Source organism: Rutidosis leptorrhynchoides, chromosome 4 (genome assembly GCF_046630445.1).
Source record: "Rutidosis leptorrhynchoides isolate AG116_Rl617_1_P2 chromosome 4, CSIRO_AGI_Rlap_v1, whole genome shotgun sequence".
In the NCBI taxonomy this organism is placed as follows: Eukaryota; Viridiplantae; Streptophyta; class Magnoliopsida; order Asterales; family Asteraceae; genus Rutidosis; species Rutidosis leptorrhynchoides.
This window is the reverse complement of record NC_092336.1, coordinates 593,904,409-594,048,587: the sequence shown is the minus strand read 5'-3', so window position 1 is coordinate 594,048,587 and position 144,179 is coordinate 593,904,409. Positions and strand designations below refer to the sequence as shown.

The 144,179-nt window shown below is 34.2% G+C and overlaps 1 long non-coding RNA gene across 1 annotated transcript; it reads left to right on the top strand.

The window, feature by feature from the left end:
- Nucleotides 1-18,654: 18,654 nt before the first annotated feature.
- LOC139845628 (uncharacterized) lies at nt 18,655-20,692 on the top strand. The gene is made up of 4 exons (XR_011758408.1): nt 18,655-18,791; nt 19,720-19,869; nt 19,957-20,108; nt 20,232-20,692. It is a non-coding gene; the product is annotated as an uncharacterized lncRNA (long non-coding RNA).
- Nucleotides 20,693-144,179: the final 123,487 nt, after the last annotated feature.

The window sequence follows — 144,179 nt, the reverse complement described above, 5'->3', positions numbered from 1 at the left end:
ATCTATTGGGCCTGACAAACCCCATCCTGACTATGGGATGCTTTAGTACTTCGAGGTTATTTTAAACACACCTGATCTGGTGTACTTCAGAGGGTAAAACATGAACGTTAAGGCTTGTTACCGGGTACCTACAACTTATAGAATACTTTTATACACTTGCGAGTGTACATATATTTATAAACGGAAATCTTGTGGTCTATTAATATATTGAAATGATTGTTATGATAAACCTATGAACTCACCAACCTTTTGGTTGACACTTTAAAGCATGTTTATTCTCAGGTATTAAAGAAATCTTCCACTGTGCATTAGCTCATTTTAAGGATATTACTTGGAGTCATTCATGGCATATTTTGAAAGACGTTGCATTCGAGTCATTGAGTTCATCAAGATTATTATTAAACCAATTATAGTTGGATGTATTAAGAAATGGTGTGCATGCCGTCAACTTTCATTGTAAAGAAAGTTTGTCTTTTAAAAACGAATGCAATGTTTGTAAAATGTATCATATAGAGGTCAAATACCTCGCGATGTAATCAACTATTGTGAATCATTTATAATGTATATGAACGGGTCCTTTCAGTTGGTATCAGAGCGGTGGTCTTAGCGAACCAGGTCTGCATTAGTGTGTCTAACTGATAGTCGTTAGGATGCATTAGTGAGTCTGGACTTCGACCGTGTCTGCATGTCAAAACTTTTGCTCATCATTTTTGTCGGAAATTACCTGCTTATCATTCTTAGTCTAGACACATCTTATTGCATTGATTGCATGAATAGTGTATAGACAAAATTCATATCTTAGCGTATCTGCTAATTCATATCTTAGCGTATCTGTTACTGTAAACTTTGCCTGACATATTTCGTAAATTCCTCCGTAATCTACGAAACCTTTTGCTCTATGTAATTAGAATACCACCCGATAGCCGGAAAATCATTTCATATCGAAAAATTCTTTATTCAATCGTTCGAAATGGAATTCGTCATTAGTTCAAGTCCCTCGGATTCTGAAATGGAATCCCACTCAAGTTCCGAAAGCAGTGTGACCGGAATGGATCAACCAATTAGTCATCATCTATTCTGGATGAATTGGGGATGGGTTCGTAGCCTCCTTAATCATTAGAGACAATAAGAAGGTGATCCCTTCCATCCACCACATTGCCCTCTTGGCGAAGAACCTGAAGCACTTACCGGCGAACCTATCCGAAACACCATTTTCTCTCTTATTTTTAGAGTATCTCATTACGATTACATACTACACCAAATTCTAGATTTTATTTATCCGCTCGTCCGAACCGACAGTCACCTCGGTGTAATAGAAGAAGTCAACGAGCTTCGCGCGGGAGAATATGGTGCAAAGGTTACAAACACCAGCAGCAGCACCAGCAGCATAAACAGTACCACCATCAGTAACACCAACAGTACCATCACCACCCCCAACAACAACATCCACATCCCAAACCGCAACATCACAATCTGTATCTCAAACATCAACATCATACGCCCTGTAAATATCCAGGAATATCAACAACAACAAACTATGAAGTATTAATTCATAAACTTCATTGAAGAGATATCTCTGCGGCAATTATGTAATCTCCAAAATCTTAGAGATTATTTAATTCTGACCGTAAATCGGATGAGTGAACGGAGATGGTAGAGTAGAAACTTTGATCAAAAATGGTGTACGATTTACATGCTAGAATTGTTTTACCAACAGCATCAACAGGACCGTAGCATCATCAACACAGTCAGTACCGTCAGTATCGTCAGAATCAACAGCACCTGTAACATCACAAACTCTGTCAGTTCAAGAATCATTGTGGACATCATTACGAATCAACAACAAATATATTGTATCAACGAGTTATGAAGTATTAACTCATTTCCAATCGAAAGATTTATATGTATATTTTATATGTATAAATTTTTAAACCATAATAAATCTTCCCGTACTAAGCTATTATGTGTGAATCTTAACTACTCAGTTAATTCATATTACAAATATGCAATGATGTACGTCCTTCGTCCGCAACTTAACCATCGTTAATTACAATCTCTGTCTCAATTCAATAAAAATCCAATTCATAATAAATCAAGTGTATTATTCGAATATATGTTTGATTTTACATTTTCATCATCGATGTACTCGAAACTTTTCAAATAACATCATTCGTACCTTGCGAAGTTCACAAGAATTTCACGAAAACCAACAAATAACAAAGTAATGATTCATAATTTCAATATTATTGAAGAAATACTTATGCAATTTATAAAGTTTTAGGGATTACTCAATTCTAGTTCCAACCATAAAACAAATGAGTTTAATTTAATATTAACTCATTAAATCTATATTACATCTAAAGAAAATATACACATATATTTTCATAAAGACTGTAATAAACTTCTTTTGTACAAAATATTAATTGTGAAATTTTTTTTAACGGGTAGGTAATACCCGAGAGATATATAAATTCACAATTAATATATTACATTTTTCGAAACTGATTCAGCAATCATCAACTATAATCCCTACTTTCACAACAATATCCATTGTTTCATATAAATCAAAACAATCATACTTATTCAAATTCAATTACATATTCTGATTTTGAAATCGCATAATTCAATTCGAAATATAACAAGTATCATCACTCTTAGATTCCTATATCTTTCAAAGCTATACTTTGACTTCAAAACTGTGTTAGAACATCATATGTATTAACGATTACAATATGTTCTCAAACCCTTCGAAATTCCTGAAGACACTTCAACTAAGGAACAATTGAGATGATGATCCAACCACATGTTACCCACAGTTAAACACCTGAAAAACTCTTAAAACTCAAGTCATAGTTCGACACGTATCCGTGTTAGACCCTTTGGCATTTACTAGCTAAAATAACTTTTCAATTCCGTTTCAAAATAGACAGTTTTGTCACAGCTCCAGCAAGTCAACTTCGACTTCTCAATCAAAACAGTCTTATTATAACTTCGATAGATACGTTGCCCTTTCGCCAACGTTACCAGGGAATCGTTTATATTCACCACATTAGCAATAAACTTACCAACAACTTCACTGATCTTTGACTTTTCAAAAAAAAAAATCATTATAATTATCGAAACCCTATCATATACTCATTCGTACCATATAACAAGAATTGCCATACCAATTATTGAGAATCAGCAATCAGTATTTTGAAACCTCGCAGCATGTCTACATCAATAATTACATATACACACAACGTCTACCTCCAAGACTTACATTCTTTGAATGAGAAATTTCTGAAAAACACCCTAAACTGCGAACCAGTTCTCGAAATTTTGAAAAATGCTGATGAAGCAGCAAAAACTGTAAACGACCTTAACAGTAAAAAGTTGGATGATAAAGGATAGTATATTGGCAAAGCTCAGAAAAAGAGAAGGTTTGAAACTAGAAAACGGATTGAGCAAAGTATGAAGGAGGCTGTGGACAAATCACAAAGGCTGAACCTGCCTTTAAAGAATCTAAATGATTCAGTACTTGCTGAAGTCATTAATGAATACCTTGCTCCTGACTCCAAACCCCTGCGAACAATATCCTTCATCATCCTCTGATATTAGACATTCTAAGATATCATCGTATCTTTCATTATAAATATCATCCATACTTCTGAAGATATTTTTATAATTATTCTTATCTGAAATCATTTACCTCTTCGCGCTATCTGTATTATATCATAAAAGAAACTATTTTAGTTTCAAAATTCTGAAACATTTGAGTTTAAAATAGGAATATTCTTGAAGAAGTGTTGGGAGCTGAAGCATGAGTTAGTATAATATAATGACACTTGATCAACGTGATTATATTACAGTAATTCATGCTGAGTTTCTAAATGGAACATGATGATTCACAGATCATAACGTCATCATGTGCTATGTTACATGACTCTTGTATTCTCTTTGATCTCTAAATATCAAGAAAATATTTCTTGATGATTCGGCCTTTTCCGAGGTATTCTGGTAATTTGACAAGTCAAGATCGTGCCATTACAATTTTCTTCCTAGAACATTAACAATGTTCATTTCAAAATTTATATCTGCGAATTCTGGACCATTACAAGCAGTGCTTAATCGCAAGAAGAAGAAACGAAAGGACAAAGCTCCGAACTAGAATTGGGAGTATAAATCATCGCAAATAGAAGAGAACATTAACTGTGAATGACAATGATTATAGAAGAAGCAACGACTTTGAAATATAAGGGAAGATATAGAACCCAACAACAACCCAGAAATCACAAACCGCATATATCAATGCATATAACAAAATAAAGACACGTGAGAACTAAAAACACTATAAAACCAAGAGTATAGTAGAAGTAAATAGATTCTTCCGGAGGCAGATGAAAAAGAAGAGCGACAGATATGAAAGTGAGGAGTATATCAAGAATCAGCACTGGATGAAGCAAATTGACAAATACTTTAAAATATGAGTTGAGAAGGTGTGAGTTGTAAGAAAACAAATGAGGTGGATTTATAGTGAAATATCCGACAGAGAAATCAAAATGGATTATCGCATTAATTCGAAGAGGATCATAATTTCCTTAATCGCCGAATAATCAAATCCAATATAGATTACAAAGATTTTATTTTCGGAGATCAATCGTGATGACGTCAAAAGATACGACGAATCACTATTATCTTATTTTATTCATTTACGATAACTTCACTCACACGCTTCGAGTAATCGAATTATTTTATCCATTCTTCTTGAACATGATAAAACTCTGTAATCTTTATAATAACATTCTCATTGTTAGTCATGACGACCTCTATCAAATTTCGGGGACGAAATTTCTTTAACGGGTAGGTACTGTGACGACCCGGAAATTTCCAACCAAATTTAAACTTTAATCTTTATATTATTCCGACATGATAAGCAAAGTTTGTTAAGTTAAATCTCAAGAATTTTAAACTGTGTTCATACATTCATTATAACCTTGACCAAATTCCGACGATTCACGAACCGTTATATATAGATAGATATGTATATGTATATATATATATATATATTATAACTTGAGAATATTAATAAAGTATTAAACGTATAATACTTTACACGAACGTATTTGTTTCAATATGATTTTTGACAAAATTAAAAAAATATATATTAAATGATTGAATTATCAGAAACATTGAATTATGATTACAAGTCTTTGTTGAGAGGTCCACTATGATTTGAAAAAATCTATTCCTCTTAACGATATTCAGAATAATTTGTAAAGCTATTTATAAATAAAAACAAAAATTGTCATTTACGAAAGTTAGACAAAAGTTAGTGGAGAATTGGTTTTCATAATATTCTATTAATCTATTTTCAAACGTACAAAGACGTTTTCAGTTTAAAAAAAGAACTTTATTATTAAAACGTATATAACTTTTATAAATATCTAGAATCACTTTTGACAACTCATTACTTAACCAGTATAATAAATATAACGATATTTATATTTTATTTCATTAAATATATATAACGATTTAAATTAATATTATATATATTTATATGCGTATTATACATACATAGTTTTTATACTTTTACTATACTTTAACTTTACCTTTACTTTACTTTTACTTTACTTTAACTTTAATAATTCACTTTAATAATTCATACTTTAATAATTCACTTTAATAATTCATACTTTAATAATTCACTTTAATAATTCATACTTTAATAATTCACTTTAATAATTCATACTTTAATAATTCACTTTAATAATTCAAAAATCTATTATAAATAGAATTCAATAGGTTTCATTATTTCATAGAAACTTGAAAATATATTTCTCTAAACTCTCTCAATCGATTTATATATATATATTTGCTCTGTATTATTTCAAGATATTATTAGTATACATAAAATATTACGACGGAGTTCTGTCCGAGTGATTTCAAAATAGTTTTTTTGAATGAGTCGAAGCTAAGGAAATTATGGGTTATAGCTATGGAGGTGATGGGTATGGTTCATGGGTATGCTCGTGAGGTCAATCTAGTGTTTATCATCTCCGTTGTGTCTACGTACTTTCCTGCAATATTGAATCTCAATATTGATACGTTCGTGAATCCGAGGCCAACCTTGCACTTGTTAAATGACGTTATATGTATTTTTACTACGAAATACAGTATTGTGAGTTTTATTTGCTCCCTTTTATATATATTTTTGGGACTGAGAATACATGCGCTGTTTTTATAAATGTTTTACGAAATAGGCACAAGTACTAAAACTAATTCTATGTGGGTTTAAACCAGAAATATACCCTTAGCTTGGTAACATTAAACTACTTGTCTATGTACGGTAGGCGCGAATCCTAAAGATAGATCTATTGGGCCTAACAAACCCCATCCTGACTATGGGATGCTTTAGTACTTCGAGGTTATTTTAAACACACCTGATCTGGTGTACTTCAGAGGGTAAAACATGAACGTTAAGGCTTGTTACCGGGTGCCTACAACTTATAGAATACTTTTATACACTTGCGAGTGTACATATATTTATAAACGGAAATCTTGTGGTCTATTAATATATTGAAATGATTGTTATGATAAACCTATGAACTCACCAACCTTTTGGTTGACACTTTAAAGCATGTTTATTCTCAGGTATTAAAGAAATATTCCGCTGTGCATTAGCTCATTTTAAGGATATTACTTGGAGTCATTCATGGCATATTTTGAAAGACGTTGCATTCGAGTCATTGAGTTCATCAAGATTATTATTAAACCAATTATAGTTGGATGTATTAAGAAATGGTGTGCATGCCGTCAACTTTCATTGTAAAGAAAGTTTATCTTTTAAAAACGAATGCAATGTTTGTAAAATGTATCATATAGAGGTCAAATACCTCGCGATGTAATCAACTATTGTGAATCGTTTATAATGTATATGAACGGGTCCTTTCAATAATACTTTATTATTAATGGAAAATACTTATGATAAGTATTAAACTTATATTATAAGATTATTATTATAAGACTTATAATAAGGATTAATTAATTATTTAATTATTATAAGGCTTAGTTATTATTTAATTATAATTTAATTATTAAATACTTATGATTTAATAATTATAATTAGAAACTTATGATATGATTAATAATTCATTATTAATTAATAATACTTATGATATGATTTAAAATTTATTATTAATTAATAATACTTATATTATGACTAATATTTAATTAATTAATTAAATACTTATGTTATATTAATTATATCATTTAAACTTATATTAACTTTAATAATTCATTTTAATTTAATTAAACTTATGTTATGACATAATTAGACATATTTAACTTTAATAAATATTATAACTTACATTATTATTACAACTTACACTTTTAAAATTAACGTTGACTATGTTTGACCAAGGTTGACTTTTGAGTTGACTTTCGGTTGACTTTGACTTTCAGTTAACTTTTGTTGACTTTCTAATTAAGGAAACTTTCCTAAAATAGCAACTTTCTAAATTTGGAAACTTTCCAAAAATAGAAACTTTCCCAAAATAGAAACTTTCCCAAAATAGAAACTTTCCAAAAATAGAAACTTTCCAAAAATAGAAACTTTCCAAAAATGGAAACCTGCTAAAAATAGAAACTTTCTAAAAATAGAAAGTGTGTGTCCGTAAGCTGTTCCGATCAAACCGATGCATATTGAGTATTGTTCTATGACTACTTACAATATGTACAATAGCTATCATACTAAGACTTGACCTAAGTTAGTTATTTATATCGACCTGCTTTATTTATAGGTCAGCGTTGTGATCATTCCTGATCACTGTACTACTTTTGCTGTTCGCTTAATTGTGTTGGTTACTTCGTTACTATTAAGGTGAGTTATAGTCCCGTTTTTACATACTTTTCAAAGTATATTTTTGAGATGTGATTACATGCATTTTATTTCACGTTTAGACACAAGTGACAATTAAATTTAAATTATTCATTGTGAGTTGGACAAAAATATTTCCTAGTCTGGTAACTGTAATCATTGGTTTCTACCGGTGAACGCGAATCCTACGGATAGATCTATCGGGTTTGACAACCCCATTTCGAGCTAGTCGCGCTAGCAATTTATAATCGGAATGTTTAGTACTTTGTATTTTGTTGTAGATACACTGTCCAGTGTATATTTTTATTGTGTTTGGCAAGGGTAAATAAAGGGTTAAGTGGTTACCAGGTGGCTCATTGATAATAGAATAATGTTTAATGTTTTCTAACATTTTTAAATCTTGTGGTCTAAAGTTTATTCAATTATTTAAACCTATAATTCACTCAACCTTTGTGTTGACAGTTTACTCGCATGTTTTTACAGGTACTTGAGTTTATGTGATGCTTCCGCTGTGTTTAGAAGAGTCTGCATGCATATGGGCAGATTTTTATGAAACAATTTATGAAACTTTGGCTTGCATTCATTTTTTGGATAATTTAAATTTGTGGGTTTGTTGACAATGTTTTGTGTCAACTTTGGTTAATTAATATGTTGGGTTACTTTTAAACTACATATTTTGGTATGCTTTCCTTTTTTGAGAAACTTTTGAAATGAAAGAATGCAATGTCGTTTGTTAAATTCATTTAAGTTCGATGAAGCTGTGGGACCAAGTGACGGAGCCGTTAAGTGTTTTGACGGGGCCATCATAGTTGGTATCAGAGCTCTGGTTGTACGGAAATAGGCGTTCTTAGTATGGTCAACCAATGGTTCTTAGGGTGCATTAGAGTCTAGTCTACAGCCCGACCCTTTTGCTATAGCATTATTATGCATTTCATTTCGTATGAGATATATCATATGCATTTATTTCTATTTGGTATATGGTTTGCGGTTTAACTGTTTGCAGATGTCGACTTCGAGCGATAACTCCGTTGCTGCTCCTGCTCCTCCGGCTGCTGCTAGACGCCGTGCTGGTCAACCCCAGATCGATGATCCTGTTCACTACTACTTTTCCACCCTTACTCATATGAACATGGCTTACAATGAAGTGATGCGTATTAATGCTCTTAGTGATTGTATGCGTACTTTGCCACATAAAGAGATGATGGATCAGATTCGAGCTAGTATGGATTCGTTTGTTAGCTTCAAGAACAATGTGGGGTTCGAGAATCGTAAGCGTAACCGTGAAGTTGACGCTAGGTTCGAGGCTCTCGAGAGCACAGTTCGTGGTTTGAAGGCTGAGTTGGAAGAAGTTAAAGGAAAGTTGCGGAAGTATGAGCCACCTACTGAGACTCATGCTGGCCCAGCTTATCACACCCGCTCTAAGCAGATGTGATATGATGATTCATGATTGATAATCTATTTCATAAGACTTAATGTCCTTTCATACATACATTTTTAGATTATGTACGGCATTTCGCCAAGGATTTTATTAAGATTTTGTTATGGGATGTTTTTCATTATGTATGGATGGTTATTTTTATGACATCTATTATCATTATCACATTTTATTTCTGATGTTGTGACTCTTGGCATGTTATATTATGCGTAATGTAGATCATGTATGTTAGGTGCTATGTATGTTGTATGATGTTATCATAAAATATGTATGCATGTGGTGGTTATTTCTATAACAATCATAACTGTCATGTTATTACTCATAGTGTTTATTGACTATTATTTTAATGGTTAATCTTTTCGTGTTCGATCTATTCCTTTATAACACAACCGTTAGTACTAAACGCGTTGCTTGTGGTTTCAAGACGCATTGTGTTATTCTGTTTTGAAGATCATGCCTCCTAGAGAGTCCAACGAAGCCCGTATGCAACGTCTTACTAATGAAGGGATAGCTGCTGCTATGGCAGCGAATGCTAATGCTAATGCGAACAACAATCAGGTGGGATGCTCCCACAAAACGTTCATGGCAAGTCACCCACAGGAATTCAGTGGTACAGAAGGACCCATAGGACTTACCCACTGGTTCGAGAAAATCGAGTCTATTTTCAGGGTTAGTCAAGTCCGAGAGGAGGACAAGGTTAGTTTTGCTAGCTGCACTTTGAAGGATAGTGCATTGACCTGGTGGAACAACTTGGTTAACAGTTTGGGAAATGATGTGGCTTATGGTTTAACTTGGAATAATTTCAAGGAAAGAATGATCACCCGCTACCGTCCTAGGAGTGAGCTTAAGAAGTTAGAGGTTGAACTTAAAAACTTGAAGATGAAGAGCACCGAATTAGATGCCTACGAGCAGAGATTCTTTGAGTTGACTTTGTTGTGCCCTAATGTTTATGCCGATGAGAATCTTAAGATTGAAGCTTACATTGATGGGTTGTCCGAGAAAATTGAACATGGGGTTGAATCCAGTGAGCCCCATACTATTGAGGCCGCGATGTCAATGGCTCATAAGTTGAATGATAAGATCTTGAGAAGAAGTAAGGCTGCTGTAACCGAACCTAGTGAAGAGGCTGTTAAGAAAGCTGATAATGGGAAGAGAAAGTGGGATAATAACTGCAATCAAAGCCAAGGTCAGCAGAAAAAGCAGGATACTTCATGTTCAAATAACCGCAGTCAGCGTGTGTGTCCACATTGTTACAAGGCTCATGATGGTTTCTGTACCGTGACTTGCAAGAGGTGTTCCAAACAGGGACACATTGCTAAGGATTGTACGGTGCTTCTGCCGGGTTCTGCTACTCCTAACGCAGGTGGTAATAATGGTAATAATGCTGGTAATAGAGGTGGGAATGGTAATGGTAATGGAAAGTCGAATAATGGTGGTAATCTGAGAGTTTGTTACGAGTGTGGGAAGCCAGGGCATTTCCGTGATGCCTGTCCCAACAAGAAGACTGCAGAGACTGCGCGTGGTAGAGCATTCAACATTAATGCTAGGGATGCTGAGGAAGATCCTAAACTTGTTACTGGTACGTTCTCGGTCAACGATTTATCAGTTTATGTACTATTTGATTCAGGGGCTGATTTGAGTTTTGTGTCGAGTAAATTAAGTCCAAAAATCAAAACACCGTTAACTCCTTTAGACAATACTTATGTTGTTGAAATAGCTAATGGTAAAGTGCTTACTTCTAAGACTATGTATCGTAAGTGTAACATTAATCTGGCTGGTAGAGATTTTGAGATAGATTTGGTACCGATTGAACTTGGTAGTTTTGATGTTGTCATTGGGATGGATTTGTTATCTGATAATCGTGCTGAGATTGTGTGTTATGATAAAGCTATTCATATTACTAATGTGGTTGGAGAGCCGCTGATGGTTTTTGGAGATAAGAGGTGCCGAAAGTTAAATCTTATTAGCTGTTTGAAAGTTCTTAAACATCTTCGCAAAGGCTGTCATGCTATTCTAGCCCATGTTGTTGATTCCGATAAAGAAACGAAGAGCGTTGGAGATGTTCATGTTGTTAGAGATTTTCCCGAGGTATTTCCCGAAGATTTACCTGGCCTTCCGCCGCAATGCGCGGTAGAATTTCAAATTGATCTTGTTCCCGGTGCTGCTCCTGTAGCACGTGCTCCTTATCGTCTTGCGCCTTCTGAACTTCAAGAATTGTCAAGTCAACTCCGTGAGTTGTTAGACAAGGGTTTTATTCGTCCTAGTTCATCCCCTTGGGGAGCTCCTGTTCTGTTTGTTAAGAAGAAAGATGGTTCTTTCCGTTTATGCATTGATTATCGTGAGTTGAACAAGCTTACTATTAAACACCGTTATCCCCTTCCGAGAATTGATGATCTGTTCGATCAGCTTCAGGGTTCATCTGTTTATTCAAAAATTGATCTTCATTTCGGCTATCATCAGTTGCGTGTTAAAGAATCTGATGTTTCGAAAACTGCTTGTCGCACCCGTTACGGTCACTTTGAGTTTCTTGTTATGCCGTTGGGATTGACAAATGCACCTGCTGTGTTCATGGACCTCATGAACCGTGTGTGTAGACCCTATCTGGACAAGTTCGTTATTGTATTCATCGACGACATCCTTATTTATTCGAAGAGTGATGAAGAGTACGAGGAACATTTGAGGTTAGTGCTTGATCTGTTGAGAAAAGAAGAGTTGTACGCTAAGTTCTCTAAGTGTGCATTCTGGTTACGAGAAGTTCAATTCCTTGGATATATTTTTAGTAAGCAAGGGATTCAAGTTGATCCTACTAAGATTGAGGCGATTGAAATGTGGGAAACTCCGAAAACTCCTACTCAGATTCGTCAGTTCCTAGGATTAGTGGGTTACTATCAAAGGTTCATTCAAGATTTCTCTCGTATCGCAAAACCTCTGACTGCTTTAACGCATAAAGGGAAGAAGTACGAGTGGAAGGATGAACAAGAGACTGCTTTTCAGATTTTAAAGAAGAAGTCGACTACCGCTCCGATATTGTCACTACCTGAGGGTAATGATGATTTTGTTGTTTATTGTGATGCTTCGTGTCAAGGCTTTGGTTGTGTTTTGATGCAGCGAAAGAAAGTCATTGCGTATGCGTCACGCCAGTTGAAGATTCACGAGCAGAACTATACAACTCATGATTTAGAGTTGGGGGCCGTTGTTTTTGCACTTAAGATTTGAAGACACTATTTGTATGGGGTTAAGAGTACTGTGTATACATATCACAAAAGTCTTCAACACATTCTCGATCAGAAACAGTTGAACATGAGACAATGAAGATGGATTGAGACGTTGAATGATTACGATTGTGAACTTTTGTATCATCCGGGTAAGGCCAATGTGGTGGCGGATGCGTTGAGTCGTAAAGAAAGGGCTGAACCTCGCAGGTTTAGGGCCTTGAATATGACAATTAGAACAAACCTCGCAAGGCAGATTCTTGAGGCACAACAAGAAGCCTTAAAGGAAGAGAATTTTGTGAATGAGAACGTAAGAGGTATGGCTAAGAAATTTGAGATTCGAGCAGATGGTACTAGGTACTTTGCAGGACGTCTTTGGGTTCCGAAGTTTGGTGAACTGCAACAACTTATTTTGGATGAGGCTCATAAGTCTAGGTACTCTATTCGTCCTGGTTCAGGAAAGATGTATCATGATCTTAAGGAGCTGTATTGGTGGCCTAATTTGAAAGGTGATGTGGCTACGTATGTGGCTAAGTGTTTGACATGTGCTAAGGTTAAAACTGAACAGCAAAAACCGTCTGGACTGTTGGTACAACCCGAGATTCCCGAGTGGAAGTGGGAAGGAATTACAATGGATTTTATTACTAAGTTACCGAGAGTTGCGGGTGGCTATGACACTATTTGGGTGATTGTAGATCGACTCACTAAGTCGGCTCACTTTTTGCCGATTAGAGAAATAGATTCGATGGAGAAGCTTACTCGTTTGTACTTGAAGGAGATTGTTTCTAGACATGGTGTTCCTGTATCCATTATTTCGGACCGAGACAGTCGATTTGTATCGAGGTTTTGGCGATCCTTACAGGAAGCCTTGGGAACTAGGTTAGATATGAGCACCGCTTATCATCCTCAAACGGATGGTCAGAGTGAAAGGACCATTCAGACGTTGGAAGATATGTTACGCGCGTGTGTTATCGATTTTGGTAATGGGTGGGATAAATACTTGTCGCTAGCTGAGTTTTCTTATAACAACAGTTATCACACAAGTATTCAAGCCGCACCGTTTGAAGCTCTGTACGGTAGGAAGTGTAGGTCTCCTGTCTGTTGGAATGAGTTTGGGGATGCTCAACTCACAGGTCCAGAAATTATTCACGAGACTACCGAGAAGATCATACAGATTAAGGAAAGATTGAGAACTGCTAGAAGTCGGCAAAAGAGTTATGCTGATAGGGGAAGGAAAGATGTGGAATTTCAAGTTGGTGATCGTGTTATGTTAAAGGTTTCACCTTGGAAGGGTGTGATCCGTTTTGGTAAGAGGGGAAAGCTAAGTCCTCGTTTTGTTGGACCGTTTGAGATTGTTGAGAGAGTTGGACCGGCGACATATCGTTTGAAATTGCCACAAGAACTCAGTGCTGTTCACGATGTTTTCATGTATCGAATTTAAAGAAGTGTTTGGCCGAGGCCGACAAGACTATTCCTTTAGAAGAACTTCATGTTGATAAGCAACTACACTTTATTGAGGAACCTATTGAAGTTATGGATCGAGAAGTTAAGACTCTTAAGCAGAGTCGAATTCCTATTGTCCGGGTTAGATGGAACGCTAGACGCGGTCCCGAGTTCACTTGGGAGCGTGAAGATCAGATGAAGCAGAAGTACCCGCATTTGTTCCCAGATGCTGAGTCAACCCCTGCACCTGCTTAAATTTCGGGACGAAATTTCCGTAACGGGAAGGTACTGTCACGACCCTACTTTTTTCGTTGTCTTTTACCGTTAATTATTTAACGACCGTTAACTGTTAATTGTGTTACGTCATTTCTATGACCTATATTATTATATTAATAATAATATATTAATTATTAAGTGTTATGTGAATAATTGTATTCATATTTTAATTTATACGTTTCTACGTGTCGCGGATTTCTATCCGGCGAATCTTTTCGGTTTTCAAACCAACGATCGTGTTTTTGGGATATTTAAATCCTAATTATTTTAAATATGATATTTTAATATCATATAATTATATAGAGTATTTATATTTATTTTTCGTCGCGCGTTTGTTATCTCTCCGAATTTTTAATCGCTGTACATCACGACTTGTAGACTATTCTTAAGGATTTCTTGAGTGTATCAAAGTGTCGGGTGATTTACTTAGGCGGAGATATATGTAAGGCTCGCCGAAAACCGACACCCGGGGCTCAGGATACGACCCGATGAACTTTTGATTTAAAACTTGTGACTAATTATTAAACTTATGATATAAGTAATGGATTTCATTATCATTTAATTACTTATGATAAAAAAAATAATTATTATTATTTAAGACTTATGATATATATTTATTATATCATTTAATTATTACTTATGATTTAATTAACATTTTAATTAAACATATGATTAATAATACTTTATTATTAATGGAAAATACTTATGATAAGTATTAAACTTATATTATAATATTATTATTATAAGACTTATAATAAGGATTAATTAATTATTTAATTATTATAAGGCTTAGGTATTATTTAATTATAATTTAATTATTAAATACTTATGATTTAATAATTATAATTAGAAACTTATGATATGATTAATAATTCATTATTAATTAATAATACTTATGATATGATTTAAAATTGATTATTAATTAATAATACTTATATTATGACTAATATTTAATTAATTAATTAAATACTTATGTTATATTAATTATATCATTTAAACTTATATTAACTTTAATAATTCATTTTACTTTAATTAAACTTATGTTATGACATAATTAGACATATTTAACTTTAATAAACATTATAACTTACATTATTATTATAACTTACACTTTTAAAATTAACGTTGACTATGTTTGACCAAGGTTGACTTTTGAGTTGACTTTCGGTTGACTTTGACTTTCAGTTAACTTTTGTTGACTTTCTAATTAAGGAAACTTTCCTAACTTATAAGATTTCCTAAAATAGCAACTTTTTAAATTTGGAAACTTTCCAAAAATAGAAACTTTTCCAAAATAGAAACTTTCCAAAATAGAAACTTTCCCAAAATAGAAACTTTTCAAATATAGAAACTTTCCAAAAATAGAAACTTTCCAAAAATGGAAACCTGCTAAAAATAGAAACTTTCTAAAAATAGAAAGTGTGTGTCCGTAAGCTGTTCCGATCAAACCGATGCATATTGAGTATTGTTCTATGACTACTTGCAACATGTACAATAGCTATCATACTAAGACTTGACCTAAGTTAGTTATTTATATCGACCTGCTTTATTTATAGGTCGGCGTTGTGATCATTCCTGATCACTGTACTACATTTGCTGTTCGCTTAATTATGTTGGTTACTTCGTTACTATTAAGGTGAGTTATAGTCCCGTTTTTACATACTTTTCAAAGTATATTTTTGGGATGTGATTACATGCATTTTATTTCACGTTTAGACACAAGTGACAATTAAATTTAAATTATTCATTGTGAGTTGGACAAAAATATTCTCTAGTCTGGTAACTGTAATCATTGGTTTCTACCGGTGAACGCGAATCCTACGGATAGATCTATCGGGTTTGACAACCCCATTTCGAGCTAGTCGCGCTAGCAATTTATAATCGGAATGTTTAGTACTTCGTATTTTGTTGTAGATACACTATCCAGTATATATTTTTATTGTGTTTGGCAAGGGTAAATAAAGGGTTAAGTGGTTACCAGGTGGCTCATTGATAATAGAATAATGTTTAATGTTTTCTAACATTTTTAAATCTTGTGGTCTAAAGTTTATTCAATTATTTAAACCTATAATTCACTCAACCTTTGTGTTGACAGTTTACTCGCATGTTTTCACAGGTACTTGAGTTTATGTGATGCTTCCGCTGTGTTTAGAAGAGTCTGCATGCATATGGGCAGATTTTTATGAAACAATTTATGAAACTTTGGCTTGCATTCGGTTTTTGGATAATTTAAATTTGTGGGTTTGTTGACAATGTTTTGTGTCAACTTTGGTTAATTAATATGTTGGGTTACTTTTAAACTACATATTTTGGTATGCTTTCCTTTTTGGAAACTTTTGAAATGAAAGAATGCAATGTCGTTTGTTAAATTCATTTAAGTTCGATCAAGCTGTGGGACCAAGTGACAGAGCTGTTAAGTATTTTGACGGGGCCATCACATTTTGCATGTACCTGGATAGCAGACTCATTGCGTACATGATGTCTGGTCTTGTTGCTGTTAGATATAGTAGACTTCCAATGAGACTTCTGAATCTTGAGGTGTCTGCTTTCTCAGATCCATCTTCTTTTCTCATCTTCTCATTGGCAACTAGTGGTGTGGCTATGGTTTTATAACCGTATAGTTTAAACTTTTTGAGGAGATTTTCCGTGTATTTCTTTTGGCATATGAAGATGCCTTCATTTTCTTGACTGATTTCGATGCCAAGAAAATAACGCATCAAACCAAGGTCGCTCATCTCGAACGTTTTCATCATGTCTTCTTTAAACTCTTGTATCATTCTCTCATTTTTCCCGTATATATAAGATCATCGACATACAAGGAAAGAATGAGAGTGTCAGAGTTACCTTGGGTTTTGATGTAGAGTGTGGGCTCACTTTGACTCCTCCTGAATCCTGAACTTGTGAAGTAGCTGTCAATGCGGCTATACCAAGCACGTGGTGCTTGTTTAAGTCCATATAAAGCTTTCTTTAGCTTTAGGACTTGATTTTCTTTTCCTTTCTTAATGAACCCTTGTGGTTGCTCTACGTATATTTCTTCTTCGAGAAATCCATTTAGAAAGGCAGATTTCACATCTAGTTGGTGAATCTTCCACCTTCGTTGAGCTGCTAATGCCACAAGTGCTCTTACAGTATCTAGTCGTGCTACAGGTGCGAAAGTTTCATTGTAGTCAACTCCAGCCTGTTGCGAATAGCCTTTAGCTACTAGCCTTGCTTTGCGTTTTTGTATAGAACCATCAGGGTTGAGCTTTATTTTGTAAACGCACTTAACTCCAATGATTTCTTTATTTTCCGGAGGATCAACTAACTCCCATGTGTTGTTTTTCTCGATCATTCTGATTTCTTCGTTCATAGCAGTCACCCATTTTTCATCTTTGGCTGCAACTTCATAGCTTTCAGGTTCTATGGCTGTAAAGTTACATGCCTTGTATACCTCTGCTAACGCTTTGACTCTTCCAGGTGTTGACTCTGGACTTGACTCGTCTTGCGCCAAAGGTAATCTTGTCGACGAAGAAGTTGGTGTAGTAGGACTTGTTTCTCCGGTACTTTCCTGTTGTTGAGAATGCTCCATTTGTAGTGGTTGTTGAGCTGGAGTTTCCATAGATATCTGCGGCAGATATGTTTGTCTTTCAACTTTGTCTTTCTCCCAGTTCCAAGAAGCGTCTTCGTCAAACTCCACGTCTCGGCTGATTACAATGTTATAGGTCTTCAAGTTGTAGACTCGGTAACCTTTTGATTGTGTGCTATAGCCCAAGAATATTCCCTTCTCTGATTTTTCTTTGAGCTTGTGATGTTTCTCCTTTGGAATATGGATGTAGCAGATAGATCCAAATACTCGCAGATGTTTCGCCGATGGTTTCCTTCCACTCCATGCCTCTATCAGAGTCTTATTTTCGACGGCTTTCGTGGGACATCGATTTAGTATATATACAGCTGTGTATACAGCTTCAGCCCAAAAACTGTTTGGAATGCCTTTTTCATGTATCATTGTTTTAGCCATTTCCATTACAGTTCTATTTTTGCGTTCAGAGACACCATTTTGCTCAGGGGCGTAACCAACAGTGAGTTGGCGTTTAACACCTTCATCTTCACAGAATTTATTAAATTGTGTAGAGGTGTATTCTTTTTCTCTATCACTTCTTAGTGTTTTTATATAATGGCCACTAGTCTTTTCTACGTAATTCTTGAATTTCTTAAATATCTAGATATCATTAACAAAAATATCTAGAAAATTCTATCAAAAAAATCTAGATATTTTTACCCATATTTGAGGCCTATTTGCATTTGATGTAACAACAAAAATATACAATTCAATTTCAAGTAATAAACACACAATCTTTCTAAATCACAAGTCTTCTCCACATCCCCTCTTTTAATATAAATCAACTAAACACTACATACTTGCTACATCTAAATCAAAACTAATCATCTTCCGACTAATCTAAATATACAACAATTTTAACAAATAATTTTCAAAATCTATTTCAGTTGAAACATCAAAAACCCTAAATCTCAAATCGTGTCTAGACTCTTTACGACGTATTCACCGGCTTGAATCCAAGAAAAGAAGGTAAGTATTCATTTTAATTATGGTTTTCGATTTGGTTTTGTATTTCGAAATATAATCTTGTATTAGTATGGTGTTCAATAGATCATGTCATGTGTATCTGAATTTTGAATTGAATTAGTTAAAATTGATACTTTCGGTTCCTAATATAGGACGAAAGTTACTGAATCAATTGAAATTGAGGGACTAATAATCTTGTGTTATTACTGTGTGTCAATAGAAGCTGGATAACTTATATATCAATCTGTATATATAACTTTGAGGGACTAAAGTTACCATAATTATTAGTTCAAGAGAGATAGGGCAATTGATGCACATGAAAGCGCAATGCCTTACGGTAAAGAGGCAAAGGAGGAGTTGAGTAAGATGGTTGCGGGTAATTCTTTGAGAGTTTTGATATTTGATGAAGATCGTTATGGTCGTTGTGTGGGTTGAGTTATGTTTGGTTAACCCAAAACGCCAAATGTCCAAAATTATCAAATTTGTTATTTATGATCAGTGTGTGTCCCATATTATTTAAAATTTACACATCTTTGTTAGAGACTCAACCCATTTAACCTGTTTCAGTAAAATAGACGTTAGTCAACTTTCAACCCATTTGACCCGTTCCATTTAAGACAAAAATTTTGTAACAGTTTTCGACAGGTAGCAAAACATGTTAACAAAACATGTTTAGGCCGTTTTTAGTTTCAACTATATTGTTTTTTATTATAAGCATATTAAATATTAAATAGAAGGACAATAGAAATATATGTAATGTTTAATTTGTTTTGAACACCATACTTGGTGTATTCCTTTGTGGAGTAGTAAATAATGTTCAAATGACTAAGTAAATAATATCGGTCAAGTTTCTAACACTTAACTACCTTATAGTTTTTGTACTTGTCCAACATATGAATGAACAAGATATATATCAATTGTTTTTTTCCAGAGTGATGCAAATGAAGGTGTATCATCTATACCTGTAGGAAAACAGCAAAAGGGTGAAACTATGCTTTTAGAACCCAACAAAAATGCTCAAGTTATCAATCTATCATTATTAAACAAGCTTGTTGGTGCTGTCGATATGTATAACTTAAAGGTATAATAAATTAATTAACTTATTACTTATGTTATTGTTCTAATTATTTTTATCAGCATCTGATCATAAAGTTGTCATCTTTCGTAGGAAATGGAGCCCCCAATGACACTTACATGCGATTTAAGACCATACCAAAAACAGGCTCTCTATTAGATGACAGAATCAGGAAAAGGTGTAGATGTTGAGAAAGCTGAAGAAACACTCCACCCATGTTGGGCAACTTATCGTATATGCGATGAGTATGATATTTCTTATTTATAGTTTTATATTTTTTATATAAGTTATAATGAAATGATAATATGATTTAGTTTTGATGAATTGTTTAACTAAAACTTACGCTTATGTTATATCTTTATGTGCAGTCGAGGTGATTCCCAACAGTTCAGACATAAACAAACTGTCAAAAATATTTCTTGATAATAATCTTGATTCATTGCTTGATTTAGAAGTGGTTATTAGAAGAAGTGGTTGATGAATTACGTAAAGCTTATAAAGTTTATAATAATTTTGGAATCATTGCTTCATTTAACCTCATTGTGTCATTGTTCTTCTGCTTCTTTAGCGAATGATGGTCCAACATTATTAGAGCAAATGGATGTTTACAATCAAATTGGAAAACTTATGGTTGAACTGGGTTGAGTCAAGACTATGAGATTGTCGATGGAACAACTGGTGTAGTTGTTATCGCTTAGGCCCTATTATAACAAGCATAGAAGTTGGAACATGGAAGTCACCAGATTTGTGTTGTGGAGGAATTAGAAATATTTTTAAGGATAGGATTTTTGTTGATCTATGCAGGTATATTTACTATTAATGGATACGTCATGAGTTTGAATTTCAATTGTTATGTCGATTTATTTTCACATACATTGCACTACTCTTAGTTATATCATTAACATAAATTACATGTTAAGAAGAATTACATATGATAAAATACCCGCGAATGCGCGGGTTATAAACTAGTTCAACTTATAAGATCATAATTACAAACACACATAACCACATGCATATAATTAATCTAATGAATTCTAAAAGAGAACTATAATACTGAGATGAGCAAGGAAGCAAAAAAAAAAATGAACTTTTGCATAAATTCCACTGTGGAACCCAATTAAACCCTCAACGGAAAAACTTTACAACTATAATCAACAACAATATATGCAGAGGCGAAGTCAGGATTTACGTATAAGGGATACATTTTACAAAAATTAAATATAACATAAAAATTTCATATATACATCGTAACTATGAGATCGGGGGCGGAATATACTAGGGGTAGGGCTGGGCACCCGCCCCAGCTGGATTTTAAAAAAGAAAAATTAACACTAAAAACAAAATTTACTAACAAATAAGGTTTATTTTAGTGTTCGACCCAAATGTCAATGAAAAATTTAATAAATTTTTACACCCGCCCCATCTCTGGCCGGGTTCAAGTTCCGCCACTGTATGAGATATTTAAGGGATGCTTTTGTTTATTATTGGGGGATATTGGCAACTAATATACAACTTTTAAATACACTATAATTCGCTTATTTGAAGAGCTGAGATTGCAAAGCATCCACATGCATCCCCCTGTCTCCGCCTCTGAATATATGCACATAAATACATAAAAAAATTATGATCATATTCCCTAAATAACAAAGGTCAATTATATCATAACCATAAACTAGTTGAACCAATAGATATAAGCCATGAATCTTGATATATATTTAGAACATTAATAGAGAAAAGATGATGTATGAAAAACCCACGTACCTCGTCTATTTATTTAATTGTAGTTTAAGTTCTTCATGGGTTTTGTAAAACATGATATGATCTCAGAAACCCATCAAAAACTTGATCTTTTGATAATAACTAGTTGTTGAACCCTCGCTTCGCGCCGGGGGTTCGGTTTTCAATGTATTTTATAGCGTTTAGTTTGTAAAATTATTTCGTGCCTAAAGAATGATGTCGTTGAAGCGCAACTCGAGTCGAACTAAAAGGTATAACCCGTGAAAGATTTAAATGTTATTTTAAATTAACAATATATGCCCATCTCCGCGTTTAGCTATGTAATTATCGACTTTTAAAAATTTAACGCAAAATCAACGTGTATGAAAAGTACCCCAAATATTTAGCGTTTTTTAAAAAGCGCCCGTTTTGCGTATAGTTAGTGACATTGTGTTCCTAAAATTATTTCGAGTTTAACGATGGTATCGAAAAAATTTAACTCGTTGCGAGCGAGAAGATATGACCCGTTGAATATTTGGGTGGAATTTATTTGAGATTTTTTTATGAAAATGGTTATTTGACACTTTATGGGGGGTCGATTTGAATATTTGAAAAAAGTGTTGGGATCTTTGTTGGTGTAGTGAAATTTAATTAGAATAAAAAAAAGGTAAAAGAACGAAAATGCTCCTAATTACTATTCACCATTTGTGGGGGTCTTTGTTGGTGTAGTAAAATTTAATTAGAATAAAAAAGCTAAAAGGACGAAAATGCCCTTAATTACTATTCAACATTTTTGTCTATTAGATAATATAGTAATTTAGCTCCAAATTTGGTGGGTGATATTTGGAAATTGTGTTAAAATTGTAGTGAGAGAAACCCTGATCGGATATTTAGGTTTAGATAGAGAAAGGGAGATCGGCTTTTTCTAAAATGTAAAAAACTAAAAGGCCAAATGTCTCAAAAAGGTAACTAAGTTGCCCAATTTGATAATCAAGGTAACCCTCAATTTGTGTAAGCCCGAAAAGGACTGCAATTTAATTTTTGCTCAGTAAAAAGATTACGTGTTCAAAATTTTTAAAATTGAGGTAATATTCGTTAAATTCATTAACGACAGTTAGTCAAAAATACAAAATTGGCCACTAAAGTTTCTCAAAATTTACACCAAAAGTCCTCTTTACCATCTTCATTAACATTCTTCAATGATTTGGAAAAAAGTGGAAATGTAGAGCTGTTCATAATCAACTCGTGAACGTTTCTGGAAAATTTGAGATCCTAATTCGCTAAAACGAGTTCGAATTTGAGAGTCAAAGTTTCGGATTAAAAGTCAACAGGAACTTCAAGGATAAAATTCGAACTTTGTGTTTTGATTCAGGTTATGGAAATCATTTTCGAGTGTTTGTGAATGAATTTGAAACATATTTCATGTTGAGATCGAGACCTGAAACCGTGTTCATGTTGAGATCGAAAATGGTGTTCATATTCATCTTCAACCTATGTTCATTATGATTGTGCGAATTTGAAGATGTTTGACTCTGAATTCTTGTGGAAATCATCAAATCGATGGTTTTAGAACATATGTGAACCTATTTCATGCTTGAATTAAGTCAGAATAATTGGTTTCATAAAAAAAAAGGTGCAAGGTTGCTGCATTACGGGGTTAAAATGGATGAACTATGCTTTGTGTGTGAATTGTTGTTTGCTATGACATAAAGTCTTGTAGATGCAGTGAATGTAGGCTTGTACACATTGATATTGGGTTCATCCTGGAGACTAAGACTAAGACTAAGCTAGGACTAATACTACTAAGACTAAGACCAATAAAACTAAGATTAAGACTAAGACTAAGACTAACACCAATACTGACTAATACTAATATTAATACTGAGACAAAGACTAAGACTAAGACTAAGACTAAGACTAAGACTAAGACTAATACTAAGACCAAGACCAAGACTATGACACCCCCAAATAGGGCCTGGGGTATTTGTGTCTAATTATATCAAATCACAGTTGTATAAACGAGAACGACTCTACATGAGACGTTTTGTTGAGTTTTGCAGCGGAAGATAAATATGTCTTTAATTGATATGATATGTGATGAAGACTCCAAGTATAGCAAGCAATCATCATCAAAGCAGTAGATATACAGCCGAAGCAATATTTAAGTACCTGAGAATAAACATGCTTAAAAAGTCAACACGAGGTTGAGTGAGTTCATAGATCTGTAATAAATAATGATTTTAGTAATAGATATAGATCACAAGATTTAATAAAGTAGATCTCGCAGATCCAAAAGTTGATCTCCCGCAGGATCAAAAATTATGCCAGTGCGTGATATTTAGACTAAACGTTGTTGCCCCATGACAAGTTGTTCTGTCCTTGTCGTTTAATTTCATTATCAAGTAATACAAAGACTTAGTCAAATGTATCGGGGACGTTACTCCCGATAGGCCTATCCCCAATAATTAAGAATGCCGCGGCAATTAAAAATATCACTGTAGGGACTTAGTCGGACATAGCCGGGTATAGCATAGTTTTAACAGTTGGTACTGATATTTAGACTAGACTTTCAAGTTTGCCCCGTAACAAGTTATCGTTTATACTTGTCGGTTGGGGACTTGCTGGTCATAGCCCAACATATCACAGTTTAATAGTTGGTACTTGTATTTAGACTAGACTTTCAAGTTTTCCCCGTAACAAGTTATCGTTTATACTTGTCGGTTGGGGACTTGCTGGTCATAGCCCAACATATCACAGTTTAATAGTTGATACGTGTAAAACAGTTATAAAAGTTGCGCATGTATTCTCAGCCCAAAAATATAGATAAAAAGGGAGCTATGAAAACTCACGAAAAATCAGTTTTAGTATTTGTATTCATTTCATAAAAACAGTTATAAAAGTAGCGCATGTATTCTCAGCCCAAAAATGTAAAGAGTAAAAGGGAGCATATGAAAACTCACGATACGATAGTTTGTATGATATGCGTATGATAACACTTGAACAAGTACAGAGATGTCCTCGGATTCACGAACCTATATCATTTGTATATATATTAACACATATACTTGTAATCGAATAAGTTTATATATATTATTTCAATTGTTATATATTTCTATATATATATATATATATATATATATATATATATATATATATATATATATATATATATATATATATATATATATATATATATATATATATATATATATATATATATATATTCTATGTATAAGTATTTGTTTGATAAAATGTTTTTAATAATGATAATGAATAAAGTGTTGTATTATTTTTTTAATAACAATAATAATACTATTAATTAGATTTAATAATGAAGTTGGAAATAATTATCATTAGTCATTTTGTTAGTAAGAATGATGATAGTAATATTCGTAAAAAGAATAATAATGATACTAAAAATGATGATAATATAAATAATGATAATGTTGTAAATAATGTAAATTTTAATAAAATGATACTTTTAAAATTGATAGATTTTTAATAAAAAGATAAATGATAATTTTTGATAATAATGATACTAGTGGTAAAAATAATATTAATAATAGTATATTTTTAATGGTAGTAAAAATGATAATTTTTGTACAAATAACGATATTAGTTTTAATAATAACAATACTAATAATGATAATTTCACTTATGATAATAATAATACAATAATAATAATACTAGTAATAATAATTTTAGTAGTAACAATAATAATTTTAATACATGGTAACTTTTATTAGTAATAATAATTTTATCAATAATTAATAATACTAATGATAAAAATAGTAATTATAATAATAACAATAATAATAATAATAATAATAATAATAATAATAATAATAATAATAATAATAATAATAATAATAATAATTGGAGTGAGTAACTACCTTAAGAGCCCTTTAAAAAAAATTGCCACGAACCGGGTTCGAACCCGTGACCTCTCGCTCATACGCTAACACCCTTAACCATCCCTCCGTTCCTTTTATTTCTGATTAAAACACAACTCAAAACTATATATCCAATATTTCTATCTGTTTCACCTTCTTCTTCTTCTTCACCACATCAATCGATCAGGACCGTCAACACATCACCTTTTAAGGTCGAATTAAAACGTGCAAATTAAATAAAAAATAATCATAAACTAAAAAAGGGTGTTCTTGAAGAAAAAAAAAATGAAAAACGAAAAAAATAAAAGAAAACAGCATTAGCTGTGTCGACGGTTTTTATGAAAAAAAAATATAACGATTTTGATTATGTAAACGTTTTAGACAATACTTATAAAATGAATTATGTTTTAAATGACTTATATAAACTTCTGAGATCTTTAATTATAACAGAAACATCACAAAATTCTCCAATTCGATCTTAGAACCAAGTTTGACTTTTTTTTAGAAATTACCTTTGACTTCTAAATTACAACTCGATACTTAAAGTTGAGATTTGAAACTTTGCAGGAAGTTTGTTTACACCATTACTAATAACTCTGCATTTATACTTTTTGAAATTTCAATCGAATTTGAGCTATTGTAAAATTGAATCAAGAACAGGAGTCGACTCTGATTTTTTTTCTGTTTTTATTTTGCTTTTCACTTTTAATTGCAGCTGTAGTGGTTTTAAATTGATAATGGCAATGGAAGATGACTCATTTACACTTAGATGATCAATTATAAAATTAAATGTGGGTGTCGACTGTTTTTTTTTATCAAGAACAAACAGAAATATATAAAAAAAAATAAAAAATAAAGCAGATGGAAAGCAGATCAGATACGATCAGTTTTTAAATATATATAAAAAAATAAAGTGGATAGCAGAATATATAAAATCAGATAGTGGTATACCTAAATTAGGTATCTGTCTTGTTTTCAATTATTAAATTAAATATTATTGATTAAAAGTTAATAATAATAATTATGTTAATAATATAAATCTTAATAAATATAATAATAATTATAATTAATAATGAGAATAATATGATAATTAATAATAATATCAATAATAATGATAATAAGTATAACAATAATATTAGTAATAATAATACTAATAATGATAATACTAATAGTAATAATAATAGATTATGTTAATGATACTAATAATCATAATAATAATAAATGATAATATTAAGTTTAATAATTGTAACAAATTATATATATCAAGGTTTCTAATACTGATATTAATATTAATATTAATATTAATATTAATATTAATATTAATATTAATATAAGTAATAATATAACATTTATCTTGTATACTTTACATATTTAATTATAACAATTAAATCGTATCTATATTTCAAATTATTATATGTATATGTACATATTTATTTTCAATTATTTATTCGTGAATCGTCGGGAACAGTTGAAGTTTAATGAAATCATATAAAGTTTTTATTTAAATTAACTCGGAAATTTTCGGGTTGTTACAGTATCCCCCTGTTAATAGAAATTTCGTCCCGAAATTTTAGTTGTTGTCATCCATCGGCGTTGTTTGTAAACAGGTGAGGATATTTTTGTTTTATTTGGTCTTCACGTTCCCAGGTATGCTCGGGGCCTTGCATGAATTTCTACGGATAGAATATTGTTTTGTTTCAAGCGTTTAAGTCATACAAACCATAATCTCTATAGGTTCTTTTACGAAGTGCATTTTATCATTAATGCAGAGATCATTCAAAATGATGATGTTATGCAAGTCATTTCAGTAAATTGGATACATGAAATGTGTTATGAATAATATTGAGCTCATTTAAAACCTTGAGCGTTTATGCTGCAATATTAGGGCAGACAAAACAGAGATGAGTTCATGAAAATCATAGTCATGAAATTTGATAAAGATCGTCATTCTTTACAACAAGAATGATGAATTAAAGTTTTATCGACATTAAATAATATGGATAAAGTAATTCGATTATAGAAAGAGTATGAACGAAGCTATCGCAAAAGAGTAAATGAGAAAATTAAATGTTCGCCTTAACTTTTGACGTAGTTACGATTGATTTCCGGATTTCAAGGAATTAAAGAAATCTTCAAAATCTTTATAATATTTGATTCTCCGGTAATTACGGAAATTAGGATTTTCTTTAATTAAATGCGGTGAATTGCCTCGATTGCTGTGTCTGGAATTTTTGCTATAAATTAGGTTCTTTCGTTTCATTATCTTCACCACTTCTATACTTTCTTTCTCAATTCATACTTCCAAAAGTTTTGTTAATATGCTCAATCCAGTTCTTGTTCTTGACCTTATATTGGTTACCGCCACAATCTTCCTTCTTTTCCAACTCCCACCAGAGGAGTCTGTTTACTTCTACTATGCTTTAGGATTTATTGTGTTTTTAGTTCTCCCGTGTCTTTATATTGCTATACGCATTGATATACACTGTTTGTAATTTCAGTGTCGTTATCGGGCTTTATATTTTCCCTTATATGTCGAAGCTTAATGCTTTTGTAAAGCATGTAACGGTCCAGAATTCATAGGTATGAAGTTTCGAATGATCATGATATTCAAAGCAGAAGGAAAGGTAATAGCACGATTTGATTTGTCATATTACCAGAATATTCGGAAAAGACCGAATCATCAAGAAAAATATTTTCTTGATATGTTTAGAGTTTAAATAGAATGTAAGAGTCGTGTAACATGGCAAATGATGATTATAAAGTCTATGAATCATCATCTTCCATTAAAAATTTAGCATGACTTACTGTAATATAATCACGTTGGCCTGACGTCATTACATTATACTAACTCATGCTTCAATTCCCAACACTACTTCAAATCATTCATAATTTAAACTTTAATTTTACAGAATATAGAAACTAAAACAGTTTCCTTTATGATAAAGATATCGCAAAGAGATAATTAATTGCTGACAAGAATCGTTATAAAGATATCTTCAGAAATATAGAGGATATTTATAACGAAAGATACGGTGATATCTTAGAACTTCTAAGATCCAATGACGAGGAAAATTCTTTTGTTTCCTCTGCATTTAATGCTACCATATCTGAATTATTGATTATCAACCCGAGATGGTTTCAAGAAATTTTATTTTTAGATGATTAAACGCTAATTGTAATCGTCAACGGATCTAATGGTTGACGAATAGGCGTTGTTGATTTCAAAAGTAATGAATGATAATTTTGGTGGTTTGATGTAATAATTCATTGCAGAATACGAATGAATATAATTCATGAATGTAGTAATCTTTAGGAAGATAACACCTGCTAAAGCTTTACTTGAATTCCGATATGTTAATTTCAGAATGTGTAATTGATTTTGTATGAAGATGATTGTGTATCATTGTGAAGGTAGTGCGTATAATTAATGATTTATGAATCGAAATTGAAGAATGTACAGTGCATTAATGTGAGATGTAAATATTTCTCGGGTATTACCTACCCGTTAATATATTTTCACAATTACCAGTTTGTACAACAGAATTTACAATCTTTATGAAGATATATGTTCATATATGTATTCTTCAGATGTAATCATGGATTTAATGAGTTAATATATATTAAACTCATCTGATTTGCGGTTTGGAACGAGTAAATAATGTAAGACTCTAATATTTATTGTACGGAAGTGTAATTATGCTATGTTGAATGCAGGAAGTATTGTGGAATTAAACGAAGGTCAGAATCTGCCCAGACTGTTGTGCGCGCCGCGCACAGTTATGGGTGCGCGCCGCGCACCTTGCCAGCAACAGATTTCAGCCTTTTTCTATTTTTAGTTTAATGAAGGGCAATTTGGTCATTTCACTTGAGGCCGGATCTGTGGGCTTTATCAGTTGGTTTGGATCCAACTTTGGATCATTTTCACATCCATTCACCACTCTCATCTTCAAACCCTAGAGAGAAGAGTTTTAGAGAGAGGAAGCTTCATTTGGAGAAGAAAGAGTTGGATTCTCACCAAAGCTCGGGTTTTTAAAGTTGTTCACCTCGTTCCTAGCTACGTTTTGGTTGTTGTGGTAAGTTCTAACTCCGAATTTCATTGTTTGATTTGATATTCAAAGTTAGGGTTTGAACTTGATTTGTAGAGAAACCCATTTAAAACTCTTGAAGTGAGTTTGTTGATGCTAGTAATCGGGTTTATTGTTATTGTTGGTGAATTTTGGGTTGGCGAACAAATTGGTCTTGTTTATGACTTGTAATTGGGTTTAATCACTAGGTTTAGTGATTATGGAAGTATTGGAACCCTTTTGGTGTGTTTGAAAGACTAATTTTGGAATTGAGTCAAAATTAGGGTTTTTGGGTGATTTTGAGATTGATAAGTGTTAAACACTTAAGTTTGGGTTCTTTTGGCTTATTAGGACCATTTTCACTTGTGATTAGTGATTAGTGGTTAGTTTGGACGCGTTTGGTGTTTGTAAGTGCAATTGGTCGAATTTGCACTAAGTGTCGAATTGAGTTGGTTTGTAAATCCACTCTAAGTGTGTTATTGTATTTGTGATAATGGATTAGGTACTTTCCATTGACGTGTTGCGGAATTACTCGGTTGCATTCATCAAGGCGAAAAGGTGAGTGTTAATATCCTATATGCATATGTATGTGTAGGATGGGTGCGGGTTGGGTGAAGCGGTTCTCGGTTATAGAGATCACTTCACATATAGGTTCATGATGGCTCGGTTTGCACGATCATCTTATTGTTAAGTTGTGAATTTCGGTTAGAGCGGATTCATGGTGACTCGGTTTATACGGTCATCTTATTGTTAAGGTTAAGTGTTTAGCCTTGGGTTGTAGGTTCGGGGATATTATATTATCTTATGTTTTGATATTGATGTGTTGTAGCTAGCCCTTCGGGTGTAGCTTGGTAGTGTTGTTCATAACGTTTTGAGTGAACTTACATTGATGTTGTAGCTAGTGGTATCGCAATTGTACGGTAAGCTTAGTTTTGCTTGCTATATGCTCGGATGATCCGGTATGTGTTATTTGATATTGTGTGGCGTGTCCATTTTATGCATATATATGTATGTAGTATATTCTCACTCACTAAGCGTTAGCTTACCCTCTCGTTGTTTACTTTTTTTTTATAGATTTGCTTGGATGCGGTGGCTCGGGTAAGCGTGGGAACTAGTGGCTCGCGTAGTTGCTTTAGAAGATCTTGCTTTTGGATTGGATAGGATTGGGTAGCGTATCCCCAATCACCATGCTCGGTTTTATTTTGTATTAGAAGTCGTGTGGTTGAATACTTGTATTTTGTACGAAAGTCGTAGAACGGCCAATGTGGGCCCGGTCTCGTAAAACTCATTTTATTATTGGAACGTGATAGTTTTAACTATTATAATATGTTGTGAAAAGCCTTTGGTCTAAATGTGTCGGGAAGTCGAAGATCTTTTCGCGTAAAACGGAAAAAGTGGACAGAAGCTGCCAGGCACCAGTGCGCGCCGCGCACTTGGTGTGGTGCGCTCGGCGCACCCTTCTGCCCAGTTTTAATTTTTTTTTTTATGTTGTGATTTTGGTTGGTTAACGGGTTGGGATGTTACAAGTGGTATCAGAGCATGGTCTAAGGGATTTAGGTGACTTGAGATAGGTGCCTAGACTTAGACTTTTGTGTGTGCTTATTTGTTGCGGGACTTGTAGGATTACGGGTCGGAATGGGTTATAGTTAGTGCCTTGTTTGTAAGTGGACTAACGTTTATATTAGTAATGCGGATATTATTAATATATTATTGTGTTGTGATAATAATTCTCGCGTGTGTTGTTGTCGCGTGGAATTTGTTTGTGTTTGTTTATGACATCAAGCGAGGCGGTCGTTGTACTAACAAGTTGATATGGCGTGTAGGCGTAATAAGGACTTGCAAACCTTATTACGAGTGCAAATCATGTCTAACAAGTGATGTACGACGAGTGTTTAGCAAGATGGGACGGTGTTGTGCGTGTGGTTTATACGTTCGTGATCTAATCGTTTGCATTCCTTAGAATGAAAACGGAAGATGGATGCGGAATGAGTGAGCCTATTCACGAAGAGAAGGATGAGTTAACGTTAAATATTGAGGCCGTGTTTGAACAATATGTCTCGGTTTTCACCGGCAAAGTTAGGGAAGTAACCAAGGAGTTGGTCAAAGGACAAATGACGGAAATGGTTCGAGACCAAGTGACTTATGTTGTAAAGGAAGAGTTTGAAAAGAGGTTTCCCAAACCTCGAGGTAGTGATGATGAAGATGTACTTGCAAGGTTAGGATTACATGGTGCTCATGGTAAGAGGGCACGAAGTACGCCTGAAGGCGTCGGGAATGTGAAGAAGAAGAGTAAGAAGGGTTATAAGCTCACGTGCTTTAAGTGTGGGGAACGGGGTCATTTGGCACAAGATTGTACGGTGGTGCCTTTAGGCTCAATCAGGTGTTTCATTTGCCGGATGGAGGGACACCGGAATTCAGAGTGTTCCGAATCGCATGACGATCGGGTTAGGAGGTTAGAGCGCGAATACATGATGGGTAGTGGTGCACGGAAGCCCAACAGCGCTACATCAGGTACCTTTAGTACGAAATTATATGTTGTTCATTTGTAATAACATGCGGTATGTGAATAAGTCTTAGCTAAACTTTATTCTCCGTTGGAGATAATTCGTAGCAAGCGGGCGGTTTACGTTTATGGTTCCGGTTTGCTCTCAGTAGAGTGTATAAGTGGTGTGTTGTGCCTTGATCCTATGGTGCGAATCCTTGGGTGCTTAAGCATTTTGGTTGGTATCGGGTCGTTAAGCTCGTTTGAGTGAGACCCTTAAAGTCTCAATGGTGTTGTGCATGTTATTGATATGGGTGACGTTCCTAATGGAAGTACCCTTTGGTGACGTTTGATTGTCGGGCGAAGGGCGTAAGACTTGGTGCAACCAAGCATTCCTTAGTATTTGGGAAATGTTTCTACCAAACCATGAAAATGGGTTTTAGTGTTCGGTCGTTAAGTGCGTGTTCGCTTTCGTGTTGAAGTTGATGAACCATGAGGTTCGTCGGGTGGATTGAAACTCTTGAAATCGAGTGTTGATCTCGATGCGTATTGGTAAAGGAGTCTACGTGACGCGACATTAGGTGCCTTTTTATACCTACTAGCGTGGTGTTCGACTCCGATTGTGTTGCGGTTACATTGTACTTAGGGTACCGAAGTGAAACCCTTAGGTTCATGAGCGATCGGGTGAAATTCGACAAACTAAAGCAATTGGATGATTGCGAGTGTATAGTTCGTGTAATTTGTGGTACACTTTTTGTTCGAAGTGTTTAAGGATAGGTTAGGATCCTTGGTATGCTCAAAGTTGAAGCAAGACGTGGTGATGGGCAGTGTGAACCCAATTATTGGTAAAGTCTACCTTTGGTAGCATTGTGCGGGTGTACGAGATGCGGTTATGGAACGTAGTTCCAAGTGGGGGAGTTACACTCCCGCACGAGGAGGTTTTAGTGTGAGATTTCGGACAATGCTTTTGGTAGATCCGAAATTTGTGTCGGGACCTAGATTTGGTCGATTTGTGGTAGGGTACAATTTCGGTTAAATTGTACTTATGATTTTGGATTTGAAATATCACCAAGGTAGTAATGTGGTAAATCTCGTTGAGAGATAATGGACGGGTATGGTGAGCAAGGTGAAATCCCTCGGTTAAGGGATGTACGTATCGGATCCTCTTTTAGAGAATTATTGTTTTGTGCCTATGTTTGATATAGGCGGTTCGTGCTCGATTATGTGAATGGTTAGTGGTATCCGTTAGGATTCACTATGGCGTAGCAGAGCGCGATGTTACGCTACTCATTGTTCGAGGCCAAAAGGGATCGTTGACTGGTGAAGCATGACCTTCGGGGTCCTCTGACTTCATCATGAGATCATTGATTGGTGAAGCATGACATTCGGGGTCCGCTGACTTCATCATGGGATCGTGTATTGGTGGAGCATGACCTTCGGGGTCCTCTGACTTCATCATGAGATCATTGATTGGTGAAGCATGACCTTCGGGGTCCGCTGACTTCATCATGGGATCGTTGATTGGTGGAGCATGACTTTCGGGGTCCTCTGACTTCATCATGAGATCATTGATTGGTGAAGCATGACCTTCGGGGTCCGCTAACTTCATCATGGGATCGTGGATTGGTGGAGCATGACCTTCAGGGTCCTCTGACTTCATCGTGAGATCATTGATTGGTGAAGCATGACCTTCGGGGTCCGCTGACTTCATCATGGGATCGTTGATTGGTGGAGCATGACCTTCGGGGTCCTCTGACTTCATCATGAGATCATGATTGGTGAAGCATGACCTTCGGGGTCCGCTGACTTCATCATGGGATCGTTGATTGGTGGAGCATGACCTTCGGGGTCCTCTGACTTCATCATGAGATCATTGATTGGTGAAGCATGACCTTCAGGGTCCGCTGACTTCATCATGGGATCGTGGATTGGTGGAGCATGACCTTCGGGATCCTTTAACTTCATCATGAGATCATTGATTGGTGAAGCATGACCTTCGGGGTCCGCTGACTTCATCATGGGATCGTTGATTGGTGGAGCATGACCTTCGGGGTCCGCTGACTTCATCATGAGATCGTTGATTGGTGAAGCATGACCTTCGGGGTCCGCTGAATTCATCATGGGTGTAGTGTTATATCGGTGAAGCATGACCGTTGACAGTGTCCGCTGACTTCATTCGGTGTTGAGATTTGGGAAGTGGGTCGCGTGTAGTTTTCTGCCAGCCTTCTTGTTGTTGGATGTGTGATCTATTGGTTGTTTTATACGCCAATGGTGGGGTCATAAGGACCACGTTGTGTGAACTAACGGTGGTTTTATACGTCGATGGTGGGGTCGTGGGGACCATGTCGTGGGATTAGTGAGGCGATAGCCGTGTTTCGCTCACATGTTGTTACGGGTGTAACAATAGTCGATTTTTGTGCACCTTGGGTTTAGCGTTGCGATAGTCATTTTGGACGCTTTCGGTCTTAGCCGTTGCTTATGATGTTAGGATAGTGGCGTATTGGTTGTATTGCGCGCTACAAAGGATGTTTAGTGGTAAGTGTAATCCGTAAGGATTTTTGTGGTTCGATCTTCAACGTTCGGATTATTGACTTTAGGTTGAGACTTGATCGCTTTTAGCGTTGTCCTTGGTAAAGGTACGCTAAGGAATTGATATCTCGGTTCGAGATTTGCTGAGTTTTCCCGATGTGAGGGATTGAGTAAGGTTTAGTGCACGGATTGTGACTTGATAAATCGCGTGTGACGATTTTGGTTGTTAAAAGCGATTCGTTGGGAAGAATTGCCTAGGAAAGTCGGTTTAGGACTTACTTTTAAGGACCGTGGAGCGTGGTCCGTTTGGTTAAGTGACAAGGATCACGAGGACGTGATCGATTCAAAGTGGGGGAGAGTTGTAAGACTCTAATATTTATTGTACGGAAGTGTAATTATGCTACGTTGGATGCAGGAAGTATTGTGGAATTAAACGAAGGTCAGAATCTGCCCAGACTGTTGTGCGCGCCGCGCACAGTTATGGGTGCGCGCCGCGCACCTTGCCAGCAACAGATTTCAGCCTTTTTCTATTTTTAGTTTAATGAAGGGCAATTTGGTCATTTCACTTGAGGCCAGATCTGTGGGCTTTATCAGTTGGTTTGGATCCAACTTTGGATCATTTTCACATCCATTCATCACTCTCATCTTCAAACCCTAGAGAGAGAAGAGTTTTAGAGAGAGGAAGCTTTATTTGGAGAAGAAAGAGTTGGATTCTCACCAAAGCTCGGGTTTTTAAAGTTGTTCACCTCGTTCCTAGCTACGTTTTGGTTGTTGTGGTAAGTTCTAACTCCGAATTTCATTGTTTGATTTGATATTCAAAGTTAGGGTTTGAACTTGATTTGTAGAGAAACCCATTTAAAACTCTTGAAGTGAGTTTGTTGATGCTAGTAATCGGGTTTATTGTTATTGTTGGTGGATTTTGGGTTGGCGAACAAATTGGTCTTGTTTATGACTTGTAATTGGGTTTAATCACTAGGTTTAGTGATTATGGAAGTATTGGAACCCTTTTGGTGTGTTTGAAAGACTAATTTTAGAATTGAGTCAAAATTAGGGTTTTTGGGTGATTTTGAGATTGATAAGTGTTAAACACTTAAGTTTGGGTTCTTTTGGCTTACTAGGACCATTTTCACTTGTGATTAGTGATTAGTGGTTAGTTTGGACGCGTTTGGTGTTTGTAAGTGCAATTGGTCGAATTTGCACTAAGTGTCGAATTGAGTTGGTTTGTAAATCCACTCTAAGTGTGTTATTGTATTTGTGATAATGGATTAGGTACTTTCCATTGACGTGTTGCGGAATTACTCGGTTGCATTCATCAAGGCAAAAAGGTGAGTGTTAATATCCTATGTGCATATGTATGTGTAGGATGGGTGCGGGTTGGGTGAAGCGGTTCTCGGTTATAGAGATCACTTCACATATAGGTTCATGATGGCTCGGTTTGCACGATCATCTTATTGTTAAGTTGTGAATTTCGGTTAGAGCGGATTCATGGTGACTCGGTTTATACGGTCATCTTATTGTTAAGGTTAAGTGTTTAGCCTTGGGTTGTAGGTTCGGGGATATTATATTATCTTATGTTTTGTTATTGATGTGTTGTAGCTAGCCCTTCGGGTGTAGCTTGGTAGTGTTGTTCATAACGTTGTGAGTGAACTTACATTGATGTTGTAGCTAGTGGTATCGCAATTGTACGGTAAGCTTAGTTTTGCTTGCTATATGCTCGGATGATCCGGTATGTGTTATTTGATATTGTGTGGCGTGTCTATTTTATGCATATATATGTATGTAGTATATTCTCACTCACTAAGCGTTAGCTTACCCTCTCGTTGTTTACTTTTTTTTTTTATAGATTTGCTTGGATGCGGTGGCTCGGGTAAGCGTGGGAACTAGTGGCTCCCGTAGTTGCTTTAGAAGATCTTGCTTTTGGATTGGATAGGATTGGGTAGCGTATCCCCAATCACCATGCTCGGTTTTATTTTGTATTAGAATTCGTGTGGTTGAAAACTTGTATTTTGTACGAAAGTCGTAGAACGGCCAATGTGGGCCCGGTCTCCTAAAACTCATTTTATTATTGGAACGTGATAGTTTTAACTATTATAATATGTTGTGAAAAGCCTTTGGTCTGAATGTGTCGGGAAGTCGAAGATCTTTTCGCGTAAAACGGAAAAAGTGGACAGAAGCTGCCAGGCACCAGTGCGCGCCGCGCACTTGGTGTGGTGCGCTCGGCGCACCCTTCTGCCCAGTTTTAATTTTTTTTATGTTGCGATTTTGGTTGGTTAACGGGTTGGGATGTTACAAATAATCTCCAAAACCTTAGAGATTTCATAATTATCGCGAAATATTTCGCTAATGAAGTTATGAATCAATACATTCTTCGTTACAATTGATTTATTATGAAATGGAGTTTATTCTGTTGAAGCAGTGATTAACAATTGTTAAGTCATTAACGAAGGGTGTACATCATAGCATACTAGTGATATTAATTAACCAAGTAGTACATACTAGTTGAGATTCTCACATAATTGCTTAGTACGACAAGATTTATTATTGTTCCAAATCATATATATATAAGGTATACATATAATTCTTCACGAAGAATGAGTCAATATATCTTAACTCTTTATTGCTAATATTCCTTGGTATCTTTGGGGCGTATGATGTTGATATCCGAGGTACCGAGTGTGATGTTGAGGCGTGGGATGCGGATGTTGTTGTTGGTGGTGATGATGGTACTGGTGGTACTGGTCATGCTGCAGGTGCTGCTGCTGGTGTTCGTAGGTTTCGCACCAGATTTTCCAGAGCCACTACTCGAGCGCGAAGCTCGTTGACTTCTTCTACTATTCCGGGATGATTGGTGGTTGGAACAAGGGGTGAATAAGATCTAGAATCTTCGATATTATATATTCGTGACGGGATACCCTGGAAAGAAGAGAGAAAATGGTGTTCCGAACTGGTTCGCCGGTAAGTGCTTCAGGTTCTTCGCCAAGAGGTGAATTTGGTTGGTGGAAGGGATCACCTTCTTCTTGCCTCCATTGATTGAGTCGGCTACGAACCCATCCCCAATTCATCCAGAATAGATGATGGCTGATTGGTTCGTTTGTTCCGGTTACGCTGCCGTGGGAGCTCGAGGAGTTAGAGAAATTCATATTATGTGTTTGGAATAGGGTTTGATATGAAATGGGTATTGAATACTGAATGATATATTCGTCTCCTTGAATACGTATTTATAGTAAAAAGATTTCTGTAATTTACAGAGGAAAGTTAGGAAAAGTGGTAGACAAAGTTTACTGGGATAGACATGATAAGATATGATGTGTCATCCATTTATATAATAATGGTGGTATGTCGTGTTGATATTATAAATAATAAGTTTGTAATCAGATATTGATTAAAGAATTTCAATTCGTATACTGTGGTAACCCAGTGACATTTTCTGGTTCGCAAACCGATGCATAAAGGCATAAGATACGTGAGTGTTTGGAGTAGCAGGAGCTTGTGGACTAATAACATATAGAAGTTTGATAAACTTGATAGGTCATAAGTTTGAAAAAAAATTAAGTGGAATAAAGATGAATATGATATAAACGAAACACTTTATTTTATTGAGGCTTTAAACAAGCCTTCTTATTACACGATCCGGAGATAGAAATAGTTTAAGGCCTAGCCTTTACATAGATAGAAAATAGGAAAAATAACTAGGAAATATTAAGATTGAAGTAGTCTTCATATTTCTTCTTCTCGTCCTCAACCTCCTTCATAAACTTCTCAAAATTGTCGTTCTTCTCCTTTTGTTCCTCATAAAGATACTCGAGGTTTCCATAAAGATTAGAAACATCATTGTTGATTACATGGTACATGTAGTCCCTCATAGAAAGTTGACTATTCATGTGGTCTTCCTCCATCTTAATTCTAATGTCAACATCTTCTCTCAAATAGGCAAGCGATTGTTTTCCCCAGCGGGTATTGCGTTCTTCATCGTCCTTCACTTTCATCACCTTCTCCATCACTTTTTCTATGTTATACTTTACAAGTTCTTCTAGCCTTTCGGTTCGAGTTTCGAAGGATTTTATGATGATTTCTTTTAAGATTTTGTTTTCTTTCTCTAAGTTATTTAGACGCGCCTCTATTTGAGCGATGTTTTCATGAGATGGTGTGATGACCCGAAAATTTCGACTAAATTTAAACTTAATCTTTGTATGATTAACATTTCCGACACGATAAGCAAAGTCTGTAAAACTGAATCTCAAAATTTTTGAATTACTTTTATATATTTAAATACCCTTCGGTTGTTTTCGACGATTCGCGAACAATTATATGTAAATAGATACATATATACTATAACATGAAAAGGTAACAATGTATTAATTGTTTGATACCGTACATTAAACTTATTGGTTTAAATATCTATTTGAATGTATATGATAAGTTGAAATATTTATTATTAAAATTTATTTATAAATAACTTCCAATGTGTATTTAAAAACTGATTTATGTATATTAAAAAGATATATACATATATATAATAAACGATAGTAACATTCGTTTATTAATTCAATTGATATTTAGATAAGTTAACTAAAGCGTTTAAGATGAACCAGTTAAACACTAATTTGTTACAGTGTTTTCAAATTGCCACATTACTCAAAATGCTACAGTGTTTTCGAAAATCACTATTTGCTACAGTGAAATGACTTGCTACAGTGAATTGCTACAGTAAAAATTGACTTTGCTACAGTAACTTTGCTACAGTGGTATATTTTATGGATGATTTAAGACGATATTTTGACAAAGGTACGATTCACGAAACGTAAAAGTACAAGTTTTCTCAGCGTACGAAAGGGCGTTCGAAAAACCGGAACCGGAACATAAGTCGAGTGACAACGTACGACTTATCGGAACAAAAATTACAAGTCAACTCTGCACGTGAATTTAATATAATATATAATTAATTAATTTAAATTATATATATTATATTTATATTTTATTATGTCGACAAATGTTAGGACAAAAACAATGTGAGCTGTCCCTGGTCCTCATGCGAGTCGCATGGCCAGAAGGCCATTTCCATGCGAGTCGCATGACTCCAGATTTCAGGCCAAGTGCTATAAATTCTCGAGTTTTGGCCAGATAAATCACACACACACATATATTATTTTTACTCCGTATTTATTTATTTTATTATTATTATTATTATTATTATTATTATTATTATTATTATTATTATTATTATTATTATTATTATTATTATTATTATTATTAATAAGATTATTATTAATCTTATTATTTTTATTATTAGTGTTATTATTTTTGCGATACAAAAATAATAATGTACATAAAATATTACGACGGAGTGCTGTCCAAGTAATTTTTCAAAACGAGTTTCCGAGAAAGCTAGAGCTAAGGAAAATATGGGTTATTGCCAAGGAGGTTATGGGTAATATTCGGGGGTATTTTTGTGAATCAAACCTCGTGCTTATTATATCCAATGCGTCTACGTGCTTTCCTGCAATATTGTATATCAATATAAAACAGTGAGTTTCATAAGATCCCCTTTTCAAATTATATTTTTGGGCTGAGAATACATGCGCAGTTTTATAAACTGTTTTACTAAATGGATACAAATACTAAAACTGATTTTGTGTGAGTTTCATATGATCCCTTTTACTCAATATATTTTTGGGCTGAGAATACATGCGACTGTTTATAAATACTGAAAATACTAGATTTATATGCGTGAGTTTCATATGATCCCTTTTACTCTCTACATTTTTGGGCTGAGAATACATGCAAATGCTTTATTAACTGATTTACAATATATATATGCGTGAGTTTCATTTGCTCCCTTTTTAATTGCTTTTGCAATCTATATTTTTGGGCAGAGAATACATGCACTTTATTTTAAACACAATGGACACAAGTACATACTAAATTCTATACTGAGTTTGAACCGAAAATCCCTTAGCTTTGGTAACTAGTAACTGTCGGTTATAAGAACTGGTGGGCGCGATTAGTTGTATATGGATCCATAGGGCTTGACATCCCCGTTCGAGCTAGAGCGCTAGCCTTTTAACGGACGTATGCTATTTGAGAAGCGTACACGTTGGTTTGCGTGTATTATTAAGATGATTATACAAAGGGTACAAATTATATATACGTTAAAGTTTAGTTACCAGGGTGCTCAATTTCGTAGAATATTTTGATAAACGTTTCTGGATGAAACAACTGAAATCTTGTGATCCACTTTTATATAATCTATTGATAAACGTTTCTGGATGAAACAACTGAAATCTTGTGATCCACCTTTATATACAGATTATACGAAACATTAAAACTATGAACTCACCAACCTTTGTGTTGACACTTGTTAGCATGTTTATTCTCAGGTTCCCTAGAAGTCTTCCGCTGTTTGCTTACATGATATACAAGCTATGTGCATGGAGTCTTGCATGCTTTATTCAAGAAAACGTTGCATTCACAAAACCATCATCATGTATCTATTTTGACTGCATTGTCAACGGAAGTATTATTATTGTAAACTATTATTTACGGTGATTGTCTATATATAGAAATCATCAGATGTCGAAAACCTTGGAATTAAATATTCATTTATGGTATGCCTTTTCAAAAGAATGCAATGTTTACAAAACGTATCATATAGAGGTCAAATACCTCGCAATGAAATCAATGAATGACGTGTTCGTCCATATGGATTTGGAGCGATCGTCACAGAAGGTGAGCTAGCCCTTTTTGATGGACCGACTTTATCAGCAGTAGCGGTTTCGATTTGCTTTCTCTTTAGAGATAAGTTTTTAGACGATTCCTCAATAGGATCTTTTTCGGGCTCGTAGCCTGAGTAGTCACCATTGTAGTTAGGAAGGCTTTGAATAGTTTCCCATTCAGAAGTACTCGTTGGTTTGTATACCGGTGAATGATTAGAGCCAGAGTCAGCAGAATCAATAGGTGTCGCATTTGAATGTGGTGGCATAATTGGAGAGTAGACAGAGTTCTCATATTGGCTCGGCATTCTAAGAAACATTAAAGAATTTAATAAGCATAGTTTCTAAGGCATAATGTAGCATTTAACAGTTAAAGGCAACAATTAAAGGCACCATGGTCAGGGAAAGTTGTAGTCCTACATTGCTAAGGTACCTAATTGTATAAGGCACACATAAAATGCAATCCTGGTTCTCTACAACAACCTGCTCTGATACCAATCTATGACACCCCCAAATAGGGCCTGGGGTATTTGTGTCTAATTATATCAAATCACAGTTGTATAAACAAGAACGACTCTACATGAGATGTTTTGTTGAGTTTTGCAGCGGAAGATAAATATGTCTTTAATTGATATGATATGTGATGAAGACTCCAAGTATAGCAAGCAATCATCATCAAAGCAGTAGATATACAGCGGAAGCAATATTTAATTACCTGAGAATAAACATGCTTAAAAAGTCAACACGAGGTTGAGTGAGTTCATAGGTTTGTAATAAATAATGATTTCAGTAATAGATATAGATCACAAGATTTAATAAAGTAGATCTCGCAGATCCAAAAATTGATCTCCCGCAGGATCAAAAATTATGACAGTGCATGATATTTAGACTAAACGTTGTTGCCCCATGACAAGTTGTTCTGTCCTTGTCGTTTAATTTCATTATCAAGTAACACAAAGACTTAGTCAAATATATCGGGGACGTTACTCCCGATAGGCCTATCCCCAATAATTAAGAATGCCGCAGCAATTAAAAATATCACTGTAGGGACTTAGTCGGACATAGCCGGGTATAGCATAGTTTTAACAGTTGGTACTGATATTTAGACTAGACTTTCAAGTTTGCCCCGTAACAAGTTATCGTTTATACTTGTCGGTTGGGGACTTGCTGGTCATAGCCCAACATATCACAGTTTAATAGTTGGTACTTGTATTTAGACTAGACTTTCAAGTTTGTCCCGTAACAAGTTATCGTTTATACTTATCGGTTGGGGACTTGCTGGTCATAGCCCAACATATCACAGTTTAATAGTTGATACGTGTAAAACAGTTATAAAAGTTACGCATGTATTCTCAGTCCAAAAATATAGATAAAAAGGGAGCTATGAAAACTCACGAAAAATCAGTTTTAGTATTTGTATTCATTTCATAAAAACAGTTATAAAAGTAGCGCATGTATTCTCAGCCCAAAAATGTAAAGAGTAAAAGGGAGCATATGAAAACTCACGATACGATAGTTTGTATGATATGCGTATGATAACACTTGAACAAGTACAGAGATATCCTCGGATTCACGAACCTATATCATTTGTATATATATTAACACATATACTTGTAATCGAATAAGTTTATATATATTATTTCAATTGTTATATATTTCTATATATATATATATATATATATATATATATATTCTATGTATAAGTATTTGTTTGATAAAATGTTTTTAATAATGATAATGAATAAAGAGTTGTATTATTTTTTTTAATAACAATAATAATACTATTAATTAGATTTAATAATGAAGTTGGAAATAATTATCATTAGTCATTTTGTTAGTAAGAATGATGACAGTAATATTCGTAAAAAGAATAATAATGATACTAAAAATGATGATAATATAAATAATGATAATGTTGTAAATAATGTAAATTTTAATAAAATGATACTTTTAAAATTGATAGATTTTTAATAAAAAAATAAATAATAATTTTTGATAATAATGATACTAGTGGTAAAAATAATATTAATAATAGTATAGTTTTAATGGTAGTAAAAATGATAATTTTTGTACAAATAACGATATTAGTTTTAATAATAACAATACTAATAATGATAATTTCACTTATGATAATAATAATACAATAATAATAATACTAGTAATAATAATTTTAGTAGTAACAATAATAATTTTAATACATGGTAACTTTTATTAGTAATAATAATTTTATCAATAATTAATAATACTAATGATAAAAATAGTAGTAATAATAATAATAATAATAATAATAATAATAATAATAATAATAATAATAATAATAATAATAATAATAATAATAATAATAATTGGAGTGAGTAACTACCTTAAGAGCCCTTTAAAAAAATTGCCACGAACCGGGTTCGAACCCGTGACCTCTCGCTCATACGCTAACACCCTTAACCATCCCTCCGTTCCTTTTATTTCTGATTAAAACATAACTCAAAACTATATATCCAATATTTCTATCTGTTTCACCTTCTTCTTCTTCTTCACCACATCAATCGATCAGGACTGTCAACACATCACCTTTTAAGGTCGAATTAAAACGTGCAAATTAAATAGAAAATAATCATAAACTGAAAAAGGGTGTTCTTGAAGAAAAAAAAAATGAAAAACGAAAAAAAATAAAAGAAAACAGCATTAGCTGTGTCGACGGTTTTTATGAAAAAAAATATAACGATTTTGATTATGTAAACGTTTTAGACAATACTTATAAAATGAATTATGTTTTAAATGACTTATATATACTTCTGAGATCTTTAATTATAACAGAAACATCACAAAATTCTCCAATTCGATCTTAGAACCAAGTTTGACTTTTTTTTAGAAATTACCTTTGACTTCTAAATTACAACTCGATACTTAAAGTTGAGATTTGAAACTTTGCAGGAAGTTTGTTTACACCATTACTAATAACTCTGCATTTATACTTTTTGAAATTTCAATCGAATTTGAGCTATTGTAAAATTGAATCAAGAACAGGAGTCGACTCTGATTTTGTTCTGTTTTTATTTTGCTTTTCACTTTCAATTGCAGCTGTAGTGGTTTTAAATTGATAATGGCAATGGAAGATGACTCATTTACACTTAGATGATCAATTATAAAATTAAATGTGGGTGTCGACTGTTTTTTTTTTGATCAAGAACAAACAGAAATATATAAAAAATAAAATAAAAAATAAAGCAGATGGAAAGCAGATTAGATACGATCAGTTTTTAAATATATAAAAAAAATAAAGTGGATAACAGAATATATAAAATCAGATAGTGGTATACCTAAATTAGGTATCTGTCTTGTTTTCAATTATTAAATTAAATATTATTGATTAAAAGTTAATAATAATAATTATGTTAATAATATAAATCTTAATAAATATAATAATAATTATAATTAATAATGAGAATAATATGATAATTAATAATAATATCAATAATAATGATAATAAGTATAACAATAATATTAGTAATAATAATACTAATAATGATAATACTAATAGTAATAATAATAGATTATGTTAATGATACTAATAATCATAATAATAATAAATGATAATATTAAGTTTAATAATTGTAACAAATTATATATATCAAGGTTTCTAATACTGATATTAATATTAATATTAATATTAATATAAGTAATAATATAACATTTATCTTGTATACTTTACATATTTAATTATAACAATTAAATCGTATCTATATTTCAAATTATTATATGTATATGTACATATTTATTTTCAATTATTTATTCGTGAATCGTTGGGAACAGTTGAAGTTTAATGAAATCATATAAAGTTTTTGTTTAAATTAACTCGAAAATTTCCGGGTTGTTACAAAGACCAAGACCAAGACCAAGACTAAGAATAAGACCAAGACCAAGACCAAGACCAAGACCATGACCATGACTATGACTATGACTAAGACTAAGACTAATACTAAGACTAATACTGATAGTAAGACTAATACTAATACTAAGACTAAGACTAAGACTAAGACTAAGACTAAGACTAAGACTAAGACTGAGACTAAGACTCAGACTAAGACTGAGTCTAAGACTGACAAAGACTAAGACTAAGACTAAGACTAAGACTAAGACTAAGACTAAGACTAAGACTAAGACTGATACTAAGACTAAGACTAATACTAAGACTAAGACTAAGACTAAGACTAAGACTAAGACTAAGACTAAGACTAAGTGTAACAACCCGACTTTTTCCGTTACTATCGTTACTTGTTCGTTAAATATTTAACCGTGATTACTTAGAACTTTATGTGTTTAATGGATTTAAATGCATACTTGATCCTAGTGGATTACTTGAGTTAATATGTTTATATTAATTGATGAACTTGATTTGAATGAAGAAATACCTAGAAAACTACACGATTAAGAAAATCGCCTAGAAAGCTTTTCAGTTTACGGAACTCAGAAAAACGATAAAATAATTATTTTTAATAATTATTGACTTTATGAAAAACATATTTAATTTATAATATATTTAATGAATTAAACTTGGTGGGATGCGTTTCAACGACCGGTTAACGTTCCGGGAACCCGGTACAGTTAACGGCAACTCGAAACGGACCACGCGCGTACAAGATTTTAGAAAAAATAGGCCCGGGAACACCCTAGGTGGGCCATTCGGCCGAACCCCCCTAGGTGGACCCATTTATTTGTTTGTTTGGGCTTAGATTATTACTAGTGTCACTTATTTAGGCCCTAATCTAATATAACTAGGAAATTAAATTGGAAACCCTCACAAACACACATACCAGTCGATTATTTTTAGTTCTCCCTCCCTCCTTTTGGACGTTGACCTTCAACCACCACCATCACCTTCAATTTTTGATCTTCAAGCAATCTTGCTTCACGAAAGTGCTTCCTCTCATCGTTCTCTACCTATTGATATAAGCAATTTGATCTCTAGAGGTATAAAACTATAAAACCTAATCTTTATAGATCTGATTTTGATCAATTATATAGTGTACAAGGTTCTAGTACTCAATTGATTGTGATTGCATACGTTATTAGTCGTTATTTTGAGCGATTGTTGTGTTCTGATTGAACCACGAATTGATTTGCTATGAATATGATGAGATGTGTTTATTTACTGTTAATATAATGTATCTAGATGGATATATCTCGAAAAATTAATAAATTTATACTTTGGAATTGCATGATTTCGTTACCGGATGTGCTAGTTATGGTTGATTGAAGTTTTTACTTGGGTTTTGCATGTAATACGAATTTTCTGGTGCTTATGCTTTATGAATGAGTCTTTGAATTGCTAACCATTGGATTCTTTGTTAAAAATCACTCAAGTTAGACTTAAGAATCACGTTAAATGGTTATGTATAACTCTCGGTACGATCAAACGAAAAATGGTGGCTTGTATTGCTCGAAAACTGGTTTCATATGCACTCTAAACGACCTCACATGAACTAGAAATTATTTGAGACTTTGATCTTATGGAATATTGTCATTTAGATGTTCATAAATAAATTTCATTTGCATTATAGCTTCTGAAACCATTGTTTGATATGTGTTATATGTGTCACCAAATGACATGTCTAGATGTTGTCCAAAACAAAAAGTCTGTAGAGTTATGCAAAACTGTACAAAATGGCTACATTAATCTCTTTTATTATTTTACCACTGGAAATTTGGAGTGTCTAGAGTCATCTCCAATTGTCATTTTGTTAATTTCTATTTTCTATATTAACTGAGAATTTTTCTAAAACTGTTGCGCGAGCTGAAACTGATTTGGTAAACCTTATTTGAACCTTATCTAAAACACGACTTGTAGACATTATTTGAGGGCATGGCTAGGCGTTTTGGAAATTTTTATAAGTCTAGTAATGATATGGAGTTTTCCATATTACCATGACTTATGTGTTGTAATTTATGTTCGTTGTTTTCAAGGTGTGCATGAATTTTATGCTATACGATAAACTGTGAACGTGTACTTGACAAACTGTGAGCTAAAACATGTTAGTTGACTTAGGATTGACATGTTGACTAATATTGCATGACCTAATGATATGGTTGACTTTATTTGACCACTTTGACCAAGTTTGACTTTTGATTTGACTTTGGTTGACTTTTGTTGACTTGCTTGGACTAGTTGACTTTTGCTTACATGTTGAGTCAGTCTGAGCACTAGGACTACGCGTACAGTATGGGTTGACATAGTGTGACTTATGTATTTACTTAAGGTAATCTAATTGATTAGGTTGCGTTTTACGGTTGTGATCGTCCGACTACCGTACATTTTTACTAAGCTCTTACTGTGCTTTTCAAAGGTGAGTCAACAGTCCCAATTTACTTTTTACATGAGATGAAATAACATGCTATTTCAAATGCCTTACATATTAGGCACGAGTAAAAACAATATACATATGAGTTTGATCATAAATCCCTTAGCTTGATTATATTAATTACTTTACGTAAGCTTGACTTATAGGGACGGTACCGTTAGGTTTGACAAACCTCGCCCCAGCACACAGGGGTGCTTATGTAGTTGTAACTTGTACACTTGATCGGTGTATGCTTAAAAAGGGTAAAAAGAAGACGTGTAGCGAATGAGCTATCCGCAAGTTAAAGTCTTATAATCAAGTGCTCATGATAAATGTCTAACTTTTACGATGTTTTCAAAGAAATCTCGTGGTCTAACTTACGATAAATGATTTACTAAACCTGTAGATTCACTCAACAATTTTGTTGACTTTTCGCATGTTTTTATCTCAGGTCCTAAGAGATATTGCTTCCTCTAGCTGAGGTTATTATGATTGCTTATTGCATACACTGGAGTGGAGTCCAACATTGTTTACTACTTTTCTCAAAACTAATATACATTCGCATTATGAAGTCTTTTCATTCGTCTAAATGATGTTTGAGAATTATTTACCTATGGCCATTTCTGTTAAACCATTTTGAAGTATACTTTATTTAGTGACCACGTTTACTAAAGTTTAATGCGAATGCTTTTTGGAAACGTCTCATATAGAGGGCGTGACCGTTAACTATGGGACCAGAGTTAATACGCCATTAGTCAATTCTGACAGGGTATTACATATGGTATCAGAGCGTAATGGTTTCCTAGGATTAGGCTGCATTAGAGTGTCGGACCTTCGGACACCTTTTGAGTCTAAACTGTAACAGTAGACTAGTTTGAGCTATATAGACTATAGTTACACTACTTGCTGCTTTACTTGATTTCATATCTAACTTAAATGATATAGTTGCTAGAGTACTAACTTTATGTTTCTTTTTGAGTGTTAGATGACTTCTTCCAAAACCATTATTCTTACCGACTCCGACACGATACCTGGACAGATAGTGCAGATACGGGGAAGCCATATACCTAAGATCGAGGATGATGTTATGTCAGAGCCTGAGGTAGAGTCTGAACCTGAGGAGGATCCGAAGGAAGAAACCAGAGGAGGATCCCGAAGAGGATCCGGTGGAGGACCCTGAGGAGGAACCCGAATCCGAATCCGAACCCGAGATACCCATTTCACCTTCTGTCACCAAATCACCTTTCAAACACCCATACTATGATAACCCCTACAGACTCAAATCTGGTAGGATACCAAAGGGACCCGCATGAAATATGAACCCATTTTGGCAGAATTTTTCACGTGATAACCGAACACTTCAAGAATGTCGTCGTTTCCATCCCTATGATGCTTCTACTTCCAAACCTAGCACCTCTACTGCTGCTACAAATGACAATGGTTCCGATGACCTTAAACTGAGAGTTGAGAATTTGGAAAGGATCACCGAGTACCTGTTGAAGGAACTTCAAAAACCTAATTATAAATGCTCTATTGAACTTGTTCTACTTTTCTAGATACTGTTTCATATTATTACTTATTTACTTAGTGTTCACACATACATTGCTTGATGTGGTTTTTATACTATTTATGGTTTTTACGCTATAACTTTTGGGATATTTTATTCCTTTATTAATGCATGAATACAAAATGAATAATTTTGTTACTTAAGGTGGTTGGTTTACTATTATTCTGTGATGCGTGATGACCTATTAATAGCCATTGTGAATTGTTTATTATCACTATTATTATCACTTCTCATTACTACTTAGTGCTGATACTACTACTATTCACTTTCATCATTACTGTCACTACTAAGCACTACATACCATTGCTACTTATTACTATCACTACAAGAATCTTTACGATTTAATATTATTTACTATGCATCTGTGACGACTCAGAAATTTCCGACCAAATTTAAACTTAACCTTTATATGTTTCTGACACGATAAGCAGAATTTGTAATGTTGAATCTCAAAAAGTTTGGAACTACATTCATGTAATCAATTACCCTTTGACCGTGTTCTACGATTCACGAACAATTATGTGTATATAGATATGTATATATAATATATAATATATAATATTAACTGAAAACATTAACAAAGTATTAGATATATGATACTTTACATAAACATATTTGTTTCGATATATTTATCGACAGAATTAAGAGATAATATCAAATGATTGAATTATCAGATACATTATGATATGATTACGGGCCTATGTTATGAGGTCCACTGTGATTTAAGAAATCTATTTTTTTTGACAACTCATTACTTAACCAGTATGATAAAGATAACGATATTTATATTTTATTTTATTAAATATATATATATATATATATATATATATATATATATATATATATATATATATATAACGATTTAAATTAATATTATATATATTTTTATACGCATATTATACGTACATAGTTTTATACTTTTACTATACTTTAACTTTACCTTTACTTTACTTTTACTTTACTTTAACTTTAATAATTCATACTTTAATAATTCACTTTAATAATTCATACTTTAATAATTCACTTTAATAATTCATACTTTAATAATTCACTTTAATAATTCATACTTTAATAATTCATTTTAATAATTCATACTTTAATAATTCACTTTAATTCATACTTTAATAATTCACTTTAATAATTCATACTTTAATAATTCACTTTAATAATTCATACTTTAATAATTCACTTTAATAATTCATACTTTAATAATTCACTTTAATAATTCATACTTTAATAATTCACTTTAATAATTCATACTTTAATAATTCACTTTAATAATTCAAAAATCTATTATAAATAGAATTCAATAGGTTTCATTATTTCATAGAAACTTGAAAATATATTTCTCTAAACTCTCTCAATCGAATTTTATATATATATATATATATATATATATATATATATATATATATATATATATATATATATATATATATATATATATATATATATATATATATATATATATATATATATATATATATATATTACTTAGTATTATTTCAAGATATTATTAGTATACATAAAATACTACGACAGAGTTATATTCAGACGATTTCAAAATAAATTTTCAAATGGGATAGAGCTAAGGAAATTATGGGTTATAGCTATGAAGGTTATGGGTATTGCTCGTGAGGTCAACCTAACGTTTATCATTTTCGTTGCGTCTACGTACTTTCCTGCAATATTGAATCACAATATTGATACGTGAGCATTCATATCTTATCTTTTATATATTAATAGTGTATCCCTGACTAGTGCTCGAGTATATATGATTATGCATGTTTGTATGCTTAGTTTCATCGTTAAATAGTTTATGATAAATCACAAATTTGATACATATGCTACTGAGATAAGTTATATGATATGCACGTCGTTGAAAATCTGAAGAAAAAATTAATAACTTTTCATTTAGAAATCGTGTGGTTTCGAAGAACGGATTAAAAGATATGGTCAATTGAATTATCATTAATTTTAATATTATTATTAAAACGATTATTATAACTGTTATCAGTTGATGTTATTACTAAAATTATCTTTATTACTAAAAATTAATATTTTTATTGAAACTATCATTTTATTATTTTTATCATTATTATTATTATCAATATTATATTATTTTATCAAATAAATATGCGTACAAAGATATTTTTACCACACGTAATGTAATTACATTAATAATACATACCACTATATTTTTATGATATTAAGTGAATTTTATAAATTTTATTATTTGAGATATATAAAAGTATATTTTTATCATATATGAATTTTAATATAAATTTTTATTTATTAATAAATGACTTGTATTATTTAGTATAATAAGATCTGATAAATATATTTAAATATATAAAACTACTATATATAAGTTATATAATAAACATGTATAGATTTTGGAAGTCATTTTGGGTCAAGTTGACTTTTGTTGACTTTTGCATGTCGGTCTCGAGCATTAGGATTGTGATACACTACGACTTGACCTAAATTGTTAGACAGATATTGACCAACATATAAATATATATACTTAATATAGGTTCGTGAATCCAAGACAAACACTGCACTTGTTCAGTGCCGTCATATACATAATTGCTACGAAATACAGTATTGTGAGTTTCATTTGCTCCCTTTTTATATATATTTTTGGGCTGAGAATACATGCGCTGATTTATAAATGTTTTACGAAATAGGCACAAGTACTAAAACTAATTCTATGTGGGTCTAAACCAGAAATATACCCTTAGCTTGGTAACATTAAACTACTTGTCTATGTACGGTAGGCGCGAATCCTAAAGATAGATCTATTGGGTCTGACAAACCCCATCCTGACTATGGGATGCTTTAGTACTTCGAGGTTATTTTAAACACACCTGATCTGGTGTACTTCAGAGGGTAAAACATGAACGTTAAAGCTTGTTACCGGGTGCCTACAACTTATAGAATACTTTTATACACTTGCGAGTGTACGGATATTTATAGAAACTGAAATCTTGTGGTCTATTACTATTACGGAAATGATGGATTATGATAAACTAATGAACTCACCAACCTTTTGGTTGACACTTTAAAGCATGTTTATTCTCAGGTATTAAAGAATTCTTCCGCTGTGCATTAGCTCATTTTAAGGATATTACTTGGAGTCATTCAAGACATACTTTGAAAGACGTTGCATTCGAGTCGTTGAGTTCATCAAGATTAATATTAAGTCAATTATAGTTAGATGTAATATGAAATGGTATGCATGCCGTCAATTTTTCAAATGTGAATTTTCTGAAAAACATCCCAAACTATGAACTAGTTCTCCAAAATTGGAAAAATGCTGATGAAGCAGTAAAAACTGTAAACGACTTTAACAGTCAAAAGTTTGATGATAAAGAATAGTATGGTGGTAAAGCTGAGAAAAAGAGAAGGTTTGAAACTGGAAAACGGATTGAGCAGAACATGAAGGAGGCTGTGGACAAATCACAAAGACTAAACCTGCCTTCAAAGGATCCAAATGATTCAGTGTCTACTGAAATCATTAGCAAACACCTTACTTCTTATTCTAAACCTTCACAGACAAATCTTCTTCATCATCCATATTATCGTATCTTTTATTATAATATCTTCGATATTCCTGAAGATATTTTCACAACTATTCCTATCCGATATCTTTTATCTCTTCGCAATATCTGCGTTACAACATAAAAAGAAACTGTGTTAGTTTCTAAATTTAAAAAAAATTTTGAATTTAAAATAGGAATGTTTTTGAAGTAGTGTTGGGAACTGAAGCATGAGTTAGTATAATATAATAACACTTGATCAACGTGATTATATTACAGTAAGTCATGCTGAGTTTCTAATGGAACGTGATGATTCACAGAACATACCGTCATCATGTACTGTTTGCACGAATCTTACATTCTACCCAATTTTCAAACATATTAAGAACATATCATCTTGATAGCTCTATATTTTCGGATATTCTGGTAATTTGCCAAATCAAGATCGTGCCATTACGATTTTCTTCTTGGAACATTAACTATGTTCATCTAAAAATTCATATCTACGAATTCTGGACTATTATCCGCTTGACTTAAGATCGGGAAGAGAAAACGAAAGCATGAAGCTCCGAAATATAATGGAGAATATAAAGCCTGATAACAACCCCGAAATTACAAACCGTGTATATAAATGCGTATAGCAATATAAAGACACGGGAGAATGAAAAACACAATAACCCCAAGGTAATGGTAGAAGAAAATAACTTCCTCCGGTGGTAGATGAAAAAGAAGAATGACAGATATGAAAGTTAAAAGTATATCAAGAATCAATACTGGATGAAGCATATTAACGAATGCTTTAAAGTATGAATTGGGGAGAAAGACTAGAAGGTGTGAGCTGTGGAAATAAAGAAACGAAGGGGGTGGAATTATAGTAAAATATCAGACAGAGAAATCGAGACAGATTATCACATTTAATCAAAGAAGATCCTGATTTCCTTAATCGCCGAAGAACCAAATCTTATTGCAAAGATTTTCTTTAAATCCCATGAATTCCGGAAATCAATCATAACTACGTCATCGGTTAAAACGAATATACGTTTACTCATTTCACTCTCTTGCGATAGCTTCACTTATACTCTTCGCGTAATCAAATTGTTTTATCTATATTACTCAATGATGATAAAACTCTATTTATCAACTCATATTCGTCATGAAAACATTTTTATAGTTAGCCATGACGACCCCGATCAAATTTCGGGACGAAATTTCTTTAACGGGTAGGTACTGTGACGACCCGGAAATTTCCGACCAAATTTAAACTTAACCTTTATATGTTTCTGACACGATAAGCAGAATTTGTAATGTTGAATCTCAAAAAGTTTGGAACTACATTCATGTAATCAATTACCCTTTGACCGTGTTCGACGATTCACGAACAATTATGTGTATATAGATATGTATATATAATATATAATATTAACTGAAAACATTAACAAAGTATTAGATATATGATACGTTACATAAACATATTTGTTTCGATATATTTATCGACAGAATTAAGAGATAATATCAAATGATTGAATTATCAGATACATTATGATATGATTACGGGCCTATGTTATGAGGTCCACTGTGATTTAAGAAATCTATTTTTTTTGACAACTGATTACTTAACCAGTATGATAAAGATAACGATATTTATATTTTATTTTATTAAATATATATATATATATATATATATATATATATATATATATATATATATATATATATATATATATATATATATATATATATAACGATTTAAATTAATATTATATATATTTTTATACGCGTATTATACGTACATAGTTTTATACTTTTACTATACTTTAACTTTACCTTTACTTTACTTTTACTTTACTTTAACTTTAATAATTCATACTTTAATAATTCACTTTAATAATTCATACTTTAATAATTCATACTTTAATAATTCACTTTAATAATTCATACTTTAATAACTCACTTTAATAATTCATACTTTAATAATTCACTTTAATAATTCATACTTTAATAATTCACTTTAATTCATACTTTAATAATTCACTTTAATAATTCATACTTTAATAATTTACTTTAATAATTCATACTTTAATAATTCACTTTAATAATTCATACTTTAATAATTCACTTTAATAATTCATACTTTAATAATTCACTTTAATAATTCAAAAATCTATTATAAATAGAATTCAATAGGTTTCATTATTTTATAGAAACTTGAAAATATATTTCTCTAAACTCTCTCAATCGAATTACATATATATATATATATATATATATATATATATATATATATATATATATATATATATATATATATATATATATATATATATTTACTTAGTATTATTTCAAGATATTATTAGTATACATAAAATACTACGACGGAGTTATATTCAGACGATTTCAAAATAAGTTTTCAAATGGGATAGAGCTAAGGAAATTATGGGTTATAGCTATGAAGGTTATGGGTATTGATCGAGGGTATTGCTCGTGAGGTCAACCTAACGTTTATCATTTTCGTTGCGTCTACGTACTTTCCTGCAATATTGAATCACAATATTGATACGTGAGCATTCATATCTTATCTTTTATATATTAATAGTGTATCCCTGACTAGTGCTCGAGTATATATGATTATGCATGTTTGTATGCTTAGTTTCATCGTTAAATAGTTTATGATAAATCACAAATTTGATACATATGCTACTGAGATAAGTTATATGATATGCATGTCGTTGAAAATCTGAAGAAAAAATTAATAACTTTTCATTTAGAAATCGTGTGGTTTCGATGAACGGATTAAAAGATATGGTCAATTGAATTATCATTAATTTTAATATTATTATTAAAACGATTATTATAACTGTTATCAGTTGATGTTATTACTAAAATTATCTTTATTACTAAAAATTAATATTTTTATTGAAACTATCATTTTATTATTTTTATCATTATTATTATTATCAATATTATATTATTTTATCAAATAAATATGCGTACAAAGATATTTTTACCACACGTAATGTAATTACATTAATAATACATACCACTATATTTTTATGATATTAAGTGAATTTTATAAATTTTATTATTTGAGATATATAAAAGTATATTTTTATCATATATGAATTTTAATATAAATTTTTATTTATTAATAAATGACTTGTATTATTTAGTATAATAAGATCTGATAAATATATTTAAATATATAAAACTACTATATATAAGTTATATAATAAACATGTATAGATTTTGGAAGTCATTTTGGGTCAAGTTGACTTTTGTTGACTTTTGCATGTCGGTCTCGAGCATTAGGATTGTGATACACTACGACTTGACCTAAATTGTTAGACAGATATTGACCAACATATAAATATATATACTTAATATAGGTTCATGAATCCGAGACAAACACTGCACTTGTTCAGTGCCGTCATATACATAATTGCTACGAAATACAGTATTGTGAGTTTCATTTGCTCCCTTTTTATATATATTTTTGGGCTGAGAATACATGCGCTGATTTATAAATGTTTTACGAAATAGGCACAAGTACTAAAACTAATTCTATGTGGGTCTAAACCAGAAATATACCCTTAGCTTGGTAACATTAAACTACTTGTCTATGTACGGTAGGCGCGAATCCTAAAGATAGATCTATTGGGTCTGACAAACCCCATCCTGACTATGGGATGCTTTAGTACTTCGAGGTTATTTTAAACACACCTGATCTGGTGTACTTCAGAAGGTAAAACATGAACGTTAAAGCTTGTTACCGGGTGCCTACAACTTATAGAATACTTTTATACACTTGCGAGTGTACGGATATTTATAGAAACTGAAATCTTGTGGTCTATTACTATTACGGAAATGATGGATTATGATAAACTAATGAACTTACCAACCTTTTGGTTGACACTTTAAAGCATGTTTATTCTCAGGTATTAAAGAATTCTTCCGCTGTGCATTAGCTCATTTTAAGGATATTACTTGGAGTCATTCAAGACATACTTTGAAAGACGTTGCATTCGAGTCATTGAGTTCATCAAGATTAATATTAAGTCAATTATAGTTGGATGTAATATGAAATGGTATGCATGCTGTCAATTTTTGATGTAAAGAAAGTTTGTCTTTTAAAAATGAATGCAATGTTTGTAAAACGTATCATATAGAGGTCAAATACCTCGCGATGTAATCAACTATTGTGAATCGTTTATAATGTATATGAACGGGTCCTTTCAGCATCACTACTCGTGCTAGTATATTTTTACGTACTGATTTCATTGAAGCAAATCTGATGTGTTATCTTGACTAGAAAGATAATGCCACCAAAGAAGATTATCCAAGCTGATGTTCGTCGGTGGATCACCGAAGGTCTAACTGAAGCTGTGGCTGAACTCCAGAATGGAACCAATAACAACAACACTAACAACACTGGTAGCCAACAGAACTGGAACAATCAGGACACCACCAATACTCAGAACAACAACATCCAGGATACCACCAACACTACCAACGACACCGGAAACCAGCAAACCAACAATGTCAACACCAACAATACTACCAACACCAACACTAATCAAGGAGGATGCACGTATAAGACCTTCTTGAGCTGCGAACCACATTCATTCACTGGTACTGAAGGCCCGGTTGGCCTGACTCGTTGGTTCGAGAAGCTCGAATATGGTTTCTGTATCAGCAGCTGTAGGGATGTTGATAGAACGAAGTTTGCATCCTGTAAGCTGTCAGATGGTGCTTTAACATGGTGGAATACGTATGCGAAGTCTGTAGGTATGGATCGAGATTTTGAAACTACTTGGGAGGACTTGAAGCAAAGAATGATCGAAGAGTATTGCCCTTATAATGAGATTGTTAAGATGGAGCAGGAACTCCAGAACCTGAAACTGTTTGGCACTGATTTAGCTAACTATGATAAGAGATTCTTTGAGCTTGCTCTTATGTGTCTGAACATGGTTACTTCTGAGCGCCGAAAGATCATTTTGTATGTGAAAGGGTTAACTGAGAACATCTAAGGCGGTGTGACTACTTCAAAGCCAGGGACGGTTCAGGAGGCCGTTGAAATGGCACATGAGTTAATGGATCAAGTTGAGCAGCGAGGAAAGACTCATGCATCAACTGAGACTAAAACTTTTGACAATAAGAGAAAGTGGAATAACAACAATTCTGGAAAGAACTACAACCAACAGCCCTACAAGAAACAGGATACAACCAAGGGTAACACTACTGCCCCTAATACCAACTCTGGGTATAAAGGAAAGTATCCGTTATGTGCTAAATGCAATAGGCATCACTCGGAAAATTGCAACAAGGTTTGTGATTAATGTAAGAAGAATGGACACGTGGCCTCGGAGTATAAAGCTGGTACAAATGTTTGTTATGGATGCGGGAAAACGGGTCATTTTAGAAAGGATTGTCTGACTGCGAATAAGAATCTGGAACCTGCTAGAGGCAGAGCTTTCAACATCAACTCCAGCGAAGCTCGTGATGATTCCAAGTTAGTCACGGGTACGTTTTTACTCGACATCATCATGCTTATGTACTTTTTTGATTCTGGTGCTGATAAGAGTTTTGTGTCTTGAGATTTTTGCCATAACCTTAAGAATCCTGTATCGTCATTAGAAAACTTATACTCTATAGAACAAGGGAATGGTAATCTAATGAGAGCCGATAAGGTCTATCGTGATTGTACTTTGATTTTGGCTGGGAAGTCTTTTGGAATAGATGTGATACAGATTAAGCTGGAAAGTTTTGACCTGATGGTCGGAATGGACTGGCTATCTGAGAATAGAGCCAACATTGTTTGCTACCAGAAATCAATTCGCATTCCTTTTACCGAAGATGAGCCTTTGATGGTGTATGGAGAGAAAAGTTATACACCGTTGCATTTCATAATTTGTTTGAAGGCACATAAACACATAAGACAGGGTTGTCTTGCTATGTTGGTTCACTTGAACAAAACTGAACCTGAAGTGAAGAAACTCGAAGATGTACCGATTGTTAGAGACTTTCCCGATGTTTTTTCAGACGAGCTGTTGTAACGCCCCGTCCTAATCCATCTGGACGAAGTCTTCAACAGTTGGTCCCATTGCGAGGTTCTGACCTCTATATGCCATGAACGACTCCATGTAATATGAGCAAATGCACAGCGGAAGATTTCTTTCATACCTGAGAATAAACATGCTTTAAAGTGTCAACTAAAAGGTTGGTGAGTTCATAAGTTTATCATAAAACAATAAAATTCATCATTTTGATAGACCACAAGATTTAAATGTTGCATGGTACAAATGGGCCCGAATCGTATACCCACCTGTAATGTACATGCGATATCTTTTAAATACAGTACACCTTTCTCGTGTACGAAATCATCTTTCATAAATCTTAGTAACCGTTCACATATCTCGTGCACAAAAATAACATACACATAACCTGTGTATAAAATCATTCTCTCGATACATAACATTCACATCAACTGGTGGCAATTATCATGTCAACATAATTCAATGGTGGCAATTATCATGTCCACATAATTCAATGGTGGCAATTATCATGTCCACATAATTCAATGGTGGCAATTATCATGTCCACATAATTCAATAATAATCCGCCGAACTTCTGTCTGCATAATAATTCATTCGAGGAATGTTTTGCTTGTGTCTATCTCGTCAAACATTTATAAAAGCATTTCATGTATTCGCAGTTCAAAAAAAAAATATATTTCAAAAGCATTTAATAAAGCAGTTGTAAAAACAGCGCATGTATTCTCAGTCTCAAAAATGTAAAGAGTAAAAGGGAATCAAATGAACTCACGCATATAAATATTGTAAAACAGTTAATAAAGCATTTTCATGTATTCTCAGCCCAAAAATGTAAAGAGTAAAAGGGATTCAAATGAACTCACCTAATGTATTTTGTAGTAAAAATACATATGACTATATTGAACGATGCAGGGTTGACCTCGGATTCATGAACCTATATCATTTATATATTTATTAATACCTATAATCGTATTTGAACAATTTCATATGTTATAACTTGTTATTATGTGTTTCATTAGTAATTTAATTAAATGTATTTATTTTATATTCTTTAAATAAAAAAATGTTAATTTAGTTTAGTTAAGTATATTTATATATGACTAACTTTTATTGTAGTAATGATTATAGTTTTAGTAGTAATATTGATAATAATTAATAAACATCTATTTTTGTTTTATAATAATAATAGTAATAACAAAAATGATAGTTTTTATAAAAGTGTTACTTTTAATGATAATGATAAAAATGATAACTTTTAAAAATGTTAATTTTAGTAATTAATGAAAATTGATAATAATAACTATACAAATAATGATCTTTCTAATAATAATAATGATACTAATACTAACATTTAATGAAAAATAATAATAACATAATAAAAGGGATAAGTTTAATCGTTCTCATAATACTATCGGTATTCCAAATCTTTCATATACTTCTATGCATTGTGTTATTATTTTTATAATCTTTTATATTCATATGCTCATATTAGTATAATTGTGATCATAACACAATAAATTTCCTTTTTATGCCACTATCATTATACTATACTTAAGGTTTCGATTTATGATAATTTCAATAACAATATCAATAACAATACTAATAGTAATAATAATAACAACATTAATAATAATATTAATAATAATAATGATAATAATAATAATAATAATAATAATAATAATAATAATAATAATAATAATAATAATAATAGAAATAAGAAAAATAAAAGGTTATACCCTTTGAGGAGCTTTGTAAAAAAAAAGATTGCCCATAACGGGGCTCGATCCTTCGACCTCTCGCTTCTTAACTCTCCTCCTAAACCATTACACCAGTTGTTTCTTTCTGTTTTAACTTACAGAAATAAATATATAACCCATACATCTATCTCATGTTTCTTCTTCATACTTTGTTCGAAAGAAAAAAAAATATAATCATTTTCATGAATCAGCTTCTCGGCTCAAATAGAAAGATTAAACAGGCCCTCGATTTTGGGCTTGCACAAACGGACTAGTTCCCAAGAACCCACTAACGATTATTATAACTACGGAGGAATATTTTTATGTGATAATGATCGATTTTAGGCCTACGGTGGCCCCTTTGTTCGACAGATTTGTAACCAATTAAACATTGGATCCTTTTTAAATCGTTATCAGTATCAATTATTAAGGGAAGATGTTTAGAAGGTGCACCAATAAAAGAAAACATCCATAAAATACTCATCATCTTCGTTATTTAATAGAAACCGAAACAGAAGAAAACAGTTGGGTTTAAGATGGTTTTGCAGGTTTACAAAAAAGAAGAAGGAGGTGAAAAGACGGTGACTGGTTGCCGGTAATGAAGGTGGCTCGAGTGGTTTCATAATGGTGATGGAGTGGTGGCGATTTTTAAATGTGAGGGTGTTCATGACAAACATTAAGGTGGTGATGATAACGGTTCATCATCATTCGTTTCTATATCTTCGTTCTTTTTAACTGTAACCGAAAAGGAATAAAGGAGGCAGCTGCAAACTGGATCGAGAGGAGAGAAAAGAAAGAAAAATTAAAAATAAAAAAAATAGCGACAAGTATGATATGAATGATAATCGAAAAGGAAATCACAGCAGGTACTAACATCATTTTATTAATATTCATCATCTTCTTCGATCTTTAATATCTATTAAATGGGTTTTATGGTTCGATGATGGTTTTGGCGATGAACAGCAGTAAAATAAAAATGTTTAATCAAGAGTGAAGGTGGCGACTCTAATACAAAAACAGGTGGAGGGTGATGGTTCCCAGTGATGGTGGCGGATTGGAGTGGTGGAAGTGAGTTAATAAATGGAGAAGATAGAAACAGCACATGAAGTTAGGAGATGATGGGTGTTCTTTGTGATTAGATGGAGTTCGATTATGAATGTAATAGCTTGCGAATAACAAATAATGTGGGTTTGGTCTCGGTTAGCACCTAACAAAGAATTAAAGGTGATGTGTGTGATGACCCGGGAATTTCCGACCAAATTTAAACCTGAATCTTATTTGATTTCGATACGATAAGCAAAGTCTGAAATGTTGAGTCTCGAAAACTTTGGAACAGTTACATGAATGCATTTGCCCTTTTGACTATTCTCGACGATTCACGAACAATTAATTGTAAATAGATATGTGTGTATGTATATATGAATAATAATTCAAAATATAATTCGAAGTATTATATATTGTTGTTATTAAAAATCAAAAAAATAAAATAAAAATAGGATATTATAATATTTATTATTTAAAATATATCTCTATATATAAATAAAGTATATTAAAAATAAATATTAAATATTTGTAATAATCGTTTGATGTTTCGATTGATATTAAGCAAGTTAAATTCAAACTTATGTAATTTCAAAATATACAGTGATCCAAAAATAAGTCATATGAAATATAGCTTTGTTAAAAATATAATTAGAACCTATTTGATTAGTTTTAACATTTAGTATTTTTAGTTGGGGTTGGGAGCTAATAATTAATTTAATTTTTATAATTAATGACCAAATTTTTACACCTTAATTGCTAAAATAAATAAATAAATTTAAATTAAAAATTTGAAATTTATCTAAGTACTTTTTATCCACCATTGAGTAACAACGGAGTACGAATTTCAGTCCGTAATTGAAATAGTAGACGACGGCTAACTTAATCACACGTTTGTATATTTATATTATATTATAAATATTATTATATTATTATTAATAAATATCTATATGCAATTCTGTTACTCTTGTCGATGAATCATCAAAACAAACAAATTCATTTCACTCATTGAAATACTGTGCTTGTTGCACGATTCATGTCACTGATTGAATGATTGTTTGATTTTATTATCAAAGTTATATTATATTATATATATTACAAACCTCTAAATTCTATATATATAACTTATACATACTTATACTCAGACATGAACAAACCATATCACCACCCCGACATTCACCACAACCACCACCTTAATCCATTACCAACCGACGACAACCGCCACCCTCAACCATTGAACCACCACACGCCACCTTCTATCTCTCTTCCACTCTCCCTCTCTCCCCCTCTCTTAACCAAAGAACCACGAGTATCACCACCTTCATCAAAAACGTTAAACATCAATAAACCCACTTTGAACAACCAACAACCAAAACCGTAATCATCACCACTTCTGCTATATTATATTATTTTCAAACAAACCAACCGAAGAAAACCCGCCTGTTTTGTATTCGAAGTAAACCACCATCGAGCCACCTTGCTACTGTTGTAACGAACCAAATCCAAACACCATATGTGTGCTACTGTTCTGCGACTTCTACTACTTCTGTTCTCTAATAATTATCGGTGAACACCAAAACCAAGCTAAGTTCCAACGTTGGCTAATACTCCTATCTCCTGTACCTATTCTTCTGTTTTCTATCTGCTCGAAAGGCAGATCACTTTCTGCATGCGTGTCTTTTATTCTCCAAACAATTTCAATGACAAGATGATATGGAAAGAAGAATAGAATGATTCTAGCAAATGATTGAGTTGCAGTAGGACCAACACCCAATAAGCCATTGTAATATCCATTTTCAACTTGATAAACTATTATAGAAATTCTTGAAAATTGATGCAAATTATTGTACTGCCATTTCCTTTTTATATCCCTGGTGGCCGACCATTCCAAAACAAATAACCCCACTTCAACTAGTGCAACATATGATATATAAATTCTCGTCGGCTATAAAAATTATATTTTTTTTAGCAACTCATTTGATTTGGTCTGTTGGGCCGAGATGACCCAAGTTTCTATTGGGTCGAAAAGTTGATCAATGATGAAGTGGAAGTAAATGATGAGGGTGATCGAGATGACGAAGAACCTAGCCTGCTAATATTCTGTCCTATTTCAATTCATAAACCGAATCCAACAGAACCTGCTAGTGGGTGTCGTGTAAACCCTCGACATCCCACTAATTGTAATTGGATCGTGATTTTTGGGCCTGTGAAAAAAAAAATATTAGGCCTTGGGATTTCAAGAATCCTCAAACGATATCATACATGCATACAACATTTTTTTCTTTCTTTCTCTGTGTTAATCTCCTGCTGCTGTTATGTGGTGCCTCCGTTGATCGTGTAAATGATGAAGGGGACGAGGTGTATGATGATAGACGAGGATGATAGATTGATAATGAAGTGTATGATGATGATAACCGAAACAATCATTGTTACTTACTATTATTCATTGTCGATGTTTGCTATTACTGTTTCAATCAAAAAAACTCAATAACCTTCAAACTATTGCTAGTTCGATCAAACTCAAGAAATCATTTAATTGTTTGATTCCGTTTCTATTCTATTCCGATCGAATTCAACAAGTATCGAGTACTAATGGTTCTATTGATGAAGGGAACTGCAAACGTACGAGTTATATACCCTAAGATCCACGTCAGTCAATGTATCTTCGCATATATTTGGGCTTGGTTAACATATTTCTCGGGCTTATCTTCAATATTGGACTAAGTGGTAGTGGGCTACTTATTGGATTCCATTAATCTAACAATTGGGTTTATAAATCGAATTAAGGGGTTTAAAGAATTAGTTGTGATATGAAATAGAAAAACAAGAATGACAACAATGGTTAAGGGTGTTGTCAGGTGAACGGGAGATCACGGGTTCGAACCCGGGCAATGGCGTTTTATTTTTGGAACGCTTGTTTCTTAAGGTAGTAATATTATTATTATTATTATTATTATTATTATTATTATTATTATTATTATTATTATTATTATTATTATTATTATCATTATTATTATTATTGTCATTATTATAAGAGTTATTATTATTATTATTATTAATATTAATTTTATCATTTTTATTATTAATATAAGTGTTATTATTATTATTATTATTATTACAACAAATATTCTTTATATAAAATATAATTATTACATGTAACATAAATATAACTAATATTACAAAACTATCATGTTTTAATATAATAACTAATACATTATTTTTATAACATTAATTAAATTATATATATCATATATATAATATAACCTATTATACGTATTAATATAATTATATAAAAGGATATTAATCATAATACATTATAAAATTTATAAATTAAATTGATTAATATTATGTGTTAATATATATATAATTGATATAGGTTCGTGAATCCGAGGCCAACCTTGCATTGTTCAGTTCCATCGTATGCATATTTTTACTACAAAATATCGTATAGTGAGTTCATTTGCTCCCTTTTACTCTTTACATTTTTGGGACTGAGAATACATGCGCTGTTTTTACAACTGCTTTATTAAATGTCGTTGAAATATATTTTGAACTGCGAATACATGAAATTCTTTTATAAATATTTGACGAGATAGACACAAGCAAAACATTCCTCGAATGAATTATTATGCAGACAGAAGTTCTGTGGATTATTATTGAATTATGTGGACATGATAATTGACACCATTGAATTATGTGGACATGATAATTGCCACCATTGAATTATGTGGACATGATAATTGCCATCAATTGATGTGAATGTTATGTATCGAGAGAATGATTTTTATACACAGGTTATGTGTATTAGTTTTTGTGCACGAGATATGTGTACGGTTACTAAGATTTATGAAAAATGGATTACGTACACAAAAAAGGTGTACTGTATTTAAAAGATATCGCATGTACATTACAGGTGGGTGTAGGATTCGGGCCCATTTGTACCATGCAGGATTTAAATCTTGTGGTCTATCAAAATAATGAATTTTATTGTTTTATGATAAACTTATGAACTCACCAACCTTTTGGTTGACACTTTAAAGCATGTTTATTCTTAGGTATGAAAGAAATCTTCCGCTGTGCATTTGCTCATATTACATGGAGTCGTTCATGGCATATAGAGGTCAGAACCTCGCAATGGGACCAACTGTTGAAGACTTCGTCCAGATGGATTAGGACAGGTCACTACAGGTGGTATCAGAGCGGTGGTCTTAGTGAACCAGGTCTGCATTAGTGTGTATAACTGATAAGTCGTTAGGATGCATTAGTGAGTCTGGACTTCGACCGTGTCTGCATGTCAAAATTTTTGCTTATCATTTCTAGTCGGAAATCATCTGCTTATCCTCCTTAGGAAATTACCTGCTTATCATTCTTAGTCTAGACACATCTTACTGCATTGATTGCATAAATAGTGTACAGACAAAACTCATATCTTAGCGTATCCGCGAATTCATATCTTAGCATATCTATTACTGTAAACTCTGCCTGACATATTCCGTATATTCCTCCGTAACTTATGGGATTTTAGTATTATATATGCATATGTAACTTATGTATTGCAGGGTACTAATCTACATCCTATAATTTGTTTCTTATCGAAAATCCTTCAGCTGATCGTACGAGATGAATCCCTCAACCAGTTCGAGTCCCTCAGATTCCGATAGCTATTCCGATAGTTATTCCGACAGCTATTCCAATATGGATTTCCACTCGAACTCCGAAAGCAGTATAACCAGAATGAATCAACCAATTAGTCATTCTCAATTCATCTGATGGGTTCGTAGTCGACTTAATCAATGGAGACGCGAAGAAGGCGATCTCTTCCACCAACCGAATTTACCTCTTGGCGATGAACCTGAAGCACTTACCGGCGAACCTGTTCGTAATACTATTTTCTCTCTCAGTTCCCAAATATCTCGCCAAGATTATATTCTATCTAAAATTCTAACTTTATTCATTCGCTTGTTCCAACCGACAATTATCCCGGAATAATAGAAGAAGTCAACACTTCGTGCTCGAAAAAAAAATAAAAAAATAAATTTGAAGAATATGGTGCAAAATTTACCAGCTTCAGCAACATCACCGACACCAACAGAACCATCTATAACAGCACCAGTACCATCAGTAATCCATGACTCAACATCTCATTCTGTACCTCGAGTATAATCATCATTCTACGTATCGTTCTACATCAATTATATCCGTTCTTCATGACGATTATGTAATCTCTAATGTTTTAGAGATTATGTATTCCAGTTTTAACGATAAATAAAATGAGATGAATATTATATTAACTCACTAAATCTATGATTTCATCTGAAGAAAATATATATGTAAGTATATTTTCATAAAGATGGTAATTAAAAAAAAAATTCCTTCGTACAAACTGTTAATGGTGAAAATATTTTAACGGGTAGGTAATACCCGAGGAATATTTAGTTTTCACATTAGTAAGTTACACTATACATTCTACGAATCCGATTCAACTCTTATTTACTATCCTACTTACAACCACAGCTATACGAATCCGTTCACCACAAAATAACCATTTTCATTCAATTTTATATTCGAATTTTGACCTATCAGAATCCAACAAGTGGCATAATGAAGAAAACATATGACAAAATAAAATTTGTTAGAAACAGACTAATTAACTATGAGAAATTGTGTTAAGAATCCACGCTAACTATTCCTAGCTAATTGTTCCTAGCTAACTGGTTACATTTTATTTATCGCAATTTACATTCTCGCAATTTTATTTATTGTCATTTAATTTCTGTATTTACTTTACGCACTTTAAATATCGGGACACGTATACAAAGTTTTGACATATCATATCGACGCATCTATATATATTATTTGGAATCACCATAAACACTCTATATGCAGTAATGATCGAGTTCTCTATACAGGGTTGAGGTTGATTCTATAATAATATATATACTTTGAGTTGTGATCGAGTCTGAGACATGTACATGGGTCACGATACGTATTAATTAATTTGAATATTATATATTAAATTGTATATGAATATGAATTATTGGACTGTCAACTGTGGACTATCGACTGTGGACTAATAACATTGGACAATTAAAATGAATTAAAATATCGACTATAACTTATGAAACTAAACAATTCTTCAAGTTTGCCACTTGATTTCATCTTAAACCTCATTTGTATCTTAACGATTACAATCTGCGTTCAAACCTTTCGTAATTCTTGAAAACACCTCAATCGAGAGGATGAACCAACAGTACTTCATCTACGTAATAAGGGATTGATGCATATAGTTATGCACCTAAAAACACTCGGAACCTGAGTAAACGTTTAACACGTAGCGGTGCTAATTCCTTTAGCGTTATTATTACCGAAAATAACTTTGCATCTGTTGTTCGAGATAGCCAGTTTTGTCACAGCTCCAGCAAGACAATTTCGACTGTTTGTACGAAGCAACCTTATTATAACGTTGATATATACGCATGCTCTTTTATTGTTACCAGGGAACCTTTCATATTCCACCATATTACCATCAGCATTTAATCATCTAAAAACACAATTTTCCTGAAACCACCTCGGATTAATAACCGATGATTCAGATATCATAGCATTAAATGCAGAGGAAACAGAAAAATGGTAGATGGTCTAAACGATGAAAAGTTTGATGATAAGGAAAGGAGTGTTAGGAACGCTCGATAGAAAATTGGGTATTGAAAAACAGATTGAGCTACCCATGAAGGAGACCAAGGACAAATACAAGAACTATACCATATATTTAAAGAATCCAGATAATTCTGGATCCGTTGAAATCTTTAGAGAATATCTCGCTTCGAAGTCATGTTAAAATCTTGTGAAAAATCTTTTCCCATCAACCATCGAACTTAGAAATTCCAAAATATCATCATCAATATCTTCGATATTTCTGAGGATATTTTCATAAATATTCTCGTCCGAAATTATATACCTCTTCGTGCTTCCTGTGTATCATTATATTGGAAACATTCAATAGAAAATTTAGTACCGAAAAGCAGATTATGCGAAACTATGAAGAAAGTCGTGGACAAATCACAAAGAATAAGTTTGACTTCAAAGAATCCAAATGATTCAATGTCTGCTAAAGTCTTTAGTGAATATCTTGCTCCTTACTCTAAACTCTTGCAGACAATAGTTTCTATCATCCTCTGATCTTAGATATTCTGAGATATTATCGTATCTTTCATTATAAATATCCTCCATATTTCTGGAGATATTTTTATAACTATTCTTATCTAAAATCATTAATCTCTTCGTGCTATCAGTATTATATCATATAGAAACTGTTAGTTTCTATATTCTGTAAACTTTCAAGCTTAAAATATAAATGTTATTGAAGTAATGTTGGGAACTGATGCATGAGTTAGTATAATATAATGACACTTGATCAACGTGATTATATTACAGTAAGTCATGCTGAGTTTCTAAATGGAATGTGATGATTCACAGATCATAACGTCATTATGTGCCATGTTACACTACTCTTACATTCTGTCTAATCTATAAACATATCAAGAACATATCTTTCTTGATAGTCCTATTTTTTTCCTTGAATTCTGGTAATCTGACAAGTCAAATTGTGTTATTACCGTTTCCTTCTTAGAACATTAACTTTGTTCATTCTAAAATTTAAATCTACAAATTCTGGACCATTACAAGAGATGTCCAATCGTAAAAAGAAGAAACGAAGGGACAAAGCTCCAAAAGAAATATGAATTTGAGTATAAATCGCAGCAAATAGGAAGGAGTATTAACTGTGGATGACAATGATTATAGGAAACAGAAATAGGGGCATTGAAATATAAAGGAGGATATAAAACTCAATGACAACACGCAGGTTACAAACCGTGGATATTAATACGAATAACAATATAAAGACACAGTATAATTAAGAATAGTATCACCCCAAAGTTATATTAAAAGTAACCAGATTCTTCTGGTGGAAGATTGAAAAGAAGAATGACAGAAATGATAATTAGGAAAATGCCAGGGTTTAGAATTGGATTAAGCATTTTCATAATCTTTTGAATTTGGGGACTGTATAGAAATGGTGAGAATAATGGAACGGGAAAGTTCATTTATAGTGGAATTACCAGACAAAGCAATCGAGACAGATGACCACATTTAATTATAGAGATCATAATTTTCTTATTCGTCGAAGGATCAAATCTTTTAGATTTCGAAGATTTTCTTTAAATCCCTTGAATTCCGGAATTCAATCAAGACAACGTCAAAAGCTAAGACGCACCTTATTTTCTAAATTCCACCGTGACTACGTCAAAAGTTAAATCTCTATCAAAATATATTGTGACATCTTCATTCATACGCTTCACCTAATCGAATCATTTTATCTATATTAGTCAATAATGATAAAACTCCATTCATCAACTCATATTTGTCATGAAAACATTTTTATTGTTAGTCATGACCACCTCACTCAAATTTCGGGACGAAATTTCTTTAACGGGTAGGTACTGTGATGACCCGGGAATTTCCGACCAAATTTAAACCTGAATCTTATTTGATTTCGATACGATAAGCAAAGTCTGAAATGTTGAGTCTCGAAAACTTTGGAACAGTTACATGAATGCATTTGCCCTTTTGACTATTCTCGACGATTCACGAACAATTAATTGTAAATAGATATGTGTGTATGTATATATGAATAATAATTCGAAATATAATTTGAAGTATTATATATTGTTGTTATTAAAAATTAAAAAAATAAAATAAAAATAGGATATTATAATAATTATTATTTAAAATATATCTCTATATATAAATAAAGTATATTAAAAATAAATATTAAATATTTGTAATAATCGTTTGATGTTTCGATTGATATTAAGCAAGTTAAATTCAAACTTATGTAATTTCAAAATATACAGTGATCCAAAAATAAGTCATATGAAATATAGCTTTGTTAAAAATATAATTAGAACCTATTTGATTAGTTTTAACATTTAGTATTTTTAGTTGGGGTTGGGAGCTAATAATTAATTTAATTTTTATAATTAATGACCAAATTTTTACACCTTAATTGCTAAAATAAATAAATATATTTAAATTAAAAATTTGAAATTTATCTAAGTACTTTTTATCCACCATTGAGTAACAACGGAGTACGAATTTCAGTCCGTAATTGAAATAGTAGACGACGGCTAACTTAATCACACGTTTGTATATTTATATTATATTATAAATATTATTATATTATTATTAATAAATATCTATATGCAATTCTGTTACTCTTGTCGATGAATTATCAAAACAAACAAATTCATTTCACTCATTGAAATACTGTGCTTGTTGCACGATTCATGTCACTGATTGAATGATTGTTTGATTTTATTATTAAAGTTATATTATATTATATATATTACAAACCTCTAAATTCTATATATATAACTTATACATACTTATACTCAGACATGAACAAACCATATCACCACCCCGACATTCACCACAACCACCACCTTAATCCATTACCAACCGACGACAACCGCCACCCTCAACCATTGAACCACCACACGCCACCTTCTATCTCTCTTCCACTCTCCCTCTCTCCCCCTCTCTTAACCAAAGAACCACGAGTATCACCACCTTCATCAAAAATGTTAAACATCAATAAACCCACTTTGAACAACCAACTGTTGGGATTTAACAAGTTTCATGATACTTAAAACCTTTTAAGAAACATATCAAAGCGGAAGCATGTTAGTTACATTTTAACTTGTTAATCTTTAAACCATTTTAAAGTTAAATCCCATGGATCAAGTTGTGAATATATACTTACAAATAACAAGAAAGGATAAGAGTGCCAATACCTCCTCAAAGATTTTGAGGGCTGTTTTGGAAAGCTTAATGAACTAGTTAACCAAGCTTGAAACCTCTCCTTTGTACCCAAAATAATTCGGACAGCAGCTCTCCAAGGAATAAAGATGAATAAAGCTTCAAAACTATGAAACCTCAAGTGTGTAATACCCCAAGCTTTTGATGCACCAACACCACCCTTGTTTGGTTAGGATTTTTGACACTTAATCACTATGATCACAAGTAAGAAACTCTCTCTTTTGTTACTGAATTAGTTCGACCAGATTGAGCAGAAATACACTAAGTATTTCGGCCAGCCACTATATCTCCAAGGAAGAAAGAGTTATCTTTAACTTATATGTGCATACTTAGTCAAAACCTTGGTTAATGAAGCTTGCATGCACATGTGAAGTTGTGACATTAAAAGTAACAAGAATAATGAAGCATGGGGTGTTTCTTGGGTCAATAAAACCGTCCACCACCACCTTAATATAATAACAAAGTTTGTATTTATAAAACTTGCTATTAATTACCATGCACTTGTTAAGCTTTTAACATTTTATAAACTATTTTATAAAACATAACACAACATAATTATTTAAACCTATAAATAATTAAATCCTTATCATATATAAATTATCCAAATAATTTATCACAAGTGATTATATTTTAGAAAATTAATTTTTCTAAAATCCAAGTGTCGCGTATTTATTTAACGAACCAATCGATAAGATAAACACTTATAAGGTGTCGGTAAGCTTGTTATTGGGTATGACCCGACTTGGATCATAACATGTTAGCCACATTAATGTAATATGTCTCTCGGGCATATGAAATACTTTCAATCTCCCACTTGCACGAGAAACATAAGAAATTAATGCAAGTGATGGATACAGCCTAACACACCGTCCATCACCCCTAATATGTTATGACTTTGTGCCATTCAATAACATCATCCCTTTCGAGTTCCCATCTCGAATATGATTAGGTGAATCTTTCATTATTTCCTTTCGTCCTAGATGTCATGTTAAATCCAAGAGATACAGAGTGATCACTCTCTTATAGATTTAACTTTTCAGGCCTTAGACATGTGACTCTCAACGAATAAGAGGGACAAATTCCATTTTGACTACATACGTCCTAGATATACACTTTGTAATATACCTGAGTTCTTCCTTATGTACTACCATGTTTCAGAATAGCGAAGGAAAGAATCAAGGCACAGTACTTGGTGAATATCCGAACCCAATATGTATCTCAGGTCAGAGGATACAATGATATTCGCCTTTACTCAAGATTACATGTGATCAACCACAAAGGCTCTATACAGTAATTCTTGAGAGCGGGTCTTCCAATATTTGTTTCCCACAAATATCTATGAACCTTGGTTGCAACCTTGCCCCACATTCAACCTATGAATGTATACCAATCCAAGTTCATAATAGTCTAAACCTCACACTTGTTCCCACAAATGTGATCGACTACGGAAATTTAGAATAGTTGCTTATTCATGGATGAAATATGCAAAATAGGAACATGACTCATAATTAAATTAATACCATAATTATATTAATGAGTTTGAACTAATTCGTTCCGTTACAATACATAAAGTAGATCAATTCCAATCACTAGAATATCGAAGCCCTAACGCACAAACATGTCCCTCATGTTTTGGCCCATGTAAAAGCTTCGTGAGTGGATCCGCAACATTATGATCTGTGTGAACTTTGTGAATACATATCTTTCCCTTTTCAACCTCATCCCTGATGTAGTTGAATCTCCGCTCAATGTGACGAGTCTTTTGATGAGCACGAGGTTCCTTGATTTGAGCAATCGCACCCTCGTTGTCACAAAAGATCTCAAGAGGGTCCTGAATGGAAGGGACCACTCCTAAGTCGTCGATGAATTTATTCATCCATGCAGCTTCCTGAGCTGCCAGTGAGGCGGCAATGTACTCCGACTCTGTAGTGGATAACGCAACAACCTCCTGTTTCGAACTCTTCCAAGAGACCGCACCACCATTTAACATGAAGACATAACCGGATTGTGATCGAGAGTCATCTCGATCAGTTTGGAAACTCGCGTCCACGTAACCTTTTACGGTGAGTTCCCCTTCACCAGACCCATATATTAGAAACATATCCTTAGTTCTCCTAAGGTATTTCAATATACTTTTAACAGCAATCCAATGACTGTTTCCTGGGTTATTCTGGTATCTACTTGTCAAGCTTAGAGCGCATGACACATCCGGTCTAGTACATATCATCGCATACATGATAGACCCAATAGCAGATGCGTATGGGACTTTCTTCATTCTTTCTTGTTCATCTTTAGTGGTAGGACACTGAGATGAATTGAGAACGGTTCCTCTTTGAATAGGTACCAAACCTTTCTTAGAGTTTTCCATCTTGAACCTTTTCAAGATTTTATCAATGTATGTACTTTGACTTAAACCTATCAATCTCTTGGATCTATTCCTATAGATCCCTATCCCCAATATGTATTGTGCGTCTCCAAGATCCTTAATGGAGAAGCAACTCTTTAGCCAAGTTTTGACTCCTTGCATTGTGGTAATATCATTCCCAAATAATAATATATCATCCACATATAGTACAAGGAACATGATAGTGCTCCCACTAGCTTTCTTATATACACAAGCTTCATCACCATTTTTAATGAAGCCAAATTTCTCGGCTTCCTCATTAAAACGATGATTCCACATTCTAGATGCTTGTTTCAATCCGTAGATTGACTTCTTTAACTTGCATACACTTTTAGGATATTTTGGATCAACAAAACCTTCAGGCTGGACCATATAGACATCTTCCATAAGGTATCCATTTAGGAAGGCGGTTTTGACATCCATTTGCCATATTTCATAGTCGTAGTGAGCAGCAATGGCAAATAATATCCTAATAGACTTTAGCATTGCCACAGGCGAGAAAGTTTCATCATAATCAACCCCTTGAGTTTGAGTGAAACCTTTTGCAACAAGTCTAGCTTTATATGTATCCAAGTTTCCATGTATGTCGGTTTTCATTTTGAAAAGCCATTTGCAATCAACTAGCTTAGAGCTAGGAGGTTGCTCAACAAGTTCCCACACTTGGTTTTCATACATGGATTGCATCTCGGCGTTCATGGCTTCCTGCCATTTATCTTTATCAATCCTTGATAAAGCATCTTGGTAGTTTGTTGGTTCATCCAAATCAACCGTATAGCAACCATGTATGAGAAACCCATATCTCTCAGGAGAATTGCTAATCCTACCAGATCTACGAATGTCTTGTGTATTTTGATCATCCATTTGATCACTATCAACATTTTCATGTTGAGTGCTAGTGTCAACCAATTGTGTATCATCTACTTGATCTTGAACCTCTTCAAGATCTATCTTCCTTTCACTATTTCCTTCCATTAGGAACTTAGTTTCAAGGAATTCCGCCTTCCGAGCAATAAATACGGTTTGCTCGGATGGATCATAGAAGTAATATCCCATGTCATCTTTGGGATATCCTATGAAGATACACTTTGTGGATCGAGCATTCAACTTATTAGGGACGTAACGCTTAGGATAAGCTTCACATCCCCATACCTTTAAGTATGATAGAGATGGAGGTTTACCAAACCACATCTCGTGAGGAGTTCGTTCCACTTTCTTGGTTGGGGCCATATTTAAAATACGAGCCGCGGAGCTTAGACAATAACCCCAAAATGATAGAGGCAACGAGCTTCTTGCCATCATAGATCGAACCATATCCATTAGGGTTCGGTTCCTCCTTTCGGAAACTCCATTAAGTTGGGGTGTTCCGGGTGGAGTAAGTTGTGAGATAATCCCACAACTCCTAAGATGATCTTGGAAGGCATCGCTTAGGTATTCACCTCCTCTATCGGTACGTAGTACCTTAATTGTCTTATTGAGTTGATTTTGTACTTCGTTTTGATATTCTTTGAATGCTTCAAACGTTTCGTCCTTGTGTCTTAATAAGTAGACATATCCGAAACGACTAAAGTCATCAATGAAAGTAACAAAGTATCTTTCACCTTTCCTAGTCATGGGTTTAAAGGGTCCACATACATCCGAATGTATTAATCCCAATAAATCTTTAGCCCTTTCATAGGTCCCTTTGAAAGGTGCTTTAGTCATCTTGCCTTGTAAACAAGATTCACATACTTCAAACGAATCCATTTCATTTGATTTCAAAAGTCCATTCTTTTGAAGTGTATGTATTCGGTTCTTGTTTATGTGACCAAGGCGACAATGCCATAAGTAGGAATCACTCAAATCCCTTTTGAGTTTCTTGGTGCTTGTATGGTACATTGAGCTACTAGATGATGTGTCATCATGAACTAATTCATAAATTCCATTTGAAGGCGAAGCCTTGAAATAGAATACATTATCTTTAGAAACATGAATATCATCATCAATAAAATTAACAACGTAACCACATTGTTTTAAGCGAGAAATAGAAATAATGTTTCTACACAAATCCGGAGCATACAAAACATTTTCTAAAATAAGTTCCAATCCGCTTGGAAGCTTCAAAATAAAATCTCCTTGAGCTTTAACATGCACCTTTGCACCATTGCCCATATAGAGACTTGATGTTCCCGCCTCATGATCACTTCTTTTGAACCCCTGCAAAGAATTGCAAATATGAGTTCCACATCCAGTGTCTAATACCCATGTATTAGAAGAAGTAATACTTAGCTCTATATATACCATATATATATTACCTGAGGTTTGCCCTGCATCCCTCTTATCCTTCAACTCCTTAAGATAGATCGGACAGTTTCGTTTCCAATGACCCATTTCACCGCAACCGAAACATGGGTCTTCCTTGGGGTTTGCCTTCTCGGCTACCTTTTGCTTCTTAGCCTTGTTGATGGTTGGGGTAACCATCTTCCCTTTCCCTTTGCCTTGGTAAGCGGGTCCTTTTCTCTTAGCCATCTTTGGCTTAGAGGTCTTACCTTTGGACCCACCTTGATCGATTGCTAACACGGGTAAAGCCCTTTTACCCATGCTAGTTTCCGCCGTTCTAAGCATACCGTGAAGCTCACTTATGCTCTTATCCATCCCATTCATATTGTAATTAATTACAAATTGATCAAACCTTTTTGATAGGGAGTTAAGGATAAGATCGGTGGCTAACTCATTAGATATGTTTAGGTTAAGACGGTTAGCACGATCGATAAGGCTTTTCATCTTAAGTACATAAGATGAAACCGATTGGGTATCGTCCATGCGACAAGCATGTAGCGCTCGAACCGTTTCGAAGCGTTCGACACGCGCTTGTTGAAGGAACATCTCCTTCAATTGCGTTATCATGTCGTATGCACTATGATGTTCGAAATCCTTTTGGAGTTCGGGTATCATAGTCCCAAGCATTAAGCATGAGACTTGAAGGGAGTCGTGGCAATACTTATCGTAAGAGGCCATTGCCTCCACATCATTCTCATCCGGTTGATCGGGAATGGGGTCCTCAAGTACATACGCTTTATCCTCTTGTTTGAGGACAATCCGAAGATTGCGGAACCAATCCATAAAGTTGGTATGGTTGAGTTTGTCTTTCTCTAAGAGAGACCTTAATGATAGGTGGTTTAGGTTAAGTGGTGCGTTTTGCATGTTGTTGTTGTTATTGGCCGCCATCTACAAAATTCAACAAAGTTCTTTTAAGTATCGATTTTAAATTTAATAAACAATACCCTCTTATTTTTAATTATTAAATCTCAGAATCCAACGGTAAATCAAATTTCGGTTAGGTGACCTTTATCCCGTCATTTGATTTAGCTAGGTAGTCATTTATGTGACAATTGCAATCCTTTTGCAACTTCTAAGTTATGGGATCATGCAATCCTTTTGCATGGCATATTTATCCCATCAACGCCTATTTGTTCCTCATGCTTCGGTGACCCTAAGTTCATGATTCCTAAATCAAGTCGTCCTACTTGTGTAAACATGTAGACTTAACATACAAGTGGTTAGGTGACCTTTATCCCACATGTATGCGAAGTGTACCTTATTCATATTAGTTCACTCATGACGGTTAGGTGACCTTTATCCCATCAAGAGATTCCTAATATGTCTAAGTGTTTCCATAAAAGGATGGCGTTTAACTTGTTTACCTTGTTTTAGTTAAGGGATTTTAAGTTTTCATAAATTCTAGTTTAAGAAAACATTTGCCATACACCAACATGCATTTGGTGTATAGTTCATTATGAAAAGCCAATTTCATGTCTATAAACCATTTTATATATATGATCCTAATCATGATCTTAATAACCGTTTATTAATGTCCTTTTAGCCATTTCAATTTAACCATTTTAAATTGTCATTTTGCATGTGATTAATAACGTCTAATTTAAGCAATTAAATTTTAGTTTTGTTTGTTGTTAACTTGTGTGATTAACTTGTGGCATACAAACATACAATCCACAATCATACAAGAAATTAAAACAACCACGCATGCAAAACAAAGATGTTCACAATCTAGCCATTTTGGTAGGCATTTGTTTAGCCGAAAACAAATGCCACCGGTTAAGGGGTTATAACTCAAAGTTAGAGATTTCAAAATCTCCCACTCAATCTTGCATCCAAATGCTTCTTCTTGTGTTCTTCATCTTGCATCTTCATCTTTTACAAAAAAAATATATCCTAATACATTTTTCTCTAAAAAATGAAAATACAACCTAATCTATTTTACATACCAAATATAAAATAAATTACATAACCAAATGAATTATTACATGCCAAATGAATAAATATTATTACAAACCAATTGAATAAATATCAATCAACCATGCATGCAACCAAACACAAGGTCAAGGCTTAGATTGTGAACATCATCAACATAAGTGATAGGCAATACAGAATCACAAGTGATTGGAAACACAGAATCACAAGTGATTGGCAATACAGAATCACAAGTGATCGGCAACACAGAATCACAAGTGATCTGCAACACAGAATCACAAGTGATTGGCAATACAGAATCACAAGTGATCTGCAACACAGAATCACAAGTGATTGGCAATACAGAATCACAAGTGATCGGCAATACAGAATGCAGAATCACAAGTGATTTTGGCCAAAATGACAACCACCCAAAACCGAAAATTTTACATTCTACTTCATGCATGTTCATAGAATGCAAAATTATAGTGGGTTTAATAACCATCTCGAAGCATATTTCAACAACTTCGGCTCTAGATACCATTGTTGGGATTTAACAAGTTTCATGATACTTAAAACCTTTTAAGAAACATATCAAAGCGGAAGCATGTTAGTTACATTTTAACTTGTTAATCTTTAAACCATTTTAAAGTTAAATCCCATGGATCAAGTTGTGAATATATACTTACAAATAACAAGAAAGGATAAGAGTGCCAATACCTCCTCAAAGATTTTGAGGGCTGTTTTGGAAAGCTTAATGAACTAGTTAACCAAGCTTGAAACCTCTCCTTTGTACCCAAAATAATTCGGACAGCAGCTCTCCAAGGAATAAAGATGAATAAAGCTTCAAAACTATGAAACCTCAAGTGTGTAATACCCCAAGCTTTTGATGCACCAACACCACCCTTGTTTGGTTAGGATTTTTGACACTTAATCACTATGATCACAAGTAAGAAACTCTCTCTTTTGTTACTGAATTAGTTCGACCAGATTGAGCAGAAATACACTAAGTATTTCGGCCAGCCACTATATCTCCAAGGAAGAAAGAGTTATCTTTAACTTATATGTGCATACTTAGTCAAAACCTTGGTTAATGAAGCTTGCATGCACATGTGAAGTTGTGACATTAAAAGTAACAAGAATAATGAAGCATGGGGTGTTTCTTGGGTCAATAAAACCGTCCACCACCACCTTAATATAATAACAAAGTTTGTATTTATAAAACTTGCTATTAATTACCATGCACTTGTTAAGCTTTTAACATTTTATAAACTATTTTATAAAACATAACACAACATAATTATTTAAACCTATAAATAATTAAATCCTTATCATATATAAATTATCCAAATAATTTATCACAAGTGATTATATTTTAGAAAATTAATTTTTCTAAAATCCAAGTGTCGCGTATTTATTTAACGAACCAATCGATAAGATAAACACTTATAAGGTGTCGGTAAGCTTGTTATTGGGTATGACCCGACTTGGATCATAACATGTTAGCCACATTAATGTAATATGTCTCTCGGGCATATGAAATACTTTCACCAACAACCAAAACCGTAATCATCACCACTTCTGCTATATTATATAATTTTCGAACAAACCAACTGAAGAAAACCCACCTGTTTTGTATTTGAAGTAAACCACCATCGAGCCACCTTGCTACTGTTGTAACGAACCAAATCCAAACACCATATGTGTGCTACTGTTCTGCGACTTCTACTACTTCTGTTCTCTAATAATTATCGGTGAACACCAAAACCAAGCTAAGTTCCAACGTTTGCTAATACTCCTATCTCCTGTACCTATTCTTCTGTTTTCTATCTGCTCGAAAGGCAGATCACTTTCTGCATGCGTGTCTTTTATTCTCCAAATAATTTCAATGACAAGATGATATGGAAAGAAGAATAGAATGATTCTAGCAAATGATTGAGTTGCAGTAGGACCAACACCCAATAAGCCATTGTAATATCCATTTTCAACTTGATAAACTGTTATAGAAATTCTTGAAAATTGATGCAAATTATTGTACTGCCATTTCCTTTTTATATCCCTGGTGGCCGACCATTCCAAAACAAATAACCCCACTTCAACTAGTGCAACATATGATATATAAATTCTTGTCGGCTATAAAATTTTTTTTTTTTTTTTTTTAGCAACTCATTTGATTTGGTCTGTTGGGCCGAGATGACCCAAGTTTCTATTGGGTCGAAAAGTTGATCAATGATGAAGTGGAAGTAAATGATGAGGGTGATCGAGATGACGAAGAACCTAGCCTGCTAATATTCTGTCCTATTTCAATTCATAAACCGAATCCAACAGAACCTGCTAGTGGGTGTCGTGTAAACCCTCGACATCCCACTAATTGTAATTGGATCGTGATTTTTGGGCCTGTGAAAAAAAAAATATTAGGCCTTGGGATTTCAAGAATCCTCAAACGATATCATACATGCATACAACATTTTTTTTTCTTTCTCTGTGTTAATCTCCTGCTGCTGTTATGTGGTGCCTCCGTTGATCATGTAAATGATGAAGGGGACGAGGTGTATGATGATAGACGAGGATGATAGATTGATAATGAAGTGTATGATGATGATAACTGAAACAATCATTGTTACTTACTATTAATCGTTGTCGATGTTTGCTATTACTGTTTCAATCAACAAAACTCAATAACCTTCAAACTATTGCTAGTTCGATCAAACCCAAGAAATCATTTAATTGTTTGATTCCGTTTCTATTCTATTCCGATCGAATTCAACAAGTATTGAGTACTAATGGTTCTATTGATGAAGGGAACTGCAAACGTACGAGTTATATACCCTAAGATCCACGTCAGTCAATGTATCTTCGCATATATTTGGGCTTGGTTAACATATTTCTAGGGCTTATCTTCAATATTGGACTAAGTGGTAGTGGGCTACTTATTGGATTCCATTAATCTAACAATTGGGTTTATAAATCGAATTAAGGGGTTTAAAGAATTAGTTGTGATATGAAATAGAAAAACAAGAATGACAGCAATGGTTAAGGGTGTTGTCAGGTGAACAGGAGATCACGGGTTCGAACCTGGGCAATGGCGTTTTATTTTTGGAACGCTTGTTTCTTAAGGTAGTAATATTATTATTATTATTATTATTATTATTATTATTATTATTATTATTATTATTATTATTATTATTATTATTATTATTATCATTATTATTATTATTGTCATTATTATAAGAGTTATTATTATTATTATTATTATTATTAATATTAATTTTATCATTTTTATTATTAATATAAGTGTTATTATTATTATTATTATTACAACAAATATTCTTTATATAAAATATAATTATTACATGTAACATAAATATAACTAATATTACAAAACTATCATGTTTTAATATAATAACTAATACATTATTTTTATAACATTAATTAAATTATATATATCATATATATAATATAACCTATTATACGTATTAATATAATTATATAAAAGGATATTAATCATAATACATTATAAAATTTATAAATTAAATTGATTAATATTATGTGTTAATATATATATAATTGATATAGGTTCGTGAATTCGAGGCCAACCTTGCATTGTTCAGTTCCATCGTATGCATATTTTTACTACAAATATCGTATAGTGAGTTCATTTGCTCCCTTTTACTCTTTACATTTTTGGGACTAAGAATACATGCGCTGTTTTTACAACTGCTTTATTAAATGTCGTTAAAATATATTTTGAACTGCGAATACATGAAATGCTTTTATAAATATTTGACGAGATAGACACAAGCAAAACATTCCTCGAATGAATTATTATGCAGACAGAAGTTCTGCGGATTATTATTGAATTATGTGGACATGATAATTGCCACCATTGAATTACGTGAACATGATAATTACCACCATTGAATTATGTGGACATGATAATTGCCACCAATTGATGTGAATGTTATGTATCGAGAGAATGATTTTTATACACAGGTTATGTGTATTAGTTTTTGTGCACGAGATATGTGTACGGTTACTAAGATTTATGAAAAATGGATTACGTACACGAAAAAGGTGTACTGTATTTAAAAGATATCGCATGTACATTACAGGTGGGTGTAGGATTCGGGCCCATTTGTATCATGCAGGATTTAAATCTTGTAGTCTATCAAAATGATGAATTTTATTGTTTTATGATAAACTTATGAACTCACCAACCTTTTGGTTGACACTTTAAAGCATGTTTATTCTCAGGTATGAAAGAAATCTTCCGCTGTGCATTTGCTCATATTACATGGAGTCGTTCATGGCATATAGAGGTCAGAACCTCGCAATGGGACCAACTGTTGAAGACTTCATCCAGATGGATTAGGACGGGTCACTACAATGTGGGTATCGAATGTAACAGATTTTTGGATCGTTCTTCATATTAAAGTCATGGTGATTTGTACTGAATGAGAATCATAAAGCAAGAATTACTGCAGAATGATAAAGATGGGAAACAGAATACACTGTGCTGTATTTAAATATGTATAATGTATCTATATCCTTATATATCAGTATTATATATATACTTATGTATGTATTTGTCTATATTTAAGTATATATCAGTAATCTATATGTACCTGTAAATGTTTTTATCTGTGTATTAAATTTCAGCTAATATTAATAAATACGATTGTATTTAATGATAATAATGTGATTAACATTTATTTTAATAAGAATACTAATATTAATAATAATATTTATAGTAATAATAAAAGTATTAATAACATTACTATAACAACTATAATTCTAACTTGCATTTAATATATTAACATTACCTTTTATTAATTTTGTAATATTCATATAACATATTCGAATATTTAATTCAATATACTTAGTATATTAATTGTGTACAAAAAATCATATATATATTTACATAGATTCATTTTAAATTACAAAATTATTATCTTATAAATTATTTTCCATATTTAATTCTAATGATTAAATTATAATTTATAATTTTAAATCATTGCATGTATTTGTTGGAATTCATCATATTAACAAGTTTCATCAAGTGCATGTCAAAACCGATTTCAACATTTTAAAGCGGAAGCAATTTTATAAACAAATTAACATGAAGTTTAACCTTTTTAAACATGAATCCCAAAATAATATCAAGTCTAGAAAAATATGCTTACAAATATATAAGTGCTAGATTAGGATGTACCTACTCCAAGTTAGGAGGTATTTAAGTGGATGAAGATGATGAAGAAGATGATGATGAACAAGCTTCTTACTTGAAGCCTCAAGCTTGAAATACCCACAAGCCTTTATCAAACAACACCACTTGAACTTGGTTAGGATTTTAGACACAAGTTAACTAGCAAAAATTAACCAAGAACTCCTTGTTCTTCCCCAATATTTCGGCCAAAAGAAAAGGAAAGGGAGAGGATTTTTTTAGCTAATTCAAAATGCAAGTAATGTGTGTGTGAGAATGTGCTACCTTGAATGCATGTGGTTAGAGTGTAATAATAAGCAAAAAGCAAGCATGGGGTGGTTGTCTTGGAACCCCAAAACCGCCACCATGCATCATCCCCTTTTTTTTTTTTTTTGCTTTTCCTTTTTAATTACATGTTAATCCACTTGCTAGACTTTTAATACTTGAATATCTTTAATCTTATAAACCATTTATAAGTTATATATGTTACTAACATATATATTTATATAATTTTATAAACCACTTTATAAAATTATAACACACGTATAAGTTTAATCATATAAATAATTAAACTTGCACTTATAATTATCCAAATAATTATTTCTTGCATTTTATCTTTAGAAAACTAATTTCTAAAATCTAAGTGTCAAGTATTTATTTTAAAGATCCACTCGTTAAAACAAATACATATAAAAGGTGTTGTTGGCTTGTTATTGGGTATAACCCGACTTGGATCATAACATATTGGCCACATTAATTTACTATGTCTCTCGGGCATATGAAATACCTTCAATCTCCCACTTGCACGAGAAACATAAGTAATTAATGCAAGTGACGGATACCACCTAACGTGTAGTGACCCGAACTTTTCCATGTTTATATATATTAATTGAGATTGATATTTACATGATTAAATGTTTCCAACATGTTAAGCAATCAAACTTGTTAAGACTTGATTAATTGAAATAGGTATCATATAGACAATTGACCACCCAAGTTGACCGGTGATTCACGAACGTTAAAACTTGTAAAAACTATATGATGACATATATATGGTTATATATATAGTTAACATGATATTATGGTAAGTAAACATATCATTAAGTATATTAATAATGAACTACATATGTAAAAACAAGACTACTAACTTAATGATTTTGAAACGAGACATATATGTAACGATTATCGTTGTAACGACATTTAATTTATATATATCATATTAAGAGATATTCGTACATCATAATATCATGATAATATAATAATTTAAAATCTCATTTGATATTATAAACATTGGGTTAACAACATTTAACAAGATCGTTAACCTAAAGGTTTCAAAACAACACTTACATGTAACGACTAACGATGACTTAACGACTCAGTTAAAATGTATATACATGTAGTTTTTTAATATGTATTCATACACTTTTGAAAGACTTCAAGACACTTATCAAAATACTTCTACTTAACAAAAATGCTTACAATTACATCCTCGTTCAGTTTCGTCAACAATTCTACTCGTATGCACCCGTATTCGTACTCGTACTATACACAGTTTTTAGATGTATGTGCTATTGGTATATACACTCCAATGATCAGCTCTTAGCAGCCCATGTGAGTCACCTAACACATGTGGGAACCATCATTTGGCAACTAGCATGAAATATCTCATAAAATTACAAAAATATGAGTAATCATTCATGACTTATTTACATGAAAACAAAGTTACATATCCTTTATATCTAATCCATACACCAACGACCAAAAACACCTACAAACACTTTCATTCTTCAATTTTCTTCATCTAATTGATCTCTCTCAAGTTCTATCTTCAAGTTCTAAGTGTTCTTCATAAATTCTACAAGTTCTAGTTTCATAAAATCAAGAATACTTCCAAGTTTGCTAGCTTACTTCCAATCTTGTAGAGTGATCATCCAACCTCAAGAAATCTTTCTTATTTACAGTAAGATATCTTTCTAATACAAGGTAATACTCATATTCAAACTTTGATTCAATTTCTATAACTATAACAATCTTATTTCGAGTGAAAATCTTACTTGAACTGTTTTTGTGTCATGATTCTGCTTCAAGAACTTTCAAGCCATCCAAGGATCCTTTGAAGCTAGATCCATTTTTCTCATTTCTATTAGCTTTATCCAGAAAACTTGAGGTAGTAATGATGTTCATAACATCATTCGATTCATACATATAAAGCTATCTTATTTGAAGGTTTAAACTTGTAATCACTAGAACATAGTTTAGTTAATTCTAAACTTGTTCGCAAACAAAAGTTAATCCTTCTAACTTAACTTTTAAAATCAACTAAACACATATTCTATATCTATATGATATGCTAACTTAATGATTTAAAACCTGGAAACACGAAAAACACAGTAAAACCGAATTTACGCCGTCGTAGTAACACCGCGGGCTGTTTTGGGTTAGTTAATTAAAAACTATGATAAAATTTGATTTAAAAGTTGTTCTTCTGAGAAAATGATTTTTCTTATGAACATGAAACTATATTCAAAAATCATGGTTAAACTCAAAGTGGAAGTATGTTTTCTAAAATGGTCATCTAGACGTCGTTCTTTCGACTGAAATGACTACCTTTAAAAAAACGACTTGTAACTTATATTTCCAACTATAAACCTATACTTTTTCTGTTTAGATTCATAAAATAGAGTTCAATATGAAACCATAGCAATTTGATTCACTCAAAACGGATTTAAAATGAAGAAGTTATGGGTAAAACAAGATTGGATAATTTTTCTTGTTGTAGCAACGTGAAAATTGGTAACAAATCTATATTAATCATATCCTAGCTAACTTATATTGTATTATACATGTATTCTAATATATTATGTAATCTTGGATACCATAGACACGTATGCAAATGTTTTGACATATCATATCGACCCATGTGTATATATTATTTGGAACAACCATAGACACTCTATATGCAGTAATGTGGGAGTTAGCTATACAGGGTTGAGGTTGATTCCAAAAATATATATACTTTGAGTTGTGATCTAGCCTGAGACGTGTATACACTGGGTCGTGGATTGATTCAAGATAATATATATCAATTTTTTTTCTGTACATCTAACGTTGGACAACTAGTTGTAGGTTACTAACGAGGACAGCTGACTTAATAAACTTAAAACATCAAAATGTATTAAAAGTGTTGTAAATATATTTTGAATATACTTTGATATATATGTACATATTTGTTATAGGTTCATGAATCGACCAGTGGCCAAGTCTTAATTCCCGACGAAGTAAAAATCTGTGAAAGTGAGTTATAGTCCCACTTTTAAAATCTAATATTTTTGGGATGAGAATACATGCAGGTTTTATAAATGATTTACAAAATAGACACAAGTACGTGAAACTACATTCTATGGTTGAATTATCGAAATCGAATATGCCCCTTTTTATTAAGTCTGGTAATCTAAGAATTAGGGAACAGACACCCTAATTGACGCGAATCCTAAAGATAGATCTATTGGGCCTAACAAACCCCATCCAAAGTACCGGATGTTTTAGTACTTCGAAATTTATATCATATCCGAAGGGTGTCCCGGAATGATGGGGATATTCTTATATATGCATCTTGTTAATGTCGATTACCAGGTGTTCACCATATGAATGATTTTTATCTCTATGTATGGGATGTGTATTGAAATATGAAATCTTGTGGTCTATTATTATGATTTGATATATATAGGTTAAACCTATAACTCACCAACATTTTTGTTGACGTTTTAAGCATGTTTATTCTCCGGTGATTATTAAGAGCTTCCGCTGTCGCATACTTAAATAAGGACAAGATTTGGAGTCCATGCTTGTATGATATTGTGTAAAAACTGCATTCAAGAAACTTATTTTGTTGTAACATATTTGTATTGTAAACCATTATGTAATGGTCGTGTGTAAACAGGATATTTTAGATTATCATTATTTGATAATCTACGTAAAGCTTTTTAAACCTTTATTGATGAAATAAAGGTTATGGTTTGTTTTAAAATGAATGCAGTCTTTGAAAAACGTCTCATATAGAGGTCAAAACCTCGCAACGAAATCAATTAATATGGAACGTTTTTAATCAATAAGAACGGAACATTTCAGTTGGTATCCGAGCGTTGGTCTTAGAGAACCAGAATTTTGCATTAGTGTGTCTTATCGAGTTTGTTAGGATGCATTAGTGAGTCTGGACTTCGACCGTGTTTACTTGAAAAATGATTGCTTAACAAATTTTGTTGGAAACTATATATTTTTAACATGTGAATATTATGTGATATATTAATCTCTTAACGCATTTGATATTATGTGATAGATGTCTACCTCTAGAACAAGTCCTATTGACTCACCTAATAATAATGAAGAGTCAAATGTAAATTGGAATGATTCGTGGACTGATTCACAAGTTCCCGAAGAGGAACCGGAAGAAGAGTCGGAACCTGAAGAAGAATCGGAACCGGAAGAAGAATCGGAACCGGAAGAAGAAATAGAACCAGTGGGGGAAATAATAAAATGGTTAAGTAGAAGAAAATCCTCAACCAACCGACCAAAGTTAATTATGGTCAATGGTGTTTCCGCCAGGGAAGCAAAGTATTGGGAGGATTACCAATTCTCCGATGAATCGGATCCCGACAAGGATTCCGATGATGTTATAGAAATTACCTACCCCAACACAATTTAATAAGGCAAAAGAGAATAATAAGGGAAAGGGCATAAAAATAGAGAAATTTAATTCCAAACTCGATTAACTTTATATGTATCGTCAACACCCGAAGTCCTTAAGTTGTAACAATGACCCGAAAACCTCTAAACCACCAGGTTTTTCTAAACCAATGTGGAAAACGACGGCTCGTATTAGGGGAACATCATATATCCCTAGAAACTTGGCAAAACGAACCAAAACCGAAGAAGAAGAAGAAACAAGCGAGTCGGAATAAGATAGTTGTATTCGTGTGGTGTAATATATGTAATATAGTGTGCTTATGCTTTATGATATATGTAAAAATTGCTTGTATTAATAAGTATTTTTTTTATGAATCTAACTCTTGTCTATTTTACAGTATAAAAACACAAAATGGATAGACAACCCAATATTTTAAAAGACCTATCTGGAGACATGATTGATGAAATCTTGTCTAGAGTCGGTCAGAATTCTTCGGTACAACTATTTACGGCGAAATCAGTTTGTAAGACATTCGAAGAACGTTCCAAGAATGTCTTGGTTTATAAGAGACTTTTGTTTGAAAGATGGGGGATATCACATTGGGAAACCCATAAGTTACGATGTGTTTACTTTGACGCATATATTGCGGGGAACCCAAATGCTATTTTACGCAACGGGTTAAGAAATTATTTTGACTCAATGTATCCGAATATAGGACTTCATGATTTAGAAAAAGCGGCTAACATGCAATATAAAGAAGCATGCTATGCTTACGGGTTAGTAATGTTCGCTTCTCACCAAAGTGAGAAAAAGAACATCGGGCTACAACTATTAAACAAAACGTTCCCATAAGTGACGGAGTCGGTAATTGGGGTAAGAAATGAGGTTTTTAGGTTATTACGAGACTGTTGGTCATTACGTAACCTTCATCCTTTTGACGACGTTACAACACATTGTCTTACTATCGGTCACAACGGTTATGTTCCACAAAACCAAGGATGGGAAGTGGTATTAATAAAACCAGAATTCATGACTTGTTTCTGGACGTATGAATTACGTGTCTTTATTGCCTTTGCTGAACGCCTTATTTATTAACTAGAATTATCTTCGCAACTACTTTGTATCAAAGTTTTATGTGCTATATTTCATGCTATATGTAAAAAAAAAAGCGGTATTGTAAGTTTGCAAGTTATTGTATAAAGGTTTGAATATGATATTTTTTTTTGTGATTAGTTTTTCATATAGAATTGTAGTAGTTGAAATAGTATGTTAGCTACGAAGTATGAACTTAACGGGTAGGTACTACCCGAATTAAAAAGTATAAAACGCTAATATGAAGAAAGAGCTTTTATAAATAAGTTCATATTACGCTACGAAATACTATTGACTACTCTTGATATTCTATATGATTAACTCATTTCATTTGACTATTTTGAAGGAAATGACACCGACTACTCGACACCCCTTGAATATGAGTGAAGAGGAATTTCGTGCCTTTCTTACTTCAAACATAGCCGCAGTACAGGCTGCGCTACATACCAACAATAACCTTGGATCTAGCAGTACAGGAAATCGTGTAGGATGCACCTACAAAGAATTCACTGCCTGCAAACCTTTGGAATTTGATGGAACCGAAGGACCAATCGGATTGAAACGGTGGACCGAGAAGGTCAAATCGGTGTTTGCCATAAGTAAGTGTACTGAAGAGGACAAAGTGAAGTACGCTACGCATACCTTCACAGGTTCTGCGTTAACATGGTGGAATACCTATCTAGAGCAAATGGGACAAGACGATGCGTACGCACTACCGTGGTCAGCATTCAAGCACTTGATGAACGAGAAGTACCGTCCCAGAACCGAGGTCAATAAGCTCAAGACAGAACTTAGATGGTTACGAACCCAAGGATTTGATATTACCACGTACGAAAGACGATTCACAGAATTGTGCCTATTGTGTCCGGGAGCATTCGAAGATGAGGAAGAGAAGATCGACGCGTTTGTGAAAGGATTACCGGAAAGAATCCAAGAAGATATAAGTTCACACGAGCCCGCCTCCATACAACAGGCATGTAGAATGGCTCACAAACTAGTGAACCAGATTGAAGAAAGAATTAAAGAACAGACTGCTGAAGAGGCCAATGTGAAGCAAGTCAAAAGAAAGTGGGAGGAAAACGGTGATAAGAATCACCAATACAAAAACAACAGCAATTACAACAATAATCGCAACAATTATCCCAACAATCGCAACATCAATCGCAACTACAACAAACGGCCCAACAACAACAACAACAACAACAACAATAACAACAGCAACAGCAACTACAACAATCATCCCAACAACAATAATAACCGCAACAACAACAACACCAATTAGAAGCAGCTATGCCAAAGGTGTGAAAAGTATCACTCGGGGTTCTGCACCAAATTTTTCAACAAGTGTAAAAGAAATGGTCATAGCGCGGTGAAGTGTGAGGTCTACGGACCAGGGGTTAATAGAACAAAAGGAACAAATGGTGTCGGAATGAGTAATGGCGGAGCAAGTAGTGTCGGAGCAAGTTATGCCAATGTAGTTTGTTATAAATGTGGAAAACCGGGCCACATTATTAGAAATTACCTGAACCAGGAGAACACGAATGGACAAGGCCGCGGAAGAGTTTTCAATATTAATGCGGCAGAGGCACAGGAAGACCCGAAGCTTGTTACGGGTACGTTTCTTATTGACAATAAATCTGCTTACGTTTTATTTGATTCGGGTGCGGATAGAAGCTATATGAGTAGAGATTTTTGTGCTAAATTAAGTTGTCCATTGATGTAGCGACCCCGAAAAATCGTCAAATGACGGCGTCATCTGTAACATCCCGCCTTTTTCCATTTACTTTTCCGTTTAACTATTTAAGTTCCGTTATATGTTTATAACACATCTCGTTAATACGCGTTTGAATTATCTCGTTTAGGTAATTCCCGTACCCGTTTCCTAAGTTGAGGGACTAAAGTTGCCAAATGGAGAAAGAGATGACTAGGTCAACTAGTCAACTCTTTCCCCTCCATTCATTTTATCACCTCCCAAATAATACTTCACCTTTTTCTCTCAAAACCCTCAAACCTTCAATCATCATCCAAATTCGTTCAAGAAGGATTCGATCAAAACAAATTGCATATTTGAACTCCTCGTGATCTCCTCTTCGTTTCCATACCGATTTCATCAATTTTGGGTAACTTTCTAAAATCACTAATTCTTGTGTTCTTGAGATTTTTAAGTTATAAGGTTGTTAATTAGTGTCTATGGCTCGAGTCTAGTTTGTTTATGTGATTTGTATGCTCGTTTTTGATATTTTGATGTAACTAGTTCATATTGAAAGAATGCTTGCTTAATCTTGAGTTTTAGGTGTTCATATGTTGTTGAATGATGAAAGTTCATGTTTTAATTGTGTTCCTAACATCACTAGCTTCAAATTGGTATGTAGGTTGACATGGATTAGTTTCATATGCGAGATTGTTGAATTTGTGATTTTGGATTAGGGTTTGATGAGCTTTACATGAACTTTTGATGCGTCAAATGCTATGAGATATTGTTGTTAAGTGTTTTGTTGCAATGTGTGTTTGATTACCTTCGAAACGGCATAACATACATGTAAATTGGTTGCCCGAATCATAAAATGCGTTTTTGGAACTTAAACTTTGATTATGAATGTTTAATTACGGTTTTTGGTTGTTGTAAGTGGAAGTTTGATTGATGAAATGTACTTAGTTGTATTCCTCGTCAAAATACCTTTCCAACGATATATAATAGGCATTATAAGTGTTTGCGGGTCAAGAGTTGGGTTGGAAAAGGTTTTGGCTCGTGCATACTTGGGAAAAACAGAAACAGACCTGCACAGAGGGTGGCGCGGCGCGCCCCTACCCCGCGCGGCGCGCCAAATGGCCTGGCCAGAATTCTGTCCAACTTGGTAAATTTTTGAATAATGTTTGGCATGCTACGCACCTCCGATTAACATGTAACTTGGCCAACATGCTCATATATGATTTCTAAGATTAGAAAAATAGTTCGGAACCCGACCCGAACGTGTTGACTTTCGTTGACTTTGACCGACCAAAGTTTGACTTTTTGTCAAACTTAACCAAATGATTATGCAACCTTCCTAACTTATTTATATACTTGTATCTTGCATGAAACTTGGCAATTTGATTTCACATGCTAAATAATCGAGTCGTAACGAGCCATAGGACTAATTGAACATCTTTGACCTATCGTGTTTACCGTTATTGATACAACCTATTGTTTAGGTCAAGACTAGCATTGTTCTTTGCACACGTTTACTTGTTGAAGTACTTTACTACTCGTGCACTCAAGGTGAGATCATAGTCCCACTTTTACTCTTTTTGAACTTATATTTGGGATGAGAAAACATAAACGATTCTTTTGAACTAAGTGAACACAAGTACAGGAAAACAAACATTCTACATACGAGTTTAGAACAAAATCCTCAATTCGATTATCATTAGTTACACTTGCCGGGTGTAAGCGAGAACTTATGTTGTATGGATCCATATGGGTTTGACAAACCCTCATTCAAACGGTTCGCTACCGTTTACGGATGAAATATATTTTCGAGAAACAGTGTATGTTCTAGCACTAAGTGATGGGGTTCAATGGAAGGGAACGTTAAGCATTGATAATTGGGTGCTCGTGAAACAAACTTTTGGAATGTATTACTATTATTTCATTGATGCAAATCTTGTGGTTCACTTGTACTTATTTACTTAAACCTATGATTTCACCAACGTTTTCGTTGACAGATTTCTATGTTTTTCTCAGGTCCTTGAACGATACATGATACATGCTTCCGCTCATTATTTTGATACTTGCATTGGATGTCGAGTATACATGCATACATGGAGCGTCTTTTGGATACTTTTAAATTGTGTCGCATAAGTTTCATTTGTACTTAAACTTGGTATCGTAACTTGTGGTGGAACTATTCTTGTAAAACTTGAACAACCTTTACATTTGAAATGAATGCGACATATCTTTTGGTCAACGTTGTTTTAAAGACTTATGACCACGTAACGGGACCTAAGTAGACGGCGCCGTCAATGACGATTTGGTCGGGTCGCTACAGATGGTATCAGAGCGTTGGTTGTAGGGATTTAGAGTTCATTAGTGTCAACCCCGAGTCATAGGGTACATTGGTGAGTCTAGACTACAACCGGCATATAGACTTGAAGTAGGAATTACTTGACTACTTGTGCATTTATACTCGAACGTTTCTACTCATATCTACTCTTAGTTCATCTTAATCTCACGTTGTTTAAATTTGATTGACACGCCACCTTGACTATATGAAATGATGTCGAATGCACATATGAATTAGGGTAATATAATTTCCGGGATTATATTACGGTGACTCGTATGAACGTTCCGACATTATGACATAAAGAATTTAAGGTGAGTCAAAAAAAAAAAAAAAAAAAAAAAAAAAAAAAAAAAAAAAAAAAAAACTTCTCTTTATCTTTATTCTATATCACGGTTAGTATTATTGAGAATACTAATCAATGATATTCTTGTGTCTTGAAGGAACAATGGCTCCTCGTCGCGTACGCCGCAATGAAACTCCCGAACAAGCTCTCGAACGGATGATAGCTACCGCCGTAGATGCGGCCATGGCCGGTCACTCATCCAACAACAATAATAATAACAACCACAACAACAACAACAACAACAACAACAACAATGGAGCCGGAAACTCAAACGAGGGATGCTCCTATAAAGCTTTCATGGGGTGCAAACCTCACACTTTTGATGGAACCGGGGGACCGGTCGTGCTCACCCGATGGTTTGAGCAAACGGAAGCCGTCTTTAGCATAAGCGGTTGTCGGGACCAAGACAAGGTCAAATACTCCACTCACACTTTCTCCGGAATTGCTCTAACATGGTGGAACACCTATGTTCAATCGGTGGGTACCGATGAAGCTCATGCCCTCTCTTGGGCCGATCTAAAGGAAAAGATGATTGTTGAATATTTTCCGCGCGAAGAAACCCGAAAGCTTGAGGAAGAACTAAGAGCTTTGAAAGCGGTCGGAAACGACCTTAAAGCTTATAATCAACGCTTCGCCGAACTATCCTTGATGTGTCCTAATCTTGTTAACCCCGAATCTCAAAGGATTGAGCTCTACATGCTCGGTCTTCCAAAAAGCATCAAACAAGGGGTGATGTCATCCAAACCCACTACTCATCAAGCCGCTATGAACATGGCTCGCCAACTAATCGAAACGGTTGACGAAATCGTAGTTCTGGCACCTAAAGCCGAGGATAAATCGAGCGGCAACAAAAGAAAGTGGGAACCCTCCCAATCAAGCAACAACAACTTTGCTAAGAAGCCTTACACCTCCGACGGCAAGAAAGGTTATGCCGGGAACCTACCTCTTTGCAACAAATGCAACAAACATCACTTTGGCGAATGTAGTAAGATAATTTGCCACCGGTGCCAAGGAGTTGGTCATAAGGCCAACGATTGTAAAAGTGCCACTCCCGTCGCTCGAAAGTGGCCCAATGCACCAAAGACGGGCACTTGTTACGAATGTGGCCAAACGGGTCATTATAGAAATGCATGCCCGAAAAGGAAAGATAACACCAATACGCGCGGCCGAGCTTTCAACATCAACACCGAGGAAGCCCGGGATGACACTGAACTAGTCACGGGTACGTTTCTTCTCAACAATTCTTATGTCTCTTGCTTATTCGATTCGGGTGCCGATAAATGCTTTGTATCCAAGACTTTGACTCATTCTTTTAGCACTCCACCTCTTCCATTAGATACCACTTATACCATAGAAGTAGCTAACGGAAAACTATTAAGTGCCGACACATATTACCGGGGGTGTACGTTAAACATTTTGGGTAAGGAATTTGAAATTGACTTGATACCCATGGAACTAGGAAGCTTTGATGTAATAATCGGTATGAATTGGTTAGTCAAAACGAAATCTCACATTCTTTGTGATCTTAACGCAATCCGAATTCCTATCGAGAATGGTGAACCTTTGATTGTTTATGGCGATAAGAGTTGCACCAGACTCAACCTCGTTTCGTGCCTTAAAGTTAGAAAACTACTCCGTAAGGGTTGTTTTGCGATCCTTGCCCACGTTAAGAAAGTCGAGTCCGATGAGAAGCACATCGATGATGTGCCAATTGTTAGTGACTATTCCGATGTATTTCCCGATGAATTGCCGGGTCTTCCGCCTCATCGACCGGTTGAATTCCAAATCGATCTTATTCCGGGAGCCGCACCCGTAGCGCGTGCACCATATAGACTCGCTCCATCTGAAATGCAAGAATTGCAAAGTCAAATCCAAGAACTACTTGATCGTGGTTTTATCCAACCTAGCCATTCACCTTGGGGCGCTCCGATTTTGTTTGTTAAAAAGAAAGACGGATCCCTACGAATGTGCATTGATTATCGCGAACTAAATAAATTGACGGTTAAGAACCGATATCCTCTTCCTCGCATCGATGACCTCTTTGATCAACTACAAGGGTCTTGTGTATATTCGAAAATCGATCTCCGCTCGGGTTATCATCAATTGAGGGTTAAGGGGGAAGATGTCTCCAAAACCGCTTTCCGAACTCGTTATGGTAGTTATGAATTCCTTGTCATGCCATTTGGTCTCACTAACGCACCGGCGGTGTTCATGGATCTTATGAACCGCGTGTGCAAACCGTATCTCGATAAATTCGTTATTGTGTTCATCGATGACATATTGATCTATTCTAAAAATGAAGAAGAGCACGAACAACATCTCCGACTTGTGCTTGAACTTTTAAGACAAGAACAACTCTATGCCAAATTCTCCAAGTGTGAATTTTGGTTAAAGGAAGTTCAATTTCTTGGTCATGTTGTAAGTGACCAAGGTATTAAAGTCGATCCATCGAAAATCGAAGCCATTAGCAAATGGGAGACTCCTACTACTCCTACTCACATTCGTCAATTTTTGGGTCTCGCCGGGTACTATCGTAGATTCATCGAAAATTTCTCTTTGGTTGCACGTCCTCTAACCGCCTTGACTCACAAGGGAAAGAAATTCATTTGGGCGACCGAACATGAATCCGCATTCCAAATCTTGAAAACGAAGCTAACCACCGCTCCTATCTTGTCACTTCCCGAAGGCAATGATGACTTTGTTGTATATTGCGATGCCTCAAAACATGGTTTTGGGTGTGTATTGATGCAACGAACGAAAGTCATTGCTTATGCTTCTCGACAACTTAAAATTCATGAACAAAACTATACGACACATGATCTCGAACTCGGAGCCGTTGTCTTTGCACTTAAAATGTGGAGACACTATCTTTATGGAACCAAGAGTACTATCTTTACCGACCACAAAAGTCTCCAACACATTTTCGATCAAAAGCAACTAAACATGAGACAACGACGGTGGATTGAAACTTTGAACGATTACGATTGCGAGCTTCGTTACCATCCCGGGAAGGCAAATGTAGTAGCCGATGCCTTAAGTCGAAAAGAAAGAGTGGTGCCTCTCCGTGTCCGAGCTTTAAACATCACCATTCACACCAACCTTAATAGCCAAATTCGGGTAGCCCAAGATGAGGCTCTTAAGGATGAAAACATCTCTCTCGAACACTTGAACGTCCTCACCTCTCGATTCGAAGTTAAAGAAACCGGACTCCGATATTTCACCGGAAGAATTTGGGTGCCTAGTTATGGGGACCTACGAAGCCTTATTTTAGATGAAGCCCATAAGTCACGATACTCGATTCACCCCGGTGCCAATAAGATGTACCACGACCTTAAACAGCTATATTGGTGGAAAAATATCAAAAGGGAAGTAGCTACTTATGTTTCCAAGTGTTTGACATGTTCCAAAGTCAAAGCCGAACACCAAAGACCGTCCGGACTACTTCGACAACCCGAGATCCCGCAATGGAAGTGGGAAGGGATAACGATGGATTTTATCACCAAACTACCAAAAACGACGGGCGGTTATGATACCATTTGGGTTATTGTTGACCGTCTCACCAAATCCGCACACTTCCTTGCCATGAAAGAAACGGACAAAATGGAGAAACTTGCACAACTTTACATTAAGGAGATCGTAGCCCGACACGGTGTACCTTTATCGATTATCTCCGACCGAGATGGCCGTTTCGTTTCTAGATTTTGGCGTACATTGCAAGAAGCGTTGGGAACGCGTTTAGACATGAGCACCGCATATCATCCTCAAACCGATGGACAAAGCGAACGTACAATTCAAACCTTAGAGGACATGTTACGAGCTTGCGTGGTTGACTTCGGAAAAGCTTGGGACAAGCACTTACCTCTCGCCGAGTTCTCTTACAACAATAGTTATCACGCGAGTATTAAAGCCGCACCTTTTGAAGCGCTATATGGCCGCAAATGTCGTTCACCTCTTTGTTGGGCCGAGGTAGGCGACGTGCAAATCACCGGACCCGAACTCATTCACGAAACCACCGAGAAAATCGTTCAAATCCGAGATAGGCTTAGGACGGCCCGAAGTCGTCAAAAGAGCTATACCGATAAACGACGCAACGATCTTGAATTTCAAGTCGGTGACCGAGTAATGTTAAAAGTCGCACCTTGGAAGGGTGTAATCCGTTTTGGGAAACGCGGGAAGCTAAATCCGCGGTATATTGGTCCTTTCGAAATCTTGGAGCGTATTGGAACCGTTGCTTATCGTTTGGATCTTCCGCCTCAATTGAGCTCCGTTCATCCTACTTTCCATGTATCTAACTTGAAAAAGTGTCTTGCCGAACCCGATATCGTCATTCCTCTCGAGGAGCTTACCATTGATGACAAACTTCATTTTGTGGAGGAACCGGTTGAAATTGTGGACACCTCCGTCAAGACATTGAAACAAAGCCGAATCCCGATTGTTAAAGTCCGTTGGAACGCCAAAAGGGGACCCGAGTTTACTTGGGAAAGACAAGATCAAATGCAAAGGAAGTATCCTCATCTATTCGTGAATTCGGAAACGCAAGATCTCGAGGAAGAAACAACGACTACTACGCCTACTTAAATTTCGGGACGAAATTTCTTTTAAGGTGTAGGTAATGTAACATCCCGCCTTTTTCCATTTACTTTTCCGTTTAACTATTTAAGTTCCGTTATATGTTTATAACACATCTCGTTAATACGCGTTTGAATTATCTCGTTTAGGTAATTCCCGTACCCGTTTCCTAAGTTGAGGGACTAAAGTTGCCAAATGGAGAAAGAGATGACTAGGTCAACTAGTCAACTCTTTCCCCTCCATTCATTTTATCACCTCCCAAATAATACTTCACCTTTTTCTCTCAAAACCCTCAAACCTTCAATCATCATCCAAATTCGTTCAAGAAGGATTCGATCAAAACAAATTGCATATTTGAACTCCTCGTGATCTCCTCTTCGTTTCCATACCGATTTCATCAATTTTGGGTAACTTTCTAAAATCACTAATTCTTGTGTTCTTGAGATTTTTAAGTTATAAGGTTGTTAATTAGTGTCTATGGCTCGAGTCTAGTTTGTTTATGTGATTTGTATGCTCGTTTTTGATATTTTGATGTAACTAGTTCATATTGAAAGAATGCTTGCTTAATCTTGAGTTTTAGGTGTTCATATGTTGTTGAATGATGAAAGTTCATGTTTTAATTGTGTTCCTAACATCACTAGCTTCAAATTGGTATGTAGGTTGACATGGATTAGTTTCATATGCGAGATTGTTGAATTTGTGATTTTGGATTAGGGTTTGATGAGCTTTACATGAACTTTTGATGCGTCAAATGCTATGAGATATTGTTGTTAAGTGTTTTGTTGCAATGTGTGTTTGATTACCTTCGAAACGGCATAACATACATGTAAATTGGTTGCCCGAATCATAAAATGCGTTTTTGGAACTTAAACTTTGATTATGAATGTTTAATTACGGTTTTTGGTTGTTGTAAGTGGAAGTTTGATTGATGAAATGTACTTAGTTGTATTCCTCGTCAAAATACCTTTCCAACGATATATAATAGGCATTATAAGTGTTTGCGGGTCAAGAGTTGGGTTGGAAAAGGTTTTGGCTCGTGCATACTTGGGAAAAACAGAAACAGACCTGCACAGAGGGTGGCGCGGCGCGCCCCTACCCCGCGCGGCGCGCCAAATGGCCTGGCCAGAATTCTGTCCAACTTGGTAAATTTTTGAATAATGTTTGGCATGCTACGCACCTCCGATTAACATGTAACTTGGCCAACATGCTCATATATGATTTCTAAGATTAGAAAAATAGTTCGGAACCCGACCCGAACGTGTTGACTTTCGTTGACTTTGACCGACCAAAGTTTGACTTTTTGTCAAACTTAACCAAATGATTATGCAACCTTCCTAACTTATTTATATACTTGTATCTTGCATGAAACTTGGCAATTTGATTTCACATGCTAAATAATCGAGTCGTAACGAGCTATAGGACTAATTGAACATCTTTGACCTATCGTGTTTACCGTTATTGATACAACCTATTGTTTAGGTCAAGACTAGCATTGTTCTTTGCACACGTTTACTTGTTGAAGTACTTTACTACTCGTGCACTCAAGGTGAGATCATAGTCCCACTTTTACTCTTTTTGAACTTATATTTGGGATGAGAAAACATAAACGATTCTTTTGAACTAAGTGAACACAAGTACAGGAAAACAAACATTCTACATACGAGTTTAGAACAAAATCCTCAATTCGATTATCATTAGTTACACTTGCCGGGTGTAAGCGAGAACTTATGTTGTATGGATCCATATGGGTTTGACAAACCCTCATTCAAACGGTTCGCTACCGTTTACGGATGAAATATATTTTCGAGAAACAGTGTATGTTCTAGCACTAAGTGATGGGGTTCAATGGAAGGGAACGTTAAGCATTGATAATTGGGTGCTCGTGAAACAAACTTTTGGAATGTATTACTATTATTTCATTGATGCAAATCTTGTGGTTCACTTGTACTTATTTACTTAAACCTATGATTTCACCAACGTTTTCGTTGACAGATTTCTATGTTTTTCTCAGGTCCTTGAACGATACATGATACATGCTTCCGCTCATTATTTTGATACTTGCATTGGATGTCGAGTATACATGCATACATGGAGCGTCTTTTGGATACTTTTAAATTGTGTCGCATAAGTTTCATTTGTACTTAAACTTGGTATCGTAACTTGTGGTGGAACTATTCTTGTAAAACTTGAACAACCTTTACATTTGAAATGAATGCGACATATCTTTTGGTCAACGTTGTTTTAAAGACTTATGACCACGTAACGGGACCTAAGTAGACGGCGCCGTCAATGACGATTTGGTCGGGTCGCTACATCATCTACGTATGGTCCCATTACATGGTCGTAAGTCTTTATAACAAAGTTTGACCGAAAAGTATGTCGCATTCATTTCATAAATAAAGGTGTTTCAAAGTTTACAAAAGTAGTTTCCATAACAAGTACATAACAATGTTTAAAGTTTGTATGAAACACGTGCGACACGATTAAAAGTAGTCAAAAAGACGCTCCACGTATGCAAGTATACTCGACATCCAATGCAAGTATCAAAAAGTATGAGCGGAAGCATATATCACCTAAGTTCAAGGACCTGAGAAAAACATAGTGAATCTGTCAACGAAAACGTTGGTGAAATCATAGGTTTAAATAAGTAAGTGAGTAAAAGTAAGTTGAACCACAAGATTTGCAACATCGATAAAGTCATAGTACATTCTAAAAGTTAATATTCACGAGCACTCAATTATCAAAGCTTAACATTCCGTCCGTTGAATCCCGTAATAATAGTGTTAGAACATACACTGTTTCCCGAAAATATATTTCACCCGTAGACGGTAGCGAACCGTCCGAAGTGAGGGTTTGTCAAACCCATATGGCCATATAACATAAGTTCTCGCTTACACCATCTGATGTAACTAATGATAATCGAATTGAGGATTTGTGTTCAAACTCGTATGTAGAATGTTTGTTTTCCCTGTACTTGTGTTCACGTAGTTTAAAAGAACGTTTATGTTTTCTCATCCCAAAAGTAAGTTCAAAAAGAGTAAAAGTGGGACTATGATCTCACCTTGTATGCACGAACCAAAAAGTACTTCGACAAGTAACGTGTGCAAAGAACAATGCTAGTCTTGACCTAAACAAATAGGTTGTATCAATAACGATAGTCACGAAGGGTCAAAGATGTTCAATTAGTCCTATGGCTCGTTACGACTCGATTATGTAGCATGTGAAATCAAATTGTCAAGTTTCATGCAAGGTACAAGTATATAAACAAGTTAGGAGGGTTGCATAATCATTTGGTTAAGTTTGACAAAAAGTCAAACTTTGGTCGGTCAAAGTCAACAAAAAGTCAACACGTTCGGGTCGGGTCTCGGACAAATTTTCTATGCTAGTTATTCATATATAAGCATTTTAAAACAAGTTACATGTAAATTGGAGGTCTAGAACATGCCAAACATTTTTCGTCAAAAGGTCAAGCAAACAGCCAGTTTTAGGCAAACGGGACGGCGTCCCATATAGCTGGACGGCGTCCAGGTTTTAAGGGTGGGACGGCGTCCTGAGAAGCTAGACGGCGTCCAGGTTCAAAAGGTGGGACGGCGTCCCCAGTATCTGGACGGCGTCCTGATCGGTTTCCAGGCCCTGTTTGCTGTATTTCCTAAGTGCACGAACCAAAACACAAACCAACACATTTCATGACCCGCAAACAATCAAGATATGTATCTTATATCATCGGAAAGGTAATTTGACAAGGAACATAACTAAGCACTTTTCATTAATCAAAATTCCACTTACATCTACCAAAAACCGCCATCAATGTTCCTCATTCAATGCATACAAGTCATATATGCCATTTAATGATTCGGTAACCAAATTACATGAACAATATGCCGTTTCGAAGGTAATTAAGCATACAACACAACCTAACACTTACAACTAACATTCCATGTCATTCAAATCATTAAAAGTCCATTTTAAGTTCATGAAACCTTAACCTAAATTCACCAAATTTCATAATCAAGTTTAGGAGGTTTCATTAATCAAACTATACATCATAATGAAGCTAGTAACACTAGAAACACAATTAAAACATGAGCTCTTAGCATCAAACAACATATGAACACTCAAATTTCAAGATTAAGCATGTCATCTTTCAATATGAACTAGTTACATCAAAATATCAAAAACGAGCATACAAATCACATAAACAAACTAGACTCGAGCCATAGACACTAATTAACAACCTTATAACTTAAAAATCTCAAGAACACAAGAATTAGTGATTTTAGAAAGTTACCCAAAATTGATGAAATCGGTATGGAAACGAAGAGGAGATCACGAGGAGTTCAAATATGCAATTTGTTTTGATCGAATCCTTCTTGAACGAATTTGGATGATGATTGAAGGTTTGAGGGTTTTGAGAGAAAAGGTGAAGTAGTAAAATGAAAGAGATGAATGAATGGATGAGAATAAGGGTTGACTCTTTGACCTAGTCAAATGTTTCAACCTTTGGCAAGTTTGGTCCCTCAACTTTAAACCGGGTGCGGAAATTACCTAAACGAGATAATTCAACGCATATTAACGGGATGTGTTATAAACATATAACGGAACTTAAATAGTTAAACGGAAAAAGGCGGGATGTTACATTACCTACACCTTAAAAGAAATTTCGTCCCGAAATTTAGGTAGGCGTAGTAGTCGTTGTTTCTTCCTCGGAATCTGACATTTCCGGGACCGGGAATAGATGAGGGTGTTTCTTTCGCATTTGATCTTCTCTTTCCCAAGTAAACTCGGGTCCCCTTTTGGCGTTCCAACGGACCTTAACAATCGGGATCCGGCTTTGTTTTAATTCCTTCTCGACGTAGTCCACAATTTCAACCGGTTCCTCCACAAAATGGAGTTTGTCATTAATAGTAAGTTCCTCGAGAGGGACGACGATATCGGGCTCGGCGAGACACTTCTTCAAGTTAGATACATGAAAAGTAGGATGGACGGAGCTTAGTTGAGGCGGAAGGTTTAAACGATAAGCAACGGTTCCAATACGCTCTAAGATTTCGAAAGGACCAACGTACCGCGGATTTAGTTTCCCACGTTTCCCAAAACGGATGACACCTTTCCAAGGTGCGACTTTTAACATGACGCGGTCACCGACTTGAAATTCGAGGTCCTTGCGTCTTTTGTCGGTATAGCATTTTTGACGACTCCGGGCCGTCAGAAGCCTATCTCGGATTTGAAGAATCTTTTCGGTCGTTTCGTGAATGAGTTCGGGCCCGGAAATTTGCACGTCACCCACTTCGGCCCAACAAAGAGGAGAGCGACATTTTCGACCATATAACGCTTCAAAAGGTGCGGCCTTAATACTCGCGTGATAACTATTGTTGTAAGAGAATTCGGCGAGAGGTAAGTGATTGTCCCAAGCTTTTCCAAAATCAACAACGCAGGCTCGTAACATATCCTCTAAGGTTTGTATTGTACGTTCACTTTGCCCATCGGTTTGGGGATGATATGCGGTGCTCATGTCCAAACGCGTTCCCAACGCTTCTTGTAATGTACGCCAAAATCTAGAAACGAAACGACCATATCGGTCGGAGATAATCGATAAAGGTACACCGTGTCGGGCTACAATCTCCTTAATGTATAGTCGTGCAAGTTTCTCCATTTTGTCGGTCTCTTTCATGGCGAGAAAGTGCGCGGATTTGGTGAGGCGATCGACAATGACCCAAATAGTATCATAACCGCCCGACATTTTTGGTAGTTTGGTGATAAAATCCATCGTGATCCTTTCCCACTTCCATTGCGGGATCTCGGGTTGTTGAAGTAACCCGGACGGTCTTTGGTGTTCGGCTTTGACTTTAGCACAAGTCAAACAATTGGCGACGTATCTAGCAACCTCCTTTTTGATGTTCGGCCACCAATACTGTTCTTTAAGGTCATGGTACATCTTATTGGCGCCGGGATGAATCGAGTATCGTGATTTGTGGGCTTCGTCTAAGATGAGGTTTCGTAAATCGCCATATCTAGGCACCCAAATCCTTCCGGCGTAATATCGAAGTCCGTTCTCCTTAACTTCGAATCGAGAGACGAGGATGTTTAAAAGTTCACATCCGATGTGGTTGTCCTTAAGAGCCTCCTCTTGAGCTACACGAATTTGGCTATTAAGGTTGGAGTGGATGGTGATGTTTAATGCTCGGACGCGAAGAGGTACCGTTCTTTCCTTTCGACTTAAGGCATCGGCCACTACATTTGCCTTTCCGGGGTGGTAACGAAGTTCACAATTGTAATCGTTCAAGGTTTCAATCCACCGTCGTTGTCTCATGTTTAGTTGCTTTTGATCGAAGATATGTTGGAGACTTTTGTGATCGGTAAAGATAGTACTCTTGGTACCAAGAAGATGATGTCTCCATAACTTAAGTGCAAAGATGACGGCACCGAGTTCAAGATCATGTGTCGTGTAGTTTCGTTCGTGGACTTTGAGTTGTCGAGAGGCATAAGCAATGACTTTCTTTCGTTGCATTAATACGCATCCATAACCGTTTTTCGAGGCATCACAATATACAACAAAATCATCATTGCCTTCGGGAAGTGACAAGATAGGAGCGGTGGTTAGCTTAGTTTTCAAGATTTGAAAAGCGGTTTCTTGTTCGGATGTCCAAACGAATTTTCGTTCCTTGTGAGTTAACGCGGTTAAAGGACGAGCGATTAGGGAGAAATCCTTGATGAATTTACGATAGTATCCGGCGAGACCCAAGAATTGACGAATTTGAGTAGGAGTAGTAGGAGTCTCCCATTTACTAATGGCTTCGATTTTTGCGGGATCGACTTTAATGCCTTGATCACTTACAACATGACCAAGAAATTGAACTTCCTTTAACCAAAATTCACACTTGGAGAACTTGGCATATAGTTGCTCTTTTCTCAAGAGCTCGAGCACGAGTCGGAGATGTTCTTTGTGTTCCTCTTCGTTTTTAGAATAGATCAAAATATCATCGATGAACACGATAACGAATTTGTCGAGGTAAGGTTTGCACACGCGGTTCATGAGATCCATGAACACCGCCGGTGCGTTAGTGAGACCGAAAGGCATGACAAGGAATTCATAACTACCATAACGAGTCCGGAAAGCGGTTTTGGAGACATCTTCCCCTTTAACCCTTAGTTGATGATAACCCGAACGGAGATCGATTTTTGAGTATACACGAGAACCTTGTAGTTGATCAAAGAGGTCATCAATGAGAGGAAGAGGATATCGGTTCTTAACCGTCAATTTGTTTAGTTCACGATAATCAATGCACATTCGTAGGGATCCGTCTTTCTTCTTGACGAACAAAATCGGAGCGCCCCATGGTGAATGGCTAGGTTGAATGAAACCACGGTCAAGTAACTCTTGGATTTGACTTTGTAATTCTTGTAATTCGGATGGAGCGAGTCTATACGGTGCACGCGCTACGGGTGCGGCTCCTGGAATAAGATCGATTTGAAATTCAACCGGTCGATGAGGTGGAAGACCCGGTAATTCGTCGGGAAATACATCGGAAAAGTCACTAACAATTGGCACATCTTCGATGCGCTTTTCGTCGGCCTCGACTTTCTTAACGTGAGCAAGAATCGCGAAACAACCCTTGCGAAGTAGCTTTCGAACTTTAAGGCACGAAACGAGATTGAGTCCGGTGCAATTTTTGTCGCCATAGACAATCAATGGTTCACCATTCTCGATAGGAATTCGGATTGCGTGAAGATCGCAAAGAATGTGAGATTTATTTTTGACCATCCAATTCATACCGATTATTACATCAAAACTCCCTAATTCCATGGGTATCAAGTCAATTTCAAATTCCTTACCCAAAATGTTCAAAGTACACCCCCGGTAATATGTGTCGGCACTTAAGAGTTTTCCGTCGGCCACTTCGATGGAATAAGTAGTATCTAAAGGGTGTGGTGGAGTGCAAAGGGTAGGAGCCAAAGTCTTAGACACAAAACATTTATCGGCACCCGAATCGAATAAGCAAGTAACATAAGAGTTGTTGAGAAGAAACGTACCCGTGACTAGTTCATTGTCATCTCGGGCTTCCTCGGTGTTGATGTTAAAGGCTCGGCCTCGGTTGTTGGGGTTGGCTTTCTTTTTCGGGCATTCGTTCTTATAATGGCCCGTTTGGCCACATTCGTAACAAGTGACCGTTTTTGGAGGATTGGGCCCCTTTCGAGCAACGGGGGCGGCGCTTGTGCAATTGTTGGCCCTATGACCAACACCTTGGCAACGGTGACAAACTAGCTTGTTACATTCGCCGTGATGATGCTTGTGGCATTTGTTGCAAAAAGGTAAGTTTCCGACATAACCCTTCTTGCCGTCGTTGTTGAAAGGCTTTTTGGTGAAGGTGTTGTTGTAGTTGGTTGATGGAGTGGCTTCCCATTTCCTTTTGTTTCCACCCGACTTGTCCTCGGCCTTAGGAGCCGGCACTACGACTTCGTCAACCGTTTCAATTAGTTGGCGAGCCATGTTCATAGCGGCTTGATGAGTAGTGGGTTTGGATGACATCACCCCTTGTTTGATGCTTTTTGGAAGACCGAGCATGTAGAGCTCAATCCTTTGAGATTCGGGGTTAACAAGATTAGGACACATCAAGGATAGTTCGGCGAAGCGTTGATTATAAGCTTTAAGATCGTTTCCGACCGCTTTCAAAGCTCTTAGTTCTTCCTCAAGCTTTCGGGTTTCTTCGCGCGGAAAATATTCAACAATCATCTTTTCCCTTAGATCGGCCCAAGAGAGGGCATGAGCTTCATCGGTACCCACCGATTGAACATAGGTGTTCCACCATGTTAGAGCAATTCCGGAGAAAGTGTGGGTGGAGTATTTGACCTTGTCTTGATCCCGATAACCGCTTATGCTAAAGACGGCTTCCGTTTGCTCAAACCATCGGGTGAGCAGGACCGGTCCCCCGGTCCCATCGAAAGTGTGAGGTTTGCACCTCATGAAAGCTTTATAGGAGCATCCCTCGTTTGAGTTACCGGCCCCATTGTTGTTGTTGTTGTTGTGGTTGTTGTTATTGTTATTGTTGTTGGAAGAGTGACCGGCCATGGCCGCATCTACGGCGGTAGCTATCATCCGTTCGAGAGCTTGTTCGGGAGTTTCATTGCGGCGTACACGACGAGGAGCCATTGTTCCTTCAAAACAAAAGAATACCGTTGGTTAGTATTCTAAATAATACTAACCGTGATATGGAATAAAGATAGAGAGAAAATTATCCTTGACCCGCCTTAAATTCTTTATGTCATGATGTCGGAATGTTCATATGAGTCACCGTAATATAATTTCCGGGAATTATATTACCCTAATTCATATGTGCATTCGACATTACATCATATAGTCAAGGTGGCGTGTCAATTAAATTATATAACGCAAGATTTAGATAGAATAAGAGTAGATATGAGTAGAAGAGTTAGAGTATAAATGCACAATTTGTCAAGTAATTCCTATGTCAAGTCTATATGCCGGTTGTAGTCTAGACTCACCAATGTACCCTATGACTCGGGGTTGACACCAATGAACTCTAAATCCCTACAACCAAAGCTCTGATACCACTTGTAGCGACCCCGACAAATCGTCAAATGACGGCGTCATCTACGTATGGTCCCATTACATGGTCGTAAGTCTTTATAACAAAGTTTGACCGAAAAGTATGTCGCATTCATTTCATAAATAAAGGTGTTTCAAAGTTTACAAAAGTAGTTTCCATAACAAGTACATAACAATGTTTAAAGTTTGTATGAAACACGTGCGACACGATTAAAAGTAGTCAAAAAGACGCTCCACGTATGCAAGTATACTCGACATCCAATGCAAGTATCAAAAAGTATGAGCGGAAGCATATATCACCTAAGTTCAAGGACCTGAGAAAAACATAGTGAATCTGTCAACGAAAACGTTGGTGAAATCATAGGTTTAAATAAGTAAGTGAGTAAAAGTAAGTTGAACCACAAGATTTGCAACATCGATAAAGTCATAGTACATTCTAAAAGTTAATATTCACGAGCACTCAATTATCAAAGCTTAACATTCCGTCCGTTGAACCCCGTAATAATAGTGTTAGAACATACACTGTTTCCCGAAAATATATTTCACCCGTAGACGGTAGCGAACCGTCCGAAGTGAGGGTTTGTCAAACCCATATGGCCATATAACATAAGTTCTCGCTTACACCATCTGATGTAACTAATGATAATCGAATTGAGGATTTGTGTTCAAACTCGTATGTAGAATGTTTGTTTTCCCTGTACTTGTGTTCACGTAGTTTAAAAGAACGTTTATGTTTTCTCATCCCAAAAGTAAGTTCAAAAAGAGTAAAAGTGGGACTATGATCTCACCTTGTATGCACGAACCAAAAAGTACTTCGACAAGTAACGTGTGCAAAGAACAATGCTAGTCTTGACCTAAACAAATAGGTTGTATCAATAACGATAGTCACGAAGGGTCAAAGATGTTCAATTAGTCCTATGGCTCGTTACGACTCGATTATGTAGCATGTGAAATCAAATTGTCAAGTTTCATGCAAGGTACAAGTATATAAACAAGTTAGGAGGGTTGCATAATCATTTGGTTAAGTTTGACAAAAAGTCAAACTTTGGTCGGTCAAAGTCAACAAAAAGTCAACACGTTCGGGTCGGGTCTCGGACAAATTTTCTATGCTAGTTATTCATATATAAGCATTTTAAAACAAGTTACATGTAAATTGGAGGTCTAGAACATGCCAAACATTTTTCGTCAAAAGGTCAAGCAAACAGCCAGTTTTAGGCAAACGGGACGGCGTCCCATATAGCTGGACGGCGTCCAGGTTTTAAGGGTGGGACGGCGTCCTGAGAAGCTAGACGGCGTCCAGGTTCAAAAGGTGGGACGGCGTCCCCAGTATCTGGACGGCGTCCTGATCGGTTTCCAGGCCCTGTTTGCTGTATTTCCTAAGTGCACGAACCAAAACACAAACCAACACATTTCATGACCCGCAAACAATCAAGATATGTATCTTATATCATCGGAAAGGTAATTTGACAAGGAACATAACTAAGCACTTTTCATTAATCAAAATTCCACTTACATCTACCAAAAACCGCCATCAATGTTCCTCATTCAATGCATACAAGTCATAAATGCCATTTAATGATTCGGTAACCAAATTACATGAACAATATGCCGTTTCGAAGGTAATTAAGCATACAACACAACCTAACACTTACAACTAACATTCCATGTCTTTCAAATCATTAAAAGTCCATTTTAAGTTCATGAAACCTTAACCTAAATTCACCAAATTTCATAATCAAGTTTAGGAGGTTTCATTAATCAAACTATACATCATAATGAAGCTAGTAACACTAGAAACACAATTAAAACATGAGCTCTTAGCATCAAACAACATATGAACACTCAAATTTCAAGATTAAGCATGTCATCTTTCAATATGAACTAGTTACATCAAAATATCAAAAACGAGCATACAAATCACATAAACAAACTAGACTCGAGCCATAGACACTAATTAACAACCTTATAGCTTAAAAATCTCAAGAACACAAGAATTAGTGATTTTAGAAAGTTACCCAAAATTGATGAAATCGGTATGGAAACGAAGAGGAGATCACGAGGAGTTCAAATATGCAATTTGTTTTGATCGAATCCTTCTTGAACGAATTTGGATGATGATTGAAGGTTTGAGGGTTTTGAGAGAAAAGGTGAAGTAGTAAAATGAAAGAGATGAATGAATGGATGAGAATAAGGGTTGACTCTTTGACCTAGTCAAATGTTTCAACCTTTGGCAAGTTTGGTCCCTCAACTTTAAACCGGGTGCGGAAATTACCTAAACGAGATAATTCAACGCATATTAACGGGATGTGTTATAAACATATAACGGAACTTAAATAGTTAAACGGAAAAGTAAACGGAAAAAGGCGGGATGTTACAATTGACGCCTTTGGATAGTAAATTTTTACTCGAATTAGCAAATGGTAAATTAATTTCAGCAGATAATATATGTCGGAATCGAGAAATTAAACTGGTTAGCGAAATATTTAAGATTGATTTGATACCAGTAGAGTTAGGGAGTTTTGATGTAATAGTTGGCATGGACTGGCTGAAGAAGGTGAAAGCAGAGATCGTATGTTATAAAAATGCAATTCGCATTATACGAGAAGAAGGAAAACCCTTAATGGTGTACGGAGAAAAGGGCAACACGAAGCTACATCTTATTAGTAATTTGAAGGCACAAAAACTAATAGGAAAAGGTTGCTGTGCTGTTCTAGCACACGTCGAGAAAGTACAAACTGAAGAAAAGAGCCTCAATGATGTTCCCATTGCAAAAGAATTTCCCGATGTATTTCCGAAAGAATTACCGGGATTACCCCCACATCAATCCGTTGAATTTCAAATAGATCTTGTACCAGGAGCTGCACCAATAGCTCGTGCTCCTTACAGACTCGCACCCAGCGAGATGAAAGAACTGCAAAACCAATTACAAGAACTTTTAGAGTGTGGTTTCATTCGACCAAGCACATCACCGTGGGGAGCTCCTGTTTTGTTTGTCAAGAAGAAAGATGGTACATTCAGGTTGTGTATCGACTACCGAGAGTTGAACAAACTTACCATCAAGAACCGCTACCCACTACCGAGAATCGATGACTTATTTGATCAACTACAAGGCTCGTCTATTTATTCAAAGATTGACTTACATTCCAGGTATCATCAAATGCGGGTGAAAGAAGATGATATTCCAAAGACTGCTTTCAGAACACGTTACGGTTATTACGAGTTTATGGTCATGCTATTTAGTTTAACTAATGCACCAGCTGTGTTCATGGACCTTATGAACCGAGTGTGTGGACCATACCTTGACAAGTTTGTCATTGTTTTCATTGATGACTGGTGTGCAGCGGGGCGTATATAAAATAGTTATTAATTTTAGCAGGAAATACTATTAAATACGATACAATTTTACACAAGATATTTATTTATTTATAGAATGGATATACTTAAACCTTGCTACAACACTTATAGGCAGTGTACCTAATCGTACAGTAGTGTAGTTTTTAGTAAGTCCGGTTCGTTCCACAGGGAAAATCTTTAAACAAAGCTTAACGCTATATTAGTTTACTTTTATAAAAATACAAATATATATATATATATATATAAGTAATATTATTATTATAAAGGGGGGTTTTTACCGTTTAATGACCGGTTTGTCGATTTTAAAACTTTAGTCGCAGTTAAAACCTAATGTAAAATATTAAATAAATAAAAGACTTAATTTAAAGCGTAAAATAAATAACGATAATGAAATTGCAATAAAAGTGCGATAAAATAAAATTGCGATAATTAAAAAGTACGATAATTAAAAGTGCAATTAAATAACAATAAATAAAAGTGCGATAATTAGAAGTGCAATTAAATATAAAATAAAGGAAATTAAATATGAAATAAAAGAATTATGCTTATTTAAACTTCCGTAATCATGATGTTTGACGTGTTGATTTTAGTTTTATGCCCATGGGTTAATTGTCCTTTGTCCTGGATTATTTAATATGTCCGTCTGGTTTTTGTCCATAACAGTCCATCAGTCATAAATATAAAATGCGAGTGTCCTCATCAAATTATCCTTATACCCGAAGTTAAATATTCCAACTAATTGGGGATTTAAACTGTAACAAGATTTTAATACTTTGTTTAATAATTACACCAGGATGTCGACTGAGTGTAACCCAAGGTTTTAATATTTTGTTATCAATTATACCAAGTGTCCTTTGTACATAATTTCACCCCTGTTTTAATTATTCTAGTGGCTATTAATCCATTCCCGTGTCCGGTTAAATGAACGATTATGCGTACATATAAATATCCCGCCCATCGTGTCCGATTGAGTGTATATGGTAAATTATAGGGACGCCCAATTGTAAATCTTTATATTAACATTAACAAACTATCATTTAGTTAAACAAATATAAAGCCCATTAATAGCCCATAGTCTAATTTCCACAAGTGTCGTTCTTTTGTCCAAACTCCAATTATGGTACAAAGCCCAATTACCCAATTTTAGTAATTAGCCCAACATCATGATTACTTCGTTTTAAATAAGCATAATAATAACTTAGCTACGAGACATTAATGTAAAAAGGTTGAACATAACTTACAATGATTAAAAATAGCGTAGCGTTACACGGACAGAATTTCGACTTACACCCTTACAACATTCGCTAACATACCCTTATTATTAGAATTATAATTAAAATTAAAATATATATTATAAATATATATATATAATTTACGTATGAGGAGAAGAAGAAAAAGATGATGAAAATGATCAGAATTCGGTTTGCTTTATAGGGAGTTTCAAAACTGGGGGCTCCGCGACTCGCGGCCATTTTGGCCTTCAAACTCCGCGAGTCGCGGAGAATGAAATTACAGCTCAGTCCCTTGGAGTCTTTCTCTGCCGACGGTTTTTATTTATAAATATAATATATATATATAATTAATATAATTAATTATATATTATATTATATTTATATACATAGTTAACTTGTAATTTATAAATATAATATATATATATATATATAATTAATATAATTAATTATATATTATATTATATTTTGCGTCACCCACTTGCTAACCTTGTATTTGGAAAGCAACACGTCCAGTTTACTTGTCCCGTATATTGCCTTTCGGTAAACTACCGTCCGGTTGTAAAGGAAAGCGTTGAACAAGCAACTGTTAAGGCAATGTCCCCTGACATGCTTTTAATTATGGTCTATAACGTGTCGGACGCAATTACTATCCTTGGTAGGAGCAATAGTAAAGCTCACCCTTATAATTTTTCGGTATGGCACAAGGTCCTGTCTTTGACCACTATGCAACCACCGTTCTTACGGTTGACACCCGATTTAGTTCAGGTGACCTAATGAATTCCAGGTGAATTCCTAGGATTTTACGTTCAATGGTAATGAACGCATTGAAAATAGGGTTTTCAGAAAACAAATCGGTTTGTAATTTTGATCAAAATATTTTCTCGTTCAAGCTCGAGTTTAGATATCATTGAATTTCATGAGTTTGAATTCTCAATCTTTAAGGTCAATCTCTAGGATTGAGTAATATCAGTCTTAAAAGCTGATTTTTAATCTTTAAGGAGATTATCCTTTCTGGGGATCTGATTTATTAGTCTTATCTAGCTAATTTGCATGGTGCCCCCCCATTGTACGAGATAAATCCTTCTCATGGTTAGGATAAATCTGACCACTTGGCGACCCTGTTTAATGCTGAGGTCCGTGGATTTCCTGCTGATTTTAGTGATGACTTTTCTAGATTTTTCGTCAACCTACAGCTGGTCTGGACGACAACTTCATGACCTAAATCAAGAAGCGCATTTCTTTTTCGGAAGACTTTACTTCCTTTTAATGATGGAATTGATTCATCGTGTAGATCCATCTCTTCTTTTCTTTCATCGGGTAAAACAGTTTAGTTTAGTCCAAAGCAAAAGTATTTTCAGTTATTTGTTACAGATATATGTGACATATGTTTAAGATAACTTGGTAAATTTTCCCACACTTGGCTTTTATTTTCCTTTTTATCGTCCTCTATTCCATTTTAAATGAATTTTAACATTTTGGTTTGTTTCTCAATTTATGTCCTTTTTGAGGTAACAATAATTTCGGTGTTAAAACCTAGTTTTATCGTTCATAAATATGTATAAACATGATTTTTAGTTCATTTAATTGAAAATTTTGAAAAATTTTACTAGAATTGGGTAGTCAGTATATAAGACCAGGGCTGTTCTTTATTATCAGAGAGCACTAGATTCTAATACAACTACTACTTTACTAGTATTTTTAATGGTAACCAAGTGTATAAAGTAAAAATTTTTAAAATCCGAAAGAATTTAACCCCTTCTCACACTTAAGATCTTGCAATGCCCTCATTTGCAAGAAATCAGTAACAATTTAAATTATTGAGGGTGATTTGTGTGAAAATGATTAAATTTTACCAAAGTTTCCAAATATATTGGCGTTTGTTTGCTGAATGATAAATGGTGCACATCATTTGTTCATTCCGTCTTGTTGTTATTTCACATATATTTTGCATCTTGTCGTCAAAATTAGTTGCTTTTGCTGAACTTAATGCCAGTCTTTGAAAATGCGTTGTTTTACCCTGTTGTGTACATAAGATAAACTGCAAATATATATACATATTTTTGAAGTTTGGTATATTACCCCACATTCAAAAATTATTAAAATCTAAGAATAAAAGTTAGACAATTATAAAAATGATTACAATATTAACAAAAGTATTAAACGTATCAATCATTACAAATTACAAAATAAAAAAAATAATAAGTATACTAGGGATGATGCTGGTACCAATAGGGGTTCCAGGCATAACCATAGGTGCTATAGAATGCTTCGGCAGGGTCATACGTAGGATACGGTGGCTGCATCTCTATAGACCAGGGAGGGAAGATGGGTTTCGGTGTAGGAATATAGTTTCTACCTATATGTTGGCAATGAGCTATGATTTGGTTCTGATGAACTTGCCAATCTTCAAATACTCTCTGTCTAGCATTTTCGTATTCCTGAGAAGCTATAAACCTTTGCATTTCTTGCATCTCATTCCCCTCTCCTACATTACCTTGCTGTTGGTTTCTCTCCACCTGTGGATGTCTACCATGGTATCGTACTGCGGCGTTATTTCGCCTCTTCAAAACTTTCGCACCATGGTATACATTTAAACCTATAGTATCGCGGGGTTCTGGTTCTTCTACTAATAATCCCCCCCGACTTATATCCACACCGAGATATTCACCAATCAAAGTAATAAAAATACCACCTCCTATTATGCTATGCGGTCGCATCCCCCGAACCATAGCTGATAAATAATAACCCACACAATATGGTATACTTACAGCGCTTTGTGGGTCTCGAATACACATATGGTAAAACAAATCCTGTTCATTTACTTTTTCCTTGTTCTTACCCCTTTGTGTAATCGAATTAGCTAAAAACCTATGTATCACTCTTAATTCGGCTCTATCTATATCCAAATAAGAGTAATTTCCCCCTTTGAAACGGTGATGGCTTGTCATTTGACTCCACACACCGTGTGTATCAAAATTTTCATCTATCTTTCTACCGTTTAGTATCAATCCTCTACAATCGGCAGACGCTAACTCCTCAGGCGTATATATACGTAAAGCCTGAGCCATGTCCAGTAAAGACATGTGGCGCATCGAACCGCCTAACAAAAATCTAATAAAAGAACGATCGGTTAAACTAGCTACCCGATCATTCAACTCTATACTACATAACAATTCTTCACACCATACTTTATATACAGGTCTACGCATGGTGAATAAACGTACCCAGTCATTAAAAGAAGAATTACCATACCTCTGTACAAGTAATTCCCTAATTGGCCCGGCCAATTCTACAGCTTCTAAGGGTCCCCATTCTATGACCCTTGGTACCTCAACAACCTTAGAATGAAGAGTATGCAAACCCCTTTGGTATTTTGGATAATCTATCCAAAGTCTGTCAAATCTCAGGTTCGGGTGTAACTCTTCCAAGTGCATATCAGAAAAGGTCATGACTGGATGAGGTATATCCTGCTTGTAGTAGTTATCCACCTCCTGTTGTTCCATATTTTCAGCAGGAGCATTACGGGCTTGGGATGAAGATTCACCCCTTTCAGTCGTTTTTCTTGAGTAATTCTTAGATAGCATCCTTCTCAACATGATTTTAGCAAAAGATTTGGTGATTAACGGTTAAAAATTGTGATTTTGGGGGTTTTTTCTCGGGTATTTTTCGTGGGTTTTCGCAGTTTATTTTGTGTTGTGGGGAGTGAAACTGAGCTGTTGCAGCTCTTTATTTTTTTTCTGTAATCCGACTCCTCCGCGAGTCGCGGCGAATTGCACTTCAAACTCCGCGAGTCGCGGAGTTTGCTAATTTTTTTTTTTTTTTTTTTTTATAATCATTAACTTATGAAACAATTAAGTACTTAATTTTAAAATTTTGTTTCCTTTGTTATTTAGGACGAGGTCGTTTCGGATCGATGTCCTAGTCCGTCCCTCGACAAAATTTTAAAATTTGTCTTTTTGTAGCGATTGTTTTAAAAGCTAAGATTTTTGGGTTTTTTCAATATTTTTGGCATACTTTAATTCAATAAGATTAAAAATAATGATAATAAAAGTTCTCGTCCCTCCCTCGGGTAAAGCAATTTCGGTTTAAAGACCTAGTCTTCAACTTACGACGAATTTTAAAAATCATATTTTTAACTTAATGAGATAAAGTAAATTTTTGTTTTTAAATTCACACAACTTAAATATAAAAAAAATTCACACCAAACTTAAAATTGAAATGCATAAAATTAAAAATTTATATTTTAAAAATTAAAAATTCACACCAAACTTAATTTAAAAATTTATAAATTCATACCAAACTTATATTAATTTTTCAAATATTTACAATTTTAAATATATTGTTTTTACAAAGTTTACAATATTAATTTAAGATTTAAATATTAATTTTAAAAACATGGTAAGAATAAAATTAAAAATCTTTTTGTCTTTTTATCCCACTTTAATCAATCAAATATTATCAAAAATATGCGCCCCTCTTTTCGGTAAAGTAATTTCGGTTCCAAGACCTAATTTAACTCATGACGAATTTTTGAAATATTTTATGTTGATTGATTAAAGATATTTATACCTTAAGAATAAACGTTAAATTTCGCAGTGATGTAATAAATTTTTGAATGATATCAATAATTTCGGTCGCCAAACCTAATTTTATTCAATACCAATTTAATACTTTTTAGCGAACAAATTAGCGTTTATTATCAAAAGGTTAAAAATAAAAATAAAAATAAAAACTGTACAGACATACCTGTGAAATAGATTTCTTAGTTATATGATCTATCCCATTCATAAGATAGTCGGTTTAATTGGTTTTCCATGGCTACATAGGCGTAACCTCGCGCATTCAGTGTCTTTTCTTCTAAACATATGAACGGTCCGTCTCTGCATAAAGTAACAAATTCGGTATTTGAATAGGTTTGATTATTTGAACATTTACCTCCATGTGACCATTTTCCGCATTTGTGACATCGTTCTAGGTGTCGTGCTCTTCTTTTCGCTGCGGATTTTGATTTTCCTTTACCAAATTGTAACTTATTATCTTCGCATCTGGATTCTTTTCTAACTCCGTCCATTCTTTCTCTGATTACTGATACTATTTCACTCGGTAGTATGTCATTATTACGTTTAGTGATCAAAGCGTGTAGCATTAGACCATGGTTTAGTTCACAGGCAGTCTTCATTTCGTAAAAACCTAAAAAAAAATAAAAATTGAGAATGGGGGGAGAAGACTAGTTCTTTAGGGTCTGCTAGGGAAAGACCATTCGGGTTCCATTTTCGAGATTTACACGAAAACAAACAATCTAACTCTAACAGAAATACATATTATCCTTTAAAGACTTGATTCTCCCCACACTTAGTTAGTTGTGGTGTCGAAATTATGATTAACTTCGTTGTCGACTTCCATCGAACCATGTATGTAATGTTTAACTCTGTGACCATTAACTTTAAATTCCATCCCATTTGAATTTATTAATTCTATCGTTCCGTATGGGAAAACTCTTTTGACTATGAATGGTCCAGACCATCTTGATTTCAATTTTCCAGGAAATAGCTTGAATCGTGAATTGAAAAGAAGAACTCTGTCTCCTTCTTTAAATTCTTTTGAACTTCTGATTCTTTTATCATGCCATTTCTTCGTTCTTTCTTTATAGATTAACGAATTTTCGTATGCTTCATGTCTTAATTCTTCTAATTCGTTTAGTTGACTTAATCGTAGACGTCCGGCTTCATGTAAATCAAGATTACATGTCTTCAAAGCCCAAAATGCTTTGTGTTCAATTTCTACTGGAAGATGACATGCTTTTCCATAAACAAGTCTAAAAGGTGTGGTTCCAATTGGAGTTTTGTAGGCTGTTCTAAAAGCCCAGAGTGCATCCTCCAATTTAATGGACCATTCCTTCGGATTTGATCCTACGGTTTTCTCTAGAATACGTTTTAAAGCTCGGTTGGTATTTTCAACTTGTCCACTTGTTTGTGGATGATATGCGGTGGAGATTTTATGAGTTACTCCATATCTTTTAAGAACTTTCTCAAGTTGATTATTACAGAAATGAGTACCCCGATCACTTATTAAAGCTTTCGGTGTTCCAAACCTTGCAAAAAGACGTTTTAAAAAGTTGACTATAACTCGTGCATCGTTAGTTGGGAGAGCTTGTGCTTCCGCCCATTTAGATACATAATCAATGGCTACGAGTATATATAGATTATTATGAGATTTTGGAAATGGACCCATAAAGTCAATACCCCAAATGTCAAATACTTCACATACTTGGATGACATTTTGTGGCATTTCATCACGTTGACTTATTTTTCCGGCCCTTTGACATGCATCACAGGATTTGCAAAGAAGGTGTGCGTCTTTGTAAATTGTTGGCCAATAGAATCCAGCATCATAAACTTTTCTTGCTGTTAGTTGAGGCCCAAAATGCCCTCCTGTTGGTCCTGTGTGACAATGGTTTAAAATTTTACTAGCTTCATCTCCAAATACACATCGGCGTATTATTCCATCGGGACAACTTTTAAACAGATGTGGATCTTCCCAGAAATAGTGTTTTATATCACTGAAGAATTTCTTTCGTCTTTGGTACGATAATCCTTTTTCAAGGAATCCACATACTAAATAATTTGCATAGTCTGCAAACCATGGGATTTCTTTATAATCTATCTTCAATAGATATTCATCAGGAAAGTTGTCTTGTATGGCCGATTCATTTAGAACTTCTAATTCGGGATTTTCAAGACGAGAAAGATGATCAGCGGCGAGATTTTCTGCTCCTCTTTTATCTTGGATTTCAATATCAAACTCTTGTAAGGGTAAGATCCAACGGATTAATCTTGGTTTAGCATCTTGTTTTGAAAATAGGTATCTAAGAGCAGAATGGTCGGTATAGACCACCGTTTTTGCTAGAACGAGATATGATCGAAATTTGTCAAAAGCAAAGACAATAGCAAGGAGTTCTTTTTCAGTAGTTATATAGTTCGTTTGTGCTCCTTGTAATGTCTTACTAGCATAATATATAGGTTGAAATCGTTTTTCAATCCTTTGTCCTAAAACGGCTCCCATTGCAAAATCACTTGCATCGCACATTAGTTTAAATGGTAGATTCCAATTTGGTGTTATCATGATCGGCGCATTAGTGAGTTTATCTTTAAGAATATTAAAAGATTTGATACACTCATCTGAAAAGATGAATGGAGCATCCTTTTCTAGGAGTTTATTCATAGGAGTGGCAATTTTAGAAAAATCTTTTATGAAACGTCGGTAAAAACCGGCATGCCCTAGAAAACTCCTAACTCCTCTAACATTGGTGGGATGTGGAAGTTTAGCAATTACATCTACTTTAGCTCTATCCACTTCAATTCCTTCTTTTGAAATTTTATGTCCAAGAACGATGCCTTCTTTAACCATGAAATGGCATTTCTCCCAATTAAGTACTAGATTTGATTTTTCGCATCTAATTAGCATTCGTTCCAGATTAACTAGACATGATTTAAATGTATCACCGAAGACTGAAAAGTCATCCATGAATACTTCCATGCATTCTTCTATCATGTCGTGAAAAATCGCCATCATACACCTTTGAAAGGTTGCAGGGGCGTTGCAAAGTCCAAATGGCATGCGTTTGTAAGCAAAAGTACCATAAGGGCACGTGAATGTGGTTTTCTCTTGGTCCTCGGGTGCTATTGGAATTTGAAAATATCCGGAAAATCCATCTAGAAAACAATAGTAACTATTTCCGGCTAATCTTTCCAACATTTGATCTATGAAAGGTAAGGGAAAGTGATCTTTTCTGGTGGCGTCATTTAATTTTCTATAATCAATACATACACGCCATCCTGTTACAGTCCTAGTAGGAATAAGCTCATTTTTCTCATTTGTAATGACAGTCATGCCACCCTTCTTAGGTACACATTGAACTGGGCTTACCCATGGACTATCGGAAATTGGATAAATTAAACCTGCATCTAGCAATTTAATAATCTCTTTCTTAACTACATCTTGCATATTAGGATTTAGTCTTCGTTGGCGTTGCACATACGTTTTATGACCTTCTTCCATAAAGATTTTATGTGTGCAATACGAAGGACTTATTCCTTTAATATCATGAATCTTCCATGCAATGGCTGGTTTATGAGCTTTTAACACAGAAATGAGTTGTGATTTCTCATTTTCAGTAAGAGAAGATGATATTATTACAGGTAATTCAGATTCACCATGTAAATAAGCGTATTCCAAATGGTTTGGAAGTGGCTTTAACTCTAATTTCGGAGGTTCTTCTGTCGATGATTTGTATCGATATCTGTCTTCTTCTTTTAGCATTTGAATTTCTTCTGTTGTTGGTTCATATCCATTAGCTATAAGTGTAGCTAACATTTCATCTTCATCAATTGGTTCATTACCTTCTCCTAAAGAACATTCTCCTGTTCCTTGTAATTCTGGAAATTCTTCTAATAATTCTGCATGTGCATCTATAGTTTGAATATAATAACATGTATCATCTGCAGATTGTGGTTGTTGCATTGCTCTATCAACTGAAAAGGTAACACTCTCATCCTCTATACTTAGGGTCAGTTTCTTACCGAACACGTCTATCATTGCTTTAGCCGTGTTTAAGAATGGTCTTCCTAATATGAGAGGAACTTGAGAATCTTCTTCCATGTCCAAAACAACAAAATCTACTGGAAATACTAAAGTACCAACTTTAACTAGCATGTTCTCCATTATCCCTCTAGGATATTTTATTGATCTATCGGCTATTTGTATGCTTATTCTGGTTGGTTTCAATTCTCCAAGGTCTAGTTTAGCGTATAGTGAATACGGCATTAGATTTATACTAGCACCTAAGTCTGCCAATGCTTCTATTAAACTAAGACTACCCAGAAAACATGGAATTGTGAAACTTCCTGGATCAGATAGTTTTTCTGGTATCTTATTCAACAGCACTGCTGAACAATTAGCATTCATAGTAACAGCCGAGAGTTCTTCCATTTTCTTTCTATTTGAGATTAGATCTTTCAAGAATTTAGCATATCTAGGCATTCCTGAAATCACATCAATGAAAGGAAGATTTACATTTATCTGTTTAAACATATCCAAGAATTTGAATTGCTCGGCTTCAAGTTTCTCTTTCTTCATTTTACTCGGGTAAGGAAGTGGTGGTTGGTATGGTTTAACATAAGGTTTATCCTTAACTGTGTTATCTTCATTAACCTTTTCAACTACCGGTTCTTTTTCCTTATCTTGATCAGGTTGTGGTTCTTGTGGAGTAGGAATGGCTTCATCAGAAGTTACAGGTATTTCAGGTGGTTTAAGTGTTGTACCACTTCTTGTGGTAATGGCTTTAGCTGTTTCACTCCGGGGGTTAGCATTTGTATCACTAGGTAGACTTCCCGGTTTTCTTTCACCTATTAACCTTGCTAGGTTACTTACTTCTTGTTCCAGATTTTGAATAGAAGCTTGTTGATTTCTAAATGCTTGAGCATTTTGTTCATTGGTTTGTTTCTGAGATGTGAAAAACTGCGTTTGAGTTTCAACTAGCTTCGTCATCATATCTTCTAAATTTGGCTTTTTATCATCGGTTTGTTGTGGTGGTTTGTTTTGAAAATTAGGTCTTTGCTGATTATAAGTATTATTGGATACTTGTTGATTGCTAGGACCTTGTTGGTTGTTGTATGGAATATTTCTGTTATAATTCTGGTTTTGATTGTAAATCGGTCTTGGCGGTTGATAATTATTCTGATAATTATTTCCAGGCCTTTGGTTTATGTATGAAATATTCTCTCTTTGTTCCATTGTTAATTCAATACTGAGACAATCTTTTGTCAAATGTGGTCCTCCACACTGCTCACAACTAATTCGTATTGAGTGAATATCCTTAGTCATCTTTTCCATTCGTCTCTCCACAGCATCTATCTTTGCGGAAATGGAATCTAAGTCATGGCTAGAATCGGCTCTAGCTGCTTTAGATGATCTAATGATATCTTTTTCTTGGTGCCACTCATGTGAGTGGGAAGCAGTGTTATCAATAATTTTGTAAGCATCAGTTACGGTTTTCTTCATAATAGAACCACCAGCTGCTATATCTATGTCTTTTCTTGTAGTGATGTCGCATCCTTGGTAGAATATTTGTACTATTTGACAGGTGTCTAAACCATGTTGCGGACATCCTCTTAACAACTTTCCATATCTTGTCCATGCCTCATATAGAGTTTCATTTGGCTTCTGTGTAAACGTAACAATTTCTGCTTGAAGTCTTACGGCTTTAGATGCAGGAAAGAATTGTTTAAGAAATTTGTCAACTAAAACATCCCATGTATCGATCGCCCCTTCAGGTAACGATTCTAACCAATCTTTGGCTTCTCCCTTTAAAGTCCAGGGAAATAACATGAGATATATCTGTTCATCCTCCACTTCTCGTATTTTAAATAGTGTGCAGATCCTATTAAAGGTACGTAGATGTTCATTTGGATCTTCCTTCGGCGCACCACTAAATTGGCATTGATTAGTCACCATGTGTAGAATTTGTCCTTTGATTTCATAATCTGGCGCATTAATGTCTGGATGAGTAATTGTGTGACCTTGGCCAGTGCGTTTAGCTCTCATTCGGTCTTCCATACTTAAAGGTTCCAGATTCTCCATAATTGAATTTGTTGAATCGGTATCACTAGATGATTCTGATTTAATGGTTCGTTCCTCAACAATCTCTGTTTGAATGATTGGTGGTTCCGGAGGAAAGTTTAGTGGTTCAGGATCTACGAACCGTTCCTGAATATTTTCCGAATTCTCAATTGTGAGGTCGGGTTCAAAAAATGGATTATCGGAAATTTGAACTGAAGTACTTGGTCGACTGGATGATGATTCTAAAGAAAAATCAACGGCAGTTATATTTGCTAAATGTCTTGATCTAGTTACAGGTGGTGAACGTACAAAAGGTGGTGAGCGTCTTGCTCGGTGCATTCACTGAATATCCTATTAGTTTTTAAAAGGAAAGAAAAATTATAATAAGTTATCCAATCAATAGACTTTTCTGATTTTGCCCACGTTTCGAATAGCCAAAAGATGCAGCAGATGGGCAGGATTCGTTTGGTCTCAATATAATTGAGGACTGTTTGGCTCCAATAACCCGGTCCACGTACAAATCCAACTATTACTACGAACCAGAAAATTTTGATGTCTATTAATTTAACCACTTAAAATAAATTTTCGTAATTTTAAGAAATTTAGATAAGAAGTAGAATAAAAATCTATGTCCTAAAAACTAGAATAGCGAGAAATAAGAAAGAAAAAGAGTTCGTCGAAAAAGGTCGAAAAAGAAAAATGGTTGAAAAATAAAAGGTGACGGAAAAATAAAAGAAACTTATAAAAACTTAAAAATACTTGACTAACCTAACCTTATTACTACAACTAACTTAAAATTATAATCGCAAATTGAAATTACTAATTGGAATGATAATTGATACATAGTAAAAAGTCGTATAAAAATATTAAAGCTTACAAGAAAAACTAAATCCCAAATGGAAATAACTTAAAAAGAAACTAAAACTTAAAAAAAAAAGCGTCGCAAAATTCTAAAGTACCTAAATCTTAGTCTAAAGAAAAAGCACTTAAGGAATTCTATGGCAGAGACTAAAAATCTAGGAGTAAAAATGACTATGGCAAAAACTAAGTTTAAAATTAAATATGAGCGAAAAAAAATACAAATATTACGCTACAACGATTAAAAAGGGACAAAATATAAAAATATACAAAAAGTTGTAAAAAGTACAATTTTTATAAAAATATTATTTTTATATTATTTATTTAATAAAACTATTTATTTTACAATTTAAATAAATTAATTAAACTAAAAATACAAATTAATTAAAAAGTAAAAGTTAAAATAAAACTAATAATAATAATAATAATTATTAGGGTTAAATAATAATAATAATTAATAATTATCCGTAATTAATGCTGAATTAGGGTTTTGTCGCCTGTCAGAAAATCTCCGCGAGTCGCGGTATTTATTGCATCAAACCCCGCGAGTCGCGGGGTTCAGAAATTCAACTCTGGAGCAGTTTTAATTTACGCGTTTTTTATTTTTTTTATTTTCTGTTTTTAAATATGTGTATTAATAAAACTTATATTTAAAACTTAAATAAAAATAGAATCACTTTATAATTTTATAAATAAAAATCTTAAAACTAGATTTATATATATATATTTTTTTTCTTTTTTTTCGGTTTTTTTTTATATTTATAAAATATATTTATAACATAAATTAAATAAAACTCATATTTAAAATAAAACTTATATTTATCAAACTCCTAAAAATACATAAATTTTTGTTTTTCTTTTTATATTTTCGAATAATTAAAACGTTTTTTTTTTATTATATTAGCGTTGCGCTTCCGGCTTTTAAGATAGTTCCCCGGCAGCGGCGCCAAAAATACTTGGTGTGCAGCGGGGCGTATATAAAATAGTTATTAATTTTATCAGGAAATACTATTAAATACGATACAATTTTACACAAGATATTTATTTATTTATAGAATGGATATACTTAAACCTTGCTACAACACTTATAGGCAGTGTACCTAATCGTACAGTAGTGTAGTTTTTAGTAAGTCCGGTTCGTTCTACAGGGAAAATCTTTAAACAAAGCTTAACGCTATATTAGTTTACTTTTATAAAAATACAAATATATATATATATAAGTAATATTATTATTATAAAGGGGGGTTTTTACCGTTTAATGACCGGTTTGTCGATTTTAAAACTTTAGTCGCAGTTAAAACCTAATGTAAAATATTAAATAAATAAAAGACTTAATTTAAAGCGTAAAATAAATAACGATAATGAAATTGAAATAAAAGTGCGATAAAATAAAATTGCGATAATTAAAAAGTACGATAATTAAAAGTGCAATTAAATAACAATAAATAAAAGTGCGATAATTAGAAGTGCAATTAAATATAAAATAAAGGAAATTAAATATGAAATAAAAGAATTATGCTTATTTAAACTTCCGTAATCATGATGTTTGACGTGTTGATTTTAGTTTTATGCCCATGGGTTAATTGTCCTTTGTCCTGGATTATTTAATATGTCCGTCTGGTTTTTGTCCATAACAGTCCATCAGTCATAAATATAAAATGCGAGTGTCCTCATCAAATTATCCTTATACCCGAAGTTAAATATTCCAACTAATTGGAGATTTTAACTGTAACAAGATTTTAATACTTTGTTTAATAATTACACCAGGATGTCGACTGAGTGTAACCCAAGGTTTTAATATTTTGTTATCAATTATACCAAGTGTCCTTTGTACATAATTTCACCCCTGTTTTAATTATTCTAGTGGCTATTAATCCATTCCCGTGTCCGGTTAAATGAACGATTATGCGTACATATAAATATCCCGCCCATCGTGTCCGATTGAGTGTATATGGTAAATTATAGGGACGCCCAATTGTAAATCTTTATATTAACATTAACAAACTATCATTTAGTTAAACAAATATAAAGCCCATTAATAGCCCATAGTCTAATTTCCACAAGTGTCGTTCTTTTGTCCAAACCCCAATTATGGTACAAAGCCCAATTACCCAATTTTAGTAATTAGCCCAACATCATGATTACTTCGTTTTAAATAAGCATAATAATAAGTTAGCTACGAGACATTAATGTAAAAAGGTTGAACATAACTTACAATGATTAAAAATAGCGTAGCGTTACACGGACAGAATTTTGACTTACACCCTTACAACATTCGCTAACAGACCCTTATTATTAGAATTATAATTAAAATTAAAATATAAATTATAAATATATATATATATAATTTACGTATGAGGAGAAGAAGAAAAAGATGATGAAAATGATCAGAATTCGGTTTGCTTTATAGGGAGTTTCAAAACTGGGGGCTCCGCGACTCGCGGCCATTTTGGCCTTCAAACTCCGCGAGTCGCGGAGAATGAAATTACAGCTCAGTCCCTTGGAGTCTTTCTCTGCCGACGGTTTTTATTTATAAATATAATATATATATATATAATTAATATAATTAATTATATATTATATTATATTTATATACATAGTTAACTTGTAATTTTTAGTCCGTTGCGTCGAGCGTTAAGAGTTGACTCTGGTCCCGGTTCCGGATTTTCGAACGTCCTTGCGTACAATTTAATATCTTGTACTTTGTGTTTTGAATCTTGTACTCTTGTAATTTCGAGACGTTTCTTATCAATAATTGGAACCTTTTTTATTGTCTTTTGTACTTTTGAGCTTTTTGGTCGTTTGCGTCTTCAATTCGTTGAATCTGTCTTTTGTCTTCACCTTTTATTATTTAAACGAATATCACTTGTAAATAGAACAATTGCAACTAAAAGCTTGTCTTTCTTGAGGAATAATACTATGAAATATATGTTCGTTTTTAGCATTATCAATGACATACTTATTTACTCAAAGAATGACCAAGAACACGGTGAACATTTGAGAAAGGTGTTAGAAGTATTGAGGAAGGAAGAATTGTACGCTAAGTTTTCAAAGTGTGCATTTTGGTTGGAAGAAGTTCAAATCCTCGGTCACATAGTGAACAAAAAAGGTATTAAGGTGGATCCGGCAAAGATAGAAACTATTGAAAAGTGAGAAACCCCAAAAACTCTGAAACACATACGCCAGTTTTTTAGGACTAGCTGGTTACTACAGAAGGTTCATCCAAGACTTTTCCAGAATAGCAAAACCCTTGACTGCATTAACGCATAAAGGAAAGAAATTTGAATGGAGGGATGAACAAGAGAAAGCGTTTCAGTTATTAAAGAAAAAGCTAACTACGGCACCTGTATTGTCATTGCCTGAAGGGAATGATGATTTTGTGATTTATTGTGACACATCAAAGCAAGGTCTCGGTTGTGTATTAATGCAACGAACGAAGGTGATTGCTTATGCGTCTAGACAATTGAAGATTCACGAACAAAATTATACGACGCATGATTTGGAATTAGGCGCGGTTGTTTTTGCATTAAAGACTTGGAGGCACTACTTATATGGGGTCAAAAGTATTATATATACCGACCACAAAGGTCTTCAACACATATTTAATCAGAAACAACTGAATATGAGGCAGCGTAGGTGGATTGAATTATTGAATGATTACGACTTTGAGATTCGTTACCACCCGGGGAAGGCAAATGTGGTAGCCGACGCCTTGAGCAGGAAGGACAGAGAACCCATTCGAGTAAAATCTATGAATATAATGATTCACACTAACCTTACTACTCAAATAAAGGAGGCGCAACAAGGAGTTTTAAAAGAGGGAAATTTAAAGGATGAAATACCCAAAGGATCGGAGAAGCATCTTAATATTCAGGAAGACGGAACCCGGTATAGGGCTGAAAGGATTTGGGTACCAAAATTTGGAGATATGAGAGAAATGGTACTTAGAGAAGCTCATAAAACCAGATACTCAATACATCCTGGAACGGGAAAGATGTACAAGGATCTTAAGAAACATTTTTGGTGGCCAGGTATGAAAGCCGATATTGCTAAATATGTAGGAGAATGTTTGACGTGTTCTAAGGTCAAAGCTGAGCATCAGAAACCATCAGGTCTACTTTAACAACCCGAAATCCCGGAATGGAAATGGAAAAACATTACCATGGATTTCATCACTAAATTGCCAAGGACTGCAAGTGGTTTTGATACTATTTGGGTAATAGTTGATCGTCTCACCAAATCAGCACACTTCCTGCCAATAAGAGAAGATGACAAGATGGAGAAGTTAGCACGACTGTATTTGAAGGAAGTCGTCTCCAGACATGGAATACCAATCTCTATTATCTCTGATAGGGATGGCAGATTTATTTCAAGATTCTGGCAGACATTACAGCAAGCATTAGGAACTCGTCTAGACATGAGTACTGCCTATCATCCACAAACTGATGGGCAGAGCGAAAGGACGATACAAACACTTGAAGACATGCTACGAGCATGTGTTATTGATTTCGGAAACAGTTGGGATCGACATCTACCGTTAGCAGAATTTTCCTACAGCAACAGCTACCATTCAAGCATTGAGATGGCACCGTTTGAAGCACTTTATGGTAGAAAGTGCAGGTCTCCGATTTTTTGGAGTGAAGTGGGGGATAGACAGATTACGGGTCCGGAGATTATACAAGAAACTACCGAGAAGATCATCCAAATTCAACAACGGTTGAAAACCGCCCAAAGTCGACAAAAGAGCTACGTTGACATTAAAAGAAAAGATATAGAATTTGAAATTGGAGAGATGGCCATGCTTAAAGTTGCACCTTGGAAAGGCGTTGTTCGATTTGGTAAACGAGGGAAATTAAATCCAAGGTATATTGGACCATTCAAGATTATTGATCGTGTCGGACCAGTAGCTTACCGACTTGAGTTACCTTAACAACTCGCGGCTGTATATAACACTTTCCACGTCTCGAATTTGAAGAAATGTTTTGCTAAAGAAGATCTCACTATTCCGTTAGATGAAATCCAAATCAACGAAAAACTTCAATTCATCGAAGAACCCGTCGAAATAATGGATCGTGAGGTTAAAAGACTTAAGAAAAACAAGATACCAATTGTTAAGGTTCGATGGAATGCTCGTAGAGGACCCGAGTTCACCTGGGAGCGTGAAGATCAGATGAAGAAGAAATACCCGCATCTATTTCCAGAAGATTCGTCAACACCTTCAACAGCTTAAAATTTCGGGACGAAATTTATTTAACGGGTAGGTACTGTAGTGACCCGAACTTTTCCATGTTTATATATATTAATTGAGATTGATATTTACATGATTAAATGTTTCCAACATGTTAAGCAATCAAACTTGTTAAGACTTGATTAATTGAAATAGGTATCATATAGACAATTGACCACCCAAGTTGACCGGTGATTCACGAACATTAAAACTTGTAAAAACTATATGATGACATATATATGGTTATATATATAGTTAACATGATATTATGGTAAGTAAACATATTATTAAGTATATTAATAATGAACTACATATGTAAAAACAAGACTACTAACTTAATGATTTTGAAACGAGACATATATGTAACGATTATCGTTGTAACGACATTTAATTTATATATATCATATTAAGAGATATTCGTACATCATAATATCATGATAATATAATAATTTAAAATCTCATTTGATATTATAAACATTGGGTTAACAACATTTAACAAGATCGTTAACCTAAAGGTTTCAAAACAACACTTACATGTAACGACTAACGATGACTTAACGACTCAGTTAAAATGTATATACATGTAGTGTTTTAATATGTATTCATACACTTTTGAAAGACTTCAAGACACTTATCAAAATACTTCTACTTAACAAAAATGCTTACAATTACATCCTCGTTCAGTTTCGTCAACAATTCTACTCGTATGCACCCGTATTCGTACTCGTACAATACACAGTTTTTAGATGTATGTAATATTGGTATATACACTCCAATGATCAGCTCTTAGCAGCCCATGTGAGTCACCTAACACATGTGGGAACCATCATTTGGCAACTAGCATGAAATATCTCATAAAATTACAAAAATATGAGTAATCATTCATGACTTATTTACATGAAAACAAAGTTACATATCCTTTATATCTAATCCATACACCAACGACCAAAAACACCTACAAACACTTTCATTCTTCAATTTTCTTCATATAATTGATCTCTCTCAAGTTCTATCTTCAAGTTCTAAGTGTTCTTCATAAATTCTACAAGTTCTTGTTTCATAAAATCAAGAATACTTCCAAGTTTGCTAGCTTACTTCCAATCTTGTAGAGTGATCATCCAACCTCAAGAAATCTTTCTTATTTACAGTAAGATATCTTTCTAATACAAGGTAATACACATATTCAAACTTTGATTCAATTTCTATAACTATAACAATCTTATTTCGAGTGAAAATCTTACTTGAACTGTTTTCGTGTCATGATTCTGCTTCAAGAACTTTCAAGCCATCCAAGGATCCTTTGAAGCTAGATCCATTTTTCTCATTTCTATTAGCTTTATCCAAAAAACTTGAGGTAGTAATGATGTTCATAACATCATTCGATTCATACATATAAAGCTATCTTATTTGAAGGTTTAAACTTGTAATCACTAGAACATAGTTTAGTTAATTCTAAACTTGTTCGCAAACAAAAGTTAATCCTTCTAACTTGACTTTTAAAATCAACTAAACACATATTCTATATCTATATGATATGCTAACTTAATGATTTAAAACCTGGAAACACGAAAAACACAGTAAAACCGGATTTACGCCGTCGCAGTAACACCGCGGGCTGTTTTGGGTTAGTTAATTAAAAACTATGATAAAATTTGATTTAAAAGTTGTTCTTATGAGAAAATGATTTTTCTTATGAACATGAAACTATATTCAAAAATCATGGTTAAACTCAAAGTGGAAGTATGTTTTCTAAAATGGTCATCTAGACGTCGTTCTTTCGACTGAAATGACTACCTTTACAAAAACGACTTGTAACTTATATTTCTAACTATAAACCTATACTTTTTCTGTTTAGATTCATAAAATAGAGTTCAATATGAAACCATAGCAATTTTATTCACTCAAAACGGATTTAAAATGAAGAAGTTATGGGTAAAACAAGATTGGATAATTTTTCTTGTTGTAGCAACGTGAAAATTGGTAACAAATCTATATTAATCATATCCTAGCTAACTTATATTGTATTATACATGTATTCTAATATATTATGTAATCTTGGATACCATAGACACGTATGCAAATGTTTTGACATATCATATCGACCCATGTGTATATATTATTTGGAACAACCATAGACACTCTATATGCAGTAATGTGGGAGTTAGCTATACAGGGTTGAGGTTGATTCCAAAAACATATATACTTTGAGTTGTGATCTAGCCTGAGACGTATATACACTGGGTCGTGGATTGATTCAAGATAATATATATCAATTTTTTTCTGTACATCTAACGTTGGACAACTAGTTGTAGGTTACTACCGAGGACAGCTGACTTAATAAACTTAAAACATCAAAATGTATTAAAAGTGTTGTAAATATATTTTGAATATACTTTGATATATATGTACATATTTGTTATAGGTTCGTGAATCGACCAGTGGCCAAGTCTTACTTCCCGACGAAGTAAAAATCTGTGAAAGTGAGTTATAGTCCCACTTTTAAAATCTAATATTTTTGGGATGAGAATACATGCAGGTTTTATAAATGATTTACAAAATAGACACAAGTACGTGAAACTACATTCTATGGTTGAATTATCGAAATCGAATATGCCCCTTTTTATTAAGTCTGGTAATCTAAGAATTAGGGAACAGACACCCTAATTGATGCGAATCCTAAAGATAGATCTATTGGGCCTAACAAACCCCATCCAAAGTACCGGATGCTTTAGTACTTCGAAATTTATATCATATCCGAAGGGTGTCCCAGAATGATGGGGATATTCTTATATATGCATCTTGTTAATGTCGGTTACCAGGTGTTCACCATATGAATGATTTTTATCTCTATGTATGGGATGTGTATTGAAATATGAAATCTTGTTGTCTATTATTATGATTTGATATATATAGGTTAAACCTATAACTCACCAACATTTTTGTTGACGTTTTAAGCATGTTTATTCTCAGGTGATTATTAAGAGCTTCCGCTGTCGCATACTTAAATAAGGACGAGATTTGGAGTCCATGCTTGTATGATATTGTGTAAAAACTGCATTCAAGAAACTTATTTTGTTGTAACATATTTGTATTGTAAACCATTATGTAATGGTCGTGTGTAAACAGGATATTTTAGATTATCATTATTTGATAATCTACGTAAAGCTTTTTAAACCTTTATTGATGAAATAAAGGTTATGGTTTGTTTTAAAATGAATGCAGTCTTTGAAAAACGTCTCATATAGAGGTCAAAACCTCGCAACGAAATCAATTAATATGGAACGTTTTTAATCAATAAGAACGGGACATTTCATAATGACCGTCCATCACCCCCAATGTGTTATGACTTAGTGCCATTCAATAACATCATCCCTTTCGAGTTCCCATCTCGAATATGATTAGGTGAATCTTTCAATATATCCTTTTGTCCTAGATGTCATGTTAAATCCAAGAGACATAGAGTGATCACTCTCTTATTGATTTAACTTTATCAGGCCTTAGACATCTGACTCTCAACGAATAAGAGGGACAAATTCCATCTTGACTACATACGTCCTAGACATTACACTTCGTACCATACCTGAAGCCTCCCTTATGTACTACCATATTTCAGAATAGCGAAGGAAAGAATCAAGGCACGATATTTAGTGAATATCTGAACCCAATATGTATCTCAGGTCAGAGGATACAATGATATTCTCCTTTACTCAAGATTACATGTGATCAACCACAAAGGCTCCATACAGTAATTCTTGAGAGCGGGTCTTCCAATATTTGTGTCCCACAAATGTCTATGAACCTTGGTTGCAACCTTGCCCCACATTCACCATTTGAATGTTAACCAATCCAAGTTCATAATAGTCTAGACCTCACACTTGTTCCCACAAATGTGATCAACTACGGAATTTAGAATAATTATTTATTCATGGATAAAATATGCAAAATTTTGGAACATGACTCATAATTAAATTAATACCATAATTATATTAATGAGTTTGAACTAATTCATTCCGTTACAATACATAAAATAGATCATTTCCAATCACAAGAATATCGAAGCCCTACTGCACAAACATGCCCCTCATGTTTTGGCCCATGTAAAAGCTTCGTGAGTGGATCCGCAACATTATGATCTGTGTGAACTTTGTGAATACATATCTTTCCCTTTTCAACCTCATCCCTGATGTAGTTGAATCTCCGCTCAATGTGACGAGTCTTTTGATGAGCACGAGGTTCCTTGATTTGAGCAATCGCACCCTGGTTGTCACAAAAGATCTCAAGAGGGTCCTGAATGGAGGGGACCACTCCTAAGTCGTCGATGAATTTCTTCATCCATGCAGCTTCCTGAGCTGCCAGTGAGGTGGCAATGTACTCCGACTCTGTAGTGGATAACGCAACAACATCCTATTTTGAACTCTTCCAAGAGACCGCACCACCATTTAACATGAAGACATAACCGGATTGTGATCGAGAGTCATCTCGATCAGTTTGGAAACTCGCGTCCACGTAACCCTTTACAGCGAGTTCCTCCTCACCAGACCCATATATTAGAAACATATCCTTAGTTCTTCTAAGGTATTTCAATATACTTTTAACAGCAACCCAATGACTGTTTCCTGGGTTATTCTGGTATCTACTTATCAAGCTTAGAGCGCATGACACATCCGGTCTAGTACATATCATTGCATACATGATAGACCCAATAGCCAATGCGTATGGGACATTTTTCATCCTCTCTTGTTCATCTTTTGTGGTGGGACACTGAGATGAACTGAGAACAGTTCCTCTTTGAATAGGTACCAAACCTTTCTTAGAGTTTTCCATCTTGAACCTTTTCAAGACCTTATCAATGTATGTACTTTGACTTAAACCTATCAATCTTTTGGATCTATTCCTATAGATCTCTATCCCCAATATATATTGTGCTTCTCCAAGATCCTTAATGGAGAAGCAACTCTTTAGCCAAGTTTTGACTTCTTGCATTGTGGTAATATCATTCCCAAATAATAATATATCATCCACATATAGCACAAGGAACATAACAAAGCTCCCACTAGCTTTCTTGTATACACAAGCTTCATCACCATTTTTAATGAAGCCAAATTTCTTCGCCTCCTCATTAAAACGATGATTCCACATTCTAGATGCTTGTTTCAATCCGTAGATTGATTTCTTTAACTTGCATACCCTTTTAGGATGTTTCTGATCAACAAAACCTTCGGGTTGTACCATATAGACATCTTCCTCAAGATATCCATTTAGGAAAGCGGTTTTGACATCCATTTGCCATATTTCATAATCATAATGAGCAGCAATGGCAAATAATATCCTAATAGACTTTAGCATTGCCACAGGCGAGAAAGTTTCATCATAGTCAACCCCTTGAGTTTGAGTGAAACCTTTTGCTACAAGTCTAGCTTTGTATGTATCCAAGTTTCCATGTATGTCGGTTTTCTTCTTGAAAAGCCATTTGCAATCAACTAGCTTAGAGCTAGGAGGTTGCACAACAAGTTCCCAAACTTGGTTTTCATACATGGATTGCATCTCGGCGTTCATGGCTTCCTGCCATTTGTCTTTATCAATCCTTGATAAAGCATCTTCGTAGTTTGTGGGTTCATCCAAATCCACCGTATAGCAACCATCCACGAGAAAACCATATCTCTCAGGAGGATTACTAATCCTACTAGATCTTCGAACGTCTTGTGTACTTTGATCAACCACTTGATCATTCTCAACATTTTTGTGTTGAGTGCTAGTGTCAATCAATCGTGTATCATCTATTTGATCTTGAACCTCTTCAAAATCTATCTTCCTTTCACCATCACCTTCCATAAGGAATTTGGTTTCAAGGAATTCCGCCTTTCGAGCAACAAATATATTTTGCTCGGTCGGATCATAGAAATAGTATCCCATATCATCCTTGGAATATCCTATGAAGATACACTTTGTGGATCGAGCATGTAACTTATTAGCAACATGGCGCTTAGGATAAGCTTCACATCCCCATACTTTCAAGTATGATAGAGAAGGAGGTTTTCCAAACCACATCTCATGAGGAGTTCGTTCCACTTTCTTGGTTGGGGCCATATTTAAAATACGGGCCGCGGAGCTTAGGCAATAACCCCAAAATGATAGAGGTGACGAGCTTCTTGCCATCATAGATCGAACCATATCCATTAGGGTTCGGTTCCTCCTTTCAGAAACTCCATTAAGTTGGGGTGTTCCGGGTGGAGTAAGTTGTGAGATAATCCCACAACTCCTAAGATGATCTTGAAAAGCATCGCTTAGGTATTCATCTCCTCTATCGGTACGAAGTACCTTAATTGTCTTATTGAGTTGATTTTGTACTTCGTTTTGATATTCTTTGAATGCTTCAAAAGTTTCGTCCTTGTGTCTTAATAAGTAGACATATCCGAAACGACTAAAGTCATCAATGAAAGTAACAAAGTATCTTTCACCATTCCTAGTCATGGGCTTAAAGGGTCCACATACATCCGAATGTATTAATCCCAATAAGTCTTTAGCCCTTTCATAGGTCCCTTTGAAAGGTGCTTTAGTCATTTTGCCTTGCAAAAAAGATTCACATACATCAAACGAATCTATTTCATTTGATTTCAAAAGTCCATTCTTTTGAAGTGTATGCATTCGGTTCTTGTTTATGTGACCAAGGCGACAATGCCATAAGTAGGAATCACTCAAATCCCTTTTGAGTTTCTTGGTGCTAGTATGGTATATTGAGCTACTAGATGATGTGTTATCATGAACCAATTCATAAATTTCATTTGAAGGCGAAGCCTTAAAATAGAATACATTATCTAAATAAACGTGGATATCATCATTAACAAAATTAAGATTAAACCCACATTGTTTCAAACGGGAAAGGGAAATAATGTTTCGACATAAATCGGGTGCATACAAAACATCATTCAAAATAAGTTCCAAACCACTTGGAAGCTTTAACACAAAGTCTCCTTGAGCCTTCACTTGCACTTTGGCTCCATTACCCATGTAGAGACTTGATGTTCCCATTTGCTTGTTACTTCTTTTGAACCCCTGCAATGAATTGCAAATGTGAGTTCCACATCCAGTGTCTAATACCCATGTATTAGAAGAAGTAATACTAAGCTCTATATATACCATATATATATTACCTGAGGATTGCCCCGCATCCTTCTTTTCCTTCAACTCCTTAAGGTAGACCGGGCAGTTTCGTTTCCAGTGACCCATTTCACCGCAACCGAAACATGGGTCTTCCTTGGGGTTTGCTTGTCCGGCAACCTTTTGCTTCTTGTTCTTGTTTTTGGTTGGGGTAACCATCTTCCCCTTTCCCTTGCCTTGATGAGCGGGTCCTTTCCTCTTAACCACCTTAGGCTTAGAGGTGTTGTTACCTTTGGACCCACCATCATTGATCATTAGCACGGGTGAAGCCCTTTTACCCATACTAGTTTCGGCCGTCCTTAACATGCCATGAAGTTCACCAATGGTCTTATCCATCCCATTCATATTGTAATTAATTACAAATTGGTCAAACCTCTTTGACAAGGAGTTTAGGATAAGATCGGTGGCTAGCTCATTAGATATGTTGAGATTAAGACGGTTTGCGCGATCAATAAGGCTTTTCATTTTGAGGACATAAGAGGATACGGATTGGGTGTCATCCATACGACATGCATGTAGTGCTCGAACCGTTTCGAAGCGGTCGACATGTGCTTGTTGAAGGAACATCTCCTTCAATTGCGTAATCATGTCATATGCACTATGATGTTCGAAATCCTTTTGGAGCTCGGGTATCATAGTCCCAAGCATTAGGCAAGCGACTTGCACCGAATTGGCGCAATACTTGTCAAAATAAGCCATGCCCTCTAGATCTTCCTCATCCGGTTGGTCGGAAATAGGGTCCTCCAACACATACGCTTTATCCTCAAGTTTGAGGACAATCCTAAGATTACGGAACCAATCCATAAAGTTCGTATGGTTGAGTTTGTCTTTCTCGAGGAGAGACCTTAATGATAGGTTGTTTAGGTTAAGTGGTGCATTTTGCATGTTGTTGTTATTTGCGGCCATCTACAAAATTAACAAAGTCCATTTAAGTATCTATTTTAAATTTAATAAACAACACCCTTTTATAATTAATTGTCTTATTAAATATTAGAATCCAACGGTAAATCAAATTTCGGTTAGGTGACCTTTATCCCATTATTTGATTTAGCTAGGTAGTCATTTATATGACAATTGCAATCCTTTTGCAACTTCTAAATTATGGGATCATGCAATCCTTTTGCATGGCATATTTATCCCATCAACGCCTATTTGTTCCTCATGCTTCGGTGACCCTAAGTTCATGATTCCCAAATCAAGTCGTCCTACTTATGTAAACATGTAAAATTAACATACAAGTGGTTAGGTGATCTTTATCCCACAAGCATGCGAATTTTACCTTAACCATATTAGTTAGTTCATAATGGTTAGGTGACCTTTATCCCATTATGAGTTCCCTACTATGTTCAAGTGTTCCCACAAAAGGATGGCGTTTAACTTGTTTACCTTGTTTTAGTTAAGGGATTTTAAGTTTTCATAAATTCTAGTTTAAGAAAACATTTGCCATACACCAACATGCATTTGGTGTATAGTACATTATGAAAAACCAATTTTCATGTCATATTAGTAAAGCCAATTATATGATATAAACCATTTTATATACATTAACATCATGTCCTTAATAACCATTTATTAGTGTCCTTTTGTTGTTTTAATTATAACCAATTATAATGTCATTTTGCAAGTTGTAAATATGTGATTATCTTGTATCAACCAAGCATACAAACACAATAAACATGCAAAACAAACAAGTCCACAATCAAGCCAATTTGGTAGACATTTGTTTAGCCAAAACAAATGTCACCTTCTAAGGGTTATGACAAAGTAGGAGATTTATAATCTCCCACTTAATCTTGCATCCAAATGCTTCCAACTTGTGTTCATCTTCATCATCTTCATTCTTCATTCTCTTTACAAAAAAAATATATCCTAATACATTTTTTCTAGAAAATGAAATTACAACCTAATCTATTTTACATACCAAACATAAAATAAATTACAAATGAATAAAATTACAAATTATTACAAACCAAATGAATGAATTAATATTACAAACCATAAGAATGAATAAATCAACCAAATCATACACACATGCAACCACAAGGCCAAGGCTTGATTGTGAACAACAACTAACAACAAAACATGACCAAATTTGAAGTTCCAAACCACTTTTGGAAGCCCCAAAATTCGGCCCAAATAACATCCCACCCAAAACCCAAAATTTTTACATTCTAGTTTCATGCATGTTACTAGATTGAAGTCAAAATAGGTTTTCAAGCCAAATACAAGAAGCATATTTCTATGACCTCGGCTCTAGATACCAATGTTGGAATTCATCATATTAACAAGTTTCATCAAGTGCATGTCAAAACCGATTTCAACATTTTAAAGCGGAAGCAATTTTATAAACAAATTAACATGAAGTTTAACCTTTTTAAACATGAATCCCAAAATAATATCAAGTCTAGAAAAATATGCTTACAAATATATAAGAGCTAGATTAGGATGTACCTACTCCAAGTTAGGAGGTATTAAAGTGGATGAAGATGATGAAGAAGATGATGATGAACAAGCTTCTTACTTGAAGCCTCAAGCTTGAAATACCCACAAGCCTTTATCAAACAACACCACTTGAACTTGGTTAGGATTTTAGACACAAGTTAACTAGCAAAAATTAACCAAGAACTCCTTGTCCTTCCCCAATATTTCGGCCAAAAGAAAAGGAAAGGGAGAAGATTTTTTTAGCTAATTCAAAATGCAAGTAATGTGTGTGTGAGAATGTGCTACCTTGAATGCATGTGGTTAGAGTGTAATAATAAGCAAAAAGCAAGCATGGGGTGGTTGTCTTGGAACCCCAAAACCGCCACAATGCATCATCCCTTTTTTTTTTTTTTTTTTTTTTTTTTTTTTGCTTTTCCTTTTTAATTGCATGTTAATCCACTTGCTAGACTTTTAATACTTGCACATCTTTAATCTTATAAACCATTTATAAGTTATATATGTTACTAACATATATATTTATATAATTTTATAAACCACTTTATAAAATTATAACACACATATAAGTTTAATCATATAAATAATTAAACTTGCACTTATAATTATCCAAATAATTATTTCTTGCATTTTATCTTTAGAAAACCAATTTCTAAAATCTAAGTGTCAAGTATTTATTTTAAAGACCCACTCGTTAAAACAAATACATATAAAAGGTGTTGTTGGCTTGTTATTGGGTATGACCCGACTTGGATCATAACATATTGGCCACATTAATTTACTATGTCTCTCGGGCATATGAAATACCTTTAGTATTTACATTTATATATATGTACGTATTCAATTACAAGCAATTGTTCGTGAATCGTCGGGAATAGTCAAAGGTCAAATGTATACATGAACATAGTTTAAAGTTTTTGAGACTCAACATTACAGACTTTGCTTATCGTGTCGGAATCGTATAAAGATTAAAGTTTAAATTTAGTCGGAAATCTCCGGGTCATCACAGTACGTACCCGTTAAAGAAATTTCGTCCCAAAATTTGATCGAGGTCGTCATGGTTAACCATAAAAATGTTTTCTTGACGAATATGAGTTGATAAATAGAGTTTTATCATCATTGGGTAATATAGATAAAACAATTTGATCACGCGAAGAGTATAAGTGAAGCTATCGCAAGAGAGGGAAAAGAGTAAATATATATTCGTTTTAACCGATGATGTAGTTACGATTGATTTTCGGAATTCATGGGATTTAAAGAAAATCTTCGTAATAAGATTTGGTTCTTCGGTGATTAAAGAAATTTGGATCCGCTTTAAATGCGATCATCTGTTTTGATTGCTCTGTCTGATATTTTTCTATAAATCCACCCCCGTCGTTTCCTTACAACTCACTTCTTCTATTCTTTCTCCTCAATTCATATTCTAAAATATTCGTCAATATGCTCCATCAATTTCTAATTTTGTATATATTCCTGACCTTCATATCTGTCATTCTTCTCTTTCATCTGCCGCCAGAAGAATCTATTCACTTCTACTATTACCTTGGAGTTATAGTGTTTTTAATTCTCACGTGTCTTTATGTTGCAATACGTATTGATATACATGGTTTGTAATTTCGGGTTTGATATCGGGCTTTATATCTTCCATTATAATTCGGAGCTTCATGCTTTTGTTTTCTCTTCCCATCCTCTGGTCAAGCGATTAATGGTCCAGAATTCGTAGATATGAATTTTTAAATGAACATAGTTAATGTTTTAAGAAGGAAATTGTAATGGCACGATCTTGATTTGGTAAATTACCAGAATACCCGAAAAGATAGAACTATCAATAAGATATGTTCTTAATATGTTTAGATATTGGGTAGAATGTAAGAGTCGTGTAAATGGCTCATGATGACGGTATGTTCTGTGAATCATCACGTTCCATTAGAAACTCAGCATGAATTACTGTAATATAATCATGTTGATCAAGTGTCATTATATTATACTAACTCATGCATCAGTTCCCAACATTACTTCAATAACATTCATATTTTAAGCTCGAAAGTTTACAGAATATAGAAACTAACAGTTTCTATATGATGTAATACTGATAGTACGAAGAGATTAATGATTTCAGATAAGAATAGTTATAAAAATATCTACAGAAATATGGAGGATATTTATAATGAAAAATACGATGATATCTTGGAATTTCTAATATCGAAGGATGGTGAAGAAAATTTGTCCGCAAGAGTTTGGAGTCAGAAGCAAGGTATTCGCTAAAGATTTCATCAGAAACAGAATCATCAAAATTCTTAATGTACAAGTTTAGTGTAGTGACCCGAACTTTTCCATGTTTATATATATTAATTGAGATTGATATTTACATGATTAAATGTTTCCAACATGTTAAGCAATCAAACTTGTTAAGACTTGATTAATTGAAATAGGTTTCATATAGACAATTGACCACCCAAGTTGACCGGTGATTCACGAACGTTAAAACTTGTAAAAACTATATGATGACATATATATGGTTATATATATAGTTAACATTATATTATGATAATTAAACATATCATTAAGTATATTAACAATGAACTACATATGTAAAAACAAGACTACTAACTTAATAATTTTGAAACGAGACATATATGTAACGATTATCGTTGTAACGACATTTAATGTATATATATATCATATTAAGAGATATTCGTACATCATAATATCATGATAATATAATAATTTAAAATCTCTTTTGATATTATAAACATTGGGTTAACAACATTTAACAAGATCGTTAACCTAAAGGTTTCAAAACAACATTTACATGTAACGACTAACGATGACTTAACGACTCAGTTAAAATGTATATACATGTAGTGTTTTAATATGTATTTATACACTTTTGAAAGACTTCAATACACTTATCAAAATACTTCTACTTAACAAAAATGCTTACAATTACATCCTCGTTCAGTTTCATCAACAATTCTACTCGTATGCACCCGTATTCGTACTCGTACAATACACAGCTTTTAGATGTATGTACTATTGGTATATACACTCCAATTATCAGCTCTTAGCAGCCCATGTGAGTCACCTAACACATGTAGGAACCATCATTTGGAAACTAGCATGAAATATCTCATAAAATTACAAAAATATGAGTAATCATTCATGACTTATTTACATGAAAACAAAATTACATATCCTTTATATCTAATCCATACACCAACGACCAAAAACACCTACAAACACTTTCATTCTTCATCTAATTGATCTCTCTCAAGTTCTATCTTCAAGTTCTAAGTGTTCTTCATAAATTCCAAAAGTTCTAGTTTCATAAAATCAAGAATACTTTCAAGTTTGCTAGCTCACTTCCAATCTTGTAAGGTGATCATCCAACCTCAAGAAATCTTTGTTTCTTACAGTAGGTTATCATTCTAATACAAGGTAATAATCATATTCAAACTTTGGTTCAATTTCTATAACTATAACAATCTTATTTCAAGTGATGATCTTACTTGAACTTGTTTTCGTGTCATGATTCTGCTTCAAGAACTTCGAGCCATCCAAGGATCCATTGAAGCTAGATCCATTTTTCTCTTTTCCAGTAGGTTTATCCAAGGAACTTAAGGTAGTAATAATGTTCATAACATCATTCGATTCATACATATAAAGCTATCTTATTCGAAGGTTTAAACTTGTAATCACTAGAACATAGTTTAGTTAATTCTAAACTTGTTCGCAAACAAAAGTTAATCCTTCTAACTTGACTTTTAAAATCAACTAAACACATGTTCTATATCTATATGATATGCTAACTTAATGATTTAAAACCTGGAAACACGAAAAACACCGTAAAACCGGATTTACGCCGTCGTAGTAACACCGCGGGCTGTTTTGGGTTAGTTAATTAAAAACTATGATAAACTTTGATTTTAAAGTTGTTATTCTGAGAAAATGATTTTTATTATGAACATGAAACTATATCCAAAAATTATGATTAAACTCAAAGTGGAAGTATGTTTTCTAAAATGGTCATCTAGACGTCGTTCTTTCGACTGAAATGACTACCTTTACAAAAACGACTTGTAACTTATTTTTCCGACTATAAACCTATACTTTTCTGTTTAGATTCATAAAATAGAGTTCAATATGAAACCATAGCAATTTGATTCACTCAAAACGGATTTAAAATGAAGAAGTTATGGGTAAAACAAGATTGGATAATTTTTCTCATTTTAGCTACGTGAAAATTGGTAACAAATCTATTCCAACCATAACTTAATCAACTTTTATTGTATATTATGTAATCTTGAGATACCATAGACATGTATACAATGTTTCGACCTATCATGTCGACACATCTATATATATTTCGGAACAACCATAGACACTCTATATGTGAATGTTGGAGTTAGCTATACAGGGTTGAGGTTGATTCCAAAATATATATAGTTTGAGTTGTGATCAATACTGAGATACGTATACACTGGGTCGTGGATTGATTCAAGATAATATTTATCGATTTATTTCTGTACATCTAACTGTGGACAACTAGCTGTAGGTTACTAACGAGGACAGCTGACTTAATAAACTTAAAACATCAAAATATATTAAAAGTGTTGTAAATATATTTTGAACATACTTTGATATATATGTATATATTGTTATAGGTTCGTGAATCAACCAGTGGCCAAGTCTTACTTCCCGACGAAGTAAAAATCTGTGAAAGTGAGTTATAGTCCCACTTTTAAAATCTAATATTTTTGGGATGAGAATACATGCAGGTTTTATAAATGATTTACAAAATAGACACAAGTACGTGAAACTACATTCTATGGTTGAATTATCGAAATCGAATATGCCCCTTTTTATTAAGTCTGGTAATCTATGAATTAGGGAACAGACACCCTAATTGACGCGAATCCTAAAGATAGATCTATTGGGCCTAACAAACCCCATCCAAAGTACTGGATGCTTTAGTACTTCGAAATTTATATCATATCCGAAGGGTGTCCCGGAATGATGGGGATATTCTTATATATGCATCTTGTTAATGTCGGTTACCAGGTGTTCACCATATGAATGATTTTTATCTCTATGTATGGGATGTGTATTGAAATATGAAATCTTGTGGTCTATTATTATGATTTGATATATATAGGTTAAACCTATAACTCACCAACATTTTTGTTGACGTTTAAAGCATGTTTATTCTCAGGTGAATATTAAGAGCTTCCGCTGTTGCATACTAAAATAAGGACAAGATTTGGAGTCCATGTTTGTATGATATTGTGTAAAAACTGCATTCAAGAAACTGATTTCGATGTAACATATTTGTATTGTAAACCATTATGTAATGGTCCTGTGTAAACAGGATATTTTAGATTATCATTATTTGATAATCTACGTAAAGCTTTTTAAACCTTTATTGATGAAATAAAGGTTATGGTTTGTTTTAAAATGAATGCAGTCTTTGAAAAACGTCTCATATAGAGGTCAAAACCTCGCAACGAAATCAATTAGTATGGAACGTTTTTAATCAATAAGAACGGGACATTTCAGTTGGTATCCGAGCGTTGGTCTTAGAGAACCGGAATTTTTCATTAGTGTGTCTTATCGAGTTTGTTAGGATGCATTAGTGAGTCTGGACTTCGACCGTGTTTACTTGAAAAATGATTACTTAACAAATTTTGTTGGAAACTATATATTTTTAACATGTGAATATTATGTGATATATTAATCTCTTAACGCGTTTGATATTATGTGATAGATGTC